The sequence below is a fragment of the Gorilla gorilla genome, chromosome 7, assembly GCF_029281585.2.
Source record: "Gorilla gorilla gorilla isolate KB3781 chromosome 7, NHGRI_mGorGor1-v2.1_pri, whole genome shotgun sequence".
In the NCBI taxonomy this organism is placed as follows: Eukaryota; Metazoa; Chordata; class Mammalia; order Primates; family Hominidae; genus Gorilla; species Gorilla gorilla.
This window is the reverse complement of record NC_073231.2, coordinates 98,743,755-98,887,933: the sequence shown is the minus strand read 5'-3', so window position 1 is coordinate 98,887,933 and position 144,179 is coordinate 98,743,755. Positions and strand designations below refer to the sequence as shown.

The following is a 144,179-nucleotide window of genomic DNA, read 5'->3' as shown; positions in this document are numbered from 1 at the left end:
ATTTCTCTACAGAGTGATTTATCATGGAACAATTAGGAACCCAAGGGAATTAGATGACCATTTTAAATTTTATCAGCTTGTTTCAATAAACTGTTAATGTGACCCTAATGTTTGGGAAGCACTTTAATATAATCAGATTTTGGTTGTTCAATCTACTGACATTAATGGCTACCTCATTAATCATAGCATTCTCGCTGAGACCTTGGAGGCTGAGCCAAGTTCAGTGGACCAATTCTTACAATAATAAAAACAGGCAATTTTCAACAGGGAAATATTCTCACTTTAACTAGAAAATGTGTTTTGTTATTCCTTAGAAATTGACAGGGGTAACTGGAAACTCTAAAAGCTTACAAAATAACAATTAAAAACACTTTAGGCTTAATTCCCAAATTGGTCAATTAAATCAAGACCTCCTATAATCATTACCTTTAATGATTTTCTATTATTTAAAAATAGAGAGCTATACAGCAAGACCTAAAAGAGGCCAGACGACAAACATATAATAAATGTCTGTCTTCCAAGCCTGGGTAGCATCTGATGGTTTGTACAAATCCTGCAGAGCTGAAACATGCCTTCAACTTTCAAAACCCTGTAGTTAATTCCTCAGTGGTCTTTCAGGAGGGTTATGGAAAAAAGGTACTACAGGGTGATTTATACGATTTCAGGAAATTGTGTGTAAATGCAGAGGTTGATTTTAGTACTTCTGAGTTTTTCCATTTTGATAACAGACACTCTCCCAGTCCCTCAAATATCTACAGAGCTGAAAGAAACAAGATTTTTTGTTTTTAAATCACACTATCACTATAGTTTCCTGCTTGGGTTACTGCTATAAAATGCCTTTGTATTATATGTCATGGTTGGAAAAAAAAAAGGACATAGTACTGTCTGTTTCTGGAATCATGGTTTTATTTTATTAATTTTTCTTGTTAAACTTAATAGAATATGATCCTATTGGAAACAGAGTTTATAAAGCCATACGGTTAGCTGGAAACGGAAAAATCAGATGTTTTTAAGTCGGGCTAAAATACTCAGTGCTTGAAAAAATTTTTTCATTTTTGATTTCAAGGAAATCTCATTATTAAGTGTATGGTTTGTATCCTCGGTTTTATATTATCCTTAAAGATTAAGCTATAGAAAATGCAGCTCTTAAAAAAATCAAATATAAAAATTCATAAAAATGTGACCAAACGTATCTTCCTAAAGCAGAAAATTTTGCAAAAATGTAAGATGAATGAATCACTAGTCATACTGTTTTTGGCTCTCAACTTTTTTTTTTTTTTTTTTTTTTTGAGATGAAGTCTCACTCTTTTGCTGAGGCTGGAGTGCAGTGGTGCAAGCTCGGCTCACTGCAACCTCAGCCTCCCGAGTTCAAGTGATTCTCCTGCCTCAGCCTCCTGAGCAGCTGGGATTACAGGGACACGACACCAAGCCCAGCTAATTTTTGTGTTTTTAGTAGAGATGGGGTTTCACCATGTTGGCCAGGCTGGTCTCAAATTCCTGACCTCTTGATCCACCCACCTCGGCCTCCCAAAGTGCTGGGATTACAGGCCTGAGCCACCACACCGGGCCTAGTTCTCAACTTTTTATATACTGAAAATACATTATTTTGAATAAAGACTCTAGGGTAGAGATGTTTAAGAGGAGTATGAGCCCTCTGAATATGTTCTAGTGTAATATATCTTCTCAAGGTGACTGCGAATCCCATTGCACAAAATGGTATCAGTTAATCCATTCACTCACCAAATACTCGCTGAGCACATTCTATCTTATGGTTGCTGTGCATCCTAGATTCTGAGAATAACTTTCAAAATGCATATTCTGTGCGTAATAGTACGTTAAGAATTGGAAAGATATGGTATTTGTTTTGTCTGGCATTCAGTAGACACTTACTTCATTACTTCATGCTTGTGAAATGGATACATGTATCCATGAAATAACAAATTTTACAAACTGTGGAAACGTAGCCAGGAATCCTTCAATTAGTTGAAGGTGTCCTGTTTTAGGACAGATTACTTGTAGAGAGAGGTTTTTCTGTGAAAGCAAAGATCAAGGCTAATTGATTTTCAGATTGATTAAAAGGCAGAGGTGGATTTATTGTCTGCCAGGTTAGAATTGTTAACAGTTCTTCAGAATCTAAGAGTTTCCCTCCTTGGAAAATGTGGAGACAGTGGAGACATACTGCTCAGATCCTGCCGCGGGGAGCGTGGTTGACTGACAGACCCAGCTGCTCTCCCTGTGGATACACAATCAGCGCTTGTCTGGGGCCAGGCTGCGCCAGTTGGGGCACTGTGCGGGTATTAGCAGGAAACGGGACTCCTCTGAACGGTAATGTTGGCTTGGGGACTCCATTGCCTGGCCCAAACTTTCTTAGGACTGTGCTGCAGTCTTTGTGCCTAAGCCTCCTTTCTTCCCCCTCTCCTTTCGGAGATGTCAGACGCACCGTGGTCTGAAGCCCTCCCTGCCTACTCTTGCTTCCCCACTTTTATTCTCCACAGGAGTTTCCCTCAGTAAATCTCTCAAACCTTGACTCCTACCTTAGCTTCTACTTCTCAGAGGACATGAACATTTGTTTGATAATCCTTGCAAACTCTCTTAACATATGTGGTAGAAAAATGGGCTCTTATTTTGTTTGAAAGAGCATTAGCTGCTATTGGAAGGCCATAATCATAATCATTGTTCTCTCTTCAAACATGTAGAATAAAAACTCTGCCGTTCACCTTATACTTTTTAAATCAAAGTTTTAGTAGTATGAAACATTTTTTTTTCATGAGAAGCAATTTGTTACTATTATAGACCAGCATTGACAGCTATTAGGCAAAAGGGGAATACCATTGTATGTTACATCACAAGCTTTGCCTCTGTTGCTTGGATTCCAGTTAGGCATGGATAATATGCGGAGATGACATGTTCCAAAACCATGTACACTTGCCAGTTGATGGCCCCAGGCTATGCCATAAATACGTTATCTTGAAGAATACTGTGAATAGATGAAAGTTTATTGCTACTAAACACTATCTTATCTTCTGCTGATGCTTTATGACATAGACTTTTCATTGGACAGTCCTTTTCTGGTTATTCCTCTGGCTTATTTTGTCCAGTAATTTTCAGACCTTTTTTTCTTTAAGCATGAAATCCCTCCCACCCCCGAAACAGATACATATCTATTAAGCGAATAAAAGTATTAGTATTTAAGGGCCCAGAGATTCAACCTGTCGATCTCACTTCTCCCCAGGATGACTAGAATTCTACCTTGAATTTTGAAAACGACCACTTAGATATTGCAATCTTTTGGATCACAAACTAAATTTATACCCCCACATGGTGTAGGAAGGTATTTACGGACCTTGTTCCATATGGTGTCTTTTTTTTCAACTGTGACAGAACTTTCTATGAATGACAGTGGAAATTACATATCTGAAGTGGGTGAAAAATTAATCTTAGCTGGCACCAAAATTTTTCTTGGGAGACAATTGTCTTTGTTTAGAAAAATACTTTGGTAAGTGTTTTAAAGAGTGGCGTCTGAGACCCTCAAACCATGGGCTTTAAAGACAAATTTAAAAGTGATATCTGCTCTGCAAAAGAAATTTATGGGAAATAGAGGCTTGGAAAAGAAAAAAGGAGAAAGATTGGGGAGAAGAAGGGGCAGGCGAGAGTCAGGCAGGACAGTGAGAGAAGCCCGAGTTATATCTGTAAAAACCAAACTGTGGGTTATTCTCCATCATAATTTCAATTCTATATTACAACCACATATAATTTTAATTATTATATATCCACTTTATGGAGCATTAGCTGTGTGCTAAGATGTTTTGTCTGATTTTTTTCTAACCCAGATAATAATTCCATAATGTACAATATATTCCCACTTTACTGGTAAGGAAAAGTAAGACCAGGGTTCTCTATTTATCTATTTATTCCCTGAGACACGTATTTATTGAGATCTTACTAACTGGCACATACCCTGTTAGACGCTGTGGGTATGTTCAGTAGAGAACAAAGGAGGTGATGTTCCTGGTCTCAGAAAGTTTACATATATACACTTTATGCTGGCGATGAAAGATTCAATTCTAAGTATATATATTTTTAAAGAAAACACACTCTAATAAGTCAAACTATTCAAACAAGGCCACTCTTTAAGAAGTTAGAAATCTTGGCTTTTCTGCTTCTTCGTGTCTTATAATAGACCTGAGGTGGGTGGATAACCTACTGGAACTGCACACCTTACCATGTGTTATTGATTACTTCAGGCACCTTTCATAGCTACTCACAGGACTTGGAACAGTGCTTTGAATTTAAAATGTCTTCTTCTGTGCTTGATGTGCCTAATTATGTCAGCACCAGCTGGAAGGAGATATTGACAAGACAGTACAACACGGCTATGTTCCCTACATAATTCAAATTCAGTGGCAGGCTTCCACCTCCGTCTCCCCCTTCCACCTCCATCAGCATGAAGTGGAGCGAGTCTACTGCTCCATATTAAATGCACAAAAAGAAAGGGCACACAAAGACAGGTTTCACTATGCTTTCAATTCTTCAATATCAAAGGTCTTTAATATCAAACTTTTCAGGAATAATTAAATTACTTAATAGCCACAGGAAGTACACACCAAGTTAGGTTTCAAATGATGTTCTAATGCCTTATTAATTTGTACTTCTGATAACAAATTTGGATCACTTTCCTTCCCCTTCCTGGGGTAAAGCAGCGAAATATCCCATCTGCTTTTATCATCTTTGGAGCACAATGGCCTGATAAGTCTAACAGTGACTTGAGAAGTATGCATTCAATGGAGGCACGTAGCTGCTGTAATCAGCATATAAGTAAATATATTATTTATAGTCCTTTAAAAGGTGGCTGTATATGCTTTATTTTTTTACTTGTATAAGTTAACAAAAATTTATTGGATAGCTACTATATTCCTGATGCTGGGTACACAAGATACAGGAAACAGTTCTACTCCTCTAGCGTTTACAAGCCAGTGAGGAACACCGATGAATAGACTAAGGCGTTAATTGAATAGATAGAAATTCACAGAATGCTATGAGAGCATTTGGGAGGACAATTTAGTCTTATAATGGGTTTTCATTTTTTTGTTTAAAACTGTTTCTGAATAAAATGTTTATGTGCACTCCATGTAGCAAAATAAAAACACCAGCTATTTAAATAGAATAATATCTAGAGAATAAATTATATGAACAAAATTCAACTGTGGCTGCTTGATACAATTTGTCAAAGCTATAAATTTTTAATAACTGAAAAGACTAATCACGTTTTCTATCTATAAGTTAAAGCACAAAATTATTTTTAGAAATTATATATCCTCAAACTTCTGCAATGTAAACAATGGAAAAAAGAATATTATGTCAAAATAAATCTATAATAATAATTATAATATCACTATATGAAATTAGAATAAAATAACTAATAGGTTGTATTCCTATAAGTGCTTAAAATGTGAACTATTAATGGAAATATACTCAGAAGATCCCCCCCAACCCCTGGATAGATTAGGCATGGAAAGCAAACATAAAAAAATCTTGCTTTAGAATGTACAAGATTGCCCACTATTAAAATACTGCAAACGTAACTTTTTTTAATTACTGAACATAGGTACACCAATAAACAACATTAATGTGGGACATATTTTAAGTTCAAAAGTTAATGTTTGTGTTATTTTGGTTTTTCTATAGGGTCTTTTGTTTGCAAAGAACAGAAATTCATTCAGGTCACCTCATGTAGGCAATGCTGTAAAATAAAGAAAACAGGAATCTTAGCCAATCTTCTAGGAAAGCCAGAAAAAAAAGAAAAAAAATGGTTTTAAACAAGAATAGGAATCACTGAACAGCCAGGTCTTGTAGCGACTGGAGTGCAGCCTTGTTAAGCCAGTGTGACTGCCTATTTACCTCATTGCTTCCTCGGCTCCCCATAGCCCATCCGTCCTCAGTCAGCATCTGATTTCAACCTGTTTAGGCTTCCTTTGGTGTGTATTCACATCTGCTTCCACCACCAGCCAGCTACCTTTCTGTGTGTAGCTATCTAGTCCCACCCAGGAGGATGCTCTGATTAGTTCAGAGGTCAGTGTCATTGGGAGGTAAGACTCTTATGTCATGCAATCTCAGAAGTTTCTGGCTTCCCTGCAGTTGGGTGCCCACCCCAATTAAATTGCTGTGGTCAAAATGGCAGGGTTAGGTGGTAGAGAACACAGCTACCTGTGACTGAGCTGCTGCCTGGAGTCCTCTCTACAGGAAGTTTATTAAGTTACGAATATTTACTTCTGACACTTACTTCCAGAGTGTGACACAGCTTCTTTGGCATATGCTGACACTAACACTCTTTGTAATAAAATGGTGCATTATTCTCAAAAGGCTTCAGTTTTCTTGGGAAACATGAGGAACATGTAGACAAAATTGAAACCAGAACAAGTATTTTAACTTTTGCACATCCCTTATTCAAAAATAACGGTAGTCAATATCTGGCATTATGTAAAGTGGATGACATAAAAATACGACTTTAAGCTCTAGGGATTTTCCAGGTGAAGCTTTATTAACACAGGATAAAATAATTCGTTGCCTCACAGAATTAAGTAAAAGAGGAGGTCAAGAACCATGCACTTAAATCAGTTCCATGTTTTCATTGTTACTCAAGTGTTTTGATGTTACATGCCTATTACTTAGGTTGGACATGCTATAGATATGCAAACTTATATGCTATTATTAATAATTTAAAGTGTCAGTAACCCATTTGCTAGCATTTATTGACTGCTTACTGTGTGTTACATACTCTGCTGAGTTACTTTGACACATTAACTTATCTAATGTCCAATGAGTTAGTGACTATTAACTAGCTTCACTTACAGACAAGGAAACTAAGTCATAGATTAAATTACTTGTTCAAGGTCAACTCACAGCTGGTAATAGTTGGGGTCAGGATTTTGTTATAGGTACCCTGAGTCCAGAGCCTATTCTCCTCATCACTGTGTCATACTGTCTCCTCGAGAGAACTGTTAAAGAACTAGTTTATTCCAACTTTGGGGGAAATTTTTGCTTCTCTGTGTGATCTTCCTGAGAAAATAATTAAAAATTTTTTTTTCTAAATATCTAGACAACCAAAAGTTCAAGAAGAAGACATGCTAACAAAAAGCAGGAAACACTTAGGGAAGAGGATCCTGAAGATAGATTTTTAGGAAAATTGGGTTGGTCTGCCAATATCATTACTCTTGTTCTCATCCTCTAGACACTTATCCATGAATTACACCATGCAAAGTACTTCCCCTCCATTTTTCTTACTGTCCAAGAGTCCACTAACTTTGTTTTTAAAACACAATTTTGTATAAATATCACTGCTTTTGTCTCCTTTGGTCTTAGTACTATAGAATATTGTGTTCCCCAATTTTCCTAAAAGAATCTGGCTCTAGCTAAATTTATGCTAGCCCTATTCTGAGTCATAGGGATCAGAGAAAGTAGGCATGAGCAAGGCTGTGCATGTATGTATGTGTGTCTGTGTGTGTTTGTGTGTGTCTGTGCAGTGTTGGGACTCCCTGGAAACTAGCTATTTAAATGCAATGCCAGTGAGGCTTGATTCAAGCAACCTTAACCTTACTTAGAAGTATTTTATGCAACTCATTTCACTATGAAAACCTCCCTTTTTTGTGTTTGTGTTAAAAGAACTCTCTTTAATGGCCAGATTATTTCTCCCATCACTGCTAGAGTATTGGCTAATGGAAGACGGTCTTCAGCAAAACTAAATGACACACAGACTGGACCCTGGGTACTTGGACAGTATTTTTGTTCCAACACCTATCTGAAATGATACGCTCTGAGGGGCGACATCTTTCTTCCACTCATGGTTTCCATGACGAGGGATTTTCCGTAAGCACATGCCAAGAAACAGAATTGGAAGGGTGCAAAAATAGCACCAGAGTTGGTGCCAAATTTTTTTCTTCACCAATTTTTATTTTGCCTTCTTCTCATTACTTTCCCAAATGATCTTTAACCTAGGAAACTGACCTCAGGCTCATAAATTCAGTAGTGGTGTGGCTTCAAAATTTTTTTGTCAGCTCTTCTTAGAACCTAACCTGTCTACAAGGTATTCAACTGCCTTCAAAATCTGTACCTAACCTACCTTTACTGCTGAGATATGTCCAGCGTTGTATGCTCTTTGTATAGAAATATTTCAAACTTAGAGAAAAATGCAGCAAATATTATAATGCCCACGTATCTTTCATCAAAAAATAATGAGGGTTAAGATTCCTTAACATTTTCTTCAGGTCATTTAAAAACTATTTTCAATTGACAATAATTTTATATATTTATGGGGTCCAATATGATGTTTTAATGCATGTATACATTGTGGAATGACTGAATCAACTAATTAGCATAGCCAGCACCTCACATTCTTATCATTTTTTTTGTGGTGAGAACTTAAAAATCTACTCCTAGCAGTTTTGGAAGATGCAATACATTATTATTAACTATAGTCTCCATGCTGTACAATAGGTCTCAAAAACTTACTGTTCCAGTCAGACTGAAACTTTGTACCTTTTGACCAACATCTTCCCATTTCCCACCACTTCACCTCCAGCCCCTGGTAACCACCAGTCTTCTCTCTATTTCTATGCGTTCAGCCTGTTTAGATTCCACGTATATGTGACATCATGCAGTATTTCTGTGCTTGACTTATTTTTTTAACATAACGTCCTCCAGGTTCATACATGTTGCCACACGTGATGGAATATTTTCTTCTTTTTAAAGGCTGAATAGTATTCCTTTGTGCACATATACACCACATTTTCTTTATTCGTAAAAGATATGGTCTTCATGCATTCAACAAATATTTTTGAGCACCTACTGTGAGCCAGCCAATCTTGTTGGTGTTTGAGACATACGAGTGAGCAAATGAGATTCCAATCGTTGTTCTTGGAAGCTTGCATGCTTTGTAAGTTATTTTTAAACCCTTTAGAGGAGAAACAGTTACTGCCCACTCCTGCTGTTTCCTCCTATATAAAGGTGACTTCCAACACTTCGGCAATTCTGGCCTCTCCAGCCTCTTGCCTTTCTTCTGAGAGGAGCCTTTTATCCTGCTGGTGAGTTTGGGAAAAGGAATTGGATCTGGGCATGCAGCATCTCCTCATCTGCAAACAGGCCTGCCAGTGGGAATCGTGGTACTGTTCCCCAGCAACACAACATTAATTTTACAGGGAGATGCTCTGCCACTACAGGAGTGGGTCTGTGTAAGTCTGGAATTGTGCATGGCAGTGTGGACAACTGTGTCTGTTTTCAATATCAAGAAGCCTATTTTGCTACAGTCCTAAGTCACATCCCTCAGCCTGGACCTGATCATAATAGAGGTGATATTTTGATCTCCAGATGCTATTTTGCTTGTTCGTTTATTTCTTACTTAGTCCTGAAGTGACTGAACGAGAGTGTCATTTGTTGGACTTATCTAAACATGCGCAGTCTTATTTATCTTCCACTCTCCCCAGAGCAATAGCTTCCTGATATTGGTATATATTCTTCTGGTCCATCTCTCTCTCTCTCTCTCTCTCTCCAAGTATATATATTGCTACATTTGTGTTTAACCGTTAAAAATCAGTATTATTGAATGTACTTTTAAACTTTACATAAATGTTTCATGTGACATATATTATACTGTAGCTTGTTTTTTCCGTTGAATTTTAAGTTACTAAGTTCTATCCATACTAATATGTGTATAGCTAGTTTGTTTAAAATTGTTGTATATTACATCATATGCATATGCCATACATTTCTTAATTCATCCCTTTCGTGCTAGCACTTCTTTTGCTAGCCTTACATCTTTGCTTTAGCTGTACCCCACCTCCTGATGTGCTACCTACCCAGCTCTGAGGCTTCGCACCTGCTGCTGCCTCTGTCGGGAATACCTCCCTCCACTCTCCTCATCACCCATCCAGTGCTCACTGCCTGGATGACTGCAATATTTAGGACTTAGCTCAGACATTTCTATCTTCATAAAGCCTTCTCTCATCTTCATCATGCCTTGCCTTTCCCAAATTGTTATAAGGATCCACATTTAAAAAATAAGAGCTGAATTTAAAAAGGTTTTATACATTTGAGTTCTCTACAAAAGTGAAATATTTGTGGAATAAACTTTGTAAATTTTTTGCATTAAATCTCAATAAAATTAAAAGTAAAAGTAAACTTTGCTCCATTGTTGATAGAACTGTTTCTCCAAGACTAGATTAGAAAACTAGTTGTTAATGAAGCCAAATGTGCATCTTATATTCCCTTTTGTACACATTGCACTGAATAATTTCTGATTAGATTAGAAAATAACAACTGATTTTAAAACCTAAAGATAATGCCAGAGGACACATGGAAACTCAGAAAATTTGTCTTTTTTGAATTACCAAGTGGGAAACATATTTTTTTAAATCAGTAGGATTGTTTTGTAAAATGTACTTTGTTCATTTATTGTGATGACACTACTCTAAATTATTTATGATCAGACTTTATACTATATTTTATACTCTGAGTAATGTGAGTCCTTACTGAAGCTCTTTGCAAGTAAATCTTTGCTGAGAAGCATTCAAGATCATCAGTTTTCAATGAGGATTTCCAGAATTAGTAAAGAATTAGGATGTTTTTAACATACATTATATTTATTAAGTTCAGTTCTGAAGAATATAAATCTCTATGCATAGCTCAGGAAAGTTCTGTTTTATTTATTTTTTTACTTGAAAAAAAGGTGTTTTTATTTTCTGCTGCACAAGGTGTTTTGTGGAGAACACTCATTAGGGTTAATGGGAGTAAGATGCAAAAATCTCTCCTGCTTTGTGAAAAGTACAGGCCTCATAATGCTTCCAGGAGGAATACTCTGAAACCTTCATAAAACATTTATATCAGTTGAATAGAAAAAAAAAGAAAAAGAAAAACCTCCTTTAATAAAACATTTGCCCCTGTTATGCTATGCTGCTTTAGAATTTTATTTATTCAAGAATCATGAGCAATAAATTTTCATTCCATGTACATTTTGCACAGAATGAGAGCATGCCAATACCCTTATGTTATAAAGAAAGATAGCATCCTGAACAGCAAAAGCGAGGATTTGTTAGAAAGTTGCGTCTTTCTCCATCGTTTTGGGTTTGTGTGTGTGTGTCATTCCTAGTTAGAATTCAAGCTATGCACCTTAAATAAATAAGATAAAGAAGCAAAAAAAAAAAAAAAAAGCTTATGCTTATTTAACTTTCTGAGTGAGAAGTTAGCAAAACTATAAAAGTAAAATTTATAATGGGGAAAAGGGTTAATTATTTAAAAAAATAAAACATGCTTGCAGAATAACCACCACTAAATTTGCTTTGTAGTATTATATTACTTTGGTTATATGTTAAATCTGACAATTTAGCTGGAATTTTAGAAATACACTAGAATTATGTAAAGAAATTTTAAAATAATGTAAAGTACTTTTTGAAAAGCATCTAAGTAAAACAAATTTTTAATTACAAAAGGAAAACTATCTTTATATATTAGTTCATATACCTATAAATAGATAATTTTATAAATTTTAACAAAATGTTGTTATTGCCGGACACCTTTTAAAAAAGATTCTGATATTTTGATAGGCTTCAAAAGGTCAAGCAGTTACAGTTAATGTTTATATATCTTGAATAAAATAGCTCACTCTTCTTGAGGAAATGTTAAAATGTTGAACATCTATGTTCTCCACAAGTAAATAACACATTATATGGCTACATTATGACCAGATTATATCTATTAGTTACTGCTGTGCACCATGTAAATCTCTAGATTCCCCTGGGAAATGAAAAAATCATTTCAGACTTCAATAACTAACAATCAGTTATTGCTCTGGGCAATAATAAAGCTGAATGCAATTACCTAAAGTGAAGTTAGCAGTGTAACAAATGAAATACAGATTTTTTCCCCCTCTCTTAAAATAAATGTAGCATCTCCTCCTCCCACACTACTCTGTATTATAATGGGGTCTTCCAAAGAGTGTATTGTCTAAACACTCTATTTGCAATTTGAAATATATGTGATTAAAAATTATAAAGTAACTTTTTATGATGTCATTTGGTTGGTGCTTTAAACAGCAATAACAACACAACAACTCAGAACAACCACAAACCAAAAAACCAAAACCAGTAAGACTCACAAAACTGTAAAACATAAACATCTATTTAATTTAAAATATTTACTAGACAGTTTTGTTCTTCAAAAATGCTAAGTTTTCTCAATGCAAATGTTAAGACTTTTTTCCTCACAGTTGTTCATCTAGCAAAATGGCCAGAATGAAAAATGATAAAATCATATTCAGAGTTAGTAATAACGGGCTTGCATATATATCATTACTCTACATTATTATTAAAGTATTTATTAAAGGAATATTAAAGAGAAAGTAGTGGGTCACAGTAATGCCTAATTTATAAATTTTACTCTTAGAATTTCTTTTTTTCTGTAACATTGTTTATTCGAAATTGATTTCTAATTCATTATTTGCATATATTTCCTATTTGTCACAACAGAATGCAATTATACTGAAACAGATTTCCCAGTAGAAAGTTAATCCTGCTGTTTCACATTTTGTTTAACCATTTTTTATGTATAATTGTAGCCTGTGTTTTGGCATAGACTACTCGTGAAACAGTAGATTTTCTGGCAATTTGGCTGTTAGCATACATTTGATGGTGAATATAGCCTTTCATTAGCTCTGTATTCAAATAGCACTGCCAAAGTATTTTTCATGTTCTTTACTCATTTCTGTTTATAATAAATCCTTGGAAGCTTGAAACTGACATCTGTTTTCTAAAGTAATCCTTTCTCTTTCCTCTATATGGGCACATACTGACTTACTGTGGGTTGTTTATTAGAATTGGGCTGCTAGCAATTATTATTATTTAAGAAAATGGAATTGTTTTGTGGGGAAAATACATAGAAAAACTGCATGAATAATGTTACCAAAGGATATGTAAAAATTGGCACCTACAAATATTAATGGCATGTACTTAACCACATATTTATATTCTGTGGTTGTATCATATGTTGAGTAATTTGAGGGATGATTCTATTTCTCAGACCACACTATTTGAAAATAAAATTCATGTACCATAATAAAATAATTACTGAATGTGCTTATCTAAAAGCCCTCTTTTAATTCCTTTTTTCATTCAACTTGATCCCTCTTTCTCTTCCTCCCTCCCAACCTCTCTTCTGCATTGTCCTTCTTCCCACTAGCATTTATTGACCACATACTGTGTTCCAGGATCTGTCACTTCCATAGGTCATGCAAAGGTCAATAAGACATGTTTCCTAACCACAAGAAGCTAACCATCTATTAAGCAAGACAGACAAAGAAACAGAAAATTATTATTTTTTTAAATTAGATGAGATGAGAGTCAATCCAAATAGTCAAGTGTTACTCAATAAAAGCTTATCGAATCAGCATATTTACTCTTTAATTGGGGATTTTCTGAAGATGGAATATTTAGGAGACTGTGCATTGCCGTCTTGTCTAATCACCATTGAGCGACCCAAAGTTTTCATAGTGGTAGTCTTAGAAACCTTCTCATTGTATACCACGAGTAATCCTGAAAACATTTAGCAAAGCCTGTTTGATTCCTGTTGTGTAGGACATCACGGTTCTCAGACACTCCTTCACACTATGCACACAAAGATCCACTACACCAGTGGTTTTCAGCTTTAGCACGCAGCAGAATCACCTAGAGTGCTTGTGAAAACACAGACCACTGAGCCCCAGCCCTTGTTGTTTCTGATTCAATACATCTAGAGCCAAGGTCTAAAAATGTGCATTTCTGATGAATTCTCAAGCGATGCTGCTGCTGGTGGTTCCAGCACTACATTTTGAGAAAGCCACTGCATTACATTATTTAGGAATATTTTTTACCTTTTTATTCAGAGGGTTTAGTAAGAAAACAAACCTGCTGACAAAATGCTATTGGAGTTCAAGATTTAAGCTGGTGCATCACTTTGTTAGGAGATAGTGAATTATAACTGCTTTGTGGTCTTTTCTGGTATCAATGTGCAATTATGGGCAAGATTAGAAATGTATCTAAATTTTGCTTTAAAATTAAAGAAAAAAAAGCCAGAATTAAAGACCAGAAAAATCTCTCAATAGTTTATCTAGTTCAGTTTTCCTTAACCATTTCTGAATATGACCAAATTTGACACCATATATTCATAACCACAATGAAGAGTTGGCTTTTCTGAAAACGCTGGATCTACATATGACTGCAAACACCACTTCTCCCTCTAGTTTATATATTCATGAGATTTTGGCATATGGACAGAATCGTGGGCACTCTGTTTTACCTGATCATCAACAAAGATATTTTCTGTATATTTGGTTAAATGTATGATGTTTCCCAGCACAAAGAAAAGACAGAATGTTAATTATTTTTACTGCCAAAAAGAAGAAGCTGAACAAATATTTACCCTTTCAACAAAGTTTCTGCCTGAAGACTTACAGGAGTATGATTGATCCATCCAATTTCAAGAGTTCAAAATTAGCCCATATTGCTTTCCCAGCCATTTCTAATTCCTATCAATTTATTCCCTTGGCTTTTTATTTTTTATTTTATTTTCTATTTCTTGCCTTCTGAGTATGTATCTGCTTCATGCACAGTCTAGATACTTTTCTCCAGCTTACAAATATTTTCCATCTGTCCCCAAACTGTCCACCATCTATCTGTATCTTGTACTCTCAACATCTGCATCTATCTTGGTTTCGATACATTTGCAGTAGCAGGGTGGTGGGTAAGAGAATGGGCTTTAGATTTAGACTAGGTTTGAATCCCATCCCTACCAATTAGTTGTTTTATTTGGATCAGGTTTCCTAACCTCCCTGGTCCTCAGCTGCTTCGTCTGTAAAATAGGGTTAATTCCCAGTTCATAGTTTTATGGTCATGGTTGAATGACAAAATGTTTGTAAGGTATAACCCAGTCTTTGGCACATAGTGAATGCTATTTGATGATGTTCTTCTTCCTTCTCCTCATCTTTTTCCCTACCCATATGTTTTTTCTCCACAAAACCTAGATTGCTACAGTCTTCCCATTTCTTCTACCACCTCTTTGACCAGGAAGGGGAACCTGAAAATGGTGGTGTTGTTCTTTGATGATATTTCTTTTAAAAGAAATAAGTTGTGTGTAAGCTAAAGCTCATTTTTGAGTTGCTGTTTTAAATACTACCTATAACCACCATCAATTTTTCCATCTGTATCTTGCCTACTGAAGAAATTATTTTCTACTTGTGAGTTTTAAAGTTAAAAAAGTAAATATTGTTGTAAACAAATTTACAGTCAGTTCCACTGCTTAATGATGATTTCCACAGAAATCGTCATTTCTGTGTAGTGAGATCATTCAAAATCCTCTCTTTTAGCTATTTTAGTACAGTCAGTACTGTAATTAAATGGGTCAACAGAAATACCTCCTATATATGTGTGTGTGTGTGTGTGTGTGTGTGTGTGTATGTATGTGTATACCCACACACATTCATACAGTTTATTAAGATCATATGGGCATGTGTGACACTCAGAATCCTATACGGTCCATTAGCACAGAATGACCATTAACCTGAAAAATCCATTTTCATAAGTATCACCATTTTGGTGCCATAAAATACATCGTGAGTTATGCCATAGCTGACATGCTTCAAAGTGCGTGTGGCATTTGAGAGGCAAAAATGCTTAGGTAAGAGAAACAGTAAATTAATTGTTAAATTCTTCTTTCGAATAGCATAATAGAGGAGGTAGAGCATTTGACTGCAAATAGCATGAATGAAGCATATATGTGTACAATTAAGTATTATTTTCTAGGAATCCAAACACCTATTTTCCCTCTTTATGTTCCAATTTGTGTTTCTAAAAATTTTCTTGAATTATTGCAGTATTTGCAATAGTTGCATGTGATGGCTGAGAAGTATTTTACAGTATTAATCTATATTACTCATAAATTTCTGCATATGCCGTTCTATAAAGTGTGGCATTTATATTCTATACTAAATGGATGCGAAACTAGAATTACAAAGGTTTTATTCTTAAAGTATTTAATGAGATATAATTACATTTTTAAAAGATGTAAAATACTACTTTAAATAATTTTAATTACAAATTCATATAAATTATAATTTGTACTTATTTTTTAATGTTAATGATTTTGGATAGTTTAGAATAAAAATATTCTTTTAAACATGTATTGAAATACTTCTTATGCTTTGACTACCTTATTTTAAGTATTTTATTTTTTTAATGGACACATAATATTGATACATACTTATGTGGTACAATGTGATATTTCAATACATAGATACATTGAGTAATGATCAAGTCATGGTAATTAGCATATACATCACCTTAATCATCATTTCTGTGTAGTGAGATCATTCAAAATCCTCTCTTTTAGCTATTTTAAAGTATACAATATATTATTGTTATCTATAGTCACCTTACTGTGCAAGAAAACACCAAAATTTATTCCTCTTATCTAATGGCAACTTTGTACCATTGACCAGTCTCTCCTCATTCCCCATCCCTCCTACTCTCCCCAGTCTCTGATAACCACTGTTATACTCTCCACAAGATCAACTTTTATAGATTCCTCATCTGAGTGTGATTATATGGTATTTGTCTTTCTATGTCTGGCTAATTTTACTATCATATTGTCCTCTAGCTTCATCCATGTTGTTACAAAGGACAGGATTCTATTTTTTTATGTCTGAATAGTATACCATTGTATATCTACACTACATTTCAACCTAAGTGTTGGACACTTAGGTTGATTCCATATTTTAGCTATAGTGAATAGTGCTACAATAAACAGGAGAGTACAGATATCTATTTGACATGCTGATTTTTTTTCCTTTGGATATAAACCCAGCAGTGGTATTGCTGGATCATACTGTAGTTCTATTTTTAATTTTTTTTTTTTTTTTTTTGAGACGGAGTTTCGCTCTGTTGCCCAGGCTGGAGTGCAGTGGTGCGATCTCGACTCACTGCAAGCTCTGCCTCCTGGGTTCACGCCATTCTCCTGCCTCAGCCTCCCGCGTAGCTGGGACTACAGGCGCGCGCCACCATGCCCGGCTAATTTTTTGTATTTTTAGTAGAGACGGGGTTTCACCGTGTTAGCCAGGATGGTCTCGATCTCCTGACCTCGTGATCCACCCGTCTCGGCCTCCCAAAGTGCTGGGATTACAGGCGTGAGCCACCGCGCCCGGCCCTATTTTTAGTTTTTTGAGGAACCTCCATAATGTTTTCCATAATAGCTGTACTGGTTTACATTCTGAATAGCCTGTGTAAGGGTTCTTTTTTCTCCACATCCTTGCCAACATTTTTATCTGTTGTCTTTTTTTTTTTTTTTTTTTTTTTTTTTGAGGCAGAGTCTCGCTCTGTCACCCAGGCTGGAGTGCAGTGGTATCATCTCGCCCACTGCAGCCTCTGCCTTCTGGGTTCAAGCGATTCTCCTGCCTCAGCCGCCGGAGTAGCTGGGATTACAGGCATCTGCCATTATGCCTGGATAATTTTTGTATTTTTGTAGTAATGGGGTTTCACCATGTTGGCCAGGCTGGTCTCAAACTCCTGACCTCAGGTGATCTGCCCACCTCGGCCTCCCAAAGTGCTGCAATTACAGGCATGAGCCACTGCACCCGGCCTCTTTTGTCTTTTTGATAACAGCCACTCTAACTGGAGTAAGGTAATATTTCATTATTGTTTTAACTTGTATTTTCCTGTTGATTAGTAATGTTGAACATTTTTTCATGTACCTGTTGTCCATTTGCACGTCTTCTTTGGAGAAATATCTATTAAGATTCTTTGACATTTTAAAATTAGATTATTTGTTATTTTGCTATTGAGTGGAGTTCCTCATATTTTCCTGATAGTAACCCATTGCTGTTTTCAGGGGGTGAATATGTGCAGTTTACAAATACTTTCTTCTGTTATCCATATTGTCTCTTCACTTGCTTGATTACTCCCTTTTCTGTGCAGAAGCTTTTCAGTCTGATGTAATCTTATTTGTCTATTTTTGCTTTTGTTGCCTGTGCTTTTGATGGCTTATTCAAAAGAAATCCTTGCCCAGTCCAATGTCATGAATCATTTCCTCTGTGTTTTCCTAGTAGCTTCATGGTTCCAAGCATTACATTTAAGTCTTTAATCCATTTGGAGTTGGTTTTTGTATGTGGTTAGAGAGGGGTCTAGGTTTATTATTTTGCATGTCGATGTATAATTTTTCCAGCAGCACAATGAAGAGACTATCCTTTCACCAATGTGTGCTCTTGACATCTCTATGGAAAATTGGTTGGGTGTCAATGCATAGATTTATTTCTGAGCTGCTTAATCTTTTCCACTGGTCTGTGCATCTGATTTTATGCCAGTACTGTGCTGTTTCTATAGCTTTGAGGTATATTTTGAAGTCAGGTTGTATAATGCTTCTACTTTTGTTCTTTTTGAAGATTGCTTTGGATTCTTAAGGTAATTTGTAGTTCCAGGATTATTTCTGTTCCTGTGAAGAATATCACAGGATATTGATATTCTTTTGATAGAGAATATCAAAATGTAGTCATCTACATTGAATATGTAGATGACTTTGAGTAGTATGGAAATTTTAATGGCATTAATTCTTCCCATCGAAGACTACTGGATACCATTTATTTATTTGAGTCCTCTTCAATATTTTTCAACAATTTTTAAAATTTTAATTTGATTTAATTTTAAGTTCCAGGATACCTGTGCAGTATGTGCAGGTTTATTACATAGGTAAACTTGTGCCATGGTGGTTTGCTGCACTTATCAACCCATCACCTGGGTATTAAGCCTAGCATGCATTAGCTATTTATCCTGATGCTCTCCCTCCTGTCCACCCCCTACAGGCTCTAGAACGTGTTCTTCTCTTTCCTATGTCCAGGTGTTCTCATTGTTCAGCTCCCACTTATAAGTGAGAACGTGCAGTATTTGGTTTTCTGTTCCTGTTAGTTTGCTGAGGATGTTGGCTTCCAGCTCCATCCATGTCCCTGCAAAGGACATGGTCTCGTTTCTTTTTATGGCCGTATGGTATTCCATGGTGTATATATACCACACTTTCTTTATCCAGTGTATCATTGATGGGCATTTGGATTAGACTATGTTGTTGAAATAAGACAGGCAGACAAGATTAGCTTCCTCTGTCTTATTTAGACAGGGATTAGATTGCTTGTCTTATTTTAGCAAGATAGCCTTCAATCCCTGAAATGTTTTCCTCTGCTTTCTCTATTCAGGTATTGGTACTTGTCTTTGCATTGTGAAGTTCTCGTGCTGTGTTTTTCAGCTCTGTCAGGTCATTCATGTTATTCTTAAACTGGTTATTCTGGTTAACAGCTGCTGTAAAGTTTTATCATGGTTCTTAGCTTTTTTGCATTGGGTTAGAACATGCTCCTTTAACTCAGCAAAGTTTTTTATTATCCACCTTCTGAAGCCTACTTCTGCATTTCATCTGTCTCAGCCTCGGCCCAGTTCTGTGCCCTTGCTGGAAAGGTATTGCGATCATTTGGAGAAGAGGCACTCTGGCTTTTTGAGTTTTCAGTGTTTTCTCGTTGAGTCTTTCTCATCTTCGTTAGTTTATCTAGCTTCGATCTTTGAGGCTGCTAAATTTTGGATGGGGTTTTTGTGGGGACATTTTTGTCGATTCTGTCGTTGTTGTTGCTTTCTGTTTGTTTTTCTTTTAACAGTCCGGCTCCACTTCCATAGGGCCCGTAGGCCTATGTGCTTCCGTAGGGCTGCTGCAGTTTGCTGGGGGTTCACCCCAGATCCTATTAGTCTGGGCCCCTCCTGTACCTGGAGGTGTCACTAGTGGAGCTGCAGAACAGCAGAAATGGCTGCCTGATCCTTCCTCTGGGATCTCTGTACCACAGGGGCACCAACCTGATGCCAGTGGGAAATATCCTGTATAAGGTGTTTGGTGACCCCTCTTGGGGGGTCTCACCCAGTCAGGAGGCACGGGATCAGGCACCCACTTAATGAAGCACTCTGGCTGCCCCTTGGCGATGGGGGTGCACTGCGCTGAGGGAATCCCACTCGTCGGAACTGCCCAGGTTCCTCAGAGCCAGCAGGGAGAAGACTAAGCCTGCTTATCCACAGAGACCGTGGCCGCCCCTGCCGCTAGGGGCTTAGTCCCAGGGAGATCAGAATTTTGTCCCTAAACCCCTGGCTGGAGTTGCTGAGATTCTTGTAGGGAGGCCCCACGCAGTGAAGAGTGAGGAGTCTAAGTCCTGCTTAAAGAGGCAGTCTGGCCAAGATGGGCCACAGCCGCTGTGCTGGGCTGTAGGGAATTCCTCCTGGGTCCAATCCATCCGGTCTCCCCAGCACTGACAGGGGAAAAGGGGCAGACTGGAGCTGCAGTGATGGCTGCTGCCCCTCCCCGCCGGGAGCTCATTGTCTTAGACAGCAGGTAGCCTCAGTGATGATGGCTGCTCCTTACCCTGGGAACTCAATAGTCTTAGGCAGTCTTAGTCGCCACTGGGACTCTGCACAGTTCTGTACTTGGGACCCAAGGCCCTGGTGGCGTCGGCTCACGAGGGGGATCTCCTGATCCGTGTGTTGCACAGATCTGTGGAAAAAGAGTGGTTTCCTGGGCAGGGTAGCATGATCACTCACTGCCTCCCTTGGCTTTGGGGCGGGAGCTCCCCTTTCCCAAGTGGTCTGTCTCACCACTCAGCTTTTCCTCACTCTCTGAGTCATGCCAACCGTCTAGTCAGTCCCAATGAGATAACTTGGATACCGAGTTGCTGGATCAGCATTCACTTACTGTTTTCATTCTTCTAGATGGGAGCCTCTGACCACAGCTGTTTCTAGTCACCCATTTTGGCCCCTCCCCACAGGTGGTCCTCATCAGTGTTTTATAGTTTTCAGCGTAGATCCCTTTCGCCTCCGTGGTTAAATTTATTCCCAAGTATCTTATTATTTTTGTAGCTATTGTAAATAGGATTTTTTTTTTTTTGCTTATTTTTTAGATAGTTCGCTATTAGCAAACAAAAATGCTACTGGTTTTTGTATATTGATTTTGTATCCTGAAAATTTACTAAATTCATTTATTAGATGTAACAGTTTTTTGGTGGAGTCTTTAGGGTGTTTTACCTACAAGATCATGTCATCTGCAAACAGGGACAATTTGAGTTCCTCTTTTCCAATTTGGAGAACTTTTATTTCATTCTCCTGTCAGATTTCTCCGGGTAGGGCTTCTAGTACAATGTTGAATAGAAGTGTGAAAAAACACTTCTATTAAGTAGAAGTAGAGAAAAACCACTTCTATTAATAGAAGTAGAGAAAAACCTTTCAATTTTCCCACATTCTGTATATTATGCCTTTATGATGCTGAGGTACGTACCTTCTATACCTAATTTGTTGAGAGATTTTATTGTGAAGGGATGTTGAGTTTTGTTAAATGCTTTATCTATGTCTATTGAAATAATTATATGGTTTATGTCCTTCCTATTGTTAATCTATCACACATCGATTTGTGTATATTGAACCATGCTTGCACCCTTATGAGTCCCACTGATATGGTTTGGCTCTGTGTCCCCACCCAACTCTTATATTGAATTATAATCCCCAGTGTTGGGAGAGGGACCTAGTGGGAGGTGATTAGATCATGGGGGTGGATTTCTCCTTTGCTGTTCTCATAATAGTGAGTGAGTTATCATGAGCTCTGGTTGTTTGAAAGTGTGTAACACTTATCTCTTCACTATCTCTTTCTCCTGCCACCCACTAGAAAATGTGCTTGCTTCCCCTTCACCTTCTGCCATGATTGTAAGTTTTCTGAGGCCTCTCCAGCCATGTCTCCTGTACTGCCTGTGGAAATGTGAATCAATTAAACCTCTTTTCTTCATAAATTACCCAGTCTCAGGTAGTTCTTTATAGCAGTGTGAAAAAGGACTAATCCAGAAAATTGGCTTCAGAGAATTCAGGCATTGCTATAAAGATATCTGAAAATGTGGAAGTGACTTTGGAACTGGGTAATGGTCAGAGATTGGAATAGTTTGGAGGGATCAGAATAAGATAGGAAGATGAGGGAAAGTCTGGAACTTCCTAGAAACTTGTTGAATGGTTGTGGCCAAAATACTGATAGTGATATGGACAGTGAAATTCAGGCTGAGCTGGTCTCAGATGGAGATGAGAAACTCATTGGGAACTGGAGTAAAGGTCACTTGTGCTATGCTTTAGCAATGAGGCTGGTGGCATTGTGCCCCTGCTGTAGGGATCTGTGGAACTTTGAACTTGAGAGAGATGATTTAGGGTATCTGGAGGAAGAAATTTCTAAGCAGCAAAGCATTCAAGATGTGGCCTGGCTACTTCTAAAAGGCTACAATCATTTGCATGACCTGAAACAAGAACTTATATTGAAAAGGGAAGAAGAGCATACAAGTTTGGAAAATTTGCAGCTCAACCATGGGGTAGAAAAGAAAAACCCACTTTTGGGGAAGGAATTCAAGGCTGCAGAAATTTTCATAAGCTCAATGTTAATAGCCAAGACAATGGAGAAGATACCTCCAGGGCATTTCACAGACCTTTGCATCAGCCCCTCCCATCTCAGGCCTGGAGGCCTAGGAGGGAAACATTGTTTAGTGGGCCAAGCCCAAGGCTGTGCTCTGATGTGTCCCAGCCACTCCAGATCCAACTGTGGCTAAAAGGGATCAAGGTACAGCTCAGATCATGGCTGTGAGGGTGCAAACCCCAACCTTGGCAGTTTCCATGTGGTGTTTGGACCATGGGTGTGCAGAAGTCAGGAGCTGAGGTGTGGGAGCCTCTGCCTGATTTCAGAGGATGTATGGAAATGCCTGGGTGTCCGTGAAGAAGTCTGCAGCAGGGCTAGATCCCTCAGGAATAACCTCTACTAGGGCAGTGCAGAGGAGAAATGTGGGAGCACTGGGGCACTGCCTAGTGGAGCTGTGAGAAGAGGGCTACCTCCTTCAGACTGCAGAATGGTAAATCCACAAACAGCTTGCACTGTGCACCTGGAAAAGCCACAGGCACTCAATGCTAGCCTGTGAAAGTAGCTGTGGGGGCTGCACCCCACAAGCCACAGGGAGAGAGCTACCTAAGGCCTTGGGATCACACCCCCTGCATCAGCAATGAGCTGGATGTGAGATATACAGTCAGAGGAGATTATTTTGAAGCTTTAAGATTTAATGACTTCCCTGCTGAGTTTTGAATTTGCATGGGGCTTGTAGCCTCCCTTTTTTTTGGCCAATTTCTTCCTTTTGGAATGGAAGCATTTACCCAATGCCTGTACGCTCATTGTATCCTGGAGGTAATTAACTTGTTTTTGATTTTACAGGCTCATAGGTGGAAGGGTCTTGCCTCTTCTCAGATGGGATTTTTGGACTTGGACTTTTAAGTTAATACTGGAATGAGTTAAGACTTTGGGGGACAGTTGGAAAGGCCTGATTGTATTGTGAAATGTGAGAAGAATATGAGATTTGGGAGGGACCGGGGGAGGAATGACATGGTTTGGCTCTGTGTCCCACCCAAATCTCATGTTGAATTGTAATTGCCAGTGATGGGAGAGGGAAATAGTGGGAGTGGGAGGTGATTGGATCATGGAAGCTGATTTCTCTCTTGCTGGTCTCATGATTGTGAGTGAGCTGTCATGAGATCTGCTTGTTTGAATGTGTGTAACACTTCCCCCTTTGTGCTCTCTCTCTCTCTCTCCTATAAGCGGGAAACATGCTTGCTTCCCCTTTGCTTTCCATCATGATTATAAGCTACTTGAGCACCGCCGCCACCCAGCCATGCCTCCTGTACAGCCTGTGGAAGTGTGAGTTAATAAAAGAGCCCAGTCTCAGGTAGTTCTTTATAGCAGTGTGAGAACAGATGGATACACCCACATAATCAGAGTAAATAGTCTTTTTAATGTTCTAAGAAACTCAGTTTGCTAATATTTTGTTGAGGATTTTTGCATTTATGTTAATTAGGGATATTGACCTGTAGTTTCCCTTTTTGTGTGTCCTTGTCTGGTTTTGGTATTACGGTAATGCTGGCCTTGTAGAATGAGCTTGGAAGTATTCTCTTCTTTTCAATTAATGAGGTTTTTTTTTTTTTTGAGATGGAGTTCTGCTCTTCTCACCCAGACTGAAGTGCAATGGCAGGATCTCAGGTCACTGCAACCTCTGCCTTCCGGGTTCAAGTGATCTCTGGCCTTAGTCTCCCAAGTAGCCAGGATTACAGACTCCCCCTACCACACCCAGCTACTTTTTTTATTTTTAGTAGAGATGGGGTTTCGCCATGTTGGCCAGGCTGGTCTCGAAATCCTGGCCTCAGGTGATCTGCCCACCTTGGTCTCCCAAACTGCTGGTATTACAGGTCTGAGCCACTACACCTGGCTGAGTTCTTTTCTATAAGACACTTTTTATTACTAATTTAATTTCTTCATTCATTATTGGTCTGTTCAGATTTTCTACTTTTTCATAATTCTATCTTGGTAGATGTATGTGTCCAATGCTTTTGTTCATTTTTTGCGAGGTTATCTATTTTGTTTGTGTATAATTGTTCATAATAGACTCTTACGATCTTTCATATTTCTGTGATCTCTTTTGCAATGTTGTTTATTTTTAATCTCTGATTTTATTTGAGTCTTCTTTCTTTTTTGATAGTCTAGCTAAAAGCTTGTCAGTTTTATCACTTCAAAAAACTCATTTTTTGTTTCACTGATTTTTAAATTGTTTTTGTAGTCTTTATTTCTGCTCTGATATTTAATATTTCCTTTTTTATTAATTTAGTTTATGGGGTTTAGCTTTTACTTATTTTTCTAATTCCTTGAGGTGCAATGTTTGGCTGTTTATTTAAGATGTTTCTTTTTTATACAAATATTTATTGCTGGAAACTTTCTTCATATAACTGCTTTTGTGGTATTCTGTGGGGTTTGGTATGCTGTATTGCAATTTCCATTTGTCTGAAAAAAGTTTTAATTTTTTTTAGAATTTCTTCATTGACTCCTTGGTTATTCAGGAACATGTTGCTTAATTTCCATGTATTTGTAAAGTTTCTGAAATTCCTACTTTTATTCTAGTTTTATACCATTACAGCCAGAAAAGATCATCAATATGAGCTCTGTCTTCTGACATTTGTTGACTTGCTTTGTGCCCTAACATATAATCTATCCTGGAGAATGGCCCATAAGTAGTTGAGAAGAATGTGTATTCTGTAGCTATGGATAAAATGTTCTATAAATGTGTTAGGTGCATTTGATCAAGGCTGCAGTTTAAATTCAATGGTTCTTTATTGATTTTCTGTCTGGATGACCTGTCCACCTTTGAAAGTGGGATATTGAAGTCCCCTACTATTCTTCTATTACACTCTATATCTCCCTTTAGATATAATAATATTTGCTTTATATATTCAAGAGCTCTGATGTTGGGTTCATATACATTTATAACTGTTATATGATTTTGCTGAATTAATCTCTTTATCATTATATAGTGACCTTCATTGTCTTCTTTTTACAGTTTTTGACTTAAAGTCTATTTTATCTGGTATAAATTTAGCTACTTTTGTTCACTTTTGGTTTCTATTTGCATCGAATATCTTTTTCAACAGCTTCATTTTCAGTCTATGTGTGTCCTTACGGATGAAGTGAGTCTTTTGTAGGCAGTATACACTTGAGTATTATTTTGGTTTTGCCCATTTCGTAGCCTCTCTATATCATTTTTTTTTTTTTTTGAGATGGAGTCTCACTGTGTTGCTAGGCTGGGGTGCAGTGGTGCAATCTCAGCTCACTGCAAGCTCTACCTCCTGGGTTCACACCATTCTCCTGCCTCAGCCTCCCCAGTAGCTGGGACTACAGCTACCCACCACCATGCCCGGCTAATTTTTTGTATTTTTAGTAGAGACGGGGTTTCACCGTGTTAGCCAGGATGGTCTTGATCTCCTGACCTCATGATCTGCCCATCTCAGCCTCCCAAAGTGCTGGGATTACAGGCATGAGCCACTGCACCCAGCCTCTATACCTTTTAATTGAAGAATTTAATTCATTTACATTCAAGGTTGTTATTGATAGGTAAAGACTTACTTTTGCCATTGTGTTGTTTCTGATTGTTTTGTAGCTCTTTTGTTCCTTTGTGCCGCTTTTTTTTTTTTTTTAATCCTTTGTGGTTTGGTGGTTTTCTGTAGTGCTATGTTTTGAATTAATTCTCTTTACCATTTGTGTATGTGCTGTCATTTTTTTTGTGGTTACCACGAGGCAAACATGAAGAATCTTGTAGCTATCACATACTACATTAAGCTGATAACAACTTAAATTTGGTTGCATATAAATACTCTAGACTTTTACCCTTTTCCCACAATTTATATTATGGTTGCCTTAATTTATATCTTTTTATATTGTGTGTTCCTTAACAACTTATTTGAGATATTGATATGATTTGGTTGTGTCCCCAACCCCCACCCAAATCTCTTCTTGAATTGTAGCTCCCATAATCCCCACATGTCATGGGAGGGAAATGGTGGGAGGTGATTGAATCATTGGAACAGGCTTTTCCCAGGCTGTTCTCATGATAGTGATTCAGTCTCACAAGAACTGATGGTTTTATAAAGGGCAGTTCCCCTCCACATGCTCTCTTGTTGGCCACCATGTAAGATGTGCCTTTGCTCTTTCTTCACCTTCTGCCATGATTGTGAAGCCTCCCGGGCCATGTAGAACTGTGAGTCCATTAAAGCTCTTTTTCTTTATAAATTACCCAGTCTCAGGTATTTCTTCATAGCAGTATAAAAATGGACTAATACAGATATAGTTATTTGTGACCATTTTGGCTTTTAACTTTCATACTAGAAAGTGGAAAGTTATCCTTTGAAAATATTTTTGAATACATGTTAAGCTAATTTTATGCTTTAACTACCTGTTTCATATTTTGATGCATATTTTGATACTTTGAATACAAATATATTTTTAAAAATTGTTTAATAGTGTTTAGATCACGGAGAATGAGTAAATATAGAGACCATGGTGGAAATTGAAAGTATATGTAGAGCTCAGAAAAAATAAAATAAGATAAAGAAAATCTTCAATGAGGGTATTTGAGTAAGTTTTTAAGAACTGAAATAATGAAAGTAAGCAGGTATTTTGTCAAGTATAACTCACTTCAAATTTACATATGTAGAATAATACATTTTTAATTTAATGGAGACTTAGTTACTGTTCAAACCAATGGAAAAGGAGAAAAAATTACTTTCATCAAATACAACTTGATCAAAGAAAGTCTCTGAAAAACCATTAGTCTTTATCAAAAGAACAACAAAATGCTGGTCAACAATGAAAATAATAAATTATTTATATTATTTTAACACTCAGAAGCAACAATTCCATTTCTGGCCTGTGCATCAGAAGATGAAGAAAGTTAAATTAATGAAGTCAACAAATTGGGTCAGGAAAATGATTTTTTTGGAGATTCACTGTTTCTTGGTTGATGACACTGGAACATGGCCATTAAGACCTTCTGAATTCATACACCATTTCTAACAAAATGTGATCTGGTTTAAACGAGTAGTCAGAATATTCCATTTGATAATTACCAAATTTCTGTAAAATGCATTAAAAACTTAGAGTAATTAGTATATATGTTCAGAGACTACGTGTTTTTTAACTTTGCCATAAATTTCAAATTCATCAGCCAAGTCTGTCCTTAGCTAATAGACTGAAACAGTTGGGTTTTCAATAAAAATATTAAAAACAAAAGAATTCAAAAACCAATATGTCATTTGCACAGAAAAACACAAGCCACTACTGGAACTGTAACATAGGTTTAATAAACAGCAATAGCTAATATTCAACAAGAGCAAGTAAACACTTTATTAAATGTTACCAAAATCTTTGTAAATATTAGCCTGGAACAACCTGAAGTTGGAGATAATATCTGGTTTGTTCTTCACTGTATATTCTACACCTCAGATATCTGGAACATAGTAGGCACTAAGTAAATATTCAATTGTGTTTGGACAAACCATGCTCTTTTATGACCCTACAACTTACAATCTGATAGTCCTACGAGTCCATCTCCTTCTACCAGAGAAATACTTTCTTTCCTACCTGAGAGATTTTCTAATGGTCTTCAAAGACATTTTTGTAAATCATTCCCTAACCTCTGAAGTGTTCTTTCTTTGTTGCTCCCAGAGTCCCCTGGTCTTTACATATTAAAAATATTAGGCTGGCCTGGAAATGTTGACTTATTTGTCTGACTTCACCACTAAAGTACGAGTCCCTTAAGGTTGTCATTTCATTTTTGTAGTCCTTATGCCTAAAATAGCAACAAGAGTAGCCCCTTTATCTTTTCAAATGAATAAAAACTAATGAAATTAACATTTTCTTTGAGCTATTAATAAAATTCATTTTCTAAAATGCTACTGTAATTACATACTTACCTACAACTCATCTAATGTTATACATTAAATACTTGCCCTTTTCACCAAATGGGGGAGTTTTGTTTCTATACAGAGTCTTTGATGAGATATAAAATGCATACATTTGAAACTATTGACTTAATTTAATTTTCTGCCTTTGTACTGTGCTAACACTAATCTCTTAAGAAATTTTCCAATTTCTTTCTGTTCTATTATCAAACAATCTTCTCTGCCAAATTGTCTTTCTTAAACGAAATATAAATCCCTCACACTAAAGCTTAAACCCATTTCCATTTCTCTCTTTTTTATTATAACTGAAAATTAATGGAAAGAATTAAAATGAATACAAAAGAGAGTTAAAATATATCAACATTAAGCTAAATATTTAATATTTGATTATATTATGTAACCATTAATTATTCATTCATTTATCCTACAAACATTTACTAAGAGTTCACTAAGGGTCAAGTACTGTGTTGGGTCTTTAAAGTCTTAGCAGAAAAAAGTTTAGCCTTGAGGCTGACTGAGCATTTATACTGTTTTCATTTGTATTAATTGCTCTTGTTTCTCATACTAATCATATACATACAGAAATATATTATTTCTGTAAATATTAGGAAAATCAATAATGTAATTAATAAATTTAGTTTAATGAGTACCATAACATTTCTAAATTTCACTGTTTGATTTTTGTAAGTGTTGTCTTACAGTTTGAAATCTTATAATAATAAACTTTCTATTATTAGAACTTGAAAGGTGCTTAAAATTAAAATTCAAATTCTTTACATTTATGGATTTTAAAAAAGCCCAAAGGTGTTAAGTCAGAACTAAATCCAGTTCCCCTGGCTCATTCATTTGTTCCTTTTCATTAATTCATTCATTCACTCAATTATTCATGCACTGATTAATTCATTGATTGATTCATGCAACAAATATATATCAAAGTGCACTATGTGCAGGTGCTAGTGCCTTTTTCAGTGTCCTCAAATTTGCTCAGAGCTTACAACATCAAGAAAATATTCTTCAATGTTTCAAAATCTACGAGTAAATCACAAATGTCAGTTCTCACTATTGCTGACTATGTAAGGACAGAAATTGAGTTGCATTTAAAATGACGTAGTGCAGTTCACTTTAACAACCCCACCCCTGACACAGACACATATAAATTTGTAACCTAGATATCTCAAAGTACTTTGTAACCTAACGTCCAAAATCCTTTAGCCTTCTGAGATTGATAGGGTTTTGGTTGCCCTTTCTTTTAATATGCAAATAATATCTCACATGTACTGTAAAAAGTCCAACAAGATCCATAATATTTTTGAAAATTTCCTAAAGTACTTATTTCCTTGTTCCTATGCACAGTCTGAATTCCTAGTGCCAGTATGTTTATTGTGCCTGGTGCCCACCACTGTCTCACTTTCTGTGGACCTCCTCTCTCAGTTGCTCTCTACCCAATCATTCATTCCTTAGAACATCACTAGCAAAAGGCTTTTATTTGTAACATATTCTACTGAGAGCTTGCAGGAAGTGAAAAGAATTACTACCCTAGTACTAACAGAGAAACAATGTGTGATTGAGTATTGGTCATCATAAATTTTCTAGTCACCTTCAACACAGGAATTTCTCAGTGGACACGAATGTCCATGGGTCTCACTCTGCCTGTATATTGATTACTCCCAACTTCACTGAGGTGATTCTCCCATTCTTTACTTCCTCCACCAACACTTTTTTCTGCTTGCTAAGATTTCTGTAATTTATTTTGAAGAGTAAACTATTTTTCAATATCTGCGATAGTCTTAACCATGGTACTATCTATACACACTTACAAAGACTCCTTATTAAACTTCCCAAAAGAAGAGCAGTCTACCCAAGCTCTAATCCTTTAGTAATAATAAAACAGTAGAAGCTCCCTAGAATTTAGAAAGGGTTAGGATCACTTATTTCACTATGTAATGTTAACATAACCATTCAATATTAATAGATAACCAGTATTGAGATATTCAAAGAAGAATTAATTATAGTTTATAATATCAAGGTGATTACAGTCTCTGAGTTCATGTCACTTCCTTTATTAGCTATTTTCTTAACAACTATTCAATTTACATACATATAGCCACTTGCTCCTTAATGCTCAACACTATTCCTCACATATGCCTATTATAGAATCTATGAGATATTACACACAATTTTGCTTACATGTCTCGATTTATGGTTCAATGCAGTAGGCTGAACAATTGAATTTAACTTTTTGAATTTATTGAAATAACTAAAAATACATAAAATTAAAATGCCATGAGAACATTGGAAAATAAAAGTACAATCGAGAGACCAGAGAATTTAAACTATTTTGAAAGAATAGAAAACAGAATGGAAGACTTACACCAAGAGTAGTGCTAGAGAAGTAGCACAAAAATTATGCAAATCTTGCAGACCACAAAAAAGAGTTTAGATTTAATTCCAAGTACAATCAAAAGTCATTGAAATATTTTAATTAAGGAAGTAAAAATCATTTTATTGACATTGATAAAATCTCACTCAGGGAGGTTCTAAAAACAAATGGCATTCTAAACTGGTGAGAGTGAAGATCAGAGTGGCCTCCGTCTAGTGCCTCAACAGAGACCTGACGGTAGTTACATATCACTTTCTCACAAGAAGCCAATTATATCTATTCTATTATTCTTAGAATTCCCATCACATGACTATCCCGGGAAACCTGACATAGCTACTAAAGTTGAATAAAAATCATGAGTAGATGAATGAAAACATTGATAATGCTAAAGGAATGAAGCAGAACCCTTAGAACAGATGGCCCCTGTGAACTAGAGCTGTAAGATGTGACACATAACCGTGTTCATCAACTTCAACAAACAAAATACTAAGTCCCTTTAAGTAGAGTCAATTATAACATATGTTTGACTTTCTGGAAGAAACATAGATAATTTTTGAATTAAAAAATTATTAGTAGCTGACTTGAGGGAAGATGATCACTGTTGTGAACCAAATCAGTGAATGGAAAAGAAGGGTAAAACTACTTCAAACACAGAGTGAAAATAAAATATGAAAAAAATAAGATAAATGATAAAAATCTCATAGGATAGACCCAGAAGACCTAGCATAAGTTAAAAGGAAAAAAAATGGAAAAATACCTTGATTTTAATAACAAAGACCCTAAAGATTGAAAAGGCTCACTGAATACCAGGCAGGGTAGATGGGGAATAAAAACACACATATTCTGACAAGATTCCTGAAATCTAACAATAAAGAGAAAAATGCAGAAGCTCATAATCAGAAAGAATAAGTTAAAAACTAAAGGATGAAGAATCAGAGTTGCATTGAACTACTTATTCATAGCACTGGTAACAAGGGAATAGCGGGATAACAGGCATTAAGATAATAAGAGAGTAATCAGAAAATTCTATACCTAGCAAAGACATAATTCTCAGATCAAGACATAAAAAATGACATTATGGATATGCAAGGACCTAGAAAATATAGGTGATCTATGTGAGAAAAACTCTCCCCTAACAAATAAGGAATGAATTATAAACCAGATCCCTACATAAAAGTAGAATAGCAAGGAAAAATACAATGAGCAATAAATCTTTCAGAAGAAATAGTTTAGTGAATATATTTAATAATATTGTGACTGTGAATTAGTAACATAACTGATAAATACAGTTTTTTTTTAAGAGAAGGAACATATTGTAATGGAAAATCAACAGTACTCTAGAATAAAAGTTCTAAACTCTGTTTAGAAGTTTGTAGGGGGAAACAAGGAGTTTGTAGGGAGAAACAACAAAAATCAAAAGTGTTCTAAGGGATTTATTTTGACAGGAACTGGAGCAATAAGGCAGTGAGTAAACAGAGCAGTATAAGGTCAGAGGTGGTATCTGGTTTGATGTAACATTATAAAAATATATATTGGATTGAGTGTCAAGAATTGGAAGAAAGAGAAGGACCAGGACTTCTAAATTAACAAAGGTTAAAACTGGAATAAGTAACCTAGTAAAAAATTAGAAAAAGGAAAAAGAAGAAATAATAAAATAAATTAAGTGGTAAGCATACATAAAAATGAAAATAATAAACAATTATTTAAATTGTTCCTCTAAATATGAATGGACTGGATTTTTTTCTATTAGTGCAGCAGTTGTCAGCCTTGGAGGAAAAAAAATTATGTGATTTTTTAAAAAATAAAACACATTTGAAACAAATAAATTTTTTAAAATGTTGAAAAAAAGGAGTAAGCAGATAGACACTAGGGATATATAGATAAGCAGATAGACACTAGGGATATATAAATAAAAGAAGAGCAGTCAGGGAAGTATAAATATAGAAGGTGGAATTTAAAGTTAAGCTTAGTAAGACAGAACAGAGAGAAATACTACGTGATAGTAAAAGGCATAATTTATGAAAACTTTAAACCTGTATACACGATACAATATTAACTAAAACTATTAAAAAGAAAATGCACTAAATTTTCATGGAGGATTTTAATATACCTCTTTCAAAATTGCACAGAGTTAGTGTACAAAAATAACTAAGGGCTCTTTGGTCAGTTCTGTGCCATCCACACAAGGAGAAACAGGAATAGTCTTTGTGGTTCCTTTCTGGTTCTTTCTGCCCTTGTTCCAACTGCCGGAGGAAGTGTACCATCAAGAGGAGTAGGTGGAAACCTTTGCCTCCCAGGAAGTTTGCCTAGTCTTTTATCATCAATATCTCTTACTCCAATAAGGAAAATAACAAACCTCTATTGTTTCTGATACCCTGGACAAGATTTGCCATTAAAGCCTAATAGACAGTTCCAAGTTAGTTGGCTAGTCATAAAGAACTAAAGGTAGACATCATTCTCGATCTCCCAGACTGATCCTAACTCTTGCAGACAAGGGAATTGGCATGATCAAGGCTAATACCATCATAATAGTTTATCAACTATTGCCAAGGTTTCAGGGAAGCTTTGCCCACCGGTGCAGATATCTCCATGATTGGATGGGTTGGTGCTGGCTTTTATTCTGCCTACCTGATGGCAGAAAGTTGTGCTCACTAAGCACTGAAAATGAGCAGCGTATCTGGGTGTTTTCTGCTGGGGACTCCTTCACAGTCTGTTCTGACTACAATGAACTTATTAGCCTGTGTATCAAAGTGATCTTTATCTTCAATAAAATTAGACTGAATACCTAGAAAGAGGCTTGTCAGGAAGCAGTGAAGATGCACCCTCGTTTCACTGACCATCTCATTGCTTTTTCTTTGGAGAAGAAATGAAAGAGGAAAACCAGCGATGAGGAGACAGATGAGAAGAATAAGAAAAAGGTGAGCTAGGAAAGAATGATGGGGATAAGTCTGAGATTCAGATAGGGAAGATGACAGTGACAAGCACAAGGGAAAGAAAACAAAGTAGATTAAAAAGAAATATGTTGATTGGGGAAAGCTGAATAAAACTCAGTTCATTTGCACCAGAAACCTGGATGACATGATCCTGGAGCCTTACCAATGATGCAACAGCCTTACCAATGACTGAAAAGACCAGTAGAAAATCAAATAGATCTCTTAGAAGATCCTAGAATTCAGGATATTGATGGCTTCTCTCCATAGGTTCCTTTTGACCTCTTTGATTGGAGTGTATGAAAGAAGAGTGGAAATTGAAAGAAATAAATCTCAGTTCTTCTCCTGACTGGTTGTTAATATGAGTAAATGAATCAGTCTCTTCATAAGTTGAGATAGTTTGGAATTTTGTCATTGGTGTCACCATTTCAGTGCACTAGGATGTCAAATTCTTCCAACAATGGGGTGCTCTTCTTTGGCTTAATGAGGGTTCTGGGGTGCCAGAAGTTTTACTCAGTTTTCTGTTTCATTCTCAGCTTTCAGCAGACCCCACTCATCTGCCCCACAGAGGAGTCTGTCTTCATGGTCTCGCAATAAATAGCAAGCTCTTGGAGTTCTCAGTTCTCCTGATCCTGCCTCAGCCTCAGGCTGGCCCTGTGCTTCTTGGCCTCAGAGGTGTGGCTTTAACAGCATTCCTACACCTCTCCTTGTGGCAGCCAAACTCTGTCATCTCTATGTGAAGTCTTGGGCCTGAGACAGTATCCTGGCTTTCTCTCAGACCCCTACTTGAATCAGTGCAGGAGTTTGGCTCCTCCCCTCTCCCATGAGCAGATGACCTTTGTCCCTCACCCCTACTGGTGCTATTGCACCTTTGCCTGGCACTGTCCAGTGGTAGACTGATATTGTTTGTTACTAGTACAAGGCTCCCGGTAGAGGCAGGAAGATCTTCCTCCCCTGTCCTCAGAGGCAGAGGGTTTTGCTTCTACCTCTCCCTCAGGAGCAGTCCATCTTTGCTCTTCCTCCTCCTTCAGAGGCAACTTCCATTTCTCCTCCACTCCCCCAGGAACATTGCCTGGGTCCTGGGGGCAGGAAAGTTTCCTGTTTCTCTCCCAGCAGTGGATTGTTTTTGCTTTGTGTAAGTCAGAGAAGGGTACAAGCAGAGTTTCATGCCTCTGTGCCACTGAAAGGACTCCCTAGAGTCTTTTGCAATGCTCCCAATTATTATCATTATTTTGAGACAGGGTCTTGCTCAGTCACCCAGGCTGGAGTGCAGTTCTTCCATTTGTTTGTGTCCTCTTTTATTTCATTGAGCAGTGGTTTGTAGTTCTCTTTGAAGGGGTCCTTCCCATCCCTTGTAAGTTGCATTCCTAGGTGTTTTATTCTCTTTGTAGCAGTTGTGAATGGGAGTTCACTCATGGTTTGGCTCTCTGTTTGTCTATCGTTAGTGTAGAGGAATGTGTGTGATTTTTGCACACTGATTTTGTATCCTGAGACTTTGCTAAAGTTGCTCATCAGCTTAAGGAGAATGTGGGCTGAGACGATGGGATTTTCTAAATATACAATCATGTCATCTGCAAACAGAGACAATTTGACTTCTTCTCTTCCCATTTGAATACCCTTTATTTCTTTCTCTTGCCTGATTGCCCTGGCCGGAACTTCCAATACTATGTTGAATAGGAGTGGTGAGAGAGGGCATACTTGTCTTGTGTGTTTTCAAGGGGAATGCTGTCAGCTTTTGGCCATTCAGTATGATATTGGCTATGGGTTTGTCATTAATAGCTCTTATTATTTTGAGATACATTCCATTAATACCTAGTCGACCCCTGCTGGAAGGTGTCTCCCAGTCAGGAGGCATGGGGGTCAGGGACCCACTTGAAGAGGCAGTCTGTCCCTTAGCAGAGCTCAAGCACTGTACTGGGAGATCCACTGCTCTCTTCAGCTGGCAGGCAGGAACGTTTAAGTTTGCTGAAGTTGCTCTCACAGCTGCCCCCTCTCCCAGGTGCTCTGTTCCACGGAGATGGGAGTTATATCTAAAAGCCCCTGACTGGGGCTGCTGCCCTTTATTCAGAGGTGCCCTGCCTGGAGAGGAGGAATCTAGAGTGGCAGTCTGGCTACAGTGGCTTTGTGGAGCTGCGGTGGGCTCCGCCCAGTTTGAACTTCCCAGTGGCTTTGTTTACACTGGGAGGGGAAAACTGCCTACTCAAGCCTTAGTAATGGTGGACCTCCCTCCCCCCCACCAAGCCAGAGTGTTCGTCGTCAACTTCAGACTGCTGTGCTGGAAGTGAGAATTTCAAGCCAGTGGATTTTAGCTTGCTGGGCTCCATAAGGGTGGGATCTGCTGAGCTAGACCACTTGGCTCCCTGGCTTCAGCCCCCTTTCCAGGGCAGTAAATGGTTCTGTCTCGCTGTCATTCCAGGTGCCACTGGGGTATGAAAAAAAAACTCCTGCAGCTAGCTTGGTGTCTGCCCAAATGACCACCCAGTTTTGTGCTTGAAATCCAGGGCCCTGGCCTAGGCACCCAAGGGAATCTCTTGGTCTGCGGATTGCAATGACCATGGGAAAAGCATACTATCTGGGGCCGGAGTGCACCATCCTTCATGGCACAGTCCCTCAAGGCTTTCCTTGGCTAGGGGAGGGAGTTCCCTGACCCTTTGCACTTCCCAGGTGAAGCGACTTCCCACGCTGCTTCAGCTTGCCCTCTGTGGGCTGCACCCACTGTCTAACCAGTTCCAATGAGATGAGCCGGGTACCTCAGTTGGAAATGCAGAAATCACCTGCCTTCTGTGTTGATCTTGCTGGGAGCTGCAGACCGGAGCTCTTCTTATTGGGCCATCTTGCCAGCGACAACTACGTGATCTTCTTTAATTTAAAAACCAGTGATATAGACAGGTTTGGCAAGTGTAACCAAAAAAATACAAAGAAAGCACAAAAATAAAACATAGGAAATGAAAAAGGAGCATCACAGCAAAAATAGCATCCACATTAGTATCATAATTGACTGGAATTCTTAGAAAAGCAGAGGTTCTGGTTAATTTAATTTTCTTATTAACTGACAAAAAGGAGCTCCCGATTCTTGAGAAAATCTTTATGACAAGCATTTCTTCTTGTGTTGTTTTAATAACCAATGTGAAGAGCATAATATACTGTTTCTTTGGTGATTCCAGCTTTATAGTTCCATCTTACCTCATTCTGACCATTACGGAATGTTGTTATAACAATACTTTATTTTTAATCTATGTTTTTATAAATTGCTTTTTTATGATCTTTGTTATTGAAGTTTTAGTATTTTTTTAAATCACTTATTAGTAACTTTATTAAAGTCATTAATCTTTGTGGCAATCTTCTACTACTTGTTATGTGCCTTTTAATGCTCTGATTCTTTTTTTAAACAAATGAGGTTTCTGTAAAAAAATCTTTTACGTAGTCAAATGTGTCAATACATTCTTTCATGATGTCTTCACCTACTTTTATGGTTAAATGCAGCGGTCCCAATCTTTTTGGCACCAGGGACCAGCTTTGTGGAAGATAATTTTTCCATGGACCAGGCTAAGGGATGGTTTCAGGATGATTCAAACGCATTACATTTATTGTATACTTTATTTCTATTATTATTACATTGTAATATATAATGAAATAATTATGTTACTCACCATAATGTAGAATCAGTGGGAGCCCTGAGCTTGTTTTCCTGCAACTAGTTGGTCCCATCTGGGGGTGATGGGAGACAGTGACGGATCATCAGGTATTAGATTCTCATAAGGAGTGTGCAACCTATATCCCTCACATGGGGGGTTTCCAACAGGTTCGAGCTCCTGTGAAAATCTAATGCTGCAACTGATCTGACAGGAGGCAGAGCTCAGGCAGTAATGCAAATGATAGGGAACAGCTGTAAATAGAGATGAAGCTTCACTCACTCACTTGCACATTGCTCACCTCCTGCTGTGCAGCCTGGTTCCTAAAAGACCATGGACTGCTACTAGTCCATGGCCTGAGGGATGAGAACCCTTGCTTAAATGGTTTTGATTATTCAGGTATTCTGACATATTTTAGCCCTAATTTCTTCTATGTTTTAATGTTAACGTTTGATACACCTAAAATTTATTTTGATTTTGGGAATGAGCTGTGGTTCTAAGTTGACTATTTTAAAATAAAACTTATTTTATAGATTAACCCCTCCATTCCTGATATGCAGTATTATCTTTATCACATATTAAATTCTCATGTCTACAGGGTTTGTCAATGGCTATCTGATTTATCCATGTATTCTTGCATCTGTAACCCACTAATTTTCTTATCTTTTCTTGTTCATTTATTTTTCTGAATAAAATTTAGAATAGTTTTTGCATACCTGCTGTCAAAAATAAGTAAATCACTGCCATGTTTTAGTTGGAATGAAACTAAAACAACAAAAAGGAAGGAAGGGGTGAACATTTTTATGATATGCAGTTCAATATATATTTATTATATAATATTTCAAGGTCTGAGAAGTTAAATAAGATATAATCCCTGATGTCGAGAAACTTATGTTCAACAAAATTTGCTAATTGTTAAGAGAGATAAGTATCCTTTGATGTAATGAAATAACAAAACTGATATGTGGGCCAAACAAAGGATCTTGGAAATCTTCTGCAATCTTCTGAGTTGACCAATTTTTTAAGTAGAAATGTTATGCAAGTACATGTTGAGGATTAAGTAGAGCAGAGATAATTTCATATCAAATAATTTAGGAGATGAGTGGAATCACTGATCAAATTGTAACACTTGAAAATGATATCGAGTTTATGTTTTCTAGCACGAGAGTAGAAAATAAATTTAGCAAACCAATATAGTACCCTACCACATTTAAATGTCAGAAAAAGTGGCATAAAATGTAAACACACACATACATACACAAACATACATACTTTTCTTTCTTTATCCATCCTTTTTCGACAATAAATATTATGAGCTCACCTTTTGGGTATAATAATTTAAGAAAGTATAGGCCGGGTGCAGTAGCTCACGCCTGTAATCCCAGCACTTTGGGAGACCGAGGCGGGTGGATCACGAGATCAGGAGATTGAGACCATCCTGGCTAACACGGTGAAACCACGTCTCTACTAAAAATACAAAAAAAAATTTAGCCGGGCGTGGTGGTGGGCGCCTGTAGTCCCAGCTACTCAGGAGGCTGAGGCAGGAGAATGGCGTGAACCCGGGAGGCGGAGCTTGCTTGCAGTGAGCCGAGATCGCGCCACTGCACTCCAGCCTGGGCGACAGAGCAAGACTCCGACTCAAAAAAAAAAAAAAAAAAAAAAAAAAAAAGGAAAGAAAGTATAAAGTATGAACTAAAACTAAACACGATGATTATGTCATCTAAAGATGATACAACCATGTACCCTATCTGCATCTGTATCTGTGTCTTTTGTATCTATATGCGTATTTCTATCTCTTCATCAATATCAATATTGAGATCTTAGTAAATATTCTGTTTATTAGCTTGAATTTTTACTTGAGAAACTATCCCCATGTTTTTAAATATTCTTCAAAAACAAGATTTTAATACGTGCATAGTATCCTAGAATATGAATGTATTGTGAAGGTCTTTGCATTAAAATTAGTATAAATAATTTTTCTAATAATCGTTTTGAGAAAATTATAATTTTCTTTATTTTGATGAATCATATATTCACCCACTATAATTTTGATTATTATTTACTATGCTAAGCAATTACTTCTGGTAATAGCTCACCAATAAACTAAGCTGCTTCTTAAGACTGCTAGTATTCAAAGACAATAATAGTACCCATTCATTCTATGTTTGTGCTAATTATGTAGGAGAAACCCAAATACTTATCATGTAAAACCAAATGACATACACACATATAAGCCTATACATTAAATAACTCTCTGTAGAGTTCCCATTCTCTGGAGGAAAACTAATTCTCCTTTTAGTTGGTTTTTAAGAAACTGATGAATACATTCTTTGGAGAATCTAGAAAGCTTCTGACATCTGCTCATAATTTTAGATTTACAGAGCCATCTCTTGAAAGCATCAGTCACTGTACTACAAGGTAGAGGCAGAAGTGGACTTTCTGATAGAATGTCACTGAAGTAAGCCAGTGGCTGATGCTTCAATGGCCTATGTGATGGCATTATTTTCTTAAAAAAGAAAACACTTTAATTAGTATTCCAGACTTGATTAGATTCAGGGATGGTGACCGTAGTATGTTAAATTATAAGAAATGAAAAATTCTGAAAGACAATTTACATTTCAAATTAAAATGAGAAATAAAACTTTATAGCTGACCATTTCATTTATTCCTGTTAGGAAAACATCTGGGGAAACAGGTCTATTACTTGGGTAGCTTGTCATATGTCATGTCCTGATTTATAATACTTTCAAGATATGATTTCATTTCTTTTATTTCTAGATTATTAGAGGACAACCATCTTAACTATCATCCTTAGATGGCACCCAATTATTTCCCTTTACAGATGTATACATCTCTGCACATTCACCCTCAGCCTCCAATCTCTGTATTTGGTAACGAATCATTGCAGAACATCGATTTTCCCTTCTTTAGCATGACTACAATGAAACAAATTTTATCCCTACTCTTTTATTCTGCATGTATAAAATAAGAAAGTAGAACTAAATGGGAGATTTGGCCCCAAGAAGTATTTCACTAAAAGTAAGTGAAAAGACTTCTAGTCTTCACATGTTCTGTATTACAGAATTATCTAGAAAGTTGTGTGACTCACAGAACATGAGTTATAAAGGTGTATTGTCATTAAATCAGTGTAAAATTCTCATGGTAAATTAAGTTGTGATTATTAGTAGCTAAAGATTTGATGAAAAAGATATTCTTGTTTATTCCTATAAATACATTTGCTAATTGTACTAATTTCTGGGTTCAAATATTTTTCCCAAATGGTTGCATTTTGTCTGTAGAAGAAAAATCTTTGAAGTTAAAGGTTTTTATGTGAATTTCAGATGAAGCATGTGTCTATTTGTTAGTCACAAAACAATATGAAACAAGATAATATTGCATTGATGCTTGGCAAAATAATGTGGTGCCTTTCAAGAACTTGCAGAAAAAAAAAAGGTTTCTTTACAGGTTATCGTATATAATACATGTTAGTATACATGAAGTTATACTTGATTCTGGCAGAGATATGTAAAATCATCTTAATAGATCCAAAATAATCACAGCCAAATGCTGCTATACATTCAAATCACTCAACTGGTGCCTCCCTGTGATTGAAGGCCACAAACACCTTTCTGGTAATTGACACTGCATGTAATTAATATATAGGGAAAAAATGTGCTAGTCAAATAGAGGAAAGTATCTGGTACCCTTAACAACTTTAACTAGTTGTTGTAAATTATTAAGTTCATGCTTTGGCTTTATACATCAGTGTTTATGAACTCTGGCAGTGTGTGACAATATTGGATTCTTATTAATTTTGGTAAACTGAAACGTCAAGCTTCCCGGCCTGTAAATATGAAAGGATAGGATCCATCTATCATATCTGATCTTATTGACAAGAGCCTGGGCACAAAATATATAATACAGTTTTTTAACAACAATTACATCGGCAACGAAAACTCATTTTACAAATATTTTATTACTAAAAAGCATGCTTCAGTCAAGTTTACCAGAAGTTTTATGACAACTTGGCCTGGTGAAACCTTGAAGGATTTAAGACACATCAGCTATGTGCAAACAATAAGTATATGGGATTGTTTGACTTTGGCTTCCAATAGCAGATGGCAACTGAAAATACAGTGAAGCTAAATCTCCTCTGATGTCTCTACACTAAGCTGTCCCCCAATTTTTTGTACCAGGAATAGATATGTTCATTAATTTCACCTACACCATAGTATATATTGGTAGCTACTAGGAAATCAAAAAGTAGAAGAAGAAACGGTGGGTGGAATCCAGGAGCTAGGAGGAATGGAGTTCATGAGGAAAGGAGAAGTTTCCATAGCCACTAACTAAATAATGAGCAATAATTTCACAGACATTCCCTCTCTTCTTCTTCTCTCTCTGTCTTTTGTGCATGTGCATGTGCATGCACGCGCGCACGCACACACACACACACACACACACACACACAGATAATCTCACATATAAGCCAAAAAGACTATGTGTTCAAGAAATGGTCTTTAACTTTGAAGCACGATAGGGTCATTCAAAATCAATCACAGTGTCATTTGACTTTGAAACAAAGAAAACAAATGAAACAAATGTATAATAGTATCAGATTTTAGTCTAGGAAAATAATTAGGACAATAAGTTTATTAGCTTTAGAAACATCAAAGGCTAAGATAAATTTTTCATTAAAATTGCAAGAATAAGGAATTTATTCTTAAATTTATCTCAGAAGTAACAAGAGCTGCATTATACATAACAGTTGAGTATTTTTTTTTTGTGGTTTCCAGATATTATGGAATATAAAAACACACAAAATGTCTATACAGTCAAGATAACCTGTGGACAAATAATGAAGACAGTGGAGGAAAAGGCAAAATGGCAAAGAAGAGAAGAGAGAGAAACAAAATAATCATTTTCCAGCCTACCTAAAATAAGAACCTGGACTTTCATAAAACTGGCATATCTGCTGCTTTACATGGAAAATTATTTTATCTTAAGTTTCCATTTAGTTGATTAAAATAGGGTTATGAATGTTAAATAAGTGATGATTTATTGCAAAGGAAATATGTTTCGAAAGGTCGAATAATGTCTGTAACAATAAAAGGCAAACTAAATGATTTTCTGTTTTCAATCCTTTGATGAATAGTTAGATTAAGTAAGACCTATATTATGCTTTCTTTTTTATTCTCATATCTAAATAATGCTTATGACCAACTGAACTCACACTTTTCAGATCCCTGTCCAACTTGACCTCTAGAAACACTTTTTTACCCCTTGACATAATCTGAATCTTTGCCTTTCAAATCCTTGGCTCATGTGTAATGGTAGGATCTGGTTCACTGTGATGACTTCATACTGTTTTTATATCATAACCTATTTGGACTCTGTCAGTATAAGAAAGTGTTAAATAAACATAGATTCCAGCTGTATAACACATGTGAAATTCAAATATATGCCTGACATTTAAGCAGCATTATTTGCACAGGGATGCTAATAGACTTGATGAAGACAGGGCAGAGTGGTAATGGAATGCCAAGTCAGTATTATAGTATATTTTCAACCATCTTTCATTAGAAAAAATAATGCCTCTCACTTCCTAATTTATAAATACATTTTCATGTATTATCTCAATTTAGCATTCCATTTCTGTGATTTAGACAAATAGATATTTTTCATGTAAGCGAAACTTGGAGAGGTCGGAGTGACTTGACCAAATTTACAGAATTAGGCATAGGAATACAGCACTGAACTAAAACCTGTTGAGCTGAACTGATTAGCAAATCCCAAACCATTCTCATGTTTATTTTTCAGTTTAAGCAATAATTATATGTTTATTTTGAAGACCATAAGAAAAGAGTGTGAAAAAACTTAAGTGAGGGAATTGAAAAGTTCAGTGGACTCACGCCCCTTATCCTGGCACCTGATCAAACCACATCTGTGGCAGAAACGACACTATGTGTTTACCAATTTCTTTCCACCTTAAACACACAGATTACATCTGCAAGCCTCCCCTCTCCCAGTAAGTGAGAACATGTGACTGAGTTCTGGCAAATACAATATGAGAAATTCAGAAATTATACATACTGTTTGTTTGTATGGTCCCTAAAAATACACCCATGTGATTCTTTATTCTTACTTTCTTTTACTTCTTGCTTGCCAGATGTAATAAATTAACCTGCAATCTTCAAGACACTAGGAATAATAAAACCTCTAGGTTAAGGAAGACTGACTCCATGAATTACTGCATGGCACAGAGGCTTCACTGCCTACTTGCATTCTACTGAGGAGTCAGCAGGAAATAAATCTTTACTATGTTAAACCACTGAAATTTGACTGTTGTTTCTTATAGCAGTTAATCTAGTTTGTGTATAAGAACAGTCACAAAATCTTTTGTTTTGACTTGAATTGAGATTTTTCTCTCCTCTGTCTGCCTCTGCCTTGTGTCTTCTGTGACATTATTTCTATTTCAGCAGTCTGACAAAACTAGTAGTGTCCCAGAGCATGGGTAGCAGCCCTGCTGTCTCCTTAGTCCAGCACTTCTAGAGTAAATAAAAATAATTTAGAATCAGTTTTAATTTTTAAAAATATACAATTTCTACCATGGCTTCATTGTATTTGTAACTTTAAAAACATTATCTTATTTAATTTTTACAGCAGCCATATGAACTGGATATTGTTATCCTAATTTCATAAATGAGAACATTAAGGCACAGAGACATTAAATAATCTACCCAATGTGTCACTTATAGATTGGATAGACCCAGCATTTAAATTCAGTTCAGCAAGGACCCGACACTCTTCAAAATGGATTGCAGTGGGTTCCAGCTTTCTTTAAGCACCACCCTCCCTTACCTAGGAGGAGGAAGAAGTCTTAGTATCAGGTTACAACTTCATCCTACTTCTGGAGTTATAATGTGACCCTTTTTGGAATGCATAAAAGCAGAAGATGGTTGCATATAAAAAGAATATAATGTCTCCCATTGATATTTGCAGCATCTGATTCTATGGGAACACTTAAAAGACCAATGTATTCTTAATCTATTCAACCATTTAACAATAGCAAAATATTTTCTGATTTTTGCATGACATCTGGCCGATGTTCCAGGACAAGAAAATTGGAAAGCAGTCAGTCATAACCTCTCCTTCATCCTGGACATTCCCTACCACTAAACAAGATAGAGTTAATTCAGTAAATGTCAGGTTACTGAAGAAATGTTGTCTTGTTCTGTACACATGCATTTTGTTGACCTACAAAATACTTTATTGAGTTTTCAGAGTACAGTTATATTTTAATATTCCATAAGAAATACGTAATACATAAATCTTTATTTCTATTGAAATTCAAGGAATATACACTACTAAAATTGATGATAGGCCAGCTATCTTGTTTTCTCTTCTTTAACTGAATCTCCAAACTATATATTCCATAGAAAAATATCCAGGTGATGTAGTACTAAAAATTATGCAACTGCTAATTTACCAGATTTCAAATAAAAAATTGCCAAAAAGATGTCCAATTTACAAAATTAATAATCCTTTTTCAATAATTATTGATAATTTTAAATATTTATTTTTCTAAGGAAAAACAGAAAACCTTATTTAAACTTATTTTTAGATATCTCGAAAATAAGTCTTTATTGAATTGTTCATAATATATAATAAAAGTTATTATTTTCATATAAAAAAGTAATACCCTTGAGATGTCATAGTAAGCTGTAAGTCTAAAAATGCTACAATGGCACACTAGGTAAATGCTCCACCCTCTCTTTCTATTTCAATTTCCTGGAGTTGATAGCTAAAATATTTTTAAAATATACATGATTACAATCAAAAATGAGAAAGATATCTCTTTTTAGTATGGCAACTATGAGAAAATTTAGAAGACTCAAATCAGACTGCATTCGTTGGCAATAGAAAAGCTTATTCAAAACAAAATGACACAGAAATATTGGAGTAATAAAAAAATGAAAACAAATAAGCCAGTAAATTGTTAAAAAGTATAGCAATGTTAATATTAGACCATTTAGAATTTACAGTAAACAGCCTGAAAGGGACAGAAATAGATATTTTATACTGACTTAATATAACATAGGAATTTTAACAGTATATTGCAGTAATGGTTCTTTATGTACCAATTAACATAGTTACAAAATACATAAGGTGAAACTAAAAAATGTAAAAAAGAAGGGTAAATCCACAATCATAGTGAGAAACTTTAAAACTTTCTATTAGAAACTATTGATTTCATGAGTTTGAAATAGAAATACATAATAAATAATGATATAAACTATTTGTGTAACACAACGAGCTTGATCTAATAGATGGACATAGAATTTTTTAGAAGTTCATATTCAACAGAGGATTTAGCACAAAAGAAAGATCAAAAGAAATGAGAAACAAATGACCATGTACTAATAAACTACAAGGAGATCTCAAAAAAGCCACCGAAAACAGACCTCACGAACAGGCTTTATTCACTGAACGTATTGCAAGAAAACAAGAAATTAATCACAAAAAATAGCTCTGCTTTAGGTTCCCTTCAAACCTATAAAACTATCAAGTAAAGAAGATGCTTCTAAATAATAATTTATTAAGAAGAAAAGATACATTAATTATAAGCTATTTTCAAAGGATATTTATCAAAATGTATACTCCATGCTCATAATAGAACTCAGAGAAAAATTTATGCACCTAGAGGCATTATTATAAAATAACAAAGATAAAATTAAATTAAAGCATAGAACTTAGAAAAACCAGAAGGAAATTAATAAAAATGAAATATATATTAATAAAATGAAAATGAAACGGCAAAAATATTTCTAAAGTTATTTAACAGAAATCAAAAGCTAGCTTTTTAGAGATATTAATAATAAAAAAACTGGAAAATATGATTATGAAAAAAACTAAAGGAGAAACACATTATGAATCCCAAAATTGACAATGGAACGGAGTAACATTTAAAATATAAGAGAATGAGTAATTATATGCCATCAATTTTAAAACCTACATAAAATGTATATACTTCTAGGAAAGTATGCATTTCTAAGTCTGTTCATGTGATAGTAGAATAACTGAATTTAACATTTAACCCTAGAAGAAATTGAAGCAGTACCAGGTCCAGATACTTTTTACCCAGATAGTGAGTTCTGCCAACTCTTTACAAAATAAACAATTTCCCATCTTGTACAAAGATTTTTGTAACAAAGAAAATGAGATGAAGCTACCTAACTCATTTTATGAAGCTAGTGTATTCAACAGGTACCAAAATGAACACACACGTGCGTGAGTGCAGACACACACACACACACACACACCCCAATATGCCAATTATAAAATAAATGCAAAAACATAAAGTATTAACAAGTCAAATTTGAGTAGCATATTTTAAAAAGGAATAATCAAATAGCATTTCTCTAGATAAAGTAAATTCCCATATTAGAATACCTATTAATATATATTAACAATGAAACATTATTTGTTCATTTCAATGAGTAGTGACAAACATTTACTGGAAATAAATACTCATTAGTAGTAAAGACATTTAGTAAAAGAAGTCCAAAATAGAGTGTTCTTAACTTAATAAAGTACCAGAAATTTAAGTGAACATCAGATCTAATGGTGAGACATTATAAATCTTTCTAATTTGAGTTGATATTGAGATGAAGACACCCTCTATTGTTGCTATTCTTCAACATTATGCTAGAAGTCCAACTAATGATATAATGAAAATAAAATGATATATATAGTTAAAGGGAAGAAGCAACTCTATCTTTCATATATAATTTCAAGACAGTCTATCATTATTGCTACATGATTTCAAATTTTATGACAATCAGCAAACAAACTTTTAAAACAACTAAGAAGTTAAAGTAAGTTGAATGGGAAAATACAAGATGAATATGCAAGCTTTTTCACAAATGAGGGACCATTAGCAACCAATTAGAAAATATAGTAAAATGTAGTAGTTGCCATTAAGAAAACTATAAAACTATAATATTCAAGTAATAAACAGAAAGAAATACATGACTTGAATGTAGAAAAATGTGAAACTTTAATAAGATATTAAGAAAAGTAAGTTCAAGAATAAGGACAATTGTTATTGCAAAAAACCATTTAAAAGTTAATGGCAAGGTCTTTGCAATACCCATCCATATATCACTAAGATTTTTTGTGGAACCTGAAAAATTGATTCTAAAATATATATGAAAGTTGAGAGTTCCATATCTGGCGATATGCTTAGGCTTAAATGTTCAGATTGACCTCTGGCATTCTGAAATTCTTCACAGTGAAAACAACTAAAGACATTGGATATATATGAAAAAATTTGAAAGGATATTGCAAACTGCATTTTCCAGAGAGTGACAACGGTGTCTTTCATCCTACAGATCTTCTATAACGTGATCTGACATTGCTGTGAGAATTCCAAAACACTCTGAGAGGTTGGTTATACGCAGGTCCTCCTGTCAACAGTTCCACCTAAACACAACTAAGCTTTCATCTTATCATAACCCAGGTAGCAGATAATTATGCAGAAAAGCTTAAAGATGATTCCAACTGCCAGCCATTTGAGTCTTTCCCCAGCATTTAGGGTGTCCCAGCTGAGACCCCAGATATTATGGAACAAACACTTTCTGCTGAATCCTGTCCAAATTCTTGACCCACAGATTTTTGACATGAGAAAATCATTGTTGTTTTATACCACTGATTCATGGTGGTGTGTTATGCAATAAGTGTTCATTGGATCAGTTGTATTTCCACTAGTAGCAGGAACAGTAAAATTGCTTATGTCCTGAGGGTGTATGTCACAGCTGAAAACTTCAGTGATTTTCACAGCCTTCAGTGCTTTTCACAACCAGAGCTCACTCAAGTTGGAAAATATAGTAAGAATCTCTCAAACATTGAGTTGGAAACCTTAATATAAGGAGTAAGCAAAAATGCAAAAATAAATATGTTCATTCCTGTCATCAAAGGACTATGGTTGCCCTGACTCTGAGCAGAGAAAGGAAAAAAAAATCCCTGAGAAGTTGTACCCATAAGTGAGTTTTCAAATGTTTGCAGTTCAAAATTTGAGGTCCATACACTTCAATTAAGTTTAAAGTGGACTTTATTCTTATTGCTGTCACGTGCTTATAGAGGCAGTACAAATCCTCTGGTTACAAGTGAAACATCCTCCTAGACCCCCCAAATTACGATAAATAATTTTTGAATACAAATTGAGCAGCTCAAAACTTCTGCTCCCAGCCATGATGAACTAACAGAAATTGGATTTAAACTTCAGCTGAAATCACTGAAAATTTGGACAACATCTATTAAACAATGGTTTTCAGGCACTGGGCATCAAGTATCATGGGACAAAAATCCCAAAGACGGAGTAAACAAATGCATAAGGACTATGAATGCCTGTGATTAGAGCCAAAGTTTCCAGGCCACAGCACATGGAGAGGAGACCCAGGTAGAGCCTGGTGGTGTGCCTGAGTTAAGAAGATGTAGTTGGGAGTCTGGCAAAGTCAAAGCAGCTACAATTCACAGGGAAAGGTGTCAGACAGGAGACAACTACAGAGTAAGAGCTCTGGATAGATACAATGCATTCCTCTTGAAAATTCAACTGAGTACTGATTGATGAATGAATATGAGGAAATAATCTGCATTTGAGAAATGAATCACCTGGAAAAAGCAGAGAGAAAAATTCATAAGACCAACACATGGTCAGAAATAGTTTGTATTTATTCCAGCAAAAATGGAAATACAACATAGTTCCAAGAGCAATGGCTATAACTAGGTCAATAGTAAGACAAAATTCAGAGACTAAATGCTGCTCTGTTTCTGCCTAACAAAACTTAAATCTCAAAAGGATTACACTGTTTCTACATGACAATTGTACTTCAAAAGAAAGCTCAAGAATATTTGTATGAACACACAAAAATATCCAGAACCCAACAAAGTAAAATTAAAAATGTCTAGCATTCAATAAAAAAATGCCCAGGTGTGAAAACAAATAAGAAAATATGCTCCACATAATGCAAACAAATTTCAATCAATAGTAATAGACTAAGAAGTAATTTAGATAATATAGTTAGTAGAAAAGGATGATAAGCAGTTATAACTATCTTCCCAATGATCAGGAGGGTAGAGAAAAGGATAAGTATGTTAAGGAAAGATACAGATGGTATTAAAAAGTACCAATTTAAACTTCCAAATATAGGGAAAAATGTCTGATTAAAAATGTACTAGATGGAATTAATATTGGAAAATATGAGTGAACTTGAATATATAGCTATGAAGCAAAAAAAATCTATTTGAAATTATATACAGAGAGAAAAAAAGAGAAAAGTATGAACATACCAAGTAGCCTAATGCATATGTATTTGAAGTCCCTTTAAAGTAGTGAACATCATTAAAGTACTGAAATGAAAACTGTTGACTTAGAATTATATACCCAGCAACAATATCATTCAAAAATAAATGAAACATAAAAACTTATTTAGACATACAAAAGGTGAAAGACTTCATCACCAGAAAGCACACTTCATCACCAGAAAGCACACTTCATACAAAATGCTCAAGAAAGTCTTTTAAGTAAAGAGAAAATAATACCAGATAGCAACATGGATCCACACAAACGAACAAAGAGCACTGGAAACGGTAAATATGCGGGTAAATATACATTTTTTCACATTTTAAAAATCTCTTTAAAAGAATATTGAATTGTTACAGCAAAAATAATCACATGTATTGTTGGGTTTATAATATATATAGAGATAAAATACATGACAATAGCACAAAGACTGTAGAAATGGAAATATACTGCATCAAGCTTCTTTAACTATATGTGAAATAATATAATATTTCTTAAAGATAGATGGTGGTAAGTTAAACAGTTATATTATAAGCCACAAAAAAACCATTAAAAAGTTACAGCTATGAAGTCAGCAAAGGAAATTAAATAGAATCATAAAAGTATTCTGTAATTCCAAAATAGAAAGCAAAAGAAAAGAGAACAAAGAAGGGATTGAACGTATAGAAAATAAACAGCAAGATGGTGCATTTAAACCCAATTATATCAGCAATCACAGTAACATAAATGGTCTGACACCTCAATTACAAGGCAGATGTTGTCAAATTAGATTTTAAAAAACAAGACTCAACTACATGTTGTCTACAAAAAAGAGAACACTTGAAAATATAAAGACACAAGTTGGTTAAAAGACTGGAAAATAAAACCATGTTAACACTGACCAAAAGAAAGCTGACATGATTACGTTAACATCACACAAAGTAGATTTCAGAGCAAAGAACATTACCAGGGATGAAAAATGTCATTTCATAATGATGAAGGAGTCAGTTAATCTTAGAGGATATAACATATGCACATAATGACAAAGCTTTAAAATACATGAAAACTGATAAAACTTCAAGAAGAAATGCACAAATTCATAATTATAGTAGGAGAGTTAAACACCTTTCTCAAGTAATTATTAAAACAAGTAGACATAATCAGTAGAGATATACAAAATCTGAACAACTCTATTAACCAACTAGACATAACTGAAATTTATAGAATGCTATTGAAGTAAATCAGAATGTGCATTCTTTTCAAGTGTACATGGAATATTTACCAAGAAAACCTGTATAATAAAATAAGTTTCTATACATCTTAAGTAATGAAAGTCATAGAAAGTATATTCTCTAATTGCAACAGAATTAAATAGTAAATTACTAACAGGAAATTATCTGGATAATCTCCAAATATTTGGAAAGTAAATAACATATTCTAAGTAACCCATTAGTCATATCAGAAATCAAAATGAAATGAGAAGTTTTTTTTAAATAAATGAAAATTTAAAAATGTTCAAATTCATGGGATGAAGCTTAAGTATGGATTGGAGGGGAATTTATATTATTTATCTCCTATATTAGAAAAGACAGAAAATACTCTAATCTATGGCTTCAATCTCTATCTAAAGTAACTAAAACAAGAAGAGCAAATTAAATCCAAAGTTAGCAGAAAAATGAAATAAAGATAAAAATAGAAATCAATAAAATAAGAATCTGAAAAACAATAGAAAAAAATAAAAATAAAAGCTGCTTCTTTAAGAAAGGTAATAAAATTAAAGCTGTAGCCAAGGAGATCAGAAAAATAAGACAAACTGCCACTACCAGAAATATGAGAAGTGAGGTCACCACAATTCTACAGAAATAAAAATGAATATAAGCAATATTATGAACAAGTTTATCTCAACAAATTTGCCAGTGTATATAATGTGTTCAAATTCTTTGCAGCATACAAACTACTAATGGTCACTAAAGAAGTAGAGAGTTTGAATAGTCCCACATCTACTTTAAAAATTGTATTTGTATTAAAAATTCTCCCACAAAAAGTCTAGGCTTTGGTGGCCTCCTCGGAGATTTCTACACAAAAATTAAGAAAGTAACACTGGCAATTCACACAAATTCTTCTAGACAATGAAGAGAAGTGAATACTTTCAAACTTTTTCTATGAGGCCAGCATGTCTCTGGGACCAAAATCAAACCCTGGCTCCTCCAGCCTGTGGAAACTGGGGAGGCCATGAGAGCAGGCCCCCTGGGGACAATACACCTTAAGCAACCAGGTATCCTTGATTGTGGGAGTTCCTTGGAACATGAGCAGAAGGTGAGCATCCCTGAGAGCCAGGCCTGCCGGAAATAGGACAGTAGAGGTAGATTCAGAGGAGAATGGAACCCTGAAACCAAAGCTGTCTTTCAGCTCTCTCCTCAGCTTCTGTGGAAAAAAATAGCTAGTTATTTCTGTCTTCTTTCTTCTTTTGATTAAAATCCAATTCTTGGTCCCAGGCAAGGCCCTGCAGAAGACATAAGGCTAAAACTGGTAAGGTGCCCATGGGTTCCATGGAACCTCCACATCCATTTACAAAGCCCTCTAGGAAGACTGGGCTAGTTGCTTTCTTCAGCTTCAGTATTATGGGTCAAGTGGGTGAATGAGTCAGGGCCACTGGCCAGCATCAAGGTTGGGCTCAGGAAAGCCTGGATTACAGCCTGCAATTGATGAGATTGCTGGATGTGATGGAGCTCCTTCAACTTTTCTACCTTATGGTTCAGTCTTTGAGATGTATATCTAGACACTATCAGTCAATTAAGAACCTCTCCTGAGAAGAACTTCAGCAACAACCAAGCTTGAGTCTCCATACACCATCTATAGAATAATGAATTTCTTGTTTCAGGACTTATAGTCAAGATACCCTTCCCTAAAAAAGGAGGTCACAAATCGTGGTTGTGTGTTGGTGTGGCCCTTTTGGAATGAGATGAGCTCATTGAAAAAGATTCAGACTGAAGAGCTTGGACTTCATTTTCTGTTGGATTGGTTTGAGGTGGGAGCTGTTGGATAAGGTACAAGGCTCACTCCGGAAGACTTTGTGCTGTCGTAGTTGGATGATATACAAGTTCTGGCCCTGCAGCTGGAAGCTGAGCCCATAGTCCAGGATGTCCAGCAGCTAGTAGATGTAGAAGTGCTGTTTGTTACTGGGTATGTCCTTGCTGTCAGGGAAGTGCACCTGTTTCAGGCTTTCCTGGCCAAAGAGCTCCACTTCTCTGATGTGGCCTCCAGCTAACTGTTGACAAGGTGACAACCATGTAGGTTGCTGCTGTTGATGGCACAGGGATACCAGCCTGAAATGTAACTTGACCTTCAAGCACTTGATGTGTAGCTATTGAGCAGATCAGGCAGAAGAAATGGGTTGTCTGCACAGGGCAGGTTTGCAGCCAGCAGCAGGATATGGAGGAAGCAGTTACCCAAAGCTAGTGATGTCACAAGGTAAATATACCAAAGTGGTGCAGTTTCAGATAAGGGGTCCCAGACTCACATACAGTGGTGATCATTTAAACTCCTCCTTCAGTAAAGAACAGAGTACTATAGGGGACGAGAATGTACTAGACCGGAATGTACTGTGCGGCTCAAATTTGGTAGCATCCTCCTGAGCTATTCCTTCTCCTTCTCCCACTTTGCACCAAAAATGTTATCCTTACTAATGTTTTCCTTACTCCCACTTTGCACCAAAAATTTTATCCTTACTAATCTTGACTCTGCAGAAGCTGGATCACCAAAGTCAACCTTTGTATATCTTTTAGTAGTGAAAAGATATCAGCGCAAGCTAAATAATTTGTTTAGCCCAGGACAAAATGAAAGTGTGTGGCCTGTTGTTAAAAAAATTAAAAAAAAAAGTAAAATGTGCCATCAAAGGCATAAGACAGAAAACGTTTTATTGCTTTCTTCCAAAGTCTTTCTGAAGTTATCGTGGTGTTTTATACTTGCTATTTAACGCTGCTCTAAGTAGAGAAGTTAAAATTTTTCATCATAAGTGTGATTGTTACTGTTCACCTTCATTTTGTGCAATTGCAGTTCTAAATGAAAATATAAGAACATTTACTGATATCCAGAATCACTGAAATTACATAGTTCATATTTCATAGCTCATATATGCATATGTATATTGTTGTTACTGAACCAGTAGAAACTGCAAAAAATACCAACTCAAAATTGTTCTTATTTCACTTCTTGATATGCACACATTCTACCAATACTCAATGGAAACAAATGACGTTGATAACAGGCTTACTTCACATTTGCTTTGAGTCTCGCCGAACTCTCACCTATGATGGGTCCATCAGAATTCTGTGCTCAGGAGGCACCATGAACTCTATGTGCAAGTGAGATCACAAGAAATGGTAGAGAACTTACTGTGAATATCTCTTCTGCTCATGCACATGCTTCATTATCCCATTAGACTGAACTTACAAAAAATAAGTTCAAAGATAAAATTATTAAAAATTTCAGGACAGCAATAGTAGATCACTAAACAAACAAGGGAACCTTCTGACCGTGGGTGCTGTGGGCCTGTACAGTTCTCATACCATGAAGCTGGCCCTGAGTGACAGGTCTTGAAACACAGTAAAGATCAGCTGGAAGTTGTGGCTTTTGTTAAGGGCTCAGCACTGCTTAGCCTTCTATTTAGTGGGATTGGCCTTATCTACTCTTCTACTTCACTTTCCTGTGTTCTTGGCCCAGTTATGAAAGATAGTGTTGTTACCCTCCTGGATGGGGACATGCCAGGTGGCATAATGCCAAAGCAAGTAGAAAGTTGGAGCTAGGCAGAAAACTGGGGGGTGATGTGAAGGAGGAGCATAGGGCACTACTCTTAGAACATAATATTAAATGGATGCAACATTGATGATTCTCAGCATAACAATATAGATTTGTTACCTCTAGAATAACCACAAATAAAATAACAAAATGAATATAGCTAAAGAACCATTAGAAGCACAAACTGGAAGTCTAAACATTTTTGACTAAAGCAAATAAAAAAAGGAAAGTATAAATGGAGGAGAAAAGTAAAAATGAAAAATAAAAAATACAAAGAAAAATGATAGACTTATACCCTCCATATTAATAACTATATTACATGGAAATTGAATAAATATTTTTATAACAAATCAAAGATTGTCAGACTGGAAAAAATGCAAATTCAACAATATATTGTATACAAGAGATAGAGCTATAAAGGCATAGATAGCTTAAATGTAAAGGCACGGAATGGATCTAGTAGAAACAATAGGCATAATACATCTAATCTAAGATTATTAATATCAGGCAAATATTCTTCACGACCACGTATAACCAGAGATAAAAAGATCAACATTGCATAATGATAAAAGGGTTGATTCATCAGGAAATCATAATAATTCTAGATGTGTATAAGCCTAGTAACAGACCTTCAAAATATATAATGAAAGAATTAACACAACTAAAGAAAATATAGTTTGAAGTTGGATACCGTGATGCCTCTAGCTCTGTTCTTTTTATTTAGGATTGTCTTGGCTATATGAGCTCTTTTTTGGTTCCATATAAACTTTACAGTAGTTTTCTCTAATTCTGTGAAGACTGTCAATGGTAGTTTAATAGGAATAGCTTTGAATTTGTAAATTACTTTGGGCAATATGGCCATTTTCAGGATATTGATTTTTCCTATTCATGAGCATGGAGAATGTTTTTCCATTTGTTTGTGTCCTCTCTGATTTCCTTGAGCAGTGGTTTGTAGTTCTCCTTGAAGAGGTCCTTCACATCCCTTGTTAGCTGTATATCTAGGTATTTTATTCTCTTCGTAGCAATTGTGAATGGAAGTTCATTCATGATTTAGCTTTCTGCTTGTCTATTGTTAGTGTATAAAATTGCTTGTGATTTTTGCACATTGATGTTGTATCCTGAGACTTTGCTGATGTTGTTTAGCAGCTTAAGAAGCTTTTGGGCTGAGACAATGGGGTTTTCTAGCTACAGGATCGTGTCATCTGCAAACAGAGACAGTTAGACTTCTCTCTTCCTATTTGAATACCCTTTATTTTTTTCTTTTGCCTGATTGCCCAGGCCATATCTTCCAATACCATGCTGAACAGGAGTGGTGAGAGAGGGCATCCTTGTCTTGTTCCCTTGTGTGTGTAACTTTAAACTATACTACAAGGCTACAGTAACCAAAGAAGCATGGTGTTGGTACAAAAACAGACACATAGACCAATGGAACAGATAGAGAACTCAGAAATAAGACCACACATCTACAACCATCTGATTTTTGACAAACATGAAAAAAACAAGCAGTGGGGGAAGGATTCCCTATTTAATAAACAGTGATGGAAAAACTGACTAGCCATATGCAGAAAACTGAAACTAGACCCCGACCTTATACTTTATACAAAAAATAATTCAAGATGCATTAAAGACTTAAATGTAAAACCCAAAACTATAAAAACCCTAGAAGAAAATCTAGGCAGTACCATTCAGGACAGAGACATGGGCAAAGATTTCATGACAAAACATCAAAAGCAATTGCAACAAAAGCAAAAATTGAAAAATGAGACCTAATTAAACTGAAGAGCTTCTGCATAGCAAAAGAAACTATCATGAGTGAAAAGACAACCTACAGAATGGGAGACAATTTTTGCAGTCTATCCATCTGACAAAGGTCTAATATCTAGAATCTACAGGGAACTTAAACAGATTTACAAGAGAAAAACAACCCCATTGAAAAGTGGGCAAAAGACACGAACAGGGACATCTCAAAAGAAGACATCTATGTGGCCAAGAAACATATGAAAAAAAGTTCAAAATCACTGATCATTAGAGAAATGCAAACAAAAGCCACAATGAGATACCATTTCACACCAGTCAGAATGGCGATTATTAAAAAGTCAAGAAACAACAGATGCTGGTGAGACTGTGGAGAAATAGGAACACTTTTACACTGTTGGTGGAAATGTAAATTAGTTCAACCATTGTGGAAGACAGTGTGGCAATTCCTTAAAGAACTAGAAGCAGAACTGCAGAACTACCATTCCACTCAGCAATCCCATTGCTTGGTATATACCCAAAGGAATACAAATCATTCTATTATAAAGATACATGCATGCGCATGTTCATTGCAGCACTATGCACCATAGCAAAGACATAGAATCAACCCAAATGCCCATCAATGATAGACTAGATAAAGAAAATGTGGTACATATACACCATGGAATACTATGCAGCCATGAAAAGGAATGAGATCATGTCCTTTGCAGGAACGTGAATGGAGCTGGAAGCCATTACCCTCAGCAAACTAATGTAAGAACAGAAAACCAAACACTGAATATTCTCACTTATAAGTGGGAGCTGAACAATGAGAACACATGGACACAGGGAGGGGAACAACATACACAGGGACCTGCTAGGGGAGGATTTGGAGAGGGAGAGCATCAGGATAAATAACTAATGCACGCTGGGCTTAATATCTAAGGGATGGGTTGATAGGTGCAGCAAACCAGCATGGCACATGTTTACCTGTGTAACAAACCCACATATTCTGCAAATGTATCCTGGAACCTAAAATTTAAAAAAAATTAATTTTTTTTAAAAAAAGAAAATATAAACAAATGCACAAGCATAGTTGGAGATTTAACACCTTTCTTTCAGTAAGTGATAGAATATGCTTAAAAATGTTGGTAAGGATCACTATGGCATATGTATACCTAAGTAACAAATCTGCACATTCTGCACATGTATCCTAGAACTTAAAGTAAAATGAAAAAATAAAATAAATAAATAAATAAAATGTTTTTAAAAGCAAAAAAAAACAGTCATAAGATATAGACTATAATCGACATTTAGAGAATACTGCATTCCACAATTTCAGAATACACATTTTTTTTCCAAATACACTGAGAACAGTCATAAAGATAAACCATATGTTGGGTTATAATATATGTGTCAATAATTTTCAAAAATTTGAAATATTACAATATATATTTTCTAACTACAATGGAATTAAAAGTCAATAACTGTAAGATATTAGACAACTCTCAAATACTTGGAAACACAGAAACACAATTCTAAATATGTAACCAAAAAACAGCCCGTATAGCCAAGAAAATCCTAAGCAAAAAGAACAAAGAGGGGCATCATGTTACCTGACTTCAATCTATACTACAGTAACCAAAACAGCATGGTACTGGTACCAAAACACATATATAGACCAGTGGAACAGAACAGAGGCCTCACAAATAACACCACACACCTACAACCATCTGATCTTTGACAAACCTGACAAAAACAAGCAATGGGGAAAGGATTCCCTATTTAATACATGGTGTTGGGAAAACTGGCTAGCTATATGCAGAAAACTGAAACTGGACCCCTTCCTTATACCTTATATAAATATTAACTCAAGATGAATGAAAGACTTAAACATAAGACCTAAAACCATAAAATCCCTAGAAGAAAACCTAGGCAATATCATTCAGGACATAAGCATGGGCAAAGACTTATAACTAAAATTCCAAAAGCAGTTGCAACAAAAGCCAAAATTGACAAATGGGATCTAATTAAACTGAAGAGCTTCTGTATAGCTGAAGAAATTATCATTAGAGTAAACAGGCAACCTGCAGAATGGGAGAAACCTTTTGCAATCTATCCATCTGACAAAGGGCTAATATCCAGAATCTACAAGGAACTTAAACAAATTTACAAGAAAAAAACAAACAACTGCATCAAAAAGTGGGTGAAGGATATGAACAGACACTTTTCAAAAGCATACATTTATGCGGCCAATAAGCATATAAAAAAGCTCATTTTCACTGGTCATTACAGAAATGCAAATCAAAACCACAATGAGATACCATCTCATGCTAGTTAGAATTGTGATCATTTAAAAGGCAGGAAACAACAAATGCTGGAGAGGATGTGGAGAAATAGGAATGCTTTTACACTGTTGGTGGGAGTGTCAATTAGTTCAACTATTGTAGAAGACAGTGTGATGATTCCTCAAGGATCTAGAACCAGAAATGCCATTTGACCCAGGAATTCCATTACTGGGTATATGCCCAAAGGATTATAAATCATGCTACTATAAAGACACATGCCAACGTATGTTTATTGCAGCACTATTCACAATAGCAAGATTTGGAACCAACCCAAATGCCCATCAATAATAGACGGGATAAAGAAAATGTGGCACATATACACCATAGAATACTATGCAGCCAATTATATTTCAATTTGCTAGAAATGTAAGTCAATAATATATGTCTTTATATGGTAAAGAAATAAGCATATAACATACATCTGGAGGTTTTAATTTTACATTAAGCTATTTACTTCTTGTATAATATCTTACATATGTGAGAATATTCAATGTATTTGCTGTACAAATGCATTGCTGTACATATTTAAATATGTAATGAAAATGGACTCAAGTACATTCACCACTTTTATTTAAATCTTACAGCATTTATTTATATATTTATTAATATATAATCATAACTCTTTCTTTTTAGTCTAAAACTAATTTTTTTTTTTTTTGAGATGGAGTCCCACTCAGTCGCCCAGGCTGGAGTGCAATGATGCAATCTCGGCTCACTGCAACCTCTGCCTCCCGGGCTCAAGCAATTCTCCTGCCTCAGGCTCCTGAGTAGCTGGGATTACAGGTGCCTGCCACCATGCCTGCCTAATTTTTGTATTTTTAGTAGAGACGGGGTTTCACCATGTTGGCCAGGCTGGTCTGGAACTCCTGACCTCAGGCAATCCGTCCACCTCAGCTTCCCAAAGTGCTGGGATTACAGGCATGAACCACCACACCTGGCCAAACCAAATATTTTTAAAAGATTAAAGAAAATGGGGACTCTGAGCCATACAAATCAAGAAAGTTTTACAGAGAGTTATTCACATTTAGCAAGCTTTCAGAAGAATTTGGATATTCAGCAGGTCAACAGTGTAAAATAATTCGTAATTGGAATGGGTTTCTTTTATTCCAACAATTGCATCACAGTACAATGAACATTTTAATTGAATCTCAAGGCACTTGTCCAGAGGTACTTTTTTTTTTTTTTCTTTTTTTTACTACAACCGTATCTATCAGACAAGATAAACCCTTCTGGGTTTTGGTTTAATATGGAAGGAAAAAGAGTTTCACTATTTTAAAGCCACACACATAAGTAATCTGGTTAAGTGTATTAATATAATCTCATTTAACTCTACCTTTATTTCTGGGAGAGGAACTGGAGACAAGAAAATGATTTAGGAGGACGGAAAATAAAATTACATTTTGGATTCAATTCCTGGCCATAATATCCTGTGAGATTTCAGAAAGCCTTCTGGTTAGTCTATTTATACTTGTCTCAGTTTTTTTTTTTTTTTTTTTTTGTATGCTACTTTCTTTCTCAAGGGCTTTTGGAAAAAGATATGATGGGGCTGGCCTAGAGAAAGGTGACTTTTATGTGAGGAAGAGAAAAATTAAATTGGAGGTTGCATAATTTTTTGAAGGAATTTTAGATTTAGTTTACCACAATATTAAAAAATGATGGCTGCAGGCACTTTGATTTGTTGAATGGTTGAATAAATCTAGCCTTTCCTAGCCTGTGTTTCATTGTCCATAGGCTGTGGATAATACTCTTAGTGGATTTTGTAAGGATTACATGAGTATAATTTATAAAGCATTTAATATTTGAATACTTTTCCAATAAGTAACATCTTAATATTTCATTCCCATTTTGTAGATGTGAAAATTGAGTACCCGAACATAGGCTCCTAAATCCTAATTGTCAGTCATGTTTTTGCAATCTTTCCTAAATTTATTAATCTCTGGTTAATGTTAATATAAAACGATTTTTTTTTTTCTTTTTTGCTGTTTGAATGGGCAATGAATTGATTGTTTACACAGACAGTGCGCCCTTCCACTTAGGGACGCTCCTTAGGGATGATCCTGTGAATTGGGGAGTGTGTGTGTGTGTGAGATGGGAGGGTTCAATTATCAAAATAACATATTTTTCCGTTTTATATTTACTAAACAAGTCACAGTCTTTATTTTTAATTTCTACAGTCACCTCGTGAGACAGGTATTAGAACTCCGGAGTGGCATCAAAATGAGGGAAAGGCCTCAGGGCCAGCGCCTTTGCGTCCTGGACCGGCGTAAAGACGGGAGAAAGGCCGACGAATCCGAGAGCAGGCTGAGGCCTGGTCCCGCCCCTGGGGGCAGAGCCCCGCCTCTTTTCCGCCTCACCCTTTGGGAGTAGGGGTATGCGGCTGGCTTGTCCCGCCCCTGCCCCTGAGTGACAGGACCGTGGACAGCAACATTTCCCACAGGACACGAAGTTTGTCGGCCCTTGCCTTGGCAGAGCTGAGGTGTGTGTCCGGCGAGTGCGAGGGGATTGGGGAGACCCTGTCCGGGAAGCTCGGGGTCCGGGAATGAAAACGGGCGCACCTCCTTAGCGAGCCCTAAAGCGTTTGGGAGACGATCGTTCCGTCCCTGGGAGCGGCACTTGGTGGGGCTGGGCGGAGGGAGGCTCTGCAAGAGAAACCCGGAGTCCGGGAAACCCAGTAGGTACGGTGATCACTGAAGGACCCGTTCCCGTTGAGCAGGGCGCTGGCTGCGGGATGGGGGATGGAGGATGGAGGGTGCTGGGTTCGGTGGGCGTGGCCATTGCGGTTGCTAAGGAACGCGCGGTTCCCGCCCTGCCAGCGTGTCTGGCGCCAGCCGCTGGGCCGTGGACACGTTAGTCCCGCCCACCTCCCAAGGTCTTCCACGCGGCTAGGGATTGGCTCCTTTGTGCTGTCCGATTACTCGCGGCCGCTTACTTGTCTGTGCAGCTCTCTGGGTTCTGCCGTTCCCTTTTGGGGCCCCTTTTCCCATGGTACTCCTCTTCACTCTTTTTCCTGCTTCCTCTTATTAATGAACGAGTATTTGCATACCAAAACATTTGCAGAGAAGAGATTCAGACAGGACTAGGTGGCTTTATTGGTGGTGGTGAGGTTGTGGGGCGGGGGTATTTTTCTTGGAGCTTGGTGTATTCCTGAATCCATCAGATGTTGGTGTCCGCGTGGATGACTAGGAAAAGGGGATTGGAGATTAGGTTTCTTCTACTTGGAGTTCTCTGCTGCTTGTTTGAGCTTAATAAGCCTCCTGAAGAAGTTGAAGCAATTTATTGCTAGAGGAGCCCCAATGTATAATCTCCCTTTCATTCTCTACTGTGGAGAGGTGTGCTAAACCTATAGAGCTGTTTTTGCTTCACTCGGCTCATACTTAATGATCAACAAGTGTGGTATGAGATGGCAACCTCAGATAACCATTTCAAATCTGCCTTTGTTTGCTCATATACTCTGTCTCCTAATGATTCAGCACAACAGACATTCCAGAGAGAAAACACAAAAGAGGTAAAAATCTTTTATTTTCCTCTGCCAGGTTTACAGTGTAAACCCCCAGGAAGGAAGCTTGTGCTGCTTGTTAACATTGGAAAGAGCATTGGCCTACAAGTCAGGAAACTGGCATGGTTAAGAAATGTTTGTCCTTGGACAATAATTGTTTTGTTATCTGTAAATTGAAGACTCTAGGATATGCCCTTCCTTCCTAAAAAAGGAGGAATAATTGATTGTGAAAGTATCATTAAAGTAATGATCCACACAAATGTAAAGCAGTATTGATTACACTTTTAATCTTTTTGTGTATATGATCCAAGTTTATAAACACGTATAAGTATTGCCATTCAGCTTTAAGTATTTTCAAATTTCCCTTGTGATTTTTTTTTTTTTTAAATCTTAGGGTTATTTAGAAATGGGGAAGAAATTAACTCGTCTATTCATTATTGATTCTGTGTTGGTTCTGGTTAGGTAGAACCTGTAATGCCTTGAATGACACCTTTTCCTCTTTAATATCACTAGGTATATATATATATACCTGAAAAGATTGGGAAACATTACCTTTTAATGCGAGGATGACTAACCTTTTTGGTGTCATTTACCACTTTGAGAAACCAAGGAAAGCTATTGACTTGCTCCTCAGAAAAATGCACAATTTTAAGCCTAAATGGACCCTGTTTTTGTTCAACTTCTTTAGGGATAAGGAAATTATTCTCTCCCACTTGCCTCATCCTACAGAGAGACTAAGTAACTTTTACCCAAGGCTACATAGCTGGGAGCAGAGTGGGGCTTTTGCCTTTCTTCCACAGTGCCTCTTACCATAACATACCTTTGTTCAAGGCCTTCAGTCATCTGCAGTTCCCTTTTGGGGCCCCCTTTCCCATTGTACTTTTTTGTTTTTTTGAGCACTAACAAACGGGAACTACTAATGTTCAGTTATTTGTTGCTATCTTACAAAACCATGTAATCTATGTTTTATCCCAAATGCCCTTTGATCATAACCTCTTAAAGCATATTCTGGTATTTAAACAAGTAAAAAGAACATTGTCAAATATTTTGAGAAAAATGTGAAACTGTATTTTTTTTTTTTTTTGAGACGGAGTTTCACTCTTGTTGCTCAGGCTGGAGTGCAATGGCGCGATCTCAGCTCACCACAACCTCTGCCTTCCTGGTTCAAGCAATTCGCCTGCCTCAGCCTCCCGAGTAGCTGGGATTACAGGAGTGCACCACCACACCTGACTAATTTTGTATTTTTAGTAGAGACGGGGTTTCTTCATGTTGGTTAGGCTGGTCTCGAACTCCCAACCTCAGGTGATCCACCCACCTCGGCCTCCCAAAGTGTTGAGATTACAGGGGTGAGCCACCGCGTCTGGCCAAAATTGTACTTTTGAGATGAACATTAAATCCATAAACTTTCTCATTTATCCAGGTCCGTTTTGGACAAAGAAAAGCTGATTACTTTTAGTACATGCCACTGGAATATCATTACTTGATACTTAGAACTGTTTTTTTTTTTTTTAAACTTAAGTGAATAATCTTTTATAACATTTTAATTTGTGGCTAAAAAGAATTGTGGTTGTTTTCACTGTGGCTCTTTTCCGGATTTCTATATTCATATAGAAATCTGTAAATAGAGTTCATTATTTTCTTTGGTCTGATTCCCTATCTAGCTTTATCAATAAAAGTGGATATCAGTAGTAGATATAAAAAGTTGTTATTGGATAAGGAAAAACTTGAAGAGGTAAAGAGCTATTGCTTTTGTAAAACACATAAATTTATATAGGAGTACCTGTTATTTCGTTAGTACTTGTAATTTTATTTGAACTGTTTGGTACTTGACTCTTTCTTTACTCAACTCTGTTCATTTCTGGTAGAGAAACAGGGATAAAGACAAATGGCTTAGAGCATTACAATGGATTTAGAGATTTTTAGGGGCTCAATAATAGCTCTTTCCTTCCTCTCTTGAGTTTGTAAACAGACATGTGGCGCCTGCCATATCAACTTCAACTTGCAATAACAAGTCGATTGGGGATAGTGCTTTATGCAAAAATGAGACCAAAAATGAGTACTAGTACTTCCTGTCCCCTTTTACTCCTACTCTCTTTCCCAGAACCTAGACTTTAGTTCAGCTGAGAGAAAAATTTCAGATTGCAGAACAGATACGCTTACTTACAATTACTGCTTTTCATGGTGTAGGGCAGAGAGGGTAATAAAAGATGGAAAATCTCCAGTGCTTACTGGTTTATAATGGGTTAGCTCTACCGGTGGAGTAATGTGAACCAGTCAGATATGTCTCTTTTTGGTAAGCTGTGAAGAAGAAGTGGGATCTGAGGCCAGGACTGTTAATCTAGTGCTCTGGTTTTCCATTTCCAGAATGGTTTTCCATTCTGGGTGACACTTCTGGGGTATTTGAAATATGCCAGGGTGTTTTAAAATTATTCTAATTTCTTTAAAGGAAGTACTACTGGCTTTTGGGATCCTGAAGTTCAGAGACGATAAATATTGTGTAATGTAGAGGTCTGTCAGCTCAATGAAGAATTTCTTTGTCTCACTCCAATGCCAAAGCATCTTTTGAGAGTCCCTGCTCCAGTGGACATTCCTCTATGTAGAAACGCGAAACTCGGCCAGCTTTCTCCATAATCTTTGTGCATATGTATCTGTGTTTTTGATATCAGTAGATTTGACTCAAAGTGTTAATGTCTTAAACAATATTACTTAGAATTTTGTGGTTTTTTGGTATTCATCCAGAGTGACTAAAATAATACTAATGGAAAATAGTGATACATATTTGATCATATTTGATATTCTCAAATTCCTATTAAACAGATAAGGATCATGTAGGCCTAGAGCTAATTTTTCATACCATTATATGTATTATACCTTTTTTATATGGTAGAAATGTTCAGCATCTTTGCAACAATAGAGTGAGATAGGTGTATGTTTCCATGAAAAATAAATGATTCCTACTTAATTCATAATTTTGAAATGTTAAACAATAAAAAGGTAAATACTCCATATTCAGTGGTTTAACAGTTTTTTTGACTCAAAAGGCAAAGACAGTTCCATTAATGAAAGACTCTTGTCAGTCGTATGACTTTTAAGCCACTGAAGTGGAGAATGACAACAGCATAAAGTAGCTTAGTTCTTCTGTAGTACTATTATTTAGTGACGTAGTTGCAAAAATAACAGACCAATTATATTGAACAATTTAAAAGTTTGACAATGACAAAAGAAAGATAGGTTAATCCAAATAACATTTGTTTTACATACTTTGAATGTTAAAATATTCAAATATTGCAGGGTATGGAATAATGAACTATATGGATACCTGTGGCAAAGTCCTAATTGTGGATTATAGTTTATTACCTATAGCAGGTGGAAGGTGCACTGTATTGAAAGTTTTAGACTTAGCTCTGTAGGTAGAAATATCCTTTGTTGGGTATTAATAACTTTCCAGTCAAGTTAATTATCTATGTGGAAAAGGTTGAAGATTTTTCTTTTTTTTGAACAACATGCTTGAGCATTATAATACATTGCCGTCATTCACAGTGACTCAGTATATAGTACTGAATCTCTCTGGGCAGAGGAGGTATATCAGATTTTTTTTTTCAGGATGGGAAGGTACAGTTTTAAAAGAACCTCCCAGTTTCCGATTCTGCTTTGTCTGCATTCCTAGGGAGTTCGTTTTCTGCCTCCCCTCAACACTGTCCCCTTTATCGATAAATGGAAAACACTGGCTTATGTAGAAATTAGCTATACAGTTTTTTCAGTGCTAAAATATTCTGGATAAATTAACATTTGAAAATAAATCAAGTGAAACAAGACATCCTACAAAATCAAGACAGAGGATATCAGTAGAAGACTCAGAGGCATACCTATGAATCTCTAAAAATAATTTTAAGCTAAGGAAGGAAGAACATTTTGAGGAGTTATTTGCTGTCCAACACATTCAAGAATACATGGCTTCTATGGATAGGAGAACTTCATGTAAAAATAACAGACAGTGATGAAGTGTCAGAGAGAAGATAGTAAGAGAAAACAAAATGATGAGAAACTGAAAATATGAGAGCCGTATCAGTTTTCTGTTCCTCTTATAACACATTACCCCACATTTAGTGACTTAAAATAACACAAATTTAGTATCTGACAGTTCTGTGGTTCAGAAGTCTGATATAGGTCACTTTGGGCTGAAATCAAGGTCGGGACAGGGCTGCATTCCTTTCTGGAGGCTCTAGGAGAGATGGTTGGTTTCCTTGTCTTTTGTAGTTTCTGGAGGCTGCCCACATTCCTTGGCTTATGGCTTCCTTCCAACATTGCTGGTCAAAGCCAGCAACATTGCAGCAATCTGACTTATTTTGTTGTCATGTCTCCTGACCACACCTGGGAGGGTTATCTACTTTTGAAGACACATCCAGATAATTCAGGACAATCTGTCCATTTTGAGGTTCTTCATTGAATCATGTCTGCAAAGTCCCTTCTGCAATCTAAGGTAACTTATTTGTAGGTTATGGGAATTAGGACTTGAACATTTTTGGATTGGGGGAACATTATTTTGCCTATCACAAAAGCATTAAAAAATCTATATTTGAGGCAGTAACAAATAGAATTGATGTCGTTGTACAAAGTTTAGTCGGTGTAGAGAATAGATTTGAGAGGTTATTTTAGTTAAAAAATTGGAAATCATAAAAAGATGATATATGGAGAATAAAGAATAGAGTCCACTGTGTGGATATTTGGAGTCTCTAAAAAAGAGACAAGAAGATAGATACATAGATAGATAGATAGATACACAAATAGTTCTTCCCGAAGAAGAGAACAGAGCATTTGAAAGAAAAATAATTTTAAAAATAAATAGGAGAAAAAACTTTCCTGAGCTGAAAAAGACCTATGAAGGAAGAAAGGGCCTTTTTTATGTAAGGCATGACAACTTAAAGAGACACAAAAATCACAAAATTGTCAAATTATAATGATAAAGAAAATAAATGTTTTCCATATCAAGAAAGAAAAGAAAAAAGCATGTTATTAGGCTGGCCTCAGACTTCTTTTCTGTAGTATGAAATGCCAGAAAACAACAGAGCAACATGTTTATAGTTAAAAAAAATTCCCAGGCAGTTTGTAATTCTTGTGTGATGGCAACAGAAAACCACTCTTACGTATACAGTCCGTCCTTGATTTACGATGGTTTGACTTATGGTTTTTCAACTTCATGATGGGTTTATTGGTATGTAACCCTATCATAAGTTGAAAAGCATCTGGACTTAAGATGGTTCGATTTACAATATTTCAATTTTACTATGGGTTTATTGGGATATTAAATGCATTTTCGATTTAAGATATTTTTCACCCACGGTAAGTTGAGGAGCATGTGTATAAAGGAATCTAAACTACTTCATGTTTCCTTTTGAGGAAGAAGACCCTAAGATACCAGCTTATTATGAGATAATGCAATATCAACACAAAAGCCATTTGTGTGTGTGTGTGTGTGTGTGTGTGTGTGTGTGTGTGTGTATGCATGTATATAACTGATGGTATACCCCAGGCTTTAAATAGTTTTGTTAAATATAGCTAAAAATTGACTGCTAATATAAAACATTGTTTGCATGAGAAGATATATACTACACAATTAATTCAATAAGAACGACCTAGATTTAAATAAAATTTTGTGAACTTCTGACTCATTTATGCCAGAGAGGAAACCTGATAATCCAAGAGTATGAATAGATTAAAAAATATCCCCAAACCATTGAATAGCAAACTATGACCAGCAAGCCAGATCTGGCTCACCTTGTGTATCCTATGATCCGTGAGCTTGGAATGGTTTGTACATATTTAAACGGTTGAAAAAAATCAAAAGGATAATGTGGACATGTGGAAATTATGTAAAATTCAAATTTAATTGTTTATAAATAAAGTTTTATTAGAAAACAATCACACTGATTTGTTTATATGTGATGTGGAAATTTTGTAAAATTCAAATTTAATTGTTTATAAATAAAGTTTTATTAGAAAACAATCACACTCATTTGTTTACATATTGTCTATGGCTGCTTTTACAGTACAATACAATACAGCAGAGTTGTGTAATTGCCGCAGAGGTGCACATGAGGCACTTTCATTGCCTTGCTCTGCATCTCAGCACACTAAAATCATAGTCACATTGTTATAATTTGATTTTCCCTCTTGACATCCAAAGCCTATAATATTTGTATCTAGAAAGCAGAAGAAGTTTTTCAACTCCTGACCTGAATTGTAAGACATAGTGTACTTTTCTTTTCAGTTCAAGGGACTCAGATTTATTCAATTTTTGCCCTTCAGTGTTCGACTTACCCCAGCATCTGTTTGGTCTTATATGGGTTAAGGTTAACCTCAGGAATCTATTATTATTTGCATTTTATAATCCACATCTTCTCTTTTCCATCTCTATTCCATAAATGAAACAAAATTCATGTAAATATTTTACAGTTTTATTTCCAAAGATGAAAATCAGGTAATATCTCAATATTATAATAAGAAATAATGGATACTATTATATGCCAAAAATCTAGATGTTTATAGAGATAAGTATGTACAATATTTAATAAGTGAGTTACATATCAATCAGATAACCAAAGATTTGTCCAGCAGGTATAGGTGAATTGTACAGAGAAAGTACGTAATTGATTGAAATGGGGTCTTGAAGGGTGCCTATGAATTCAAGTTAGACAAGGCTAGGGCTGAGCAACATTGAAATAAGTATAATAAGATTTGTAAAGCTATTAAGCTGTCAATGGGTTCTTGTGATTGGAAAGTCAAGAGAAGTTTAGTGATTGGGGCCTAATCTAGAGAAAAGTGGCTAGAGTTGAGGCAGTATGAACCTGCTGGCAAAGGCTGAGGAGGCTCTTATATGACATGCAAAACTATTTGCATCTTGGAGGCAATGAGGATCCATTTCAGGTTTTCAAATGGAGAGCAACATGATCAAATTGGTATTTTGAAATGGTTCTGAAGCTTTTTCAAATACTGTACCACACTTTCTAAAGTTCTTTAATTCTATGATTATACTTTCATGGAATAAAAGTTGTATTGAGGTATACATAGGTTTTCCTTTAAGGGGGAATATATAAACAATCTCCTAGTTACCCTAGGAACTTACACGGTTGGTAAATTTATGTGAGCAGGCTGTTAAATAAACGTAAATCATTAAACATTTTTAGGATATTAAGAAGTTACTTATAAAGTAAAAACGTAATCTGTTCTGGCTTCTCCTGAGTAGATAGAACTGCTTTAAGACAAAACATAATGTATATGCTTGCATACTGCACCACTTTTACATATGGCTTATAAAAACTTTATGAAAGTTTGAGATGATAGAAGTTTAGTTATAGACCACTTGAATGTATTTAGATTTTCTTTGCTTAGATATTTAAAACCAATGTTTAAATTAACGCTTTGCATTTCTTCTAATAAAATTAATACGTTTGTTTGGAATGCCTTTGTAAAATTTAACTGAAAACATATCCCCTTTGAACCTTGATTTAGATATATAATGAAAATAGTTACTCAGATGATATTGTCTTATATTTATGTAGACCTTTATATTTGACACATTTTCATAAAAATATTTCATTTCATTCTTACTTCACATATATATGTGTGTATATGTGTATCTGTATGTGTATGTATACATAAATATACATATATTTTATGTACATACATTAATTTTATGTATACATACATGCATCTGTATATTTATATACATACTTACATATATGTATATATGCTTATGTATACATTATGTATATGTAAAAAGGCTCTTACTCCATTTTACAGAGGTAGAGTCTGTAGTTCTGGTGAATGGTCTGAACATACTCTAATACATAGAGGAAAGAGAGTAAGCTCTATAATCAGATAGATTTGAGTTCTAATCTCTGCTCCTTTCCCTGTCAACTTTGCATGCTTGGGCAAGTCAGTTAATCATTAGGAAACTCAATTTCCTCAGTTGGGAAATTGTACCTGTCATACAGAAATTTTATGAAAATTTGTGGTATGTGATGTGCTTACCACAGTGTTTGCCACAGTAGTTGCTAGTCAACAAATGCGTAGCTGCTATTATTACTAATATTAACAGTCATCATTAATAAGGCTCCCAACAACCATCACTTGCATTTTCAAAATCCAAAAGTTCTTCAAAATTAAACTTTGTCAAGTTTTTTACAAACTTAATTGAGACAAAAAACAGACTTGAAATGACATGGGACTACTTATGTAATTAAATGGCATAAGATTTTTCTATGAAGTATTAATATGCTTCCCCCACATCCTTTCAGGAGTGTTATGTAATTATGGTAGATGAGGTTTATTACATTTTTATAATCTAAAATCATTCAAGACATATCTGGCCCAAACATTTTAGATAAGGACTGTAGAGTTGTATTTTTATGACACTTGTATTTTAATAACAGCTTTATTGAGCTATATTTCACAATCATAAAGTTTATCATTTTAAAGTGTATAATTCAGGAGTTTTGACAATATTCCCAATATTGTGCAACTATCTAATTTCAGAATATTTTCATTATCTCAGATAGAAATTCTGTACCCATTATGTCAGTTCCCATTCCTTCTGCCTCTGCAGCCTTAAGCAACCACTAATCTATTTTCTTTCTCTATTGACCTTCCCATTCTGGACATTTCATATAAAGGGAACAATAGAAGTTATGTATTAAGTGGACTTTTGTGACTGACTTCTTTCACTTAGATACACGTTTACAAGTTCATCCATGTTGCAGCATTATCAATATTTCATTCGTTTTAATATTCCACCATATAGATATATACCACATTTATATACCTGTTCATCATGAGCTATTTCTACTTTTTGGCTATTAGAATAATGCTGCTATGAATATTCGTATATAAGTTTTTGTGTGGAGATGTTTTCATTTTTCTTGGATATATACCTAAGAGTAAAATTGCTGGTCACGTGGTAACTCTGTGTTTGCATTTTTGAGGAGTTGCCAAACTTTTCAAAGTGTGGCTGTAACATTTTACATTTCTACCAGCAGTGTATGAAGATTCCAATTTCTCCACATTCCTTATCTCCACTTGTATTTTTTTAAAATAGCCATCCTACTAGGAGTAAAGTGGTATCTCATTGTGGTTTTTATTTGGATTTTCCTAATGACTAATGATGTTGAGCATCTTTTCATGTGCTTTTTGGCAATTTGTATGTCTTCTCTGGAAAATTGTTCAAATACTTTGCCCATTTAAAAATTGTATTATTTGATCTTTTATGTTGAGTTGTGAGAGTTCTTTATATATTCTGGATATAAGACTTTTATTATATATATGGTGTGCAAGTATTTTCTTCTATTCTGCGGACTGTCTTTGCACTTTTTTGGTCATGTTCTTTAAAGCATAAAATTTTTATTTTAATGGAGTTCAATTTGTCTGTTTTTTATTTTGTTGCTTGTGCTTTTGGTGTTGTATCTAAGAGACTATTTTCAAACTCAGAGTAATAAAGTTTTATTCCTATGATTTCCTTTAAATGTTTTATAGTTTTAGTCTTTGCATTTAGTTCTGTGATTCATCTTGAATTAAATTTCGTGTTTGGTGTGAGGAAGGGTCCAACTGTATTATTTTGTAGCACCTTTGTTAAAAAGGATTATTCTTTCATATTATTACTCTTGACTTGTATTGTTAACACTATTTAAAAGTAACCCCAAAATTGCTATTTTTAATTATCTCATTAGAATTAGTAAAGTAAAGCTTGTGTTCCCAAATAGTTGGGGTTAAATTTTGAGTTGGTATTATTATTAGATCCCTGTTTGGAAATATTTAAATTTTATGCTCTTATCCATATGAGAGCAATTGCAGTGTAAAACTTGACATAAGTTCATTGCCTGGCATTTAATATGTATTTGGTAAATATTCACTGAACAAAAATGAATAAATCATGCATTACCTGCTTATTATTCCATGTTGCTTTTAAAATGTGCATTTAGAAAGTAACATATACTTAAACATTTACGACTGAATAAATATAATTGTTTTTAAAGTCAACCTTGTGCAAATTAAAATAACAGAAAATAATTTTATATCAGTATTTTTACATTTATGCTTGACTTTAGAAAACAGTGGAAGCATCTCCTGCTACTTTTCAGATAATTGTTTAAGACACACTGGGTCACATAAATTTAAATAGATTCTTCTGTTACAGGACTTCTCAGAGCCTTCATAATAATATGAAAATGTGCCTTGTTAAAATGGGGCATAATATGCAACATTTTCCAATTATATTTGGCATAGAAAAGTATTCAGATTGAATAAATAACAGAGTTAGCAAACCAAGAAACACCTTTTGGAAATGATTTCCCTGTGATTTAAATTTCTGGACAATTAGGGAATTGGAGATCATCCATTTACTATTTCTATATACTTTGTTTTGAATTTCAGTAAGAAAAATCACCAAGAATATTATTTTTGGTATTTGGAATTGAATTTACCAGGAATGCAAGCACTGCTACCTAACTAAAGACCTTGGCTTTGGAAACATCTTACCCCTTGGCAGCTCTCCAGAGTTTAGACTTGGCAGCATCAAAGACACAACGCAAGGTGTGTTTATTTGATTTAACATTTTGCAAAAGGTGTTTTGATTTGTGGTTTGTTTTCTTTCACTTTGTACTTATTGCTTTGGGTTGTTTTCTTCTGGCAATGAACCTGGGTTCCAAGCATAGGTTTTTCTTATGGAAGGCAGTTTTACAATAAGGAAATGTTTTTACTTGTATTTATTTTGTGATATTTCAGCAAATCCAAATAAATGAAGTAACATTTATAAAGCTATACATTTAAAATGATTTATTTGTTAAATATTTAGTATTATCAATTGTCTATTAAAGATTTGTTGCTACATTAAATGCTTGGTCTGTCTTGATGTTCAGTACATTATTATACTTTGATATATTGCAATATTTTGGTAATTATGTATTGGTTTTAGTCACTGTTCCTGCATATTAAGTAATAAACAGATTAATATCATCATAAAATATCATTTACTCAGCAATATTTCTTAGTAAATTGATACATCCATTTTTCTCATGTATTGTGGAGAGAGGAAATATGACATAAAATGGAAGAATATGGGCCTCTGTTTATCTCTGACCTCATCGCTTACTGTTCTTTCCCACTCCTCACTCTACTCAAAGCCTTTAAATAGCTCTCCATTTTACTCAACATCAAATCTAAATAAAGCTCTTAAACTGGTCTAAATGTCTCTACAGCACTTGAACCTTTGTTACTTCTCTAATTTCATCTTCAACTCTGCTCATCGTCATTCTCTTGCCCTGGGCATACTGCCTCCCTTTTTGTTCTCTGAACATGCCAGGCATTTTCTCAGAATTTTTGCACTTGCTATTCTTTCTACTGAATTGCTCTTCATCCATATATAGCAATTGTATGACCAATTTCCTTACTTTTCTTTTGGTCGTTATTAAAATTTCACCTTCTAAATGGAGTCTTACCTGATGACCATCCAAAGCTTTATATTATTTCTTTGCTCTATAATTTTTATCACTATCTATTAAACTATATATTTACACTTATTTGTCTTGCTTATTATCATTATCCTTCACAAGAATATAAGGCATATGAAGGCAGGAATTTTGGTTTGCTCTGTTTTCACTCTATCTCTAGTAACCGGAGTGGCCCCTGGCCCTTGATGAGTGAACGTATGAATGATCAATGAATCCAGTAAATGTGTTTTAACTGCTTACTATGAGCTAGGCATTAACAGTTCCTACCTTCAGGAGTATAGTTTACAAAGGAAATGGATAATTCCAGCAGCCATTTTACTATAGTATTGTGTTATAATAAGAGTATGAATAGAATGCTGTCATCACTTGGAGAAGCAGCATTTAAATCAGACTATGTTGTACTTATGAAAGGCTGCTGGGGAAAAGTAACCCTTTGTATCAGTCAGAGGAGCTCAGGTTATGCTGTAGAAACAAGCAAGCCCAAATTTCAATGTCTTAACACAACACACAGACTACATATCCAAAATAAGTTGGTAGGATGGTTCTGGACCCAAGATATTGAAGGTTTTATCTGAATATACTTCCATGATCACTGCAGCAGTGGGAAGGGAGTGTGGCTCGTTATGCAATGGCATTTAGAGTTTCATTGGTCAAAGCAAATTGCTAAATTTTGAATGGGGAACTATGAAGTGCAGTGTTGCCTTCTATCCAGAGGGAAAGGGGAATTGTAAGATTGATGAGTTGAATTAATGACTGTCATACGTTTGTACTGATTTAAAGGAGTATAAGATATCCAGGTAAAAGATATTTAAAAGCATTTTCAGATGATACACCTAGGTATAGTTTTTTTTTGACATTTATCCTTTTTGGTGTTCTTTGAGCTTCTTGGATTTATGGTTTGGTGTCTGACATTTATTTTCAGTCATTATTGTTTCAAATATTTCTTCTGTTCTTATCTCTTTTTCTTCATCTTCTGATATTCCCATTATGCATATGTTATACCTTTTAGAGTTGTACCACAATCTTTGGGTATTCTGTTCTCTCTCTCTGTGTGTGTGTGTGTGTGTGTGTGTGTGTGTGTGTGTGTGTGTTTTATCTTTGTTTTCTGGTTTTGGAGGTTTCTATTGATTTACCTCAAGCTTAGAGATCTTTCCTCAGCTAGTGTTCAATCTATGAATAAGCTCATCAAAGGCACTCTTCATTTCTGCTATTGTGTTTTTGATCACTAGCATTTCTTTTGGTTCCTTCTTAAGATTTCCATCTCTTTGCTTACATTCTCCATCTGTTATTGCATGGAGTGTACTTTATCCATTAGAGCCCTTGGCATATTAATCATATTTATTTTAAGTTTCCAGTTTGATAATTTCAACATCCCTGCCATATCTGGTTCTGATGCTTGTGTATCTCTTCAAATTGTGTTTTTTTTTTCCCTTTTAGTATGCCTTGTAATTTTTTCTTGATAGACAGATATGATGTACTGGGTAAAAGGAACTGCTGTAAATAGGCCTCTAGTAACATGGTGGTAAAGTATGGAGCTATGTGGTACACTCTGTAGTCCTATTATTAGGTCTTAGTCATTTAGTGAGCATTGGCTTTTGGACTGTGAACTTCACAAGTGTTTCTCAGTTTTTTCCCCCCTTTAGTGAAGACAGGATGCCTGGAGTTGAGTATTTCTCTTCCTCCACATGGAAAGCTAGAGTGGGCTAGAGTTGGGGGTTTTCCTTTCCCCAGATCAGTTAGGCTCTGACAGTACCCAGCAAGTTAGCCTTTGATTAACTAGTTTCTCCTGAGGACAGATCTTGTTAAGAATGACAGAGTGCTGTAGTGTATTTCAAAATGGTTCCTTTTCCCCTCCCACTGGGATTTTTCTCAGGTATTTACTTGAGAAGCTAGTCGAGCTCCTGGGGGTAAAACTCACAGAGTGTGGGAGTCCTTCTCTGTCTTGGTTCCCCTAGAGTTTTTCATTCAGACTTTTTCATCCTGAGCCTCTAGCAATTTGTCAATTACAGTTCAGGTTTTTCTACCACAGCACTGGTTCCTGTGACGCTTTCCTCTCACGGGTTTCTGTCCGGTAAGCTGTGACTCTCTGCATTTGCCTATTTCTCCAACCTTGAGAGTCAGAATTGTGCTCTGTGTCCTCATTTTTCTTAAGAATCCAAAAAGAGCGCTGATTTTTCAGTCTGTTTAACTTTTTACTTGGAAAAGGGATGGAGTAGTGACTTCTAAGCTCCTTACATACAGAAATGGAAACTGGAAGCCTATGATAGATTTTTTAGATGATAGATTTTTTTAGTAAAAAGTTTTCAGTTGGCCCTCCATATCAAGGGTTTTGCATCCATGAATTCAGGCAATTGCAGATCAAAAATACTCAGGATAAAAAAAAAGCAATAAAAATAGCCATACAACAATAAAAAATAACAGAAAAATACAGTAAAACAATTGTTTACATAGCTTTTACATTGTATTAAATATTATACATAATCTAAAGATGATTTAAAGAATACAGGGGAATGTACAACATAGGTTAATGCAAATGCTACACCATTTTATGTAAGGGATTCCAGCACCTGTGGATTTTGGTTTCCACAGGAGTCCTGGAACCAATCCCTGATGGCTATGGAGGGAGACCTGTATAATGTTATACTAAAGTTTAGTATTCAAAAAGAAAATAGAAAAGTAGAATATTTATGGAAATTTTCTTAAAGGTTTTGGAAGATATTCGTTGGAATGTACTATAAGGGCTTTTCTAAAATTGTATTTCTTGTTTGCTATTATGTGTTAGACCTAGGGTTACTTTAAATATTTGAGATGCTAAACTTATCATTGGAAATTAAAGGTTTGAGGCTCTTATGGCAGAACCAGTTTTATCTAAAGTCAGGCTATTGCTCTAGTAAGAGGAACAGTATTAACCTGCACAATGCATGTAGTGGATATATAAAAGGAATTGTGACTTACAGACTTAGTAGAAAAAACATCAAGAAGTTTACAACTCCTGAAGAGAATACAGAATAAAGAATTGTGGAAGTGTTTACCTGAGAAATTTTTGCTTAGACTGAAGGATAATTTGCAAATTCCTACAACGATTAGAGATTAAGTTGCTAGCTTTAAAAATGGGGACTAGTGTGTAAGCCTTTTGTTATGTACATATGTACATGCACTAAGTATGTAAATACATACATATTGTGAGACTAGGTTCTCACAGTAAATATCTGATAAAAATCCCTGGGGGAGGGGAAAAGAAACCATTTTGAAATACACCACAGTACTCTGTTCTTAAAAAGGTCTCTCCTCAGGAGAAACTAGTGTATATAAAAAATTTACTTTCTAAATGTAACTGTTACTCTATTAATCCAGAGTTTCAAACATGTGTGAACAATAAGATAGCATACATAATTTGGCATTTTAAAAGTTATCCAAAGATACTTTTGTAGAAGCCACTTAGCTGATGATAGAAGATATTTAAAAGATCAAATAATACCAGATATTGTACATCGTATATGTAATTAAGTTGTTATAGGCTTAGTGTATTCTGAGAGCATTCTTATATCCTAAGAATCTTAAATAGATGGAGCTCAAAAACGAATGTGAGATCAAGTTTATATTTTTTTCTTTTTTCTTTCTTTCCTTCCTTCCTTCCTCCCTCCCTTCCTTCCTTCCTTTCTCTTTTCTTTCTCTTTCCTTCTCTTTCTTTCTTTCCTTCCCTTTCCTTCCTTTCTTCCTTCCTTCCTCCCTCCCTTCCTTCCTTTCTCTTTTCTTTCTTTTTTTCCATCTCTTTCTTTCTTTCCTTCCCTTTCCTTCCTTCCTTCCTTTCCTTCTCTTTCTTTCTTTCCTTCCCTTTCCTTTCTTTCTTTCTTTCTTCCTTCCTTCCTTCTTTCTTTTTCTTCCTTGACTGCATACTGCCTCAATAGTAATCGGTTACATCAGCATGATGTAATGACGATGATAACATTTATTGAGCACTTACTATGTGAGAAGCACTTAATATAAATTGACTATTTAATTTAACCTTTACAACATAGCCATGTGAGATAGGTATTCTTACTGTACCTATTTTGAAAATGGAAAATAAGCCTATCTTAGTTAATCACCAAAAAGGATCAAAATCAGAAAGGAAACAAGTAGGGAGGAGTTAACCTACCCTTTATCAGGCACAAATTCTCATAAAATATAGCATTAAAAGAAAAAACTTAGACAAATTAAATTTAACAAGTTTAATTGAGCAAAGAATAATCTCTAGTCAGGAAGCCTCCCAGGCCAGAATAGGCTCAGAGAGAGATTAGCATAACCATGTGGTGGAAGATTTACGGACAGAAAAAGGAAAGTTATATAACAGAAAACGGAAATTAGGTACAGAAACAGCCAGATTGGTTACAGCTTGGTGTTTGCCTCATTTGAGCCTGGTTTGAACAGTTGGCCACCTTTGGCCAAAACTCAGTGATTGGCACAAAAGTCGGTTGCAGTCTGTTTACACATGGAAAGGTTACAGTTTACTGTGCACAGAGAAACCATTAGGTCACATTTATAATATATAAGGAGGCAGCATTGGGCTAAACTTAACAATTGCTTATTTTTGAAAACTCAAAGCATTTTCAATTAAGTTTACAATAATTAAACATCAAATATGTAAGTTTCAAATTAACATAATTGTCTTTTGGAGAATATTTACTCAAAAATGTCTATTCAGTATATACTATGTGCAGACATTGTCTTTATTGTTTGAGATTCTTCAGTGTACAAAACAAAGATCCCTGCATTCTTGTTCAGGGAAGTGAGGAAATAAACAGTGGACTAAATTTAATATGAAAAAAACTTTTAAATATTTTAAACTAGCTGATAGGTATAAGGTAAAACAACTTTCCTGTTGCAATGATATGATATTGATAATCATATTGTTGCAATGAATTCATTGTTGCAATGAAATGATAATCTCATTGTTCATTTCGTTTCATAATATCTACATTAATCATGAAAAGGAAGAAATATTGATTGCTGTAAAATGATCATTTGTTTTAAATACTTAGAGATTAAATGTTGTTAACCATTACTGTGGCGAAATTTCTCTGTCTCCTTCCTCTTTACTGAAGATGCAGCATTCCAAGTAAGCAATTAAATGTCATTTGCCATTTGTAGAGCAACTTTGTTTTCTATAATTACAGACCTAGGTGGTCCATAGCTAAAACAGAATAAAAGTGAATTAAAAAATACAAAATGGTCCTAGGATGTATTTTTCCTATGAAGGACAAATTTAAGCATAATCTTTGTGCCTTTACTACAAATGCTCATGATTAAAAATTCAGTTTTGTTCTTTTTGTTTGCAGTATATGGGTGTGTTTTTATGTGTGTGAGAAAAAGAATAAGGGAGAGAATGAATATGAAAAGGAGAATTAATTATGTCAGGGCTCCCTATGTGCATTTGTTTCAGTAGCCTTTCAGAATCCTATCATTGTAATTCAAAGAATTGACTAAACACATATATTTTTAAAATAGAAGATGCCATTTTTTTCCTGTCTTAGTTTTCTTCTACCATCCCTCAAGTCATCTCAGTGTTACTATACTTAATATTCCTTTACGTTAGATGCCACCAGTGTAACCCTCTGGACTGCTCTATTTGGTAAACCATCTTGTATTAATTCTTTCTTGTGAATATTTTAAAGAATTAAGTAATGGATGTAGTTTATGGGCTTCATTATTGAAATAGTAATGATGTGGTAGAGTGAAAAAATTAAATGTTCAATCACAAGGATTAAAGAATGAAAAATAGTGAAGGGCAAAAGAAAAATGAAGGCTTTTTTTTTTTTTTTTTTCCTGAGGCGGGGTTTCACTCTTATTGCCCGGGCTAGAATGCAATGGCGCAATCTCAGCTCACTGCAACCTCCGCCTCCTGCGTTCAAGTGATTCTCCTGCCTCAGCCTCCCGAGTAGCTGGGATTACAGGAGTCCACCACCATGCCTAGCTAATTTTTTGTATTTTTAGTAGAGACAGGGTTTCACCATATTGGCCAGGTTGGTCTCGAACTCCCGACCTCAGGTGATCCACTCACCTCAGCCTCCCAAACTGCTGGGATTACAGGCGTGAGCCACCGCGCCCGGCCACGAAAGAAGGCTTTAAGATAAAGTCCAAACTTAAGTGTATATATATATATAAACACTGTTGAGAGAGGCATAGGAAGGATTTTTGCAGAGGATAGAATCTGTATTAAAAGAAAAGTCCAGTCTCTTAATAACTAGATTTTTGTGCTGTTAGAGATAACATGGAGGTCTTTAGAATAGGCTCTAAAAACCTTTTAGAAAAAGTAGAGGTGACACACATAGTTAAAAAATAAATGAGCCAGGCGCGGTGGCTCACGCCTGTAATCCCAGCACTTTGGGAGGCCGAGGCGGGCGGATCACGAGGTCAGGAGATCGACACCATCCTGGCTAACACGGTGAAACCCCGTCTCTACTAAAAATACAAAAACAAAAAATTAGCCAGGCGTGGTGGCAGGCGCCTGCGGTCCCAGCTACTCTGAGGCTGAGGCAGGAGAATGGCGTGAACCCAGCAGGCGGAGCTCGCAGTGAGCCGAGATTGCACCACTGTACTCCAGCCTGGGCGACAGAGCGAGACTCCGTCTCAAAAAAAAAAAAAAAAAAGTAAAATAAAATAAAAAATATAAAATAAATGGTAGGGAGTATGACACATAAAGGAGAAATATGGTTCAATCAGAGATTATTATTATGGCTAGTAATGTGAAAAAATTAGAAAACAACACTTAAAAATATTAATTGCTTTAGGCAGTTTATTCATTGAATAAAAGTTGTTTGCTTTCAAAAAAATCCCATTTTCTGATCTGAGCTAAATAGGGCAATTTTAAAGACGGGTTCAGAGTAGTTCATAGCCTTTTTATTACATTCATTTTTAAATGCCTTATTTGAAAGGGAATGTCCTGGTTTATGATTTTCATACTTTTTCCCTTTTAGAAAGAGGCAGATGGTATGAAAACTGGACTCCCTTATTTAAAGGGAATGTTGATATTTATAACCAAGCTTATCTCCAGCAAGATTTGTTTTTTGCAGCTGTTCCAGGTCGGAAAAAAATATTATATTAAAGCTCTGGCTTGTTTTTCTTTCCATATTTAGGGGGGGAGATCTTCAAAATGTGAAAAAGTGATGTTTTATTTTAAACATGAATGCAATGTAAACTGTGATTTTTTCCGTCTATATGTGAATTTTCTGTTTGTATGCTGTGATATTACTCTTTTTGTTTCACTGATCTATTTCCTAGATATATCACACTTGAGAAATAATTTACTCATTATTTTCTATATATCATCAAAGTATCCTAGGAAATGTAGTAGACTTTCATTAAGGCTTAGCCTTTGTTGTTATTAAATAGACCACTTTCTAATTTTCCGTTTTGATATTTTAGTCATTTTTTTTTCTGCCCAGAGCATATTTTCACTGGGAAAGTAACTTTATTTTTAGTTCTTAATTATATTATTTAAGTTAAGATATATATTTTTCATTTTCTATTCTTTGCTTCTATTTTTAATTAGAAATGCTGCTTTTTTCTGGACATGTTTTAGTACTTTTTAAAATAACTTAATTGATAATTAACTGTATTTTATATCCTAAATTTAATACATATAGCTACCTCTTGGGGCACATGCTAAAACTAGAATGAATATCCATGCCTGCACATGCATGTAATCTTTGAACAAATATGTATCTATATACATACCTATATGGTACATAAGGAGGAAAAAACAAATGTAAGTTGGTCACTAAGCTGTCCACAGCTGCACGAGCGAACACAGACTCTTGCTTAGTCATGTGAAGCATCTACAGACAGGCTGTACAGGACAAGTCAGTTAGATTGAGGAAGAAAAATAATTTATCTGCCAACATCTTCCTATCTCTCATTTCACATTGGTCAAAACTCACTTTATGGTATGTTACTGTCCCTACACTTTCAGATTATGTCCCCTGACCCCAGTAGGTAATTGTTGGGGAAGTTAGATCCTACACCGTATGCGTTGTGGCTTCACTGGAATCTGGAGATGGCAGGAGGAACTGAGCTTCCATGTGTCAGGGTGTAGATATTGCTGTAGCTGTGAAAGTGGTGATAGGGCTGTGCCTTCATCTTCACTACAGGGGAAGCAACATCAATCAGTGGTATTGGAAAATGAGTTGAAGGTAATGGCCAGTGCTGTCCATTGGGCAAGTGACTGAAAGTCTAGTATGTAGTGAATTGGGTGAGATACATAAATTGGGCCCAACATAGGATAACGGGTAATGATTGCATCTGGCCAGCTTCTTTAAAAATTATTTATCATATGTAAATATGCCTTTGACAGTACCTATATCACAGTCAGCACTCATTATCTATTTAATTTTTTTATTAACTTTGTTTTATTAAGATATAATAAATATACATATTTATAGGGTACAGTAAGATGTTTTAATACACGTATACATTGTGCAAAATCAAATCAGGGCATTTAGCCAGCATATCCATCACCTTATATATTTATCATTTCTTTGTGGTGAGAACATTCAAAATTCTCCTATTTTAAAATATACAATACCATATTTGTTAACCTTAGTTATCCTAATCTACAATAGAACACCAGAATTTATTCCTTCTAACTGTAACTGTGTACTGTTAACCAAAATTTACCTGTACCCTCCTCCTTTTCCCTTGCTAGCCTCTGTTGACCACTGTTCTGCCTTCTACATTTATGAGATCAACTTCTTTAGATTCCACATGTAAGTGAGATCATGCTGTAGCTGTCTTCCTGTGCCTGGCTTATTTCTCGTAACATAGTGTCCTCAAGATTTATCTATGTTGCCATGAGTGCCAGGATTTGATTCTTTTTTATGGCTGGATAGTATTTCATTCCATACATATGCTTCATTTTATTTATCCACTTACTCATTTATACAGACTTAGGTTGATTTCATCTCTTGGCTATTGTGAATAGTACTGTTATAAACATTGGAGTGCTGATACCTCTTTGACAAACTGATTTTATTTGTTTTTGAATATATATCCAACAGTAGGATTGCTGGGTCATATAGTAGTTCTATTTTTTTTTTTTTTTTTTGAGTAACCTTCATACTCTTTTCCATAATGGCTGTACTAATTTACATTCCCACGACAGTGTGTAAGAGTTTTCCTTTTCTCCACATGCAAACCATTTGCTACTTTTTAATTACCTTTTTGATAATAGCCATTTTAACAGGTGTAAGGTGCTGTCTTGTTGTTTTGATTTGCATTTTCCTACTGATTAATGATATTTTAATATAACTTTTGGCCATTTGTATGTCTTCTTTTGAGAAATGTCTATTCAGGTCTTTTGCACATTTTCAAAATGGGATTATTTGGGGTTTTTTTTGTATTCAGTTGATCGACTTCCAAATATAGTCTGGATATATAGTCCTAATATAGTCTGGATATTAACAGATGCATAGTTTACAAATATTTTCTTCCATTCTGTAGATTCTCTCTTCACTCTATTGCTTGTTTCCTCTGCTTTTTCCTCTTCTAAAAAGCTTCTAGCAGAATCCCATTCATCTATTTTTTGCTTTTGTTGCCTGTGCTTTTGGGATCTTACCCAAAAAAACCCTTGCTCAATCCAATGTGTGTCCAATATGGTGTTTTCTCTGTTTTCTCCTAGCATTTCTCCTAGCAGTTTTATTGTTTCAGGTCTTATATTTAAGCCTTTAATTCATTTTGTTTAATTTTTGTATATAGCAAGAGATAGGAATCTAGTTTCATTCTTCTGTATGTGGAGGTCCACTTTTCCCAGAACCATTTATTGAAGAGACTGTTCTTTTTCTATTCTGTGTTCTTGGCACCTTTGTTGAACATCAGTTGGCTGTAAGTGTATGGATTTATTTTTGGGTTCACTATTCTGTTTCATTGTCTCTGTGTCTGTTTTTATGCCAATGCCATGCTGTTTTGGTTATTGTAGCTTCATAGTATATTTGAAAGTCAGGTAATGTGATGCCTCTAGCTTTGTTCTTTTTTGCTCAAAATTGCTTTGGCTATTCAGGGTGTTTTCTGGGTCCATATGAATTTTAAGATAGTTTTTTTCCACTTGTATGAAGAATGTCTTCGGGATTTTGACAGGAATTGCATTGAATCTGTAGATGATTTTGAGTAATACAGACATTTTTACAATAGTGATTCTTCCAATTCATAAACGTGGAATGCTTTTCCATTTATGTATGTCTTCAATTTTTTAATCAGTTTTTAAAAATAGTTTTCACTGCAGAGAGTTTTCACCTCCTTGGTTAAATTTATTACTAAGTGTCCCATTTTTTTTTTAGCTACTGTAAATAGGATTGTTGTCCTTATTTCATTTTTAGATAGTTTGCTTTTAGTATATATAAATACCACTGATTTTTGTCAGCCAAGCGTAGTGGCTTGTGCTTGTAATCCTAGCACTTTGGAAGGCTGAGGCAGGCAGATTGCCTGACCTCAGGAGTTCAACCAGACTGAGCAACATGGCGAAACTCTGTCTTTACTAAAATACAAAAAATTAGCCAGGTGTGGTGGCAGGCACCTTTAGTCCCAGATACTTGAGAGGCTGAGGCAGGAGAACTGCTCAAACCCCCGAGGCAGAGGTTGTAGTGAACCAAGATTGTGCCACTGAACTCCAGCATGGGCAACAGAGCTATACTCTGTCTAAAACAAAGAAGAAATACTACTGACTTTTGTATGTTGAATTCAAATCCTGCAGCTCTAGTGGAATCTTTAGTATTTTCTCCATATAAGATAATGACATCTGCAAACGGTCACAATTTAAATTCTTCCTTTCCAACTTGGAGGCCTTTTAATTCTTTCTCTTGCCCAATTTCTCTGGCTAGGACTTCCAGTACTATGTTGAACAGAAGTGGTAAAAGTGAGCATCCTTGTCTTGCTCCAGATCTTAGAGGAAAGCTTTCAACTTTTCCACATTCAGTATATTAGCTGTGGGTTTGTCACATATGGCCTTGATTGTGTTGAGGTGCGTACCTTCTATATCTAATTTGTTGAGAGTTTTTATCATGAGGGGATGTTGAATTTTGTCAAATGCTTTTTCTGCATCTGTTGAAAAGATCATGTGGATTTTGTCATTCATTCTGTTAATGTGATGTATAATATTTATTGATTTGCATACGTTGAACCATCCTTGCATCCTGGGGTGAATCTCACTTGATCAGAACTAATGATATGGGCTCTTTCTAGTATTTTGTTGAGGATTTTTGCATCTATAATCATCAGAGTAGTTTTCTTTTTTTGTTCCATCCTTGTCTGATTGCATTATCAGAGTAATTACGGCCTCATAGAATGAGTTTGGAAGTATTCCCTCCTCTTCAATTATTTGGAATAATTTTAGTAAAATTAATTTTCGTTCTTTATTAAATGTTTGGTAGAATTCAACAGGGAAGCTATCATGCCCTGGGATTTTCATTGATGAGAGACTCTATTACTAATTTAAGCTGGTTAGTTATTATTGTTCTGTTCAGATTTTCTATTTCTTCATGATTCAGTCTTGGTAGGTTGCATGTTTCTAGGAGTTTATCCATTTCTTCTACATTATCCAATTTGTTGTCATACACTTGTTCATAATTATGTCTTGTGACCTTTTGCATTTTTGTGATTTCAGTGCAATGCCTTCTTTTCCATCATTAATTTATTTGAGTCTTTTCTCTTTTTTAAAAATGTAGTTTGGCTAAGAGTTTGTTAATTTTGTTTCTCTTTGCAAAAAACAACTAACTCTTCATTTGTTGACTTTTTGTATTTTTTTAGTTTCTGTTTTATTTATTTCTGCTCTGATTTTTATTTCCTTCTTTCTATTGATTATAAGTTTCATTTATTCATTTTTCTAGTTCCTTGAGGTGCAATGTTATGTTATATTTGAGATCTTCTTTTTTGATGCTGGCATTTATTGCTCTAAACTTATCTCTTAGAACTGCTTTTGCTGTATCTCATAGGTTTTGATGTGTTTTTATTTGTCTTAAGAAATTTTTAAATTTCCCTTTTGGCTGGGTGCAGTGGCTCATGCCTGTAATCCCAGAGCTTTGGGAGGCCAAGGTGGGTAGATCACCTGAGGTCAGAAGTTCAAGACCAGCCTGGCCAACAGGGAGGCTAAAATACAAAATAAATACTCCACTAAAATACAAAAATTAGCTGGGTATGGTGGCAGGCACCTGTCATCTCAGCTACTTAGGAGGCTGAGGCAGGAGAATTGCTTGAACCCAGGAGGCGGAGGTTGCAGTGAGCCAAGATCACGCCACTGGACTTCAGCCTGGGTGACAGAATGAGACTCTGTCTCAAAATAAATAAATAAATAATAAATAAATTTCCCTTTTAATTTCTTCATTGACCCATTCATTTTTCAGACGGATGTTGTTCAATTTCTATGTATTTGTAAAGTTTCTAAAGTTCTTCTTGTTATTGATTTCTAGTTTTATACCATTGTGGTCAGAAAGATACTTGATATTATTCTAGTTTTCTTAAATTTATTAAGACTAGTTTTGTGGTCTAACATATGATCTATCCTGGGAAATGTTCCATGTGCAGTTGAGTAGAATGTATATTCTTCAGCAGTTGGTTGTAATATTCTGTAAACATCTGTTAGGTTCTTTTGGCCTAGAGTGCAGCTTAAATTCAATGTTTCTTTATTAGTTCTCTGTCTGCGTGATCTGTCCATTACTGTAAGTGGTGTGTTGAAGTCCTGTGCTATTATTGTGTTGGAGTCAATTTCTCTCTTTATATCTACTAATATTGCTTTATTTATTTGGGTGCTCCAATGTTGGGTGCATATATATTTACAAACATTAAATCCTTTTGCTGGAAAAGTCCATTTGTTATTATATAATGACCTTCTTTGTCTCTTTTATGGTTTTAAAATTTAAAGTCTATTTTATTTGATATAAGTATAGCTACTCCACTCTCATTTGCTTTCCATTTGCATGCAATATCTTTTTGTGTTACTTCACTATCAGTTTGTTTGTGTCCCTGACAGTGAAGTGATTCTCTTGCAGACAGTATACAGTTGGGTCTTTTTTTTTTTTTTTTTATTAAATCTATTCAGCAACTCTAAGTCTTTTAATTGGAGAATTTAATCCATTTACATTTAAGGTGATTATTGATAGGTCTGTACATTTGAGAAGACAGGCCTGGCTTCTCACATTTACAGGAGTTCTCTGACACAGATAGAATTTCATTATTTTGTCTAGCCTGTGATTCATGAAGGGTCAGCTGGTGATGACCCTGAAGAGAATTTATGTATTCTCTAGTTGGCTGGGCCACTACCTTCGCTGTGATGTCAGATAATGCTACTCTCTGGGTTCTGCTGGTGAGACCACTGACCAGGCTCTCCTATTACGTGGAGCTGCTGGCTGGGTACTGCAGTGGCTTCTGGTCAGCCCAGATATAAGACATATTCCTTGGCTGGGTAATTCTGCTATTTGGGATCTGCAGTTGGGCAAGGGTGCAGGCTGCAGGGTTAGGTGGAGTTGCTGCTCTGGACAGGTGGGACCTGAGGCTATGCTCCTTAGGAATGCATGATGAGGGTTTGCTTCCCTCTGGGTATGGTACCCTGGGATGGGCATTAGGCTGAATTGAGTGGCTGTTTGACCTCTCGGATCAAGCAGGACTAGTGCCTACATTTCTCCCAAATGCATAGAGGTGGGAATCTCCCTGCCTGAGTAGGGTTGTAGGGTGGGTTTGTTGGCTGTGTTGAGCCACACTGCTTGCCTTCCCAGGTCAAATAGGTATAGCCCCTTTGCTTCTCTGAGATCTGTGGAGGAGGACATCTCTTTGCCTGGGAAGGTTGTAGGGTGAGCTTTTTGGTTGTGTGGAGCCATTGCTTACCTTCCTGGGCAAAGCCAGTGTGGCTTCTTTCCTTCTCTGATATCCCTTCATGTCTCTGACATCCATGAAGCTGGGAGTCTTCCTGCCTTATGGAGTCATTGGGTAGGCATTTTGGCTGTGTGGAGCTGCTGTTTACCCTGCTGGGTCAAGCCATTCTATCCCCTTTGCTTCTCTCAAATTCACAAATAAAACAATTCTGTGAGCTCACACAGAGTGGGGAGATATTAAGGTTTGGACCACTCAGAATGGCATATCTTCATAATCAACCAGGGCATTTAGTTGAGACCCCATTGGGGATAATGTTTTAGAAGTAGGCTGATCTATACCTAGATTAAAGGTTGCTTAGATGCAACCTAGAAAAAACTTAAGTAAAACCTGACCATGCTGATTTTAACTCTCTTTCTCCTCTCAACAAAAGGCCCCAAATGTTTTAAAAGAGTAAAATAACATTTAGACATTAAACAATGTAACAATTGCAGTTCCATTAGCTGGTAAAAATTACTAGTCATGTCACAGAGCAGGAAAGTGTGATTTATAACCAAGAGAAAAACAGTCAATAGAAATAGATCTATAAGTGATAGATTTGGTAGAACTACCAGCAAAAAATGTAATCAGTTATTACATCTTTAAATATTAAAAGAAAAACCTTAACATAAGAGGAATATAGAAGATATTAGAAAGAATCAAAGGAACTTCTAGTGGTGAAAAGTATAATTTTTGAGTCACAAATTTCACTTTATGGTATTAACAGCAGATAGGACACTGCAGAAGACAAGTTCAGTGTGCTTGAAGATATTGCAGTAACATTGATCCAAAATGAAAGGCAGAGTGAATAATTGCCCCTCCCAACAAAAATTAACACTGCCTCGGTTAGTTATGAGACAATACATGGTCTCATATATGTGTAGATGTAGTCTCAGAATAGTGGCAGGGGCAGGGGAAGAAAGAAAAAGTATTTCAAGAAATCATGTCAGAAGTTTTTCCAAATTTGATGAAAATTACAAAACGATACATCTAAGAAGCTCAGAGAAGTCTGACCAGTATAATAGTAGACACACAGACACCAAAGCACATCAAAATTAAATTGGTGAAAACAATAATGCAAAAATCATTAAAAGTAGCAAGTATGGGTGAGGAATATAAACTAAAGACAAATTTAAAATGGTTGGTGATGGATGTGTTAGTTAATTTGATTGTAATAATCATTACAAATTGTATACATATATCCAATCATGTTGTACACCTCGAATATATATATATATCTCTCTCAATTAAAAATTTTAAAATATAAAAAGGTAAACCTAAAGATAAGTTTGAACACTGTTCCACAAAACTATCCCAGTTGGTAGACAAAGGAGTGTTAGCTTTCAAGCACTGTAAGAATAGTTGTGTCCCTAGAACCCTAGAATTCTATTTGAAGAAAAATATTCTTCAAAAATTAGAGACAAAATAAAAGTTTTTGTCTCTAAACAAAAGCTGAGAGTATTTGTTGCCCAAAGACTTGCACTGCAAGTAATGTTAATGGAATTCTTCAGAAAAAAGGAAAATGAAACATCACACAAGGAACAAAGAGTATTGGAAATAGTAAATATGTAGGTAAATACAAAAGGCATTTTTATCATTTTTAAGGTTTTGAAAAAGATATGTTGACTCTTTACTGCAAAAATATTATCAATGGTTTATACTGATAAAAACATAGATGTGAAACATATGACAATAATATCCCAAAGGATAGAGGGTTGAGATTGGAAGTTTACTTTTGCAAGATCTTATATAATATGTAGAGTAGTATAATATTATTTGAAGATAGATTATGAAAGGTTACATAATATGTATTATAAATTCTAGTAACTGCTAAAAATGTAAAACAGAGGAATGACTAATAAAAGTGAAGATGGAATAAAATACTAAATATTGCTCAATTAATCCCAAAGAAGCAAGTAAAAAAAAAACAAAGAAGATGAGGTAAGAGCAGATGGGACAAATAGAAAATAAATTGTAGGATGAGGGATATAAATGCCAACATATCGATAATTACATTAAATAAAATGATCTTAATTGTACATTTAAAACACATATTTTCAACTGGGTAAAACAAGCAAGACCCAGCAATATACTGTCAAGAAATCTGATTAAATAAATAACCCTGTACGAGTGATCTTAATTGTACTTCCTCATTCCTGCTATATAACCACAGAATTTGGCATTTATCATTTGGGTGCATGCGTGTGTGTGTGTTGGTATAGGTATATTTTTCCCTAAATAATATTGACTATTGATTTTCATGTTTTAAGTTGTTTTGTAAGTGTATAAATACATGTGTCTTTGTTCACACATTTTAACTGCTTTATATTTCACTTATGAATAAATTATGTAGACATGCAGAGTTTTATTTTCCTTTTTTGCTGTTATTAAAAACATTTTCAGTGAGTGTACTTACTAGTGTTTTTGTGCACATATAGAATTGTTTCCCTAGTTCATATAACTAGCAGTTGATTAATGGTTCTTGTAGGTACATAATCTTTAATTTTACTGGGTATTGCCACATTGCTCCCTCAAATATTTTATTAATTACTATTCTTACCTTATTGTAATAATCTGAGCTCCTATAACAGTTCAATAAGTAGTCATGCATATACTTTTAGAGGTATTCCATAGTATTTATAGCTGCTTTATAGATTTTGTTGCTATACTAAATTAGAATTTTATATATAAACTTTATATATCATAACCTGGCTGAGCTCTTACAAATAATTTCATACAGATTCAAATATTTGTCTGTAGTTTCTCTCCACTTTGCCACCTGGGAGTCATATTATTTGTGAATCATAATGTTTTCTTTTTCCTTTCCAATCCCCTATGCTCTTTCCCCTTTTGTCTTACTGTGCTATCTGGGTGTCTCACTACAATGTCTTTGTCTTGCTTATGATTTTTAAAAGAGAACTTTTAATTTTTCTCTATTTAGGATAATCTTTGCTTTGTCTGTTTGCCTATGTATCAACAGGGTAAAAAGTTCTTTTCTATTTCTATTTACTAAATTCCTTGCTTTCTCTTTCCTGCCTCCCTCTGTTCATCCTCTATCTTTCTTCCTTCTCTCTCCCCCGTAATAATGAATGGGTATTGAATGTAACTTTTATTTTTCTGTATTGATTGAGGTCTGTCAGTATTTTCCTCCTTTAATCAGTTAACAAGAATACTACTAAGATAATATCTAATGTTAAATTGCCCTTTCATTTTTGTGATTAGCCCAGCTTGATCATGGAAAATTTTATCATTATGATTATACATACTGGATTTGGTTGTCTAATATTATGTTAAGGATTTTTATATCTTTGTTCATAAATAAGATTGGCTTGTAATTTTTCATTCTCATAATGATCTTGCCTTGTTCTCATTTCAAGATTCTATTAGCCTTATGAAATGAGTTGAGAAGTGTGCCAATTTTTAGGCTTCAAAATAGTTTAATATTTTATATACCTGATAAAGCTTGTTGTAGGGATTATGTGTTCCTTGAATGGTTAATAAAACTTCCTTGTTGACCATTTAATCTTACCTGTTTTGTGTGTGTATGTCTTATTTTTTAAGGGTAGATTTTTAAACATTGATTGACTTAAAAAATTATAGTTCCATTGAATTTTATTCTATTTGATCTCTACCTTCTTCAGCTGCTATTGGTAAGTCTGTTTTTTAAGAAATGTGTTTTAATTTTTAAATTTATTGATATGGCATTTTTAATAGAATCTTCTTGTTATATAATGTTAATCTCTGCTGAATACTGAGTCTTTTTTTTAAATATCTAATACTGTTTGTGTATTTTTTCTTATTCCGTCAGGACAAGAGTTTGTTCCATGTTACTATTTTTCAACGGCTCAGTTTTTGTCTATGTTGATCATCCCTTTTGACTCTGTTTTTTAAATTTAATTATTTATTGCTTTTAGTTTATGACTTTTTGTATGTGAAGGACTTTATTCTTTTTCTATTATTTCCTTTTAGGTTCATTATTTTTCAATCTTTTGTCTTTTCTAATTTGTGCTTACTTATCACTTTAGGTACATTACTAATTTTTCAAAACTTTCTGTTGATGCATAATACTGTACATAAAGGAACGTGCACAAAACAGAATATGTAGATGGTGAATTTTCACAGAATGAACACGCTTTTAACCAAAACCCTGATTATTTTATTTTAGCAATAATTTCTAAACATTTGCTGTTGAAGTGTTTTAATATTTGTAGTTCACAACATTGATCAAGTTGGAATCTTTTATTACTCTCGAACAGTTTATTTAAAAGTATATTTTTCATATTTTCATTTGCTAGCTTTTCTTTGTTATTTTTTGTGAGACTGAATACTCTTAAAAAGGCCATCAATTAACTATCAAGCAGAACTTTGACATCTTTTTAAATGAAATACCTTATGAAAGGCATTACAGATTTGATAGAGTGGGAATTAGGGAATAGGAGATGGAAGATAAAAAGCTGGCACAAAGTAGAACTTCTGGTTTTTTGTTTGTATTACAGTTTTACTTGGGAAATTCTTTTCTCCATCAATCCATTGTAACAGGAAATCTACTTATGCTTTTTCGTATTGTACTATTCCGTCTATTTTTATTTATTTGTTTCTACATAGTAGAGTTATATTAGCTAATAGCCTAGTGCTTATTTCCATTAACCTTTTTCCACGTTGCTTTCTCAATTTTTTAAGTTCAAAATTCTTTATTGTATTTCTCTAGTGGAAAAATTCGGTGGTATTTTAAAAGCATAATTTGCATCATAGTTGATAAATACACGTTATAATACCACAATCTGTTTGAAAACTAGCAGTCTGCAAATACTAACAAAGTGCTAATGCTATAATCACCTGGGACTTCGATATGATGAATGCGTTTAGTACAACTTCTATGAAATTGGATATAGACCAGTTGTTTTTATACTTTTGACATTTAATTACTAATAAAGCTCTTTTAAATAAGTCATACAGCATTTTGAAACTATTACATTAGAAGCAAAATTTCCATAAAGGGCCTTCTTATTGTTGTCTTGAGCTCTTTGTTTCCTCTTATATACTTAAGCTTATTTCAGTACACATAATTTCCATTAGTTTTAAGATATATATGCTTAAAAGTTATGTACTTATTGTTAGTTCTGTCTTAATATTTAAGGATGTGTTTCTCGACATGAAAATAATTACCCTTAGCCTGATACATATGCTTATGTATTCTATGTTTTTTAAACTGGAAGAGAGTTTAGCAATTGTGTAAGAAGGGAAACTGATTGACTTTGTCAATGTCATCTAGTCTTTCATTGAAAAGACATGGCTAAGGTTTTATGCCTTCTTGTCTGGTACATTTCCCTACTATTCTTTATTTAGTCAAGGGATAAACATTGAACGTCTTTTGGAAACTATCCATGTACCAAACTAGAACTTGCTTTTTCAGTTCACCATTGAAATAGCCACCATTACAAAAATAAAAGAGGTTTTTATTTATTTCACACTTTCTCTCCTGCTCTCTCTGTGTGGAACTGAGTGACTTTCCCTAGTCACTTAAGGATTTTTTTGTTGAATTTGGAAACCTAATTACTTGAAATTGATAATACACATAGAAATGACTAAAAATTAGCATAAGTGATGCTTGCCGCTAAAATAGATCAAGGAGGTTCAGTGAGTGATATGTTATCTGTGTATTTTATAGTCAGAAGTGTGAGAACCATTGTGTTTAAACCTTAGATTAAGTGATGAATCAATATACAGAAACTTGATTTCACAATATATATCTTGAATGTTAGCAAACTGATAAAGACAAGCTATATTTTTAAATGTATAAATACCCATGTAAACATACAGTATGTGGCTACACATAGGACTGATGCTTTTAGTTTTCTATCTAGAATCTTTATGCCTTATCTTCAAAGAACACTGGTTTTATTCTTTTATCTGCCCATTTTGCAGACAGTCATGTGTTTAGGAGAAACAGACCCCATGGCCAGCTTCAGCAGTAGGTGTGGTTGGTTTAAGCACAGTCTCATTTTCCTTGCCATAGCGTGGAGCATATGTCTATAAGGTGTAAAATCAGGTGATAGACCTCTATGGGGTATTTAATATTACCATTATCACCAAGTTGGTCTGTATGAGCACAGGTTATTTATTCTGTAGATTTAATTCAAATCGGTTCTTATCCTTTGTTTCATAGGTGACTCACAAATTTTAGAAATATTAGGTATTAATTGTTTTATAAAATATTATACAAAAAATTAAACATGAAAACTTTACATTGATAATAATGTCTGACAGGTTTCCTAATGTTAGAGAGGAAAGCTATGAATATAAATGTGGAAAGGGCATAGTAGAATGAGAGCTGTGTGATGTTGGATTGGAAATTGGAAGTACTGAGCTCACACCAATACATATATTTCCTAGCTCTCTCTCCTTAGAAGGCCTGTGAACAGTATCAGTTTATTAGAAATGAGCATATCTTGTCCCCAGATCTTGCTTTCTAAAAAACATTCTCTACTAAAGGGGAACTGGGCCCTTAGAGAAATGGCAGGTCCCAGGGCAGCAGCAGGTAAAACACATGCTAAACCGTAAATATCTTATGTGTCAGAAAATAAAGAGGTTCTTAAAAAAGGACGGTGATATGCCAAAAGGACACAAACCACCTTGAAGGAACTTTCACTGGCCAAATCCAGGACAATTTGGGAATCAAAATTTTAAAAATGATATACATTAATTCTAACTAATTGAATAAAAAAATCTATGAGTACATACTGCTATAAACACATATATGAATAAATAAATGGAGAGAAGGAAATGCTTTTTAATAAAGTAGGATACTAACTAATAAATATGGAAGAAATGAGGAAATTATAAAATCATCACATGGCACCTGTCAGAATGTAATTAATTCAACCAAGAAACATCAATAAATGCTAACCAAGTAGTGGCAAATTTGATGAATAGGATATTTACATAGTTTCAAAGCACCTCCACACCAAATACTTATTAATTACAAAGGGGAAAAGACTAAAAATTCTCTCTCAGTGGAGAAATTAGGCAGGTACCACCTTAATCAAGTGATCCAAGTTAACACTGTCAGAAGAGGATAGCATGCAATGAGAACACTGTATTGGTCAGTTTAGTTAAAACAAACAAAAAAGGTAGAAAACAGGAGAAACTTGCTAGTTAAAGGAAAAATAAGAAATTCACATTGATTATGCTTTGTTAGAATGATGCTAGATGTATGATTGAAGAAGTTAGGGGTAGGTATATAGGCCCTTGGAATATATTTGAGGGAATGAGGTACCCAAGGAGGGCATAATATATAAAGTTAATGAATTATGGGGAACACGGGAACACAAACGCCATAGTTTCATAGGCAGCTAGAGGAAGAATGCTAATGAAAGAGGTAAAGAAGAAATTGAAATGTAGAAGGAGAATCAGGAAAGTGCTGACTTGGAAGCCGACGGCTTGAAATTTGACGACAGAGTATTCAGTAGTGCCATGTGCCAGAGGATGATTTTGTAAATAAGGACAGTCTATCTCAGCATAACCTACTATTGTGATATTCTCATATCTGTTTCAGGTATTGCCTAAAATATTAATCTGTTTTCTGAAATGCAGTATTTTAAAAGAAGACTTGCCATTCTTTCCTGGTACCGCAACACCTTATGGGTGATAAAACTAACTGAGCTATGGTGTATGGTAAACTGTCCTTGTGTGCTTCATAGTTGGGGCAAGGGCTGTCCTGGATGGTCCTGGTTTAAGTTTATCTTGATGTAATGAATGGGGCCCTCTTTCACTCTCAAAAGTGTTCTGGCTTGGATGGTAAGTTATATGGTCATCCTATTATAGGTATCTGATGACAGGATATTCCTTTATCACAAGCTGGGGAAATGACTGATAAGCATGTCTCTTAGCCAGTTCTTGATATCTTTTATTCGTTAACCAAAATGCTTATTTCGTTCTGTTATGATCCATTTTAATTAGCTTTCCAATAATCTAGGCCTCTATTTCCCAAACTTTACATGAAACAGAGGCTTCATGGGATGATAATGTGCACTGTTTGAGAAATCGGGCAAGTAATATTGGGTAATGTGACTTATGTAAGCCCCCTCTTAGATTGACAGAGCACACGCATGTAGAGACTCAGAAAAGGTTTTCAGTAGACTTCCCAAACTTATTAATAGTAGTTTTATCCTAAAACTACCAAATTTTGGGAACTTGGTTCATGTTTTGTTTCAATGTAAAATGCATATAAATTAAGAAAAATAAAAATTTTAACATTGGATAAAACAAACTTGGTTATTAGTAGTGATTTTGATAAGACTTAAAGTGTATCAGAATGTTTCATTTACACTGAACACAGATGTATTACTCAGAAATTCTTAGTCAAATGCAATTAACCTTTGGGCTAAACATAAAGGCAGTGTCTTTTTTGCTAGTAAATTTTTGTTTCAGAAAAATTTATTGAAAATTCTGAATCATAAGAATTCACTAATATTCCATTAGAGCCAAGAAAAGGCCATTCATATAGATGAATTATGATAAAAGAAATTACATCCATTTAGTCAGGAATTACAGAGATAAAAGTATATGCCATCTGAGATGTTTACGTCTAGAGCTTATTGTTTTCCTTCATTTTTTAGCCCAGTTTTTGGTACCAGCTGGATGAAATAGTTTTTTTATTCCTGTGATAATTCAAACAATCTTGAGTTTTATTTAATTTTCTTAAAATAATCCAATTTAGAGGGATTGTAAGCATTGAAAACTCAAAGTTTGTGATCTTTAGATCATAACCCCGTTTTCAATTACTCTTTGTCTCATCAGGAAAAGCAGTCTGAAGGTTTGTCGGGTAATAGTCAAGTGGATATGAAACTGCCCTTTGTGAACCTCAGAATCCCTGAAGCTAATGGTACCCTTGCTTCTTCTCATTCCTTTTGTTTGATTAAGCTCTTAGCGTGCAGTGGTACAAGCTGCCTCCCTTACTGGCTTTACATCAGAATTGTAGATGTTTGTTCTTTTTACATGTTTGGATATGTGTTTCTTCTTGTATTAGCAATTTGTAATCCTGAAAACAGGGTCTGCAGTTTCATTTGTTTGGTATCATATTATTGTAATCTTTTTTTTTTTTTTTTTTTTGGAGACCTAGTCTCGCTTTGTTGCCTAGGCTGGAGCTCAGTGGCTCAATTCCGGCTCACTGCAACCTCCACCTCCCGGGTTCAAGCGATTCTCCTGCCTCAGCCTCCTGAGTGACTGGAATTACAAGCGTGCACCACCAAGACCAGTTAATTTTTTGTATATTTAGTAGAGACGTGGGTGGGGGGGTGTTTCACCATGTTAGCCAGGCTGATGTCAAACTCCCGACCTCTGGTGATCTGCCCGCCTTGGCCTCCCAAAGTGCTGGGATTACAGGTGTAAGCCACTGTGCCCAGCCTATTGTAATCTTTTTAAAATTTATTTATTTATTTATTTATATTTTTTATTATACTTTAAGTTCTAGGGTACATGTGCACAACTTTTAGAAAGTTTTTAAAACTTTTAGAAAGAGCAGTTTACATAAAAAAATCTTTATTTAAAGGATAGTGTAATTTACGCGATTAATTACTTTTTAGTTTGACTACTAAGAGTTACATTATAGACCAATCCCAGCTTAACTAACCTATCTTCTTTTACAAATATAATCCAGAAGATTAACTCAAGTACATTTCCCATACTGTTGAAGTCAAACCCTGGTGAATCATAACAATCATTTTCGTACTTGAAAAAATTGCTATTTAATAGAAGTTATCTCCCTCATGTGGCCTTTCAGATTTGAAGTGCCTATCCCTTTTATATTTGTGAAAAGTTTAGAATTTAAAAATATAATTCCATGGGACCCAGCTAATGCAGCACACCCCTCCCCCAATGATGAGCATTGTTGATGATGCTTACAAGGCAGCTTTTTGTCTATTCCAGGCAGTATAAATTTAATGTGTTGTTTTCAAGTGTGTCATGTGTCCAGATGCCACAACAATCTGTGCATTAAAAAAGCATTAAAATAAAAGTAAGTAAAATATTTGTGGGTATTTTTTGGTGGGGGCTGGGTTATTTGTGACATAATTATGTTTAGATTAATTAATTCTATTAGGTTTTGGGAAAAACAAGTGCTTTGTTTTCTTATTTCTTGTTTTAAACATTTTGTAATGTAGATTTCTAATGCTCCTCCACCCTCGTCAGCCACCCCATACCTACTTCTAGATTACCTGTTTTTGTTAATGACATTACCATCTGTCTAACGCAATATTTGCCAAGTATGGTCCACTAGCCACCTGAATTTGAAAACTGGCAGGGAGTAAGTGCTTATTCAAAATGCTGCTTCTTTAGCCACTCTCCAACATTATTGACTGGGTATTTTTGAAGGGTGAGGCCTGGACTTTGTATTTTAGCTAACTATCACTAAAATTGAAAAACATTGTCATCTTCAGTTTTTCCTCTGCCTCATTGCCCCCATCCAAGCTGTTCCTATATTCTAAAAAGTAAAACACCAAATAGAACTTCCTTTCTACTTGTTGCATTGATTTATCACTTGGTAGATTACTTTTGGAACTTAGCTGCATTTTTTTTTTCTAGCCTATTTAGTTAACTTCAAACCTCCTAGTCTTTCTAATCTTATTAAAAAGTATCTGATTTGGTTACCTCACTGCACTAAATCCTTTTATGTTTTCCTACTGAATTCAGAAAAAGTCTAAAGTTTCAGGGGATCATTAGAAACGTCCACAATTTGATCATGCCACCCCAACCAGGCCTTGCTGGTCCACCAGAGAGGCTGAAGGGCTTCACAGTCCCTGCTCAGTCCTCCCATCTACTTCCAGCTGTGTTTCTCAAATGCTAATATGCAAAAGAATTGCCTGTGACCTTGTTAAAAAGATAATCAATAGTTCTCAAACTTTAATGATGGCAGTAATCACATGGGAAATTTAAAAACAAAACAAAATTGGAGATCCATATACTTTAGCCCCTAAGATTCTGATTGAGTAGGACTGTGATGGGGCCCAGGAATATGCATTTTCATGAGTATCCCAGACAACTCTAATGGTGATTATGGACCGTACTTTGACAAATACTGATCTGGACCCTCCAGTTGCTCCCAATGAATAGGTGGTACTAACTAGACTCTTGAGATCTGAGGCTTTCTTCTGTGGTGCTGAATTCTAGCCAGCTGACCTTTCCTGGAGGGATGGGGACTCCTCTATTTACCAAGGCTACAGCTGACTCCTGGAGAGGCCTGAGTACTCATTGCAGTTTTGAGATAAAGGTAGTTCAAGATACTACACATTCCTGTTAACTTTTCTCACTGCCCTACCTGACCCATTTGGTTATAGGTCCTCCACTAAACACTTATGCCCATATTATTCTGCATTATCTTTGGTTTTTCATGGACTAATCTCCTGCTGTTTCCTTCCCTCTCTATTTTTTTATATCCCCCTTGAACCCAGTTAATCCCAAATGCTTTATTAATTTTTCCTCTTGACGTTAATTGGAACTTGATTCTTCTTACAAGCACCACTTTCCTGAAGCCATCTTAAATGGAAACTATTCTTCCATTGTTCACATACCTGTGGATCAAGAGGTTGATTTTTATCATTTTATTTTTTTATTGCCACTTCCAGAACATTTCCATTTCCTGCACATAAAAGCAAACAAGACAAATCAAACAAGAAGCCCAGCTCCTTAGTGATTCGTTCCATTTGACTGTAGTGTCCTCTACCTCTCTCTTTTGCTGTTTATCTATGGACATCCAGGTCCCTTCTCAGTCTTTCTAACTGAGTCTTTCTTTGTGTCCTCACCCAAATCCTGCTACTATCCTGGGTACCCTCATTATTCACATGTATGACATTTGCATTATCCTGATCTTTCAGTTCCTTAACGTATCTGCCATAATGTTTTCCTACCACTTCAGTCCTTCTGGACCAAAACTTACTCCATCTCAATAATAATATTAATCGCCTTACACTCACACTGACTAGTGACCTTTAATAACCTTTCTTCTCTAGTAAAATAACTTTCACTCCTAGTATTTGGTTTTTGGTTATTTTTTTACTCCCAAATTTTGTTATTTGGTTTTTTTACTTTCAAATTTGGTTATTTAACTTTATTAAGTCCAAAGATTGTTCCACTTTCTGCTTAACTCTAAACCACTACTGTCTTCACTTCCTTTTCTATCTTTAGATGCCGTAGAACATCAAGTCACCCACTTTTTATAGTATCCTAAAGTTTTCTGTCATGCCTATCTGGGAAAGCTTAAATTCTACTTACTCTAGTAGACTACCCTTCCCTATGTCAGCACGAAGTAGCTAAGCACTCAGAAAGAAAAATATTATTTGCAATCAGATAGTCCAGTGCTATAATAGATTCATTTTTTTGTAATAGGTTACAATTTTTTTTGGTCTGTTAGTGTTGCCCATAAATCCTGTTTTCATTTTTTATTTTTATATTTTTTAGAGATAAGGCCTCAACTCTGTTGCCCAAGCTGGAGTGCAGTGGCATGATCAGAGCTCACTGCAGTCTTAAACTCCTGGGCTCAAGAGATCTTCCCACTTCAGCTTCCAGAGTAGCTGGTATTACAGGCACAAGTGACTGCACCCAGTTAATCCTGTTTTCTTTAGACAACTCTTTCCATTCCTCCACAGCATTAATTCCAGCTCTGCACTTGCAAACCTCCAAACTTCCCACCTTTCCTTTCTCTCATAAGGAGATAATCTTGCCTTTTACTTCATAGTGAAAACAGAGCTACTGCATAGATATCCCTCTACTTTTGGTTACCAGACCTCAAGTCTTATGTGTAATTTTGCCTGTTATTTTCTCTTTTTCTTGTTAAAGTGACTGATGGACGTAGTGTGCTATGATTATTACTTGAAATGAATACTGGATTCTATGCTTTCATACTTTTTTTTTTTCTGTATTTTCACCCTCTCACTTTCTGGTTTTTCCTCCCAATTATTATTTAGACCAACTCAAATTTTCATCTTTAATCAGAAACAAGCCCTAAAGAGTAAAAACAAAGTATAACAAAAAAAATCTCTTCCTCAACCTCAGTTCCTTTCTACTTACTATGCTATCTGTCTCCTTCCTTGTATTTATTTTATAATGGATTGGTCTGTAATTTTCATTTCTGCTTTCTCACCTCTCACTTATTCTTTAGCCCATAGGAAGGATTTTTTTCAAGTATTTTCAAGGGAGTAGAGGTCACCATTGTCAAGTGATGCTACAAGAACAAATAACACTGATGAATGACCATTTAAGTACAGAGACATCATTGTTTCTTTTTCTCTGCATAATATTGTTGAGATTTATCTCTACTGCCTATGTTCAGTATTTTTTTTTTTTTTTGCTAGGTAGTATTACACTGTATGAATAAACCACAGTTTATCAACTCTTCTGTTGATCAATATTGGGGCTGCTTCCAATTTTTTTTTTTTTGGGGACGTAGTCTCGCTCTGTTCCCCAGGCTGGAGTGCAGTGGCGCGATCTTGGCTCACTGCAAGCTCTGCCTCCCGGGTTCACGCCATTCTCCTGCCTCAGCCTCCCTAGTAGCTGGGACCACAGGCGCCCGCCACCATGCCCCCAATTTTCAACTATTATGAACAAAGCGGCCATGACCATTTTTGTAGAAAGTATTTTTGTAACCATATACATTTATCTCTCTTACATAAATATCTGGGAATAGAAGTGCAAAAATTGCTGGTAGTTAACTTTGTAGGAACAGTCAATTTTATAAAGAAGTTGTACCAGAAATTTCAGTTGCTCCACATTCTCTTCAATATTTTGTATATGAAATATTTTTTATTTGAACCATTGTAGTAGATACGTAGTAGAATCTCAGTTCTAATTTTAATTTGCACTTTGCTGATTACTACTGGTGTTAAGAACTTTTTCATGTGCTTGTCATTTATATATCTTATTTGCTGAAGTTTCTAGTTCCTGTTCAAGTTTTTGACCCCTTTTTAAATTATTAGGTTGTATATCTTATATTATTAAATAGTTTTTTAATGCATTCTGGATGCAAATTATTTTGTCAGATACATATGTTATGAATACTATCTATCTGTAATAACCTATTTTATTATTGGTGTCTTGATAAGCAAATATTAATTTTGACGTAATCCAGTTCATCCTTTTTTTCTCTTTTATGATATATCCTACTATGTTTTCTTCAATAAATATTTGCCTCTACAAAGTCATGAATATAATATTTTCCCTAGTAACTTTGTTGTCTTAGCTACTTCATTCAGTTGTATGATCTATCTTCAATTAATTTTTGTGTATGATATGAGATAGGGGTTAAATATTTTTGGTTGTTTGTTTTGTTTTTCATGAGGAAATATATTTGTTCTAGCACTATTTCATAATACTGTATTTTAGTTCCGTAGTTTGGCTGGAAGGTGAGTCCCAACGACTAAGATTTCTTTTCTGGAACATGACTTTTTAGGTTTACACAGATAAGTGTCCTGTACTTACTTTTCGTATAAATTTTCATATCAATGTTGGCAAGTGATCAGGATTTTAGAAATCATCTTTTCGCATATTTTAGTTTTTAGATACTTTTTCTGAAGCTATAAAGGACATTAGTTTGTCAAAGTGTAGGTGAACTGGGCACTTTGATCTCTGAAAACTTTAGAATAACAACTGTTTAGCTCTCCAGTTTTATACAGTACGAATTTGTTCCTCAGTGTAATAACTTGTCTCAATGACAATATGATGATACTATTAATATGAGTAATACATATAATTAATTGAAATAATTAATATGACTTATAATATTGAAATAATAAATATTACTTATAATACTGCATTTTAATATTATAATTGTGTATACCTTGTCCACTTCACACTTGATAGTCTTTCTTTTTTTTTTTTTTTTGAGACGGAGTCTGGCTCTGTCGCCCAGGCTGGAGTGCAGTGGCGCAATCTCAGCTCACTGCAAGCTCCGCCTCCCGGGTTCACGCCATTCTCCTGCCTCAGCCTCCCGAGTAGCTGGGACTACAGGCGCCCGCCACTACGCCCGGTTAATTTTTTTTTGTATTTTTAGTAGAGACGGGGTTTCACCATGTTAGCCAGGATGGTCTCGATCTCCTGACCTCGTGATCCGCCCGCCTCGGCCTCCCAAAGTGCTGGGATTACAGGCGTGAGCCACCGCGCCCGGCCTGATAGTCTTTCAAAAGACCTTTTTTTTTTTTTCATTTCCTTAAGTGTGGAGAACTATCTCTGAAGATCTGAATCATGAATGATGCCTCTTAGGCAAGATCTGAATGATTACTCAGAGATGACTCTTGTGTGCAATATTACAATATATAGGTTTCACAAGTGGGGATGTATTGAAAAGACATTTAAAGCAAATTGAAGAACATAGTAAATTCCTGGAAACACGAATGAGCTTGTCAAAGTCAAGGAAGTAAAAGCTGAATTTCCTAGTGCACTGGAACATGAGAAAGGAACACATGACAAATTCAGATCATTAAGGGTTCTTAATATTAAGGATTTTTGCTTTATCTAGGAAATGTGTCATCATTTCAATGACTTAAATATGTTAAGTGAATGAACAACTTTAAATTTGTAATACTCTGGAAATGGTTAATGTGCGATAAGATCAGGGACAAATATCTTCTGTTTATTATATCCTCAGCATCTAGCATGAGGTTGTATTTTCATGATCGGTTCTCAACTTTGATCCAGCCATAACCAAATACCTTTTCTGCCTAACTATAGCTTCATGTTTAACGAAGAGTTTTCTTAGTAAGTGTATTTCTTTTAGCCTTAAAAACTAAGATAATTATTTTTTCTGTGGACATGGGTTGAACTTTTTTTAATAACCTGTGTTTTGATATGTATTTAAATGTCACAGTCTGGATTTAATGCTTTTTCTGGAAGCAGCGACATATGTGAAGGCTTCAGATTTCTTATTTCTTTACTTGTTCTTTCTGGATTTCATAAAAAAGGTATAAATGAGCAATAAAATAACTTGGTCGGAAGGTGATTGAATATAATACTACCTTTGTTTTTAAAGGTCACGTATTATGCTTTAAAATACAGTTCGCAAAATTGCTCTGGAAAATTCAGGTTAAGAAAGCATACTAAAAACAAAAATGCTATGTTTAATCTTAAAAATCCTAATGAGTGTAAAGTTTAATTAGATAAAAGTTAACTGAATTATTTTAATATCCAATTTAGGTATTAAATAAAATCAGCATTTTTCTTCTTTAAATATGTGTTATCAAGTTTCAAGAATGTTGGAAACTTCTGTGATGATTTAATCTGAAATCATTCCTACAGCAAAATTCATAAATAATAAATATTATCTTATTAATCCATATTTCAGTTTAGCTAGGTCTCAGAGCAAGTTAGTTCCTCAGGGATCGCAGTGTTCTTTACAAAAGAAGGTGATGAGACATAATCTCCAAGGAATTAAATTGTGAAAACAATCTTGGTATTGTACATGCTAATATAAGTCTGTTATTCCCTTTCCGCATCTATCACAACACATTTTAAATTGTGGCTGATCTTTTATGCAAGTAGCTGTCTTATTAGAAATTGCGGCTGTATGTGCTAATGTCTCCCTGGATTTCTTGGGAGTTTGCTATCTAACCATCAAAGCAATAGAAATGAATGATGATTACTGCAAGGCTTTGAAGAACAAAGAAAAGTCAGAACATTTTAAAGGTTCTACATGTCTGAGTCATTGACAGTTTGCACCATACAGATGAATAGATATCTCTTTAGGTCATTTAAAATAGCCTCAATGTGTTTATTAGTAAGGCAAAATGCTTTCTATTTTTTTGTGTGTTTCTTGCAGCTAATAAAATGTAAGTAATTTATGTAAGAATGTGTTCTATAAGCATTTTTTGTTTTATCATTTGGTAAAACGTTATTTTACTTACTGTATAGAATATAATAATTTCAAAGACAATGAGAAAGTTTAAATTTTGAAATTTTGATTAAATATTACCAAACCACTAAAAATAACTGGAAGAAAAATTTTAAACCAGTTTTTCTCTAATGTATCTTGGTTGAAATTCTTTTATAGCTTTTATATTCAGTGATTATTATACATATAAAATGTCTGTTCATAGAGCATAGGCCCCTCTGAAAATTTAGATTCTTTAGATTTTTCCGTGGCATAATTTTTAATGTAAAGTATATTAACATATAAGTAAAATTCAGCTACTTTGGTGAAAATATATTTTTGGTAAACCTCTTACTTTTTTATTTTCTGTAGGTAGTGAATGAATAAAGTATTGACCTCTGAAGTGTTATCTCTGCTGGGATGTTGCCTTAAATGACTAGAAAGGAATTGGGGAAAGCATAATGAGTAACCATTTTGGCAGATAGCCTCAGTGATTTGCTTTAAGAAAAAATTAAGCATAGTCTGTAAAGGCAAAGAACAAAACTAAATTGAAAAGGGAATAATATCTTGAGTGTTTATTCATTTAATCCAACTTCTCTCCTAAAATGGAGTGGTATCTTCCCTAGCCACACACAATTAAGATTAAAATAACTTGATTCCTATTTACAATTAATAAATGCAAAATACTATGCAAATAGGATTGCTATATGAATAAATTATAATGTATCTATTGACAATTTTTATGGTGCTTGTCTTGACAGAATTATTTTTAATGTTTTGAATTATAAGAAGTAATACTATAGAATTAGGTGCTGTTTTGATTTTATTGCTAGAATTTTAAAATGTTTTCTTAGATGTAATAACTACATGGTTTATTAGAGATGAAAATTTAACTTATTTGACTTTGTCATAATTTGAATATTCCTAGATATTGCAATAATACCATAAATATGAAGATTATTATGATTAGAAAAATAGGTTTTTAGCTGAACTTATAACTTTATTACATATGGATAAAAATTATTAAGTTGGAGATGGCTTTCACTGTATTGGGTGGGATCACTGTTAACTATCTGTGTGACAATATATATAGATAAACAATACAATTTTGTCTGGACAGATTTCAAATGCATTTAGTGTTTTAGAACCTTAATAAAGCTCTTTAGAAAAATTACAGTTTGATAATTGCATCAGTTTATATGGAAACATCTATACTTGTTTGTTTTAGTTTCAGTGATGACAACTATTGTAACAAATACATGCAAAAAATGTATAGTACTGCAAATGCTGCAAATTTATTTTTTCGTACCACAGCAATATGAAACAGAAAAACAAGTTGGTTGGATAGCTGTCCTCCATGCAGTCATTCATGATCCAGGCTGTCATCATCTTCATCACTCATGTTCAGAGTTACCCTGGAGGTCATCTCCATTTCATCCAGATAAATGAGTATGCAAGGAACGTTTTTATAGGTCAGTTCTAGAAGTAGGAAACATTAATTTACTCACATTCTGTTGGTTGAAAATAAGTGATGTGTCCACAACTAACATCAAAGGAGGCCGGGAAATTAGTCAAGTGTACCCAGAGGAAAAAAAAAGGACAACATGTATTTTAGTGAGTAGCCAACAGTTTTTTTAATAATTTATCTTTCTGGCATGGAAATAACTATGCACATTATTTTTTTCTGTCTCCCCAATAGAGAGAACCTAAACATCTAGAATTTATTGCTTCTAGCTCCAAGCCAAGGATCTCAAGCTAACACACAGTCCTCTCTCAATTTGCCTGTGACATTTTCTGCTCCTCCCCAGCATCACAAAACCCCTAAGAAATAATGATTAAGCAGTGGATAACTGCTTTATACCTTCAATAATCATTCCCATTTATAAAGGGAAGAATGGAAAACAGCCACAGGAGTCATTGGTCCATTGTGATGATAAAACCTCTGCTCACGAGACCACTGAGAAGATCCACTGTACTGAAATAGAAGTTTCAGTTTATGGTCTTTTTGTCCATTCTTCATGGCTCTCCCCTCTGGATGGTTATTCCTTTCTAGTCATGTGTGAAGTGGATGTTATAAACTCTATAGAGTTTGCCTTCCTTGGGTACTGCTGTATACTGGTTTAAATGTAGAGGCCCAAAAGTTGGCTTTCATTCAAAGACTTTTTTAGATTATGTTTCTGGTTTCTTAGTAAATATAGTTCCCTCACATTTTAGTAACCTTCTTACCATTTCTACTCAGTTGCATGTGCCAATAAACACAGTACAATTTCTTTCCTAGACCTAAATCTCATGTCCACTTTCTTTCTGTGTTTTAGAACTCCTTGACTTCTCTTTTTCTACCCAATAGTGTTTCCTTTGAAGTAATCTGAAATAATAGGCTCAGGTGAGACAGTGAAAACCCCTAATCTGCTCTTTGTCTCTCTCTCTCTCTTTTTTTTTCTTTTTTTTTAAGCTGATAAGTTTTAATGGGTCTTTGTTCTTCAAAGCCTGTTTTCATTTTTTTCCTGTTGGTTCTCAGAAGAAGTTGGCTTTTCCAACATTTTTAGCCCCAAATTACTGGACTTTCTATTCTCTATATTTTTGCTTGTGACATGACCAGTTCTTGTCTGACTTCATCTTCATCTTGTAATGCCTTACTAGAAGGAATGAGGAACAACTTGCAGACACCAGTTTGAAGAATACTTATGACTGTAACATTGTATTCTATGAATAATGACATATTGTAATTGAGGCTAGGAAATAGAGTCTGTGCTAGGAAGAAAAGGAGAATATGAATGTGGTAATCAGGTTGTACTCTCTGCTGCAATATTTAAATTCAATAAAAATCATAAAACTTATAGAGCAGAAATAAATTTTAATTGTGACAAAAAATACAAAAAAATCAACAAAACGAAAAGTTGTTTTTTGAAAAGATAAGTAGAATTAACAAACCTTTGCTTGCCCAAGGAAAAAAAGGAGAAAACTCAAATAAAATGGGAAACAAAAAAGAAACATTACAACTGATACCACAGAAATGCAAAAGATCATTAGCGACTACTAAGAACAACTATATACCAACAAATTGCAAAATCTAGAAGAAAAGAATACATTCCTGGGCATGTAAAACCTATCGAGATTAAACATGACAAGACAGAATAGTTGAACAGACCAAAAATGAATCATGAGTTTGAAGCAGTAATAAAAAATCTTCCATCAAAGAAAAGCCCAGGACCTGATAGATTCATTGCTGACTTCTACCAAACAGTTAAAGAAGAACTAATCCTGTTTCTACTAAAACTATTCCAAAACATTGAAGAGGAGGGAATACTGCCAAACTCATTTTACAAGGCTGGCATTACTCTGATACCAAAACTAGACAAGAACACAATAAAAAAAAGGAATACTACAAGGTAATATCGCTGACGAACATAGATATAAAAATCTCAACAAAACACTACAAACCAAATTCAGCAACACGTTCAAAAGATAATGCATCATGATCAAGTTGGATCACCCCAGTGATGCAGGGATGGTTCAACATACACATATCAATAAACATGATGTATCACAACAGCAGAATCAAGAATAAACACCATACGATTATTTCAGTAGATGCTGAAAAAGCATTCAACAAAATTTAACATTCCTTCATGATAAAATTAATCTTATTAAAATTTCTCTACTACCCAAAGTGATCTACTGATTTAATGCAATCTCTATCAAAATACCAATGACATTCTCCACAAAAATCCTAAAGAACAATCCTAAAATTCACATGGAACCCCAGAAGATCCCCAATAGCTGAAGCAGTTCTGAGCAAAAAGAAAAAAGCCAGAGAATCACACTGTCTGATTTCAAATTATACTACAAATTTATAGTAACGAAACAATTGGGTACTGGCATAAAAATAGACACATAGATCAATAGAATAGAACAGGGAACCCAGAACTAAATCCACACACTTAGAGTCTACTCATTTTTTTATAAAAGTACCATGAAGTTACAATGTGGGAAACGATTGTCTCTTTAATAAATGGTCCTGGGAAAACTGGTTTCTATATGCAGAAGAATGAAAGTAGATTCTCTATCTTTCATCATATACAAAAATCAACTCAAAATGGATTAAAGACTTACATGTAAGACATAAAACTATGAAATGACTGGAAAAAAACATTGGGAAAACACTACAGGACATTGGTCTGGCAAAAATTGTGGGGGGGTAAGATCTCAAAAGCCCAGGCAACAAAATCAAAAATAGACACATAGGATTACATCAAGCTAGAAAGCTCCTTCACAACAAAGAAAACAATCAACAAAGTGAAGAGACAACTTACAAAATATGAGAAAGTATTTGCAAGATATTCATCCAACAAAGGATTAATACCCAGAATATATAAGGAGCTCAAACAACTCAATAGCAAAACACAATTCAATTAAAAATGGGCAAAAGATCTGAATAGACATTTCTCAAAAGAAGATACAAATGGCCAACAGGTATTTGAAAAACATTCTCAACATCACTAATCATTAGGGAAATCCAAATTGAAAGTACAGTGAGATATCATCTCATCCTAGTTACAGTGGCTGCTATCAGAAAGACAAAAAATAACAAGTGTTGGTGGGGATGTGGAGAAAAAAGGGAATGGTCATACACTGTGGGTGAAAATGTAAATTGGTACACCATTATGGAAAACAATATGGAGGTTCCTCAATAAACTAAAAATAGAACTACCATATGATCCAGATATCCTACTCTTGGGTATATATCCAAAAGAAAGGAAATCAGTATACGGAAGACATATCTGAACTCTCACGTTTATTGCAGCATTATTCACAATAACCAAGATATGGAATCAACCTTAGCATCCATCAGTAGATGAATGGATAGCAAAAATGTTGTCTCTATACACAGTGGAATATTATTCAGCCTTAAAAATGAAACACTGCCATTTGCAGCAACATGGATGGAACTGAAGGTCATTATGTTAAGAGAAATAAGCCAGGCACAGAAAGACAAATATTGCTTGTTCTCACTCATTTGTGAGAGCTGAAAAAGTGGATCTCATGGAGGTAGAGAGTAGAATAATGGCTACCAGAGCCAGGGATGGGAAGTGGGCAGAGGGTAGAGAAGTTGGTTAAGGGATACAAAAATACAGTTAGATTAGAAGGAATAATTTCTAGTATTCAATAGTACAGTAGGAAAATTATGATTAACAATAATTTATTATATATTTCTAAATACTTAGAAGTTTTGTTTTGCTCCCAACACAAAGAACATGTAAATAAGGTGATGGATATCCCAATTATTCTGAACTGGTCATTACTCATTGTATACAGGCATCAAAATATTACATATATCCACCCAAAGTAGGTACAACTATTGTATATCAATAAAAATAGGTAGATTAAATCGAACAGTGCATATAATGTAATAAGCATGAAAATATTAATAAATGGTAGTAGTTTTTATTGTTTACATTAAGAGGGGCAGAACTAGAACTGAAATTCATCTGCTTTGTATGTATATGTTATGCTTTTTAAAATAAAATACAAAATACTTGAGATTCAAACTTTAGCCTTACTTTTAATGTAACATAGTAAGTATATATCCAAACTATATATACTTGGAAATAAGCATGTTGCCAAAAGCATGCCAAAAGCCCCAACCTATCTAAGTAAATACTACATGATTTTCATATTTACAGATAATGTTATTTAACAATATGGTTTAATGGAACACTGATAGTACTTGATAAGATGAATGTTATCAAAAACAAATGATTGAGAAATTTAATTACCAGCAATTGTATCATTGATAATTTATTTAAAAGAATTTTGTTTTCTTTATGAATATTTAATGGAAATAAGTCAAAGTATTTGTACCCATTGCTTTAAAAATGAATTTTATAGAATAAACTATTTCTGGATTTTATAGACACTCCTTTTTAAAAAAATTTTCATTATAATTGTTTTCTTTTCAGCAGGCATTTTGGAGATCAAAGATGGGTAGAAAAGATGCTGCTACTATAAAACTTCCTGTTGATCAGTACAGAAAACAAATTGGTAAGCAATGAATTATCTTTGATACACTCCTATTAATTAAGATAAAAACACAATTATGCATATTAAGAAAATAAATTTTCTCTAATACATATGATACACAGAAATATGTGAGTGAAAAAGGACTTTACAGAGTTTTATGGAGGCAAAATTAAATGCAGTCCTGCTTACCAGTAAAGATATGAACTTCATGTACTTATGATTTTTCAGTGCTCTTATAATTTTAATTAATTTAGTAAAACAAAAAATAAATATTATTCTTTAGGCTGAATGATTTTATATAATCAGCATTTTTGATTTTATAATCCATTAAATCATTCCTTTGTATACATAACTTTTAATTCTGTTGACTCTTATTGGCAATAATTTGATAACTTCAAAATTCTCCTGTAAAATATGCTAAATAAAGTAGAACAAATGTTCTTTTATATGGAAACCTGAGTTCAGAAAAAAAGAAAGAGAATTCTCCAGGGGTCATATGTGAAAGAAGGATTAAGGAAGACTGGAAATAAGGATTTGTAGATGGAATTGAGATTCCCAAATATACTTGGACCCTCAAGGAGATACTACCCTAGTAGAACGGTGGACTAGAAAAGCTCACTCAGCACAGGAAGATAACAGGAAGCTTATCTATTTTAAATTAGGCTCTAGGTGCAGGATTTTCTTTTCAAGGATACATGGAGTATTTCTAAAAAATTACCTACCTACATACTAAGTCACAAAGAAAGTATCCCAAGTTATAAACAATCAATATCCTATAACTGCATTTTTTAATCAAATGTAGTAAATTAGAAATTAGTTAGAAGCAAAAAGGTAACTTCCCCTTCTTCACCCAACCCTCTCCTTTAGTGCACTTTTTTTCCATCTGTACCATTGCTTTGGAAATACAAAATAAATTAATAAAAATAACACTTCTAAATAACTAAAGGATAAACAAAGAAGTTACATTAGAAGTCAGAAAATAAATATAAATAATTGATACCAAAATATAGTATATATCTATTTCATAAATAAGACACAAAAAGTACACTCTATAAAGCAAAATATATTTCTGAAAAACAAAAGACATGCAAACAAAGTAAAAAATATTTGGAATACATATAGCCAATTAAGAATTTTTATAGTACAGGCCGGGCGTGGTAACTTACGCCAGTAATCCCAGCACTTTGGGAGGCCGAGGCAGGTGGATCACAAGGTCAGGAGATCGAGACCATCCTGGCTAACATGGTGAAACCCTGTCTCTACTAAAAACACACACACACACACACACACAAATTAGCCGGGCGTCGTGATGGGCGCCTGTAGTCCCAGCTACCTGGGAGGCTGAGCTAGGAGAATGGCGTGAACCCGGGAACCCGGGAGGCAGAGCTTGCAGTGAGCAGAGATCATGTTACTGCACTACAGCCTGGGTGACAGAGTGGGACTCCATCTCAAAAAAAAAAAAAAAGAATTTTTATAGTACATATTTAAGGTGTACAACATCACGTTTTGCTATACACACACAGAGTAAATGATTACTACAGTCAAACCAATTAAAATATGCATCATCTCACATAGTACCTTTTCTGTGTGTGGTAAGAGTCCTAAAATCTACTCTCAGCAAATATCCAGTGTACAATACAATATTATTAACTGTAGTTCTCATGTGGTATATTAGATCTATAGTTTATTCATCCTACATAATTGCAACTTTATACCCTTGACCTACATCTCTGCATTTCCCCTTCCCTCCACCTCTGCTAACACCATTCCACTCTCTTTTTCTACATATTTGACATCCGTTTTTTTTTTTTTTTTTTTTTTTTTTTTTTTTTTTTTTGAGACGGAGTCTGGCTCTGTCGCCCAGGCTGGAGTGCAGTGGCGCAATCTCAGCTCACTGCAAGCTCCACCTCCCAGGTTCACGCCATTCTCCTGCCTCAGCCTCCCGAGTAGCTGGGACTACAGGCGCCCGCCACCACGCCCGGCTAATTTTTTGTATTTTTTAGTAGAGACGGGGTTTCACCATGTTAGCCAGGATGGTCTCGATCTCCTGACCTCGTGATCCGCCCGCCTCGGCCTCCCAAAGTGCTGGGATTACAGGCGTGAGCCACCGCGCCCGGCCGACATCCGTTTTTTAAGATTGAAAAGATAAGAGAGATCATGCAGTATTTTTCTGTCTTTGTCTGGCCTACTTCACTTAGCATAATGTCCTCCAATTTCATCCATGTTTTCCCAAATGGCAGGACCTTCTTTTTAAAGGGTGAAATATATTTTTATATACGTACAAAATAATTTCTTGATCCCGTCATCTGTCTGTGGACACTTAGGTTGTTTCCATATCTTGGCTATTGTGAATAATGCTGCAGTGAACACGGTATCTCTAAAATGTGGAGATTTTATTTTCTTTGGGTATATACCTAGGAGAGAGATTGCTGGGTCATATAGTAGTTATATTTCTAATTTTTAGAGGAATCTCCATACTATTTTTTTCCATTTCTACTAAGAATATGCAAGGATTCTGTCTTTTCTATATCCTCACTAACATTTATTACGTTTTTTTAACATAGTCATCATAACAGGTGTGAGACATTATCTTATTGTGGTTGGATTAGCACTTCTCTGATAATTAGGGAGGTTGAGGACTTTTCCATGTACCTGTTTGTCATTTTCTCCATTTTCTTTGGAGAAATGTCTATTCAGATCTTTTGACCACTTTCTAGTCAGGTATGTTCAATCAAGTTGTATTTTTTACTATTGTAAAATATAAGTTCCTTATATAATTTGTCTTAACTGTTTCTCAAATACATGGTGTACAAATATTTTCTCCCATTTTGTAGATTACCTTTTTATTTTGTTCATTGCTCCTTATGCCATGCAGAAGATTTTTAGTTTAATTTAGTCTCCCTTGTTTGTTTTTGCTTCAGTTGCCTGTTCTTTAGTGTTACATCCAAGAAATCATAGCCAAGACCAATGTCAAGAAATAAAAATGAATTAAAGGCAAATATAAGACATAAAACTACTAGAAAAAAGGGGGATATTCATTCTATACCTAAAAGGCAAATATAAGACATAAAACTACCAGAAAAAAAGAAGGGGGACATTCATTCTATACCTAATTTATTGAGAATTTTTATCATGAAATGGTGCTGAATTTTATTTTTTGTTATACCTTAAGTTCTAGGATGCATGTGCAGAATGTGCAGGTTTGTTACACAGGTATACATGTGCCATGGTGGTTTGCTGCACCCATCAACCCGTCATCTATATTAGGTATTTCTCCTAATGCTATCCTTTCCCTTACACCCCACCGCCTGACAGGCCCTGTTGTGTGATGTTCCCTTCCCTGTGCCCATATGTTCTCAATGTTCAACCCCCACTTATGCATGAGAACATGCGGTGTTTGGTTTTCTGTTCCTGTGTTAGTTTGCTGAGAAAGATGGTTTCCAGCTTCATCCATGTCCCTGCAAAGGACATGAACTCATTCTTTTTTATGGCTGCATAGTATTCCATGGTGTATATGTGCCACATTTTCATTATCCAGTCTATCATTGATGGGCATTGGGATTGGTTCCAAGTCTTTGCTATTTTGAATAGTGCTTCAGTAAACATAAGTGTGGATGTGTGTTTATAGTAGAATGATTTATAATCCTTTGGGTATATACCCAGTAATGGAATTGCTTGGTCAAATGGTATTTTTGGTTCTAGATCCTTGAGGAATCACCACAATGTCTTCTACAATGGTTGAACTAATTGGCACTCCCACCAACAGTGTAAAAGCGTTCCTATTTCTCCACATCCTCTCCAGCATGTGTTGTTTCCTGACTTTTTAATGATTGTCATTCTAACTGGCATGAGATGGTGTCTCACTGTGGTTTTGATTTGCATTTCTCTAATGACCAGTGAGGCTGAGCTTTTTTTCATATGTTTGTTGGCCACATAAATGTCTTCTTTTGAGAAGTGTCTGTTCATATCCTTTGCCCACTTTTTGATGGGTTTTTTTTCTTGTAAATTTGTTTAAGTTCCTGGTGAACTTTGTGTTAAATGCTTCTTCTGCATTTGTTGAGATCATCATGTGATTTTTATTCTTCATTTTGTTAATGTACTTTATCATATGAATTGATTTTCATATGTTGAACCATCCTTATAGCCCAGGGATAAATCCCACTTGGTCATTGTATATGATCTGTTTTATGTGCTGTTGAATTTTGTTTGCTAATATTTTCTTGAGGATTTTTGTTTTATGTTCATAAGAGAATAGTGGTCAGTAGTTTTCTTTTGTTGTGGTGTCTTTGGCTTTCAAATCAAGGTAATGCTGGCTAGCTTTATAAAATGACTTTGAAGGTGTTCCCTCTTTTTCCATATTTTGGGAGACTTTAAGAAGGATTTTTTTTAATGTTTCATAGAATTGAAGTCATCTAGTACTGGGCTTTTCTTTATTGGGAAGTTTCTGACTATTGATTCAGTCTCATTTGTTACTAGTTTTCAGGCTTTCTATTTCTTCTTGATTCATTCTTGCTTGGTTGCATATTTTTAGGAACTTACCATTTCTTCTAGTTTATTCAATTTGTTGGTGTATAATTGTTTATAAATGCCCCTTATGATCTTTTTCATTTCTGTGGCATCAGTTGTAATGTCTGCCATTTCGTGTGTGATGAGTTTTATTGATTTTTTCCACATTGTTTTTCTATTCTCTATTTCATTTATTTCTGCCAGAATCTTTACTATTTTGCTTTTTCCTGGCAACTTTGTGCTTAGGGTTGTTCTTTTTCTAATTTTTTGAGGTATAAAGTTAGGTTATTTGAGATATTTCTTTTTAAATCTAGTTGTTTATTGTTAATAAACTTTTTTCTCAGTACTACCTTTGCTGTATCCCATTAATTTTGTTATATTGTGTTTTCATTTTCATTCCTTTCAAAACGTTTTCTTATTTTCCATTTGATTTCTTTTACTGAATGATTGTTCATGGGTTCCTTGTTTACTTTTCATGTATTCGTGAATTTCCCATTTTCCTTTTGTTATTGATTTCTAGTTTTATTCTATTGTGCTCATAAAAGATACTTGGAATGATTTCAGTCTTCTTAAATCTGTTAAAACTTACTTTGTGACCTAGCATGTGATTTATCCTGGAGAATGTTAGTGTACACTTGAGAAGAATATGTATGCTGTTACTTTTGTTTGGAATGTTCTGTATACATTTGTTAAGTCCATTTGTTCTGTAGTATTGTTTAAATCTGTGTTTTTTCTTGAGTTTTTTGTCTCAATAATCTATCCATTTTTGACTACTATTATGGTATTGCTTTCTATTTCTTCAGTTCCATGGCTGTTTTATGTATTTAGATTATTTGATGTGGGGTGCGTATATATATATATGTCTACACACACATATACATATATATGTACACTCATATATACATATATACGTGTGTATGTAGATATGTATATATACATATACAAGTATGTACATATATACACACATATATGTATATATGTATATTTATTTATGTACACATATGCATATATGTGTATTTTTAAATTTATAATCATTATATCTTCCTGTTAAGTTAATTCATTTATCATTACATAATGACCTTCTTCATCTCTTGTAACAGTTTTTGGTTTAAATTCTACTTAGTCAGATATAAATACAGCTACTCCTGCTCTTTTTGGGTTACTATTTGCATGGAATATCTTTTTCCATCTCTTTACTTTCGGCCTGTGTGTGTCATTAAATCTAAAGCTAGTCTTTTATAGACAGCATATAACTGAACCTTTTTTTATCCATTGAGACACTCTATATATTTTGATTGGTGAGTTTAATATATTTGCACTTAGAGTAATTTTTGATAGTAAGGGCTTTTTATTGTCATTTTTTGTTAATTGTTTCCTGTCTGTTTTGTATTTCTTTTGTTCCTCTCTTCTTCGCTTGGTATCATCTTTGCAATTTGATAATTTTTGTTGTGATATACTTTGATTCTTTCTATTTATCTCTTCTGAATCTAATATTAGTTTTTTTATCTTTTCTGTATCTATTATTGTTTTTTTTCTTTGTGGTTATCATGAGGCTTCCATAAAATGTAACAGTCTATTCTAAGCTAATAATAGCTTAACTTTAATAACATTCAAAAGCTCCACTCTTACTTTTTCTCAAATTGATTTTTAGCCTTGTTTCTTGTACCGACAGTGTTTTGTGTATGATATCAGTTTTTGATATTAGTATTTCCTGTCTGAATTAGTATGCAGTCAATTTTGTTAACATTCCCTGTGCTTGAAAGGAATAGGTATTCTCTAATATTAGGATTCAGTACCACTTATATTAATTATAGTTTTCAACTCTATTATGTACTTTTTATATATTTTAGCTGTCATTTAGTGAAAAATGAGAATTAAAATACCCCAAGACTATAGTTTTCAATTCTTGTAATGCTATCAGTTTTTGCTTTATATATTTGAAGCTATGTTTTCGTTGCTTAGCATTTGTAAATTGGTGTATATTTATGATAATTTCCCCTTTTCTATTATATAATGACCTTTTTATTTATAAAGTACTTAAGAAGTGTCTGTTTAGACTTCTTTTTGTTTTATATTAATATTGGTAAAATACTTTTTGTTATTTTGTTAAGTATTCTGGTATTTTTCTTATCCCTTTATTTTAATCTATAAATTAATGATATAATTGATTTTTTAATATAGCTGGAGAATCTTTGTTTTCAAGCAAGCAAATTTAATTCTGTATAATTTACTATGAATTAAAAATCTTGATATATTTTCACATTTTTAGTTATATTTTTCATTTGTAGTGATTTTTCCTTTGCTAATCTCCGCTCTAACCTTTTTTCTTGAAACTTTTTGACTATGTTTCCTTTTTCATTCTTCAAATTTTCAACATTTTCCATTCCTTTTTTTTCTTTTCTTTTCTTTCCTTGTTTTGAGAAAGGGAGAGGAGATTCTCAAGTTTTCATAGTTGACTTAATAAAGTATATTAATATCCTTATTTAACCAAGACAATAAGGATTTTTAAACTTCTAAATGTGATTACTTTCTCCTATCTTTCACATATTTTTTTAATTGTACTTACTAGAATTTAAATATTCTTGAAGACAGAAGCTCTATCTAATTTTTTTGGCATCTCTAATGATATTCACAGAAGGTACTTAATAAATATTTAAATAATCAATAAAACAACTGTCCTAATTCTTAGGTGATTACAATTTTATATACCCTTTGTTTAACCTAACCTGTTTACATTAATTTGAGTATTTTATCATTTTTCTTGAAATAGTAAGCAGTATGTTTAACTAAATTGAATACTTACTGAAATATGTTGTTGTTTAATTTTTCTTAATTTTGCGTTTTAGGTTCCCTGTTATTCTTTTTGTTGTTTGTCTTTCTTTTACTTCTCTACATCCCCATGGGTACCTTGGATACAACCACTTCTTAAATGTTTGTGGACTTTTTTGAGTACTAATTGCAAACTCAAGGTTGATATTATTTATAACATCTTCTATTTAAATATAATTCCCCTCCATGTATAAATTTTTACTTGGTTAGCATTTTTAATATGAATTTTCTTGGAAATTAATTTATATTTTATGAGCAACTTGGTTTATCTTTAGCAGCTCTAAGCTTAGTGCTTGTTTCTTAGTACTTAATGTGGTGTTAAATGATGATGTGTTTTCTGTAATGGTAATGCATGACAAGCTGTTATGTCCAAGCATTGAAAAATTATCATTGGTTTGAATTGTTTCTATAAGAAAATTAAAATGAAAAATTTGCCCGAGATGTTTATTTTCAATGATGAATTTACCAGCCTGCTCTCTATATTCTGGATATCTCCAAATAATTTTGAGAAAAGTTTTACTTTTTGCGTAGTTTACCTTTGTAGATAATACTTGGTTTTTGTCTTTAAGGAAATTGTTATCCTTTGCACGATTTATTAAATGTAAAGGTACGTTATGCTGATGGTAATCTACTGGATTATTTCTGGCTTTGTATTTATTTTCATTTTATCAATTTGATTGGTTAATGTTTTACCTAGTTATTTTCCTGTGAGCATTTGTAATTTTATTCATCTTGAAGGTGTTAAAATGCAGGCCATTTGTTTACTGACATAGTTACTAGAGTTTTTTTTAACAAGATTCCATACGAAAGACTATTGACCCCTAGTTTTGTAATGAGTCTTCTTTAGATATTTGTAGTTTGCAATATAATAACTAAAAATTGTGTTCATATGGCAGTTGCAGATTTACTTTATATGACAAATTGTGTTACTTTTATATGTAACTTAGGTAATACAAGAAAAGTAAGATTCCAAGTAGTATATTGCTTTTTGACGAAGGGAGGAGGGATTGGAAGCATTTGATGAGATTTATTCTAAAAATGTTGAAGGAAATATAAAAGTATTGTTGATTACCAAATATTATTTGCCAGTATTTTTGGCATGCTGTAAATAACGCATCTTCCAATAATTCATTTGAGTAATTAAATTTAGATTGCAAATTTTTCTTTTCAAATATTTTGACTCTTATCTCTCCGCTTTTCTATTGTATCTTAATTGGTGTGGTCTATATAAATGGACAATAAATTATATATCTTTGTTATAGAGATCAGACAGTGAATAGAACTTGGTATTCATCCCAGACAGAATTATGATTGAATGTATTTGCAAGATTAAAGCACTGAATTTACTTTTTTCTAATTAAAGGCAATTAAAGATTTCTAGACACAAATAAAAGACAATGAATTGAGGAATAAGTGCAGGAGCAAGTCCATTTGCAGGTGAAAAGATGTGCCTTTGAAGCAGAACCAGCTGTATTTTCATTGAAAGAATAACAGTTTAGGAAGCTTTTCTGCATGTGCTTGCTTGATAGCATAATGTACTCATAAGCAGCTTATGCAGTATTCAGAAAATAACAGTGCATTAATTTTTAAAGCAGCAAAGGCAGAGGAAGAGCAGTACTGCCACATGATGATAATGAGTGTGGCTAGTGTAAAGTCGACTGTTGAGAAAAAAAGAAACAGTGAGCTTCTAGAAAATGAACATTTATAAAACAATAACCAGATATTCACGTGATAATGAGCTTGAGCAGCAATATCAACAAAGGGCAAAGATGTAGTCTTGTTTCTGGGCAAGGGTAAGGAATTGAACAACAAAAAGCCAAAAGCAGTAAAGTAATCTATTTTTTTTTTAATTTAAACTAAGGAAGCTCCCATGAAAAAGTCATGTCACAGTTAAAATGATTGCTTTAAATATGAAATAATTTCTGGCATAGATAACTTTTTAGAACATATAAGTGACTGTATCCATCCCTAAAATAGTGTAATATGAGGAATGGTAAATGATGACAATAAGGTATTTAAATAGTTATTATTTTTATTAAATATGTTTTTATATCTCTCAATATTAGTATTTGTTTTAGTAGCTATCTTTGTATGTACATAAATGTGTGTTTTTTTATAGGGACAGCACTAATGCCAGAGTTAAACATGTTTTATTCATACTGAATATATAAGCAAAGGAACTTTTAACACAGATAATATCTACTAATTAGAAATTATAACTTAAAATGGCTTTTAAAGTATTTTGTTTAAAAAGCTGACACTACAGATTGTCTGTATTGTATATGCAAGTAAAAATTATGAATTTGTGTGCTACCATCTTTGCTATCAAAAACTCCAGAAATAATTTGAAAATTCTTTTATATTAATGTTTACTTTTTAATAACGACTTTGCTTTTAGTTAATACTCATAATCCCTGTTTAAGACTTGAAGCTGGAAATTCTGTTGATTATGTACCTTGAGTTTTCAAGTATATATTTTTAATCCATATTTAACAGGAGGACACAGAGAATAACTAGTTTGGTTTGTTAAATTTGCTTGAATTGGTAGCTATACACACACTGTTAAGTGAATCTTAGTCTTATGTAATTGGAAGAAACCATTCACAAAGGTAATCTTTTAGGGCATGAGAACGATGTTTAAAATGATCCCAGGCAGAAGTATCCATTCCACTTTGGTCTTAGTTTTATAGGATGTGAGCCACAGATGGAAATAGCCATGATTCCAGAGAAAAACAAGAAATAGAAATGATGGTAGAAAGAGAAAGTCCTTCAGTGTCAAAACTTCAACTTCTGTCAATCCCTACAAAAATTTTTCCTTTTCTCTTATCTTTTGGAATCAATGAATCAATCTCAATCTCTTTCTCTCCCATTTTCATGTTATTTCAAGATGGATTTCTGTCACTGATAATGAGAATAATTCTGAAAATGATCTAAGGATATCTCCAGCATCGTCCACAGCTACCCAAACATATATCCCAATCAAGCTTGAGCTGCTGTTCACTAAGTCCAGTATTTTTTTTTTTTTCTTTTTGAGACGGAGTCTCGCTTTGTCTCCCAGGCTGGAGTGTAGTGGCGCGATCTCAGCTCACTGCAAACTCCGCCTCCCAGGTTCACGCCATTCTCCTGCCTCAGTCTCCCGAGCAGCTGGGACCACAGGCGCCTGCCACCACGCCCGGCTAAATTTTTTTTTTTTTTTTTTTTTTTTTTTTTGGTAGAGACGCGATTTCACCGTGTTAGCAGTCTTCCTTTTATTCTATTGTGATTTGGCCTAAAGGAAGAGGAAGAAATGTTTTTAAAATTTTGATAATGGTGACTTTATAGGGAAATTGTTTGTATGGGGAAGATGAGTGTTACATTCTAGGAGCAAGCAAAGAAATATAGGTTCAGGCTATCATTCTCAGTTCTCTAGTTGGTCATAGTAGTTGTAACTTATGACTTCCCTTCTTAATTCAAGAACCTTAGTTTACTGAGGGTCTTTGCCTTTAAAAATTTAAAAATTGTATTAAATTTTATGATTGGTCAAAATAGTACTTGAGTTGTCCCAGGAATTTCCTTACCTCTTCCCATACTCCTTTAGGCATGCGCTATGTATTAACAAACCATTTCAACGGACCTTGAAAACCAGCATAAATTACCTCAGCCAACACTGTGATTGACCATTTTACTAGTTTGCCTATAGGTATGTAGAATTCAAACTGCCTAGGTGGCTGGCTCAGCTTTCAATTCAGGAGAACTAGTATCGTATCTTTTCTTTAGGTTACCTCTGTTTCCAGGTAAACTGAACAAAATATACTACTCAAATTTTGGCCACTGGGACAATTTCCCTTTTTCATTGCCCTTTGGGTTCATCTTCAATGATAGCTATAATACCATAGCAGTCTATTTCTAGCTGGTGTGAGAATATGATAAAGATCTATGTACAAATGTTTTTAATGCTAAAATACCTAATCTTATAGTTTATTGAACTAGATAACCTCCAGTTCATGACTGGAAGCTCAGGCCAGATGATCTCTGAGTCTCATGACAAGGTAGTCAGTTCTCTATCCATTTGGTAGCAATCCAGTTGTTTCTTAGCAGATGCTACTCGCTGAAGGGGGTATGGCACTGTTCCAAAACCCTAGAGACTGACACTTTTCTTTTATTCATACCTGCTGAAGGGTTGCTTCTATGTCTCAGTTAGCTAACAGTACTTCAGATTCCATTGAATCTACCATGTCATAGACTCCAAGAGATAGAGTATCTGTCACAGCAATCTACTGGAGAACCTTTTATTGTCCCATGCTCTACTCAACTCTAGGAACTTTTCAGGTCCCCTACATAGATAAAATAAGTACTATAGGTTTAAAAAACAAGAACAGGAACAACCATGGATCCATCATCCAAGTTAAAAATTGAAAATACACCAGTAGCTAAGAAACCTTTTATATACTCCATCGCAATTGCAATGTCCTCCATCTTTCCGAGGGATTACCACAATATTAATTTTGTATTAATTCTCTTTAAGTATTTGCCACTTAAATTTGTGCCAGTAATCTATCATTTAGTTTTGTCAGTTTATATAGGTGATCTTTATATAAATGAAATCATGTTGTATGTATTGTTATAAAATTTGCTTCTACTGAACATCATGTTTTAGAGTTTTATTTTTGTTCATGGCTGTTGATATAGTTCATTCATTTTCTATGCTTTATGGCATTCCATTATTTCTATATACTGGTATTTTTCTTCTAGTCTCCTGATTTTGGACAGTTATAAATTATTCTCAGTTTTTTTTCTATGAATGCTATTATGAACGATGCTTCTATGAATATTTTTAGACATGTCTGTTCATCGGTTTACATGTACAAGTTTCCCTGCAACATATACCTAGTAGAAGAGTGTTGTATCATAAGTATGGATGTGTAATAATCAAGTTGTGAGTGTTGTTTTTATTTTTTAAGAAGTTGAGCCTATGCACCATGCTTGCTGGTGATGGTAATGGTAAATAAGGTGTGGCCAGTTAACCTTTAATTCTGGGAGACAATTCCAACATGCAGACCTCCATAAATTAGATTTAGGTAGCAAACCTCTTTTGAAAGAATGTTTATTATTGTCTCTTTTATGTATATATCTGAATGAGATGTCTCAGACACTTTCCATGGCTTCTCCAAGACTTACATCATATCATTGTCATTGTGATATACTGTGGGGTTGTGAAGCAGTTAAAATCTCTGGGAATCATATTTTTAACACTGAGATGTGGAGTTTATCTACTCCTGCAGTAGGACTGTAAGTATACTGCTGTGCTTTCCAGTAAGGACAGACAGCCTCTTGCAGTATCTGTGATCAGGCCTGAGAAAAATGCATTGGCTTGGTTAATTAGCTAGTTATGACCATGTGCTAGGGACTTCATTATTCTGCTACAGTAAGAAAATTCTACTATAATTTTAAATTTTCAGTAGTACTCAGTTGGTTTCCATGATATAATTAATCACAGTGAGGAAATAAACAGGCCAGTGAAAATAATCAGTGTGACTGCACATATAAAGTTATTCATCATATAGTCAACCTCTGAAATTCCCCCAGGAGTATACATTTCCTTTTCTTTACCATTTTAGTAAAGAAAGGGAGTAATAGTTCTACTTCACACTCATTAACAAAATAGCTGTTAGATCACATATTGGGGAACCATGCTGGAGATCCTGCCTATTTCCATTATCATTTGAGCCCATGTATTCAAAAACTGGAAAATGAACATAGGGTCTGTTCTGGATCACTGAGTCTGCCATTAGGAATTGATTTTTTTTTTAATCAACTTATCTGTTAAACTCCTTCTAGGAGTTAGTGTTTTTTGAATCTTTGCACTTCAATATTTCCAATATTTGAAATTGCTTCTATCATCTACCCACATGGCTTCTTTGCTAACTTCATTTGAGTATAAGCTCAAATGAAATCTTATTAAGGAGGACTCCTTTGACTGCCATATCTAAAACAATACATATCTCGCTTTCATTGTCTGCCCATTGCCAACTGTATTCTTCTTTTTAGTGCTTTTTATCACCTGATAAATTGAACAATTTTTGTTTGTTTATTATTTGTCTTTTACACAAGGTTTGGGATAACAGGCACTTGACCTGTTTCATTTACACATTAGTTATCACCCTGAACGTAATACTCATTTCTGTACTTTGTTTTGATCACACACTATTGAGAAAAATTTATTGATACAAATAAATAGTTAAACATGATAACTATCTTATTAATAGTATAGATCTAGCAATTTCAGGATACTGTTCAATTAAACTGATCACAACATGAGAAAAGAGTAATAGGAAATTTTATTCTGCAACAGAATCACAGGCACATATAGCCTGCAGTTTTTATTATTAATATAAAATGTCAGCAACCAGAGTATAATAATCCTCCTAACTATGCATGTACCTTTCACATTTTATTGCAAAACTATTAGGCTATAATAAGAACATGCATCAAGCAGGGACACCAATATCTTTCCTGGCATTTAATTATCAAAAACACCTGTGCTACAATAGTATATTCACTTGTATAATTCTTTATATGTAGACATTTAAGTGCCTGAATTATTCAAAAAATCTACTGTCTGGATAAAACTTCCATAACCAATGACAAATGTGAAAGCTGCTCTTAAATGAGCACAGCAAAGTCAAATGATATAAACAATAATTAGCAAAGTCAACACTAAAAATAAATGCACTTCTTATTTCCATTACATTAAAATGTGAAATGTATTGGATTACTAAAGTTTTTAAAATGTTAAAATTTTAAACATAATTTAGAATATATTTAAAAATAAGAAATTGGATAAAAATTGATTTGAGTTAGTCTGGAAAGTTAAAATGTGAAATGTATTGGATTACTAAAGTTTTTAAAATGTTAAAATTTTAAACATAATTTAGAATATATTTAAAAATAAGAAATTGAATAAAAATTGATTTGAGTTAGTCTGGAAAGTTAGGTATATATTTTATAATTTCTAAGGCAACCATTAAAACATTAATCTAGAGTCAAAATCACAATACATAATTTAAATGGAACACTAAAAAGTGTTCAAGTAATACAATAAGAAGGAAAATGAAAGAGCAACAAAAATCAAAGGGAACAAAGAGAAACAAAAAAGTTAGACCTTAATGAAAACATATCAATAGTTTTATTAACTGTAAACACCTAAACATAATAAAGGACAGATTTTCACATTGAAATTTTATAAAATTACTTAAATATAGGCTATATATAAGAAATTAACCTCATGAGCAAGATGGCTGAACAGAAACCTCTAGCGATCATCCCCCCACAGGAACAGCAAACTGAACAACTATTCACACAAAACAAGTACCTTCATAAGAAGCAAAAAACAGGTGAACCAGTACCTGGCTTTAACATCCTGTTAAGGAAAGAGGCACTGAAGAGGATTTGAAAGACAATCTTGAGTCACCTACACCACCCCTTTCCCTTACTTCACCATTGGCCATGTGGTGTTAAGAGAGAATCTGTGCACTTGCATGAGGGAGAGTGCAGTGATTGTGGATATTTGCATTGGAACTCAGTGCTGCCCTGTCACAGTGGAAAGCCACACAGGGAATAACTTAGCTGGTGCCCACAGAGGGAGCATTTAGACTAGTCCTAGCCAGAGGCAAGTCTTCTATCCTGGTGGTACGAACCTGAGTTTCAGCAAGCCTCATCACCATGGACTAAAATACTCTGGGATCCTAGATAAACGTGAAAGGCAGTCTAGGCCACAAGGACTGCAATTCCTTGGCAAGTCCTGGTACTCTGCTGGGCTCGGAACCAGTGGACTTGGGGTGTATGTCATCAGAGATGAAAAAGGAGGCATTACAAGTGATATTTCAGAAATAAAAAATACAAGCTACTTGGGGTAACTGAATGCCAATAAATTAGTTAACCTAGAGGAAATGGATAAATTCCTAGACTCATACAACTCACTAAGATTAAACCATGAAGAAATCCAAAACCTGAACAGAACAATAACAAACAATGAGATCAAATCCATAATACATCTTTCAACAAGGAAAAGCCCAGAACCTGATGGCTTCACTGCTAGATTCTACCAAACATTTGAGGAATAAATAATACCAATCTTACTCAAACTTCCAAAAAATAGGGGAGAAAGGAATACTTTCAAACTCATTTTACAAGGCCAGTATTACTGTAATACCAAAAACAGATAAGAACACATTAAAAAAAAGAAAACTACAGGCCACTCCTGATGAACATTGATGCAAAAATCCTCAACCAAATTCTGGTAAACCAAAGTCCAACAACACATTAAAATATTACTCATCATGAGCAAGTGGGATTTATCCCAGGGGTGCAAGGATGATTCAACAGACACAAATCAAACAATGTGATACATCATATCAATAGAATGAAGGACAAAAACCCTATGATCATTTCAATTAATGGTGGAAAAAGCATTTGATAAAATTTAACATCCTTCATGATAAAAACCCCTCAAAAAAACTGGGTATAGAAGGAACATACCTCAACATAATAAAAGCCATATATGACAGACCCACAGCTAGTATCATACTGAATGGGGAAAAAGTGAAAGCCCTTTCTCTAAGATCTGGAACAAGACAAGACTGCTCACTTTCCACCCTTGTTATTCAACATGGTACTGGAAGTCATAGCTAGAGCAATCAGACAAAAGAGAGAAAGGACATCCAAATTGGAAAGGAAGAAATCAAATTATCCTTGTTTGCAGATGATATGGTCTTATATTTGGAAAAAAAAGACTTTATGAGAAACTATTAAAATTAATAAGCAATTTCAGTATAGTTGCTGGAGTTGATTTTTGTACAAAATCAACCTACAAAAATCAGTAGGATTTCCATATGACAATAGCAAAGAGTCTGAAAAAAAATCAAGAAAGTAATCCCATTTGCAATAGCTGCAAATAAAACAAAATACCTAGGAATAAACTTAAGCAAATAAGTTAAAGATTTCTATAATGAAAACTATAAAACAATGATAAAAATTTGAAGAGAACACAAAAAAATGGGAAAATATTCCATGTTCATGGATTGGAAAAATCAATATTGCTAAATTGTTTATCCTACCCAAAGCAAACTATAAATTCAATGCAATCTCTATCAAAATACCAATGAAATTCTTTACAGAAATAGAAAAAGTAATCCTAACATTTATATTAAACCAAAAAAGCCTGAGAATTGTGAAAACCATCCTGAGCAAAAAGAACAAAACTGGAAGAATCACATTAACTGACTTCAAATTATACTGCAGAACTGTAGTGACCAAAACAGCATGGTACTCACATAAAACCAGACACATACACCAATGGAATAGAATAGAGAACCCAGAAACAAATTCTTACATCTACAGTGAACTCATTTTTGACAAAGGTGCTGAGAACATACATTAAGATATGGACAGTCTCTTCAAAAAATGGTACTGTGGAAACTGGATATCTATATTCAGAAGACTGCAACTAGAACCCTATCTTTTACCATATACAAAAATCAAATCTAAATGCATTAGACTTAAACCTCAAACTATGAAACTACTAAAGGAAATCATTGGGGAAACTCTCCAGGAAATTGGATTGGGTAAAGATTTCTTGAATCATAGTTCACAAGCTCAGACAACCAAAGCAAAAATGGAGAAGTGGGATTACATCATATTAAAAAGCTTCTGAACAGCAAAGGAAACCATCAATAAAGTGAAAGGGACAACCCACAGAATGGGAGAAAATATTTGCAAACTATCTAACAAAGGATTAATAACTGGAATACATGAAGAGCTCAAACAACCCAATAGGAAAAAATTTAATAATCTGAGTTTTGAATGGGCAAAAGATCTGAATAGGCATTTCTCAAAAGGAGCATACAAGTAGCAAACAGGTGTATGAAAACATGCTCAAAATCATTAATCATTAGAGAAATGAAAATCAAAAATACAATGAAATATCATCTCACCTCAGTTAAAATGGCTTTTATCCAAAAGGTGCAAGAACGAATGCTGGTGAGGATGTGGAGGAAAGGAAACCCTCATACACTGTTGGTGGGAATGTAAATTAGTACAACCACTATTGAAAATGGTTTGGAGGTTCCCCCAAAAACCTAAAAATAGAGCTACCAGATGATCCAGCAACCCTACTGCTAAGTATATATGCAAAAGAAAGGAAATCAGGATACCAAAAAGATATCTACACTCCTATGTTTATTGCAGCACTATTCACAGTAGCCAAGATTCAGAAGCAACCTAAGTGTCCATCAATAGATGAATGGCTATAGAAAATGTGTTACTTATACACAATGAAGTACAGTTCATCCATGAAAAAAGAATGAGATCCTGTCATTTGCGACAACATGGATATAACTGGAGGTCATTATGTCAAGTGAAATAAACCAGGTACAGAAAGAAAAAGTGGGCATCTTCTCACTTGTTTGTGGGAGCTAAAAAAATTTAAACAATTGAACTCATGGAAACAGAGAATAAAAGGATGGTTACCAGAGACTGGGAAGAGTATTGGGGAGGGGGTGGAAGGAGTGGGAATGGTTAATGACACAAAAATATAGTTAGTAAGAATGAATAAGATCTAGTATTTGATAAAACTTATTGTACATTTAAAAATAATGAAAAAGGCCAAGTGCAGTGGCTCATGCCTGTAATCCCAGGCGTGATTTGGGAGGCTAAGGTGGGCAGATCGCGAGGTCAAGAGATTGAGACCATCCTGGCTAACATGGTGAAACCCCATCTCTACTAAAAATACAAAAATTAGCTGGCCATGGTGTCATGTGCCTGTAAACCCAGTTACTTGGGAGGCTGAGGCAGGAGAATCGCTTGAACCTGGGAGTCAGACGTTACAATGAGACGAGATTGTGCCACTGCACTCCAGCCTGATGACAGAGTGAGACTCCAGAAAAAAAAAAAAAGTAGTATAATCAGATTGTTTGCAACACAAAGAAAGGAAAATTCTGGAGGAGATGGATACCGCATTTACCCTGATGTGATTATCATGCATTATATGCCTGTATCAAAATAGCTCATGTACCCCCATCAATATATATATATATATATATATATATACCTATTATGTACCTGCAAAAATTAAGTAAAAAACAAAAAGAGAATTTGAAACATTGAGCCTGAAATAACTGATAGATTACCAACACTGAGCTTTTAAGCAGCAACCTCTGTTTGACTCAGCCATTGTATCCTATTTTATGGTTATAAAAATTGTAAATGAATGAAAATTAATGTAAAAATCCAACATACTAACTTTAAATGTGATGATAGTAAAAGTAAAGCTATGGAGGAGAAGTACTTCTTGAATGGAAAGTAAAAACCTCTGAAAATCTGCTTTTATGTAAAGCCAATGAGAACACTGGTGAAAACTATCAAAATCAATGTTTTCCAGAAACCTGAAAATTAACTAAAATCTTAAAACCATCTAAGGAGTGTTTATTCCAGAAAAACAGGTGAATCTCAGTAATATCTGCAATCTTTATGGTGTTTTAACTTGCCTTAATGCCATTTTCTTTTCTTCAGCCTTTCAACTACAGTAGTTACGGAAAACGTTAGCGTAGCAGCCACTGGAGAAGGCAAAATGCATTTGGAGATATGCAAAGCCCCCATCCTCAAGACTTGTCACAATTTGACCAGTCTGGAAACTCACTGAAAAGCCCCTTTCTCAAAAGTTGTCTTTATTTGACTTTACTTAGAGCTAACTCTGTGTGAAGAGCCCTTTCTCTGTGGCATTTGACAAAAACAATTAACAACAAGTGTTTAACGTTGTAGCTGCCTGAAGCATCATTACTAGTGGGGTTAAACATGAGACTGACCAAAGAACTTAAAAGCAAAAACAGGGGAATGACATGCCCATAGAATTTTTTAAAAGGTCTGGCAGATTCCTGAGAATCTAGAAGGTCATGTGCACGAGCAGGGCTATATCATGCCCATTAAAGATGTGAGGAACCTATAATCTCTTACCTCTTGGTGGACTTAAGGCTCTTCACAAGCAGAAGTGAAAGCTAAGGCATAACTATAAACTTCTGTTGTAGCATGGAGATGTACCCCAACACAAAAACATACACATATACCTGCATGCACATATACAGACACACACACACAAATAGTCACATAGCTCCTCAGCAAAATTAAGAGACTTAGTGGTTCAAAGCATTTAAGGAAATATCTGTCCAGTCATTACATGATGTCTTAGTCCATTTGGTGCTGCTATAACAGAATACCTGAGACTGGGTAATTTATAAAGAAAAGAAATCTGTTTTTTAAAGTTCTGGAGTCTGGAAAGTCAAAGGTCAATGCATCATCCTAATGGGGAAGAATAAAGGACAAAAGAGCACATACAAGAAAGCAAGAGGAAAGGGACCAAGCTCATTCTTTTATCATGAGCCCATTCCTGTGATAACTAATTCATTCATGAGGGCAGAGCCCTTATGACTTAATAATCTCTTAAAGGTCCCACCTCTCAATGTTGTTGAATTGGAGATTAAGTTTCCGAAACATGAACTTTTCAGGACACATTCAAATTATAGCATTCTAGCCCTGGCCTTCAAAGTTCATGTCCTTCTTACAATGCAAAATACATTCATTCCATCCCAATAGTCCCAAAAGTCTTACCTCCTTCCAGTATCGACTCAAAATTTCAAAATCCAAAGTCTCATTTAAAATCACATGTGGGTAAGACTCAAGGCATCATTCGTCTCGAGGCAAATTTCTCTCCATCTGCGAGCCTGTGAAATTAATCAAATTATCTACTTCCAAAGTACAATGCTGGGGCCTGGCATGGTGGCTCATGCCTGTAATCCCAGCACTTTGGGACGCCGAGGTGGGTGGATCACCTGAGGTCAGGAGTTCAAGACCAGCATGGCCAGTATGGCAAAACCCCATCTCTACTAAAAATACAAAAATTAGCCAGGCGTGGTGGTGCATGCCTGTAATCCAAGCTACTTGGGAGGCTGAGGCAGGAGAATCACTTGAACCTGGGAGGCAGAGGTTGCAGTGAGCCAGGATCGTGCCATTGCACTCCAGCCTGGGAGATAGGAGTGAAACAACATCTAAAAACAAAAAAAAAAAAAGAAAAAAAAAAGTGCAATGTTGACACAAGCCTACCACAGACATTCCCATTCCAAAAGGGAGAATTAGGCAAGAAAAAAGTAGTAACAGATTCCAAGCAAGTCCAAAACCCAACAGGGAAAACAACATTAAATCTTAAAGCTGGACATAATATCCTTTGACTCCATGTCCCACATCCTGGTCACACTGGGGCAGGCATTGGGCCCCTAAGGCCTCAGGCAACCCTCCCCATATGGCTTTATTGGGCTCAAACCACCCAGCAGCTCTCACAGGTTGGAGTCTCTTGACTGGTTCTTTCCCAGACTGTAATTGCACACTGGTAGCTCTATAATTCTTGAGTCTCTGAGGTGACTTTTCTCCTGTGGCTTCACTAGGCATTGCCCTAGTCAGTGCTCTCTGCAGTGGCTTCATCCCTGCAACAAGTTTCTGCCTGGGTCCCCAGGCTGTCCAGAACATCTTTTGAAGTCTAGTTGGGGGCCTCCATGGCCCCACAGCTGATGAAATCAGTAAGTCTGCAGAATCAGCACTACATGAACCCTGCTAAGACTTACCCCTTGTGCCCCCTGGAGCTGCAGCACAAACTTCACCTGGGCCTGCTTAAGCCACAGCTGGCATGGCTGAGGGGTGCTGTGCTGGAATGTGAGAAACAGAGTCCCAGGGCAACTCCAGGCAGTGAATACAGAGGTCCCCTGGAAGCCTCTCTGGAGACGTTGCCCTTAAGATCTTCTGGATCTATTTTGGGAGGGGCATTCTCAGAGATCTCTGAAATGCCTTTGAGGTCCTTCTCTCATTGTCCTGATGAATAGCACCTGGTCCCCTTCTCTCCCTAGTAATCTCTTTAGCAAAGGGTTGCTTGGTCACACCTTTAGTATTCTCTCCTCAGCACACTTTTTTTTTTATTCTTTACATGGCCAGGCTGAGAGTTTTATAAATCTTTTCCTCCTGTTTCTCTTTTAATTGTAAATTTTACCTTTTAATCATTTCTTTTTTTGCACATCTCACTATATGAGGTCAAAGGCAGTCATACAACTCCTTCAGTAATTTGCTTAGAAATTTATTCTGGCAGATACTTTAGTCCATTGCTTGTACATTCTGTCTTCCATATAAAGTATTTGACATGGAAGCAATTCAGCCATGTTCTTTGCCAATTTATAACAAGGATAGCCTTTACTCCAGGTCCCAATAAGATGTCTCCCATTTCCATCTGAGACCTCATCGAAATGGCCTTTACTTTTCATGTTTCTACAAACATTCTGATTTTGACTACTTAAATAATCCCTAAGAAGATTCAGACTTTCCTTACATCTCACCATTTCTTCTGAGCACCCCCCAGAATCACCTTTAATGCTTCCTTCATGGCAATACAGGGTTTTTCTAGCCTGCTCTTTCAAATTCATCCAGCCCCTCCCCATTGCACATTTCCAAAGCCACTTCCACATTTCCAGGTGTTTGTTATAGCAGCACCCCTACTTCTTGGTACCAGTTTTCTGTCTTAGTCTATTTGGTGCTGCTATAACAAAACCTTTGAGATTAGAAAATGTGTAAAGAACAGATATTTATTTGTTACGATTGTGGAGACTGGGAAGTCTAAGCTTGAGGGGTCTGCCTCTGGCAAGGGCCTTGTGAATGCATTATCCCACGGTGGAAGGCAGAAGGGCAAAAGAGCATGCACAAGAGAGAATGAGGAAGTAAACTGAATTTATCTTTGTATTATGAACTAACTTCCATGATAACTAACCCACTCTCACAATGATGGCATTAAGTTATTCATGAGGGCAGAGTCCTTATGATCCACTCTCCTCTTACAGATCCCACCTCTCAAAACTGTTGCACTGGAAATTAAGTTTCCAACATGAATTTTGGGGGACACATTAAACCACAGCAGATGACCACTAAGGTAACTGTGCAGAGACTTCAGTGACCATATACTATTGAATACAGTCTCTATAGAATTAGTTCAGTAAAGTTACTAAACAAAGGGATTCTAACAACAACAACAAAGAGCAAATAACAGTGACAACAAACCTCAGGGGCAATCTAGTTTGCAGAGTTTCCACATTACATTATCAAATATGTTTGATTTTCATTTTAAAATTATGAAACACATAAAGAACTAATAGGTTAATTCATACACAGAAAAATGCAGTAGAACCTGTTCCTAAGGAAGCTCAGACATTGGGCTTGATTGAGGCCCCAGATTGGCTTCATAGGCTTGAATTACCAAGTTTTTCTCTCCACATAAGATTTAATGAGCAACTGTCAAATGGCTACTTTGGTTATTGCATCACTGATACAACCAAAATCAGAATCAGTTGTGTTCAAGAAACAGTCTACATATAAAATCTAGATTATGTAACTGTGTTTTTTTTTCCCTTAGGTGTAAGTACTCAGAAGTCAGGGACTTCTATATTTTATATTTTTTACAATCATGTGGGCATAGGTATCTTTCTTGAAGCCATAAATATTTAAATGTTGAAAACCTCTTTGGGTACAATGGAATGATCTGGCTTTAGTTATAAAGAACTTACCAGACACTCCTGTAAATGTTTTCACTTAGTAAACTAAAACCACATTTTGCAATATACACTTTTGGATATCATAGTCGACAAGGAGAATGCTAAATTTATGACAGATGCACTGCTTGGAAAAGTACCAGGTATACAATAACTTTTAATACTGTCTTTTTATTATAAATACAGTTTCAAATGTTAATATCAACTTGAATACAAATCTGGAAGTATTATTCTCTAAGAATATGAGAGTTGAATTGAAATAGAATACATTATTTAACCAATGGTTATATGGCAGTTGAAGTAGAGTGAAAAATTCTCATTTTAGTATTGACTCTTAGATATTTGCATGTGTTTTATGACAGATACATTATCCAAAATATTTCATATCTGTATAAAAAATATGAATTAAGATAATCCTCTTGCATCTGTTTATTCCTGCTGCTCACCCCCCACCCCCCGCCATAGCATCAAGAGATTATTATAGGGCATATACAGGATAAAACAAGAAGTTACTTTGTGATAAATCTACAATCTTCAAATATCTTTCAGAATTCTTGTTAGAAACTTTCTTGGTAACCCTGACCGGAGGCCTTTGATGTGTCACCATTTTCATTGTTCTGAACTGTTTATAGCTCAGCAGGAATAATGACATGAATAGTTTGACTGTAGAGATGTGAAATTAGAGTGAACACTTGTCAAGATTTTTTTCGTCAAAATTAAATATTGCTAATTTAAAATGGGTCAGAGTAACATTTTTCTCATGTATTTTGTTCATTCCATTATTTAAATTTAGATCATTTGATACATATTATGACAATTGGCTCATTTCTAGATCATCAGACCCCATCATCAAATAATATTTATTAAGCTTCTGCATGCTCATTGATCCAGAGTTATTGCTATACAATAGCAGTTAAGTAAAGAGAATACAATCCTTTAAAAACAAAATACCTTGCTTTCCAGCCAAACAAACACTTTTATGTGTCTAATGGACACAAATATAATGTTTCTTCACTACGCCCATCCATCTGACTCTCATTTGACTACCATTTCTAGTTCTAAAACTCTGTATGAAATTTTAAAGATACTTTTGAATCATTAGCAGACACATTAAGATATATTGCACATTAAATTTTTATGATATACTTGAGTTTAGACCAATTGCTTTTGAATTTATTTCAGTGTGAAGAAGGTGTGGAAATTAATGTTAGAATTTGTATTATTTAGATGAAGGGAATGTAGCGATGAGTTTTGTAAAGGAACTGGTCATCGAAAGGAAGGGGAAAAGATGAAAATAAAACAAAATAAGAATATAAAATAGCCAGAGAGATTATATGATCATGTATTAACTCCTCCTGAGAATAAAATATTATATTGTTATGTTTGAGGCTCATTTTGACTCAGTTCCTAGTTAAGAGTTGGCTAACAAAAAGTATATCATTGCAATGAATGCTTTCACTGTTCTTGTTCTTGTTGTTAAACCTATATTCTCCCCAGGCTGTGTAATCCACTTTTGTTACTCTTTGCTGGAGTCACTAGATGATACACAAAGGAAATTTTGTGGCACTAACTCAGTTTCGCATATTTTTGGCTATGAAATGTGGAAGAGATTATTGAAACTAATATCTAAATGTAGCTATTCTATAACTTCTATCTAGCCATATTAATTTTGTTCTCTATTAAGAGGAAATAAAAGTTAAATACATATTTTTCTAATGAATTCAGGGTGGGGCTAAAAGTTAAGTATTTATAGATTTCTTCTTTAGTCTTTTACTTAAAGGAAACTTGGGGATATTTCTCACTTATGTTTTGAATGCTTAATGTATCCATAATAAAATACATTTATAATTAGCTGTTACTCTTAGGAAGACAAAGTTAACTTTAGCTGTTAATAGGATCTTACATATACTCATTTACTTATGCATCTGTTTCCAAATGCTTCCAAAAGGTTTATTTTCTTTACTTTAAATTTTGTGTTCTCTAAAACAAGTTTTTATCTTTTTTGACATTCACTATACAGCAAATTGAAGATGTCCATCAGTATCTTCTTCCTGAAAAAGTAAGAGAGAAGGAAAAGTTGACCTTTTGGTGACAAGTTTATGGTTACCACAACTGGGAACTACTTTGCAACTCCGTGTCCCTGTTTCACTGTATTTAAACATTCTTTGACATTTCAAATGATTGTTAAACTTAATTATATATGAGCATAACTCATTGTCTGAAACTATTTCTTTCTAGGTAAACAGGATTATAAAAAAACTAAACCTATTTTACGAGCAACCAAATTAAAAGCAGAAGCAAAGAAAACAGCAATAGGCATAAAGGTAAACCTCTATTTGATAACTTTAAAATTTGATATGTGCATGCCATTTCATTTTCTAAAACTGGATTGCATAAATGTTGAATTCTAAATGTTTTATGACATTTCACAATCTAAATAGAATGCCAGACTTGAAGGTTTTTGTAAAGAATTTACTTAATGGAAAACATCCTTCCTATTCTGAGATTTTGAAGGGTCTTAAAACAGTGTCACTTAAGAGAATCAGTTATACTTAAAGGTGCAATTTATTTTCTCTCTAGCTACTATGTGTATTATTCAGACATTTCAGTGATGTATGTGGCCTTCGTCAGAAATTTCTTTCGTTTTTCAATAAATTTCATTTTATAGTTGTTTAAATTGTGGTTGTAATTATATATACTGAGATCATTTATTATGTAATTTTACTCTCCTTATCTTATTGTTGTCAGTACTCTCTGATGAAATTATAATGACATTCCTAAACTTGTTCTTTCAGAATACCAGTGTTTTATCTGCTTAAGAGGGATAAATGCAACTGAGAATGATGTTAGCAGATATTAATTTAATGTGCTAACACAATGAAGCTCAACAAATTGCATTTACATTATTGCCCATGTCAATCTTTTGCCAGGTATTTAGAGTTGAATTAAACTATTAATAGAAGAATTAATTTGGCAACTCTACTATCAAAGGTGTAAAATAAAAATGACCAGTACATATATTTTGCTTAAATATTAACATGTTAAAAGGAGATTTTGGGTTTTATCTGGCAGATGAAAAATCAATTTTTCTAAGTTATAGCTTACAGCAAATGCCAAGGTATTACTACCAAGCTGTAACAGCTGTTGAACTGCCAGATGATATATTTGGTTGTCTTCCAGAATTTGCTATTATGATCACGAAACACTGCCTTCTTTTCGCTCCTGATTGCTGATTTTGATCAAGCATTGCTGTGTGATGCAGTATGTTTGCACAACACCATCTCTTCCGTGCTGTGTGTCAGTTTTTATTGAAAAAAAAGTAAATTGCCTTTTTGTTTAAAAGAGAGAAGATTCATCTTTTGAAGTATTTTTCTAATTTCATGTGAAATCTCATTCATTAAAAAAATTCTTTATGACGTGACTTTTTAAAAAGCAGTGTTGAGTTTTTTTTAAATTTTACATTTGGCTACTTGATGATCATTTCTTAAAGTGAGAACATTGTCTGTCATTGCCCTCAAAGGCAATATGTCATTTACTTTTATCTTTCACAATACAGTGGGATTTTTGTTGTTTTAATTAGTTTGTTTGTTTCTTAGAAAAATATGGGGTAACAAAATCCTCTTGTGGCACAATATGATGAGAAGTTAAATATCAGGATTTGAGAAATAGTGCAGCTATTTATTTATTTATATACCACTTTTATACACACACATCTTTTTTATACATTTGCTCTTATAATTGTTGTTATTCTTTAAATTTGAAGAAATAATAATGTTCCCAGTATGAGATAAGGTCTACCTTATAGTGCAGTTATCTAGTGTCTTTTTAAAAACACTGTAGAATTTGCTAATCTTTCTGTGAGAAAACATTTTTCTTAGATTTTATTTAATATTCAAAGTATCAACAGAAAACTTTCAAACTGACAGCAGAACATAGCTCCTTTTTAATAAGCTAGCACATCATTTTGATTTGTAAACCTGTGAAAAACAAAAACTTTAACCTTAAATATTACTTACTTTGCTTGACAATTTATGTGGAGAAACTTTTTAGAATCAGAACCTTGAAGGTGTTTTATATTTCAAATCTGGCATACTAATTAGTTTGCCCTGTCAAACTTTGATTGCCTTGTCATTTTGGCATAGGATTTTAAATAACAAAGTTTCTTTCAGCAATTGCCATTTAATGCTTTTTAATTTCCCCAGTGAATGATTTTATCCATATTGATAATGTCAGAGAAGCAACTAAGGACTAATGAACATCAAGCATATTGTACTCTTACCTAGTTGATATAGAATGACCATAATATTGTGATATCTTATCACTTTACTACATAGTCTTTTGAATGAATCATAGATATACTCTTCATTTAATTCATATCTATAGAAAATATGAACAGATGCATGGATAGAAAAATAACAGCAATGAGAATAGCACTGAGCTCAGGATAAGGAGGCCTAGAATCCTATCCCCTTTGCCTCTTCGTTTTGCCATGATCCATCTAAGTCTAAGTTGGCACATTTATAAAATGGAAATTTTGCCATTTACCTCATAATGTTGTCAGGAGAGTTCAATAATACACTAGAAACATTGAACGTTGAATTGAATGCGTAGAAGTTACTTATGAATTATTAGCTGATTGAGAAAACATTTGTTTGAATTAGCCATTCCCAGTTTGTGTAAGTAAGTCTCTCCTTCAGTGTTTGTCATCGGCCTTAAGATACCCTCCTAAAGTGTGCATCGTGTTGCCATATTATATATTACAAAATGTTCTTAGATTGGCTTTGGAGGTAGTATTATGGATATTAGTGTTATAAAGTTTTAAAAACATTACTAATTTTGATATCCCTGTATAAAGATTATATAAATTTTACTCAATCTTTCATTATTTATAAATTACCATAAATATTATAATAGTATAGCGCCTGTGAAAAGAAAGATGAATAAGACATGATCATCTTGGAAGAGCTTATACAAGAAATCACTTATAGATTTAATTACCATATCAAATCAACAGTACTGATTGAGAAATGATGGGCTAGAGATGTGCAGAATTATACAATAGGGGCTTAACCCTCAGAGGCTTCTAGAGCTTTTTGTAAATGTATGTTTAGTCATAGCGTTTTTAGGGAACAGTTAGCAATTTCCATATAAGATATTAATACATTGTTCTGAAACCTAGACTCGATTTCTACTGAGAAGGTACTTTTTATTTTTTGTGTTTTAGAAATACAAAGAAAATGCCATAATTTATGGCCCAGTAATGCAATGAGTGCCGCCTAAAAAATGTTTGCACAACTAAGTTTGCTATTTAGTTGCTGCTCAATTAAAAGATTATTTTTTCAAGAATTACAGCATCACTAACTTTTTTTCAGAATGCAAATACCGATTTTCTAGCATTTAGAAGGAAAAGATTTACATTTGTTAATGAGTTGCTTTTTTATTTAAAAGGTTTATATGAAAAGCATAATTATAATGAAAGAATAAGGATCACAAGTTTAGTTTTGTTACATAAATAAAATATTCAAGTGCCAACCAGATCCTGCCCACAACCCCTTGGGATGAGCCAGCTTGAAATGTTATGTTTGTTCTTTTTTGTTCTTTTTGATTTAAAACTAAAAATAGCCAAAGCAGGCAAGGGAGTCATAAATGCCTATAGGTCTCTAAGTTATAGTTAGTGTCACCAGCATCCTGCAATCATTATTTTCAATTTTTACCATTGTTTCAACTCTCCCGACATTCAGCCTCTACAATGCTTTTCTCCTCAATGAAGAGATAATTTTTGAAGAAAATTATTTGCTATACCTTTCCACCTAGTACCTTTAAGCCACACCCACACCGTACATTGAACAGATGTAATGAATTAATGGCTCTTCTGAAGTTATGTTCTATGAATATTCTCTGCTTCCTATCCCTTAAATGCCTTTTCATGCCTCTGGATGTTCTGAAAATATATAGTGAAATGACACAGAGTTGTTTTAAGGACAAGGAGTTGAAAAGCAGCAATTAGAACTGATTATCAATAAGATATGAATCATGGCCTCCAATCAAGAGTACAAACTTAATTCTTGCATTAAGCTTGGGCGAATGGGGACTGCTGTTGAACAGTTTTGTTGTCCACTATACAGAACAGATGGAGTTTGCAGTTGTGTGTCACTTGTTTATTACATCCTCTTAAAATTAGTAGCTGTGTAACCAGATGGGTCTGGGAACACAGCTGTGGATATAAGAAAATAAATGAAACCTGTCTGATGCTGCCATGCCCTTTTGAGATGCCAAAGTGTTTCAACTGCAACAAAGAAAAAATTCACTTTCCTTTGACATTATATTGGTATATTAGATTTAAAAAATGAAACCTTACAAAAATCTTTGACACTTGAGTTTTTCAACCTCTTGGTTTTTATTAATATTTATTTTCATAGTTTGGACATCTAAATGTAATTATGAAGCTAAAAATCTATATAAAGTATCTATTTATAAATTCAACATTCATATAAAAATTCCATGTTGATTATAAGCCAAATTCATTTTAATGTTTTTAAAGTTTATTATTACTGACTTACCTTCTTGTGAAATGTAAACTATATTCATGTAAATGCAAATGCATTGCTTCTCTGTAAAGCAGTGCCAGGTAAAGGGCATAATATACAGTAGAAATTAGAATATAGTATGCAAGCCCTTTAGGATACTGAACTGGCATTCTATTTGCTTTTTTTTCTTTTTTGATTTAGTCAAATGATATGTTAATGTTAAGAAAGTTCTGGAAGGTATACACACACAGAGATATATACATATACACACTTTTTGAGAGATAATATGATTTTTATCATAATATATGAGTAAATTTTTTATCATTATTTCAATACAGTTGATTAATTTAATCCACATCACATCACAAATGAAAAATCTGGGCCCATCCTTCAAAACTGTGATAAATGTATTGTATTATGCTTCATGAGTGAAGAGTACTTTGTTTTGTTCCTCTGCAATGTAAACTATAGACTTTAGAACTTAAAAATTAGAGTTTCAACAAAGTCACATTTAATGAGGATGTATACATCTAGATATAATCTAGAGACCAGTTACAACTGTTTCTTTACAATGAAAAGGAATGATAATTAAAAAAAAACAACTGTGCCCAAATGCTATCATTAATACTGAATGTATTGAAGCCACAAATAAAGTTAAACACACTCAAATAGAAAACAGATCAACTGTGTAGATACAAACTGCATTGCTTGTATCGAACATCCTGATATCCAAACTATAAAAATATATTAAAATGATACATTTTTAATATTACTATTAGGAAAAAACAAATTAGCTAGAAATAATAATACCAATGACTCACCCACTGGTGTATTTGCTATTTCATTGGGACTTGCCAGTACGAAACAGTTTCTTAATGGAAAAAAATGGTAAACAAAAAGGATATGATTATTAGGTTCAAATTATTCATTCTAGACTGTGGAATAATATGGTTATTTTATCTGGTGAAACTAATAATGTTAACCAATCTTTTTTCATCAATTTCAAGTCTACTTTTTTTTCTTCCCAGGAAGTTGGCCTTGTACTTGCAGCTATATTGGCACTACTACTGGCTTTCTATGCTTTCTTTTATCTCAGACTCACCACGGATGTTGACCCTGATCTGGACCAAGATGAAGATTAGCTAAGCAACAATCAATGCATGAAAGAGAAATAGCTTTACGAAAGCACCTTTTGGGACCAAAACTTTCAATACTGAAACTGTAACATCTTTAATTCTTTCTGCTAATATTTTCAGTTTGCAGACATATGATTTTTAATAGTTGCATAGAATGTCAAGAAAAGAACCTTACCTAGCAATGCAGTATAGTATGTGCTACTGGATACTTTTATATATCTTTCTGCTTTGACAGCCACCCTATACATGGTACATTTAGATGAAATGGGAACCAGATCCTAAATTTTTCAAATGTCATTGCCAATTTATGTGTATAATTCCATCACTTCCCGATGACTAAGTCTATTTTTGTTCTATATACATCATAAGTTAGTATATATTCTTATTTACAGAAACATACTCAAATCACATTCAGAAAGAACAAAAAGTCATGGGAAATTTTTTATTTTACAACAAAGCCCTGCTTTCTTTCTGGACGTATTTTACATCATTAGAGAGACTATCTGCACATACATCTACCGTAATCTTTTTCCTTCTTTGCCAACTGTTCAGTGCACATGTGCTGCATCAGAAATGGCACCTGGATGACAGAAGCTCAAAGAGTCACATATGTCTCTAAAATAGAGTTCTTTTCCTCTTGGGCTGTCTGAACTGGTGTAAATAGAAGCTCAGTTGATCTTGGTTTTAATTAACTTATTACTCTATTAATATAACCTTGGAATTCTATTCTAATTATGTTGTTCTGGCTGCTTGTAGTATCAGTTTGCCCCTCTTGTTAGGGAGATATGTAACAATCTGTCATTTAATTGAGCAGTCTTTTTCACATAACAGTAATAGCAAAAACCCTACCTACTCAGAATCATCTTCTTAGGTTGTCTCCTAAATCTGAACAATACAGTTGTTTTATAAAATTACATTTGTCTCTTGAGATTTAATCAATTAGAACTCTTTAGGGATAAAATAAATAATAGAAGAAAATATATGCCTCATATTTCATATGTAATTATCTGTTGATATAATTTTTCAATGTATTTTGTATTTGTGGGAGCATAATGACCTGTACATTCAATATTTTTACTGGTAATTCAATTTTTAAATATGTTTTTACAATGCTTGAACACATAAACCTTAGAAAACTGGAAAATACGTGTCCACAGAAAGAGTTATTAGCTACTACCTTATGTAAAGATGCATAGAAAATGAAATTGTTGGAAACATGTGCACAAAGTGTTTTATATTATATACATTGTATTTATGAAGAATAAATAAAATATTAAGATTGTTTTCCTGCTAGCCAAGAGAAGAAATCCTTGGGAAATATCTAAGCAGTATATGGGGCTTTATAAGCACTGTTTCTAAAAGATATTCTCTGGTACTTTTGCAAAAAGTCGAATGTGACTGTGTAGCATTATGTTCTGTAGAATTTTTTTCAAGTAGCATAATTTATTTCATTGGTGTGAAAACAGCCAAAGGTTCCAATATCCTCACAAATCATTTATGCCAAACATCTGAGGGCAAAATTTAGCCAGTGTTATTTACTAGATTCTTCCCTTCGAACTCACAGACTCAAGAGACAGACCAAGAGTTCTTATATACTCACCACAGCGGACCAATCCAAGTGGCATTTTTAGGAAAGGTTGCAGCATTTAATGCCATGTGGATGTCTGTTCGTCAAGTGGGTGGCAAGGGAATATCCAAGCTGGCATTTTGGATATGATGGGCCTTTTACTTTCCTGAGTGACATGCCACATGTCAAGAAATACTGCTCCCCACCCCCCCCCCCACTCCCATCACATTTACGTGAACAATTTTCATTTAGTTATTTCCCGTTCCATATGGTGTTAAAAACAGTCGTATTAAATAAAGATTATTTCTAGTTTTCAGTGGTAATTTAAATGAGAGGATATGTAATAATTGCTTATTAGATACTTATCCAAATGAAATATAACAGAGTTTACAGTACTTAAAATGGCTGGTTATGCTCTTGGAAATGTTTGAAAATTCATTATCCTGAAAAAAACTTTACCATTCTGTTTTACCCTTGAGGTATTTTTTGGGGAAAAATGTTTTTGATAACTATTAATCTAAATATGGTATAATTATAGGCAAATTTCACTGCCTAGTTTTATTGATATCCTGAGTCTACAGCTAGTCCATTCGTATGACTGATTGATTTATGATAGCTCCAGAGAACCATAAATTTCAAAGGCTAAACTCTCTGATTTTAGTAAATAGCAGGTAAAGTGACACAATATATGTTTACACAACACTGTTTTCATGAAATGCAAATTTTGCAAAACTCACATTAACTGGGAAGCAGCCAACCCTCTGTAGAGAAATCCCAGATTGTAAGTCTGGTTTGAATCTTTGAAGACAGAAAGGTGATATCTGGCCTGCTGTTTTAAAGGGACCACACTTTTGAATACCTACTGGTGTTTGGCATAAATCTGAAACTGGCACCAGACAAAAATTTTAGACATGGGTATTTTCCCTCCAATAATTCACTGCTCAGAGTAATTTAGAAGACAAAAACAGAAAAAATTGTAATGATTTTTTAAATGTTAGAATATGTTTGTTAACATACTCTGCAAAATAAATTTCAACTAATGCAATAGACTTAAAATATAGCCTATGGAATACTGTGATTGAAGTTTGAAGGCTTGCTGGTTCTTATTTTGCATGCAAGTTTAGACAGGGTAAAGAATGTATAAATTTATTTGAGATGAGATACAGTATTGTAAAAATATAACCTCATCTAGAATTTCTTTTAAAACAAGCAAAAGCCTATTTTAGTACAAATGTAGGGTGGGTAGTTGTTTTAAGGTGGCAAAATACTTCAAGATTTTCTATCTTGTTAATTTTTCATGAAGACAGAAGAAATACTTTCACCCCAACCAATGACTGTAAGATCTTGAGAGTATGTTCTTACTCATTTCTGTAATTGCAGTAGTGTAGTCTTCTGCATATAAATTTAATAAATGCATGTTAAAATTTAAGTTGATGCTTTTTAGTCCTCTCAGAGTCTGTCACAGTTTCTTTGTGTAAATGATAAAAAAAGTTTGAATTTAATAAATAAAACTTAAAAATCACAATATCAATCAACTCGGCATTTACCATTTATGGTCCTTGGTTGTACTGAGATATATATGTGTTTCATCCTGATTCTCTTTAAATCAAGACAACTAGCATTAAGGTCGCTATAAAATAGAAACATTGCTCTTTTCTAGGGAATCAAATATGCTATTTTTATCTTAGAATTTATTAAAAACTATACTCAATGTTTGAATTCAACTTAGCATGCATTTT

At 34.8% G+C, this 144,179-nt stretch overlaps 1 protein-coding gene across 8 annotated transcripts; it reads left to right on the top strand.

Moving 5' to 3' along the window:
- Positions 1–60,850: 60,850 nt before the first annotated feature.
- Positions 60,851–143,971, top strand: TRIQK (triple QxxK/R motif containing). 8 transcript variants are annotated; one of them, XM_055349376.2, is made up of 6 exons: positions 60,866–61,004; positions 72,450–72,608; positions 105,561–105,718; positions 110,210–110,288; positions 135,449–135,534; positions 140,766–143,971. In XM_055349376.2, exons 4-6 carry the CDS (start codon positions 110,228–110,230, stop codon positions 140,877–140,879), a joined length of 261 nt encoding a protein of 86 aa, XP_055205351.1. In that variant the 5' UTR covers positions 60,866–61,004; positions 72,450–72,608; positions 105,561–105,718; positions 110,210–110,227; the 3' UTR covers positions 140,880–143,971. The 8 variants fall into 8 exon arrangements, with proteins under 8 accessions (XP_018888400.1, XP_018888402.1, XP_004047332.1 ...); XM_055349380.2 differs by having other exon boundaries at positions 110,207–110,288; XM_019032855.4 differs by lacking the exon at positions 105,561–105,718 and having other exon boundaries at positions 60,851–61,004.
- The last annotated feature ends 208 nt before the right edge of the window (positions 143,972–144,179 follow it).

Coding starts and splice junctions, on each gene's coding strand:
- TRIQK (XM_019032855.4), top strand. CDS start 110,228: ATGGGTAGAAAAGATGCTGCTACTATAAAACTTCCTGTTGATCAGTAC. Junction 110,289..135,448: donor TCAGTACAGAAAACAAATTG/GTAAGCAATGAA, acceptor ATTTCTTTCTAG/GTAAACAGGATTATAAAAAA. Junction 135,535..140,765: donor AAACAGCAATAGGCATAAAG/GTAAACCTCTAT, acceptor TTTTCTTCCCAG/GAAGTTGGCCTTGTACTTGC.